Consider the following 144,179-nt stretch of genomic DNA (forward strand, 5'->3'; position numbering starts at 1 on the left):
TGAAACAAAAACTTTCAAACAAAAAAATTTTCAAACTAAAAAAAATTTTACGTTTCACGGTTAACCGTCAAACTTTATCCGGTTTTTAACTATTCGATTAACAAATAAACGGTTTTGATCATATTTCTCAGTGAGTGCAAAATGTTGAACGAAACCAAGATTTTTAAATGTTAAACAAATCTTAAAACTGAATACAGCAAAGATTTGAAAATCATCAACCAATCAGATTGCACGAAAGATAGTGATCAACCAATCAGATTGCAGGAAAGATAGTGATCAACCAATCAGATTGCAGGAAAGATAGTGATCATCCAATCAAATTGCATTAACAATAACTTTGCTAGTGTCAGATTACATCACCTTATGATTAAATTTCAAACTGTTGTAGCATGTATTGCCTTTCGTCTATGAGTCATAAGATTCAATAAGGTTAGTTATCAGATTTCAAATCAATCACCACCAATGATCTTAGACTATGAGCTGTGACTAAAGTTCAATGTATTGTTTCAAATTTCGCACCTTATGTTAAAATTCTGTTTATCACCATTCCCAAATTTAAAGAATACTTCTCTTGATATACCTAAGTCTTAGAGTTAATATGTTCAATAAGGTCAATAATGTCCGTCAATTGTTTACCTGAGTAGAACCAACTGTTTTCTAGAAGTGTGTGTGTGTGTACTCAAACTTAAGAAGTACCACAACAAAGGAAATGAATCCCTGTACACTACCTCATCAAGGACAATCACGTGGTACAACGTCTTGCTTACGTTTATATTTGGCGGGAATAATCAAACCAATGACGCATTATCAAATTATCCTACAAAGTTTCAATGTACCAATGTCCTGGACTCCTAATCCCATCATAGGTCAATAACCGATCACGTGATCATAATGATTTACTCAATGAATGAGATACTATCCAATTACCAATTATTGATACGACAATAAGAAATGTACCTCTTCCAAAATTTAAGATTGGTACACAAATACACCTGTGTCTTATGAAAAAAGTAATAAATCCTGTACTTATTCAATAATAAAGCCGGTCAATAACATTTAAATTTTGAATATTTGGCCATAAGAGAAACACCATGGGTCCTAGAAAACGTTTACCGAATTTTGTTATTTGATAATTCCCAAATTTAAAAGGGAACATAAACATATAAAGGTAATAAACCATATAACATGCTAAATAGGGGTCAATAACCTCCGAAATTTGATTTTTGGTAGTTCTTTACCTATGAAAAGGGAACGATGTGGACCATCCAAATTTATAGTGGTACATATTGGAGACCTGTACTATGATACCAAATGCTTATATTAAACAATTTCTAAAACCGAGTGGATGAGCCAAGATACCCCTCCCAAATTTTTAAAGGATGCATCAATGTACCCATATCTTATGATAGGAAATGAACCTATATACATGACCATATAACCATATAAGGTAATAAAACCTCATCAAAGGGGAGAAATTGGGCCAAAAACCAAACACATGGTACAACATATTGCTTATGTTTATATTTTAGCAATTTTGTACCCCTAAAAGAGAACGATGTGGACCACCCAAATTTATCATGATACATGTTTAGTCATGTACTATGATACCGAATCCCCTCCCGGGGTGCATCAATGTACCTATGTCTTATGATAGGGAATGAACACCTATACATTACCATATAAGGTAATAGGACCTCATCCAAAGGAATAAATTAGGTCAAAACCAAACACGTGGTACAACGTAATGCTTACGTTTATATTTTGTCAATTTTGTACCCCTAGAAGGGAACGAGGTGGACCACCCAAATTTATCATAATACATGTTAGGGTCCAGTACTATAATACCAAATGTTTAAATTGGGCAATTTCCAAAATTTAAGGGGTGGGCCAAAGTACCCCTCCCAAATTTTTAAAGGAGTGCACAAATGTACCTATGTCTTATGATAGGGAATAGACCCCTATACATGACCATATAACTAAATAGGATAATAACACCTCATCCAAGAGGATAAATTGGGCCAAAAGAACAAACACGTGGTACAACGTATTGCTTACGTTTATATTTTGGCAATTTTGTACCCCTAGAAGGGAACAAGGTGGACCACCCAAATTTATCATAATACATATTAGGGTCCTATACTATAATACCCAATGTTTAAATTGGTCAATTTCCAAAATTTAAGGGGTGGGCCAAGGTACCCCTCCCAAATTTTTCAAGGGGGTGCATTAATATACCCATGTTTTATGAAAGGGAATGAACCCCTGTATACGTCCATATAACCATATAGGGTAATAATACCTCATCAAAGGGGATAAATTAGGTCAAAAACCCCGAAATTTGAATTTTTGGCAATTTTTTACCCATGAAAGGGAACGACATAGACCCCCAATACGGATAGAGATACATACTATGGTCCTAGGCTACCACACCAAATTTTTAGATTTGGCAATTTCCAAAATTTAAGGGGTGGGCCAAGGTACCCCTCCCAAATTTTTCAAGGGGTGCATTAATATACCCATATGTTATGAAAGGTAATGGACCCCTGTATACGCCCATATAACTATATAGGGTAATAATACCTCATCAAAGGGGATAAATTAGGTCAAAAACCCCCGAAATTTGAATTTTTGGCAATTTTTTACCCATGAAAGGGAACGACATAGACACCCAATACTGATAGAGGTACATACTATGGTCCTAGGCTACCACACCAAATTTTTAGATTTGGCAATTTCCAAAATTTAAGGGGGGTGGTCCTATGTACCCCTGCCAAAATTTAGGGGGTGGGCCAAGGTACCCCTGCCAAAATTTAGAGGGGGTGGTCCTAGGTACCCCTAGGTCATTGACTCCGGGCCAAGGTCATTGACCTTTGACCTATGACGTCACAAAAATTTTTGCTGACTCGGCGAGATATAACGGGACCACTACTACTACCATACCCTAGACGCCGCATGGACAAAGTCGCACATAGTACGAACTATTCGCAAAATCAAAGTAGGCGAATCACTTATCGACAATTTTCGCATTTATTACTGCCTTAAAATGGGGAGGTCCTTAAGTGACATGAATTCCCGCCTATATCTGTATGCGTTGTGAATTACACGCACAATATTTAATGGATTTCTCAAGAAATACTGAACCCACAGGTTCAGCACCCACATAACTGCATTACTTATGAACAAGAGCCCCCATCAAGGGGGGCAAGGTGGAGCGCTTGCCCCCTAAGAGGAAATTGTACTTGGGAATACTGAAAACCCAATAGAATTTTTACATTACTTACAACAAAATTTGAAACTATATTTGAAACGTCGCTTATACTTGCCCCCCTTGGAAACCCCAATATGGGCGCCCTTGCTTTGAACTGCACACTAAGAAAAATCCGTTCTTCGGACAGCGGTATATTGTACAAATATACAAAATCCTCTTGCTTACTACAGAAATCAGCATGGAGCATATGGTACATACACACTACCCTTAGATGTTAGATCATGCCATTGCAGGATGTTTGACATCTAACAGTTTTCCGTATATCATCTATGTTACACATTCTGCAGCTATATTCTATTCTACTATGGACATTCTGCATCGATTTGTATGTGAGATCCTGACCGCCTATATTGTTTCATACGGAAAGTACGTATAAATGGAAGAAGTATTATAAAACATGCGTATAGAAGTATGGAAAGTAAGTATTATAAAACATGCGTTTTCAGTTATGCGTTTGCTGTACGTTGTCCAAAAACTACAGGAATTACGCATGTAACCTACCGTTTTGAGTACGCTACCTACATTTTTTTTTCTCAGTATGTGCTTTGAAAACTAGCCATATGTCGGATTACTGGGAGAAAGCATTTTTTGTTGAAAATCATTGCTGTTTTCTTAAATGTTTTTGAGGTTAATCTACCTAAAGCCAAACATACCACTAACTAAAGAGTTTCAGACAGTATTGCTGAGCATGAGTAGTCGCTAATGCTCTCGTCTTTGGTCCTGGGCTCAATTTCCGGCAGAGTCAGTCGGTCGAAAAGGTGTAACAGCTTTTTCAGGCTAGCTATCCTAAATGAGGTTTTTCCTGGGATTTCCTCATTCACACCAGGTAAATGCCGGAATGGTATCTAATTTACAGACCTCAGGCCGCTTCTTTCCTTATCCGTTTCTTATATCCCTCCCCCGTACCGTGATTGTGTGCTCGCCGACGATATCATTCATCCAACCTGACGTGCTTAAGGCCATAGATGCCGGTATGGCCATGACTTGTATCAATAAATAAATAAATAAGTATTGACGAGCGAGCGCTAGCAAGCGAAGTCGGGTTAGAACGCCGCAATGCATGTTATATTTGTCCATTCTAATTAATAGCAAATAGTAATTGCAAAATTTTCCATTCAGCACACGGCATTTCCAGTCTTCTCAGTTCACAAATTATTCACATATCAATATCAATTATCTTTCCGCAACATGAACTCATTCCACCTATAAACATTGTCCGCCTTATGCAGAGTCGTTTCGACGTATGATTAGCATCATACTAAACTACGGACTACTGCAGGAAACTTGTTAGTCGAACTCTTTAGTATGGCACTAATCGCGCTTCAAAACGACTCTGCATAAGGCCCTGTGTTTTTAGGTAGTTTTGGTCCCCCGTAATCCTACAGAACCCGAGAAATATATTACATATTCTTTCGTAAATTTTGCAAATTCAAACTCATAAAATAGGACAGCACCATCGTTTTCTACATACAGTAAACGTTATATAATTTTTAAAAATTAGTAGTACAGTCCTCTTTCACACGCAGTCATTCATTTTAATTATAAATTAATGTTTTTATGTTTATGTATTCTACACCTGCATCCATTTATCCAGCGCCGTAACTTAGATTGTTTTCTTGGGAGGGGGGTAAGAAGCATTAATATGCGTATTTGGTGCTCCAAGAAAAAAAGTTGTTTCTCTAATCTTGGATTACCTCTTTCCATCTTTCTCTTACCCTTTGTGGGCCCTGGTCGTTAGTTACACCTTTGATCCCGTTCCATACATGACAAATGAATTAAGGGGGCAAAATTGACAAATATCAAAGCCATACGAATAAACATTACTTCTAGGGCCCCTAATAGAAACTTTTTTTTATTGAAATGGGCCCACTACTCATTCTTGTTTTATTTATCTTTTATGTGTTGTTTTGTTTATGTAATATAGTGGACATATTCGACGCTTCATTTATAATTTCATGTTCGTATCGCATACGGAGTAAGAAAATGTCTTAAAATGGGTCCCCTCGAACGGCGGGGAGCTTCCTTGGGGAAGCATTTGCCCTCTCCCTCCTCAAGTTACGGCCCTGTCGCTTATCACATACTAGGCTGGTAGCCAGCCCAAAAATCTAGGGGAAGCCCGGTAGAAGTTTGGGAGGGAGTCCCGATCCAAACGTATTATAGTTAATCATCATATTATAGCTCAGCGTACAAATTTTCGACTAGAAATTTAGAGCAGGCGACCAGTGTTCAGTAGGAATGGTTTCTGCCTTAACTCACAGGGCAGCGCATTTTGTTTCGCAAGAAAATAATTGTCACTGAGTGAGAGAAAACATGGAATGTGAAGTCTTTCTTTGTCATACCAAAGGCCGTTTTTTGGGGGGGACATCTCAATTTATATGTGAGAGATACTGGCGACCATTATTTTTGGATTGGCGAGTGCGTCTGACTTTGAAATTTTGCACCCTGTTATAGTTCATTTGCAAGCGTACTGTGAAAATTTTAGGGGACCAGTACCGTAAAAATTTAGAGGGACCCGCCCCCCTAGACCCCATCGATAAGGGCCTGTCACATATTAATATGATGTAGACCTATCATTAATTTTTATGTCAATTATATATTGTGGATCTCCAAATTTTTTGTGGCAACAAATCTTTCGCGGAGCACATCATCAAATATCGCGTGTGGAAATGTTGTTTTCATACAAATATACAAATATCTATTTAAGTATATTACTTCATTAACAGATAATCATTTTTAAACATTTTCTTTACCGGTCTGTTACTCTAGTATAAAATTAATAAATTGACACCAAATCAGTTGCAAACACTGCTCAACTTACTATCACATTTAGTGACGTCATATTGTGTGGTGCTCTGGTTTTGTCAACTTAAGATCTCCCACTTGTTACGAGAGAGGTTCCCTTACCGGGTGATTTCTTCGGTGACGTGAATTGGCTACCCAGATCTGTGATTTGCCACCACGCGATTTCCTTCTGTGTGAGTATTTGAAATCTCGTGTGTACGCGAACACATCACGATCGCTTCCAGAGCTCAAGGCCTCGATTCAGCATCTAACGTCACAACTAGAGGTGAAAGTATGCCGAAAAGTTGTGGAAAATTTCATCGATAAAACGACAGTATACCTGCAGAATCGTGGAGGGCATTTGAATGATATATTTCATACATAATCACATGTACAGAAGTTTGTTCGCTTTATATCCGACCATTTTGACGGGTGCTTACCTTAAGAGATACCGCATCGACATCACCGATTATGTTCTATTGGATCCGCAGCATTGTGAACTATCACACAGCATTGCAGTTTCCATTGCAGCACGTTCCGGTGCAGGACAGACATGGGGATTCTGTCCCACTCTTCCCTGCAAGCTTTCCATAGATCATCCACGGTGCGCGGGCGGCGTAGTTGAAGATGACATCTCAATAGGTTAAATGCGCATCAGGTCATTGGACTGGCATCTGGTCTTTTCACAGGAATGTCTTCAAACGGAATGACACGAACTCCTAATTCCTCTGCAATGTTCTGATAAAAACGTAGTGATTTTCTGGCGGTATGAATCAAAGCCTTGTCCATATGGATCATCCCCTGGTTCGCGTCCATTGTATACACTTCTAGGATGTCTCTCCGACAGATAGGTGTCAGAATGAATTCTTGGAAATATCTTGCATTCACTTTCACGTTTTTGCCCACCTTGTGTATCAGTAACTTTTCATATCCGAATGCCATAACATCCATAAAGCCACAAGGAAAACTTTCCTTCAACTGACGAAAAAGTTGTTGTGCCCCTTCGTCAATGTCACGGTATGTGATCGCCTGAATGTGACCACCAGCAATGAGATGGACATATGATTCGTCCATTGTGAGAACTTGCTTCCATTTGGAACCAGGAACTGCCAGGTACTTTTCATGCAGTTTCCTGCAATTCTTACGTTCGGCAATGTGATGCGGTAATAAGTAGTGTACATGGGCCTTCCCCACACATCAACCTGAGGCGCTTGCGAATTTTGTTCACAGTTGACGGTGCAAGGTAGAATCTGTGGCCCATAGGCATGCCAATTGATTGATTCCCCTTAGCACTACGGATGTCCTTTACTTGCAGCCCTTCTCCTGTTGGTTTTCGTGGGTGAATATTTCGCAAGGGAGCCTGTTGTGTGTAACGGGCCACAATAGCTTCGTAGCTTAACCCATTCTCCTGACACTGTTCACACTGTGTGCATGCGAAAACTTAGCATGTCATGGAAAAGGGCCATTACGTAACCCTTCCAAAAGCGGTTGATTTTCGGTGCCATTTGATAACATTCACGTACCTACAAGGTAAGACAACACTGCTTCCGCCAGCAAACCCATAGTTGCTAGGTGGCAGTACCGAATCAAAAATGGTCGGATATACAGTGAACAACCTTCTGTGGCATACACTGCAAAAATATATATATTATTATGCATCTAAAAGTTGAGTTCTTTATGAGACACCCTTTACAGTGAAACTGGAAAATGATAAATTTGGGAAGAAAAGAATAAATTTTGGAGGCAAAATAGTAAATATGGAGACGATAGGTAAATTTGAGGTGGAATGTAAATTGAGGGATTTGCTCCCAAGCCTTTGGGGGAAGGGATGAGCACACTGTTGATACAAGTATCTTAATATTGATTTTAAAGTATTAATTCTTATATTCCACCTATAGGGCTACGCGATACACTGGTTGGGGATCACTGATTTATTCAGAAGAAAGGAGGAATTAAAAAAAAAATACTAGATATAGTTCTGTTGATTTAATTTTCATTAACAATTGTAAGTTTAAAACAAAAACAATTATGCCCAACGTGTAAATATAAAATGCAATCATTTGTCTCTCTATACATCCATCCACATACATAAAACACGTATTCACATTTACACATGGTCATTCTTCCTTTGTAATTGGACTACAAAAGACATAATGATGACTGTATATAGTACGCTGCATACTACTGAGAATCTAAAGAGTAGAATCAAGTTAATTTACTTCGACATGTGCTTACAACACATCATCAATTACATAATCAACCAATCACACAGTGATTAAAAAATTCTGTACACAGTGTCTGCCAACAACTAATCCTCAGCATCATCATCATCAACCGGAGATTCACCTTCATCATCATCTACCTGGAAAAACAGAACACGCTATTAACACATACTTAAGAAAGGAATAACATTATTTGCTCTGTAACAATTCGTTCTATCTAACCTGATAGGCAACCAAAACCAAGTTCTCTCTCTCCTTCTCCTCTCCTAAGAGAATAGTCATCAGATTCAAAGTATTCTTTAGTTAGTTGCGTACCAGTGACATCATGAAAACGTATCTCTTATTAAGGATCGTATTAAAGGGGCAGACTACTAAATATTTTTCAAAGCTAACAAATTTTCTTTTGCCCATTTATCGTAAGTGAAAAGAGATCATGAAATGTAACTTATCACAATAATAGATAATGTTATTCTACACCCGAAAATACGATTCGGAGGAATTATCAGTGTTGCCATCCATAGAAATTACAGTGTGTCCAGAATTTGAATTACCCAAAAATCTAGGTTAAGGAAACGACTAGAAAAATGAACTCAACGGTAATTGATGTTTTCCATAAGTAGAAGCTTTGCTTTGTATATACTGAAACACAAACAAACTATTTGCTGAGCAAAACAATATATTCACATAAAAAACTACATGCGTGTTACAGTTTCGCCAACTAACATTCTGGCTTCATCAGACACTATCTAGATAGTGTCTGATGAAGCCAGAATGTTAGTTGGCGAAACTGTAACACGCATGTAGTTTTTTATGTGAATATATTGTTTTGCTCAGCAAATAGTTTGTTTGTGTTTCGGTAATTGATGACTTATCATGTTGTCTTGGTTCCTTGTTAACTACTTTTTAAATAATGTTTGTATTTATTTTGTAATAACTCATTTATTTTATAATAATTTATGTAAGTTATTACAAAATAAATACAAATATTATTTAAAACGTAGTTAACAAGGAACCAAGACAACATGATAAGTCATCAATTACCGTTGAGTTCATTTTTCTAGTCGCTTCCTTAACCTAGATTTTTGGGTAATTCAAATTCTGGACACACTGTAATTTCTATGGATGGCAACACTGATAATTCCTCCGAATCGTATTTTCGGGTGTAGAATAACATTATCTATTATTGTGGTAAGTTACATTTCATGATCTCTTTTCACTTACGATAAATGGGCAAAAGAAAATTTGTTAGCTTTGAAAAATATTTAGTAGTCTGTCCCCTTAATACTGGAGATGAAGAAATTTGTTTGTGGATGAAAGGGAAGACTTAGTTCTACCAAAGAGAAAATAACAAGACAGAGGTGTAACGTAAACAGCCAAACGTCTACGCGTTTTAGCATAGGATCACAGTAATCGAGCACCAGATGGCTCTGGCAGTCTCATTTACGGGATTAAATATTATAGGAATTCTTATATTTCAGCGCTCAATCGCAGAGCTTGCTCCTTTACTTCCTCATAAGGAAAACAAATACACAAAAGTTAAGCTCCACAAAACCGAAATTCCTGAAATAATCAATCATTTCAAAAGACTACCAACGGCATCTGGTGTTCGATTACTGCGACTCCTTGCTAAAACGCGTAGACGTTCGGCTGTTTACGTTACATCTCTGTCTACTATTTCTCCTTAGGTGACAACACCTTATTGACAGAAAAGACCAAAAAAAAAAAAAAGAAAGAAAAAAATGTTGTCTCATAAAGATGGTAGGCCTAAGGGAGCATTCAATTACACCACACACGTGTTTGACTATAAACAAGTAGCAACTTTGAGATCGGAAAAGAAAAAACGTTGTCTTTGACCTCCGGTCAATGTTGCCCACCTGAAGCAGCACAAAATCCCTTCAGAAGATCAAAAAAATTCCATTTTCCGTCCAAATGTACCATAATGCAAATGACTTTTTTTTTTTTTTTTAATCAGTAATGCGAATACTCTTCTCACATGTGCAAAGTAACTATGCCCTATACAATAGTGTAGACAGTCTTTCAACAGTAAATGAAACCATAGGAAAATAACATCGATCCCTGCTGCGATCCCACTTGGTGTCACTAAAAGGACACGTGCTTTCTTCCATATTTTTTTTTTCACGGGGATGATCAAAATCAAAATGTAACGGGGGTGGTGGACTGGGGCATTATTTAGTAAAGGACAAGCCCCGCACAAGTGTTACCTATAACTAAGATTTAGTTTATATTACCTCCGGGAGGGGGCGAGCGCATAGCCAACTTTACCTTTCCGGAAATATACCTGGAAGAAGCACTGCACGTGCTATTCCATTCAGTTATATCAACCCTCACTAGTAACAACTGTATTTAAATTTCATACTTACACTATATTTAAAGATAGTAACAACTATATTTAGATAATAATAAAATCCCGTTCTGGTCAGTTTTATTTCAGTTTGCAAAACAATTTACTACGTTTGAGTATTCATTGCTTCAGTTTATAGAAACCGATACTGTTTCTATGAGAATAATGTACATTCTTAATCTTTTATGGAGAAGAGCTCCTTCCTGGCTAAGGGATTAGCGTATGCGTCTTTGGTATGGGAGTAGAGATGCAAGGGCTCGGAAAAAAAACGGCTTTTTTTTAAAAAAAAGTTTTTTTTTCTTCGCTTTTTTGCTTCGGAAATTTTGGGCTTTTCTCAAAATTTTGCTTTAAATTGATAAAGCAGACTTTGCTTCGCTTCTCTACAGCATAAGAACTCATTTGATTAGTGGTTGACGTAGATAATAATATAGAACCTCTAAAATAAACCATGAATTTCGAAAAGATTTTTTAAAAATTCTTACATTATGACAAAGGATTAACCAATATTTAATATTTTATTTAACTTCTTATACACAAAAATAAGTACTCTTTTTTTTTTTTTAAAAAAAAAAAAAAAAAGATACACAAATAACTAGCAAAATTGTATGTAGTATTTTTACTTCAAAATATCACATACCCTCTTTTTGAAACAAAAAATAAAACGTAAGAGAAATACATTTATATGATAATCTTAAAACCTGCACATCAAGAGCTTGGTTTCAGATGGTTCTGTACATTCTTGAACTTTTTAAGTTTTAACTTTCATATACATTGTATGAATATTTCGAACAAATTTTTCATTCATTAATCACATACGAAATAATGTTACCACCTATCAGGTGCTTGGAATCTGCAAAATCGGTAAAATTCCGAATTCTATAATGCATTGACTGTTCCTTAAGCTTGTTCAGAATCGGGAAAGTACCAAATTTTCTGTTAATGGATCATATGCGTAATAGACTGTTCATCTGATCGCGCGGTTTCCTGGACTTACAACCACCATCACGGTTTACCCAGTCCTGTAGGTTTCTGAATTTTTAACGACAGGAATTCAACATATCATTACGAAACTTAAAAAAAAAAAAAAAAAAAAAAAAAAAAAAAAAAAAAAAAGAGAGAGAGAGAGAGAGAGAAACTATGGAATACATTTAAAAAGAGTGGAAAGAATCAATCACTGTTCCAATTCACAAGAAAAGCGACCAAACCGAATGTAATAATTATCGAGGCATTTCTTTTAATATTCTATTAACAAGATTGATTCCATACGCAGATGAAAATATTGGAGATTATCAATGTGGATTTAGGGAAATCGATCAACTATCGACCAGATATTTACTATTCGATAAATACTCGAAAAGAAATTGGAATATATTACCTAGTACATCAGCTGTTTATTGCTTTTAAAAAGGCTTACGACTCGGATAGGAGGGAAACATTGTACAACATTCTTACAGAATTCGGAATACCGAAAAAGCTAGTTAGATTAATTAAAATGTGTTTAAATGAATCCCAGAGTGAAGTCCGAACAGAAAAATTCTTGACCATGAGCTTCCACGAGCTTCCACGTCGAGAATACCCTGAAACAAGGAGATGCGTTATCGCCATTATTGTTCAGCTTTGTTCCGCAGTACGCTATAAGGAAAATTAAAGATAGCAACCAGTCCCTAGAGCTGAATTGTATTCACCAGGTTACGGCGTATGCTGATGATGTAAATTTAATAGGGGATGATATGAGAACAATAGAAAGAAATGCAGAATCCTTATTAAACGCTTGCAGGGACATGGGTTTAGAAGTAAATGCAGAGAAAACTATATACATGGAAGTTCACCGGGATCGTAATATGGCAAATTATGGATGTGTTAAAATATCAAATAATACTTTCGACAAAGTGGATACTTTCAAAAATATCTGGGATCAATATCACCAGACCAAAATCATATCCACAAAGAAATTAAATGTCGATTGAAATCAGGAAATTCGTTCAGTTCATTATTCAGTTCAAAGTATTTGGCGTCGTGAATTCTGTCAAGGAATTTAAAGCTTAAAATATATAAAACGATAATCATGCCTGTTGTGTTTTATGGTTGTGAAACATGGTCGCTTGAGGGAAGAACGCAGACTGAAACTATTTGAAAATAAAATCCTGAGACGAATATTCGGATCCAAGAGGAACGGGAATGAGGGAAACTTCATAACCGAAAACGAACTAATTTATACGGTCTACCAAACATCGTTACGGTCATCAAGTCTAGGAGGCTCAGGTGGACAGATCATGCAGCCAGAATGGAAGAAGGTACGAACGCTTTCAAAGTTTTAACTGGAAATCGGAAAACGTCCATTAGGAAGACTTAAGTGCAGATGGGAGGACAATATTAAAATGGATCTCGCAGAAATAGGAATACAAAGTAAAAACTGGATCCGGTTGGCTAAGGATTGAAGTCAGTGGAGAGCTTTTGTGAACGCGGCATTGAACCTTCGGATTCCATAGGCCATAGAGAGAGAGAGAATATATTTAAGTTAAGCACAACTGCACAACAACCATGAGTGAGTGGTTAGCTTTTGCGCTTCTATCGAGAAGTCCGGGATTCAACGCCGCATTCGACCATTTCGACAAAAGTTTTTCTTAATTGTATCTGTGAATGTAGAGATAGTGCGTGTACTCTGAGTTCTGGCCGATTTCCTTTCTTAGCGTTTTTAAATCGTTGTTATTACTAATTACCAGCAGTGACGGATTTGCGAAGGGGGTTAGGGTGGGGATGTTTTACGGGTGAAGCTTGTACCCCGAAATTACAGAATTTCTAAAACAAACGAAATATTTGTTATGCCTTTATTCATAAACTTCAAGCTCTTCTCAAATAAAAATTAGGTATTTTTAGAAAAACTAAACATTAATAAGAAAAACCCCTCCCAAAATACTTTTCTAAACCCGCCACTGATTGTCAGTGTAAAATGGTCTTCAAGATTGTATCCGGAAGGTTATTGCTGAATATACCAACAAAACGATATATTAGTATGCTTGTACTCATAAACTCCCAAATAAAAATTAGGGAATTTTAGAAAAAAAAAAAACAAACATTAAGCAGAGAAACACCTCCCAAAATACTTTTCTGAATCCGCTAGTGATTGTATAAAATGGTATTCAAATTTGTATCCGGAAGATTATTGCTAAATCATTGCACAGTTACAGTATAACAAGACTGTGGAAGTACGCTTTGACGGATATACTGAAAAACAAAAGTTTAACTTATGTGCTAGAAGCTAGAGTAGGCCTACTAATCTCTAGGAAATGAAGCACAGATGACTAAAAAGAAATGATGTAGAAAAGAAAAAAATGTCGATAACTCAGAAGTTAAAATAAAGTTAAATATCTTCTACAGTTGCACTCAAATACTACGTACTTTATGTTCACTTTAATTCATAACACATGTGTTCCATCCATCATGATGGCGAATTCCAGAGCGAAGTATAGCATTTAGGTCATGAAATCTTATTTAACTTTAGAGTATACAAGCTATTTAAATAGAAAAATCATGAAAATGAAAAAAGCCAAAATTTTCAACATTCTCGGTTTTTTTCCCAAAAAAAGCCGGCTTTTTATGTGCAAAAAACCATCGATTCAAAAAAACGGCTTTTTTGCATCTCTATATGGGAGATCCGGGTTCGATTCCTGGTGGGAGCTCATGTGGTTTTGATTCCACGTTAATCAGTAGGTCCATGTCTCATATAGTCTTGCTGCCAAACAGGACGTTAAACTCAAAACCAACTCAACTCAACTCTTCAATACAGAAAAGGGGTGAAACTCCCAAGAACACCCGCTATTATACAAAGATTATTTCCTTAACCAGTGTAGTTGGGACGAAAGCCACTTTGCACTCTTAACGACGGATGTCGATTCTCTTAGAAGGGGCAGTCCTCGTTTAAGAGCTTACGCCAGTTGACGAGAGCTTATGTGTCCTTGAGAATGAAGCCAGTCAACATGTCCTTTCTCACTTACAGTCTTATGCAGAGCCTTCTTTTATTTAAGTGACTTTTATTCTTCATGTGGCTTTGCAAGTAGCGACCTTTCCTTAAATTAAGGAAGGTATAGACTCATCGCCAGTATGGGCGTTTACCACTTGTCGAACGGAAGCCACTGTCATCCAAGGACACGAGTAGATTTATTCCATTGGAGCAGGCTTTTGTGGGTAGTTCTACGGCCATTCCTAACGGGAGCGAGACACCGCAAGAGTAGGCTTACAAAGTTTGATAACAGAGCTGCGATTTATTAGAGGTACGGAAGAAATATATTGCTTTCCTCAAACGAATGTAAAGAAGCTTCTACCATTCAATTCAACTAATCTCTTCCTCCGTCTATGTGTTCCATGATAACTTCCATACAATTTATCCCTTTTTAATGAAACTTGGTGCGTGTCTCTTTACAATCACCAGAAATAAGCAACCTATTTGGGAGTAATATTTGTCGCGAACAAGGGAGTGAAATCAACCTTATGTTGCACATTTACGCGTGGGTATATTATAATGTGATAACAAAACCACTTCCAGTATAACTGGTGAAAAGTATTCGATCCTGACTTAGTAGCGTACATTCTACTTAGAGCTTCCGAATCATTCTCATACCATGGGTAAGTTTTAAGTTTAAGTGCCAATTAAAAAATAAGTAAATAAAAGAACAGTCGACGACAAATTTTGTAAATATTCATTGATCTTTATGAAACATTAGAGTAAGAGGGCCAATATTAGCTTAAATAGACCTGAAGCGAGAGCCCGTAACACAAAAGTTTGTTTCGATTTACTCTCGAGTTAAATGGAATATTATCATTATTTAATATAGAAACAAGTGATTTGGCTTGAATGTAAATGAAATGAAATGAAATTTTTGAGTTTTACGTCCCACGATTATGCCGGTTAGGCTAAAGGAGACGGTGATGAGGAGGAATGAATGGAATGGTGAATGAAGAAAGTGGGAGGAAACGGGAGAACCCCGAGGAAACCCACGCACACGGTGTTTGTCCACCACAAAGTTCACTTGGCGGGAGCAGGGTTTGAACCCGGGACCCTATGCACCAGAGGTGAACGCTCTACCACTGAGCCATCGCAGCCCCAGGCTTGTGTGTGTGGTATTTCCTTTGAATATTAAAATTACAGCAACCATCCCTCATGCACAATACTATTCTCTTCCACTGAACCACTTGAAATTTCTACATTACTTTACAAGTAAGAGAGAAAGCTACAACTGAATGATTATGCTTAATTAGTGCGTGATGTCCCACGTTGACCCCGGGAGGGAATAGGTTTTAGTGTTGACTATTGGCAGTGTGTGGTCAATACAAACTCGCTCCTAGCATTATTGAGCTGGAACTAGCGCTTATTTGCAAATATCTCAGCGCGGACATGTGTTCAACGAAACATTAATTGACGCTTTGTTTACACTAAACGCGAAAGTCTACCTACGGGCAGGTGGCGCACATATAACAGAATGATTCACAGTTCGCGCGTAGTTATTTCTAGTTTCACAAGTCGGAGTTCGTGCTTGATGACCAATATTAGTATCGAAATCAGTTTTTGAGGTCGCTGAGATGAACAGTGACACTTCCGATTCCATTTAAACTCAAATTCAGCTCGCAACTTGGGCGAGGGAGGATATATATAAATTATCGAAAATGACCAATATCAGTGCCGAATCCATAGTTTTCAGGGTCACTGAGATGACCAATGACACTTCTGATGGTGTTTAAATTCTTGCCACCAAAAACGAAAATAGTACATTTTACGGGTAGCAAACACATGAGATAAAGAGTTCTGTGTTTATTTTTTTTTTTTTTTTATTTTATCCCAGCGAAGTGGGCAATCGATAGTTGGGTAATTGGCTAGTTATTTATATTTGTCAGTTGTGTTACATGAATCTTCATTACCGTTTCAAAAACAAAACAGAAAAAAAAAGTGAAATATACTTACTTTAGCCCCTAACTCCCGCAGTTTCTTCTTCAACTGTTGAATAGTAGAATCTTGATCCGCTAGAAGTTCTAGTAAGTCTTCTTGGTCTGCTTTCAACTTCTCCAATTCGGAGATCGCCTTTAATGACTCTGAATACTTCTGTGTCTGCTCAGCTATCCTTTTCTGAGCGGCGTCCAACTCCTGCCTCAGTTGATGAACCTCCTAGCAGATATAAAATTAAATTAGAACCTTTTTTTTATACCTTTTATATGCTGGATAGAAACATTATATGAATAAAGAAAAGTACTCACAAATGCAGCCCGTCAAAAGACTACAGAGGAAGCAATTTTAAACCGGGGAAAGACGGATTATGTAGTAACCACTGTACTGTTTCTATATACACTGTACTGTTTGTATCTTTATTTATAGGTGTAGATTTTGAAGGTAATAATATTGTGTTGTATATGCTTAGTTTGAGTATTTTGTTAATGATGTTGATTCAGTACACCTCGATGCTGCTAGTAACCGAGCCTCCTCCTTTCTGAACTATGGCGGGATGCAGGCAGCGCAACAACTATAACTAACTAACTTCGCTTGTTGTTTTGAATTAGTGACAGCAGTTTGTTGAAAGTTGTATGAAAACTTACTTTTAAATAAAGGTGCATATCAAGCAGTGTTATGGCACTGAAAAGTTTATTATAGATCGATAGCAATAGGGACCGCGGTGGCTCAGTGGTAGAGCGATCACCTCAGGTGGATGGGGTCCTTGGTTCGATCCCAGGTCGCGCCAAGTAAACTATGTGGTGGACAACATCGTGTGCGTGAGTTTTCCCGTTTCCTTTCACCTTCTTCATTCCACCATTTTATTAATTTCTCATTATTATTGTTTCCTTTAGCCTCGCCGGCATATCCGTGGGACGAAAAACTTAAAAGATTTCATTTCATTTTCGATAGCAAAGACATGACAGGCTTTAACAGATAAATTCGTTAATTTTTACATTTTTATTAAAAAAAAGAAAAAAAACTTGCAAGTATTTTCAAGAGTGCATCAGTTACATTCAAAACTGTTACAGAGATTTTATTGTGCGTTTTGCGGAAGATGTTTTAAAAATATTAAAGTACAAGGCATTTCATTGCAGTTTTGCCTAGTATCTGTATGGAAAGTGTCCAGAGACTGGAATGGGTTAGAAGACTAAAAGTACAAAGTTATAATTTTCTTCCTCTTGTATACAATAATTACTGCGTATTAACAAACACAAGGACTGGATAATGGTAACACTGTTATAATTCGTATCTGGCTTTATGCACCATGTTTCACGGGAAGTGCTATATAACACGGATGACAGGATCTCTTGTAAAGTAGTGCTTCCCGCAAATAGGTTCCTTCATTTCGAGGTCGTTACGAAGTCCCTGGAACCATTGTTGTGAACTGCGCCTCCGAAATCATTAAGGCGTTTCTACTTTCCCCCCATATTTTACGGCACTGCTGCTTTTGACTAAATACAAGGGCCGTTCGAAAAGTAATCTCCGATTGGTTAGAAAAGGAACATCAAAGTAAATAAGGAGAATTTATTACATAATGAGGAAACTACTTCTTTGCTCTATTTTTCAACATAGTTTCCATCAACATTCAAGCACTTATTGTGTCTCTAAACTAGTTTAGAAATTCCATCAGCATAGAAATCTCCCATCTGCGCCTTGAGCCAGCCTGTGGCGGCATCCTTCAGTTCCTCATCACCAAAGCGTTGAGATCCTGGACATTTGTGGAAATTCATCGGAAAGCTCCGAGATTGCGAAATATCGATTTTCACAAACTTTTCCATCCATTTTCTGAACGAGTTCATCAGTGAACGAGGAAGATGGCCTGCCACTCCCCTCTTCGTAATGAATGTTTGTTTGTCCACTTTTAAATGAACGAACCCATTCACGAACAACTCCTTCACTTATCACACTTGATCCATACAAGGCACAAAGTTCCCGATTAATAGCTGCTGATAAATATTGTTTTATCGTAAGAAATCGTATAATAGCTCGCACCTTGGACTTGCTGGGTTTTATATTGCAGTACACATTTTGAGACATTACAGAAGTGAAATGAAATCTTTAAGTTTTACGTCCCACGATTATGTCGGTTAGGCTAAAGGAGACGGTGATGATGAGAAGTAAATGAATTGGTGGAATGAAGAAAGTGAGGAAACGGAAGAACCCTGAGAAAACGCACGAGCACGGTGTTTGTCCAGCACAAAATCCACACGGCGCGAGCTAGGATCGAACCAGGGACCCCAAGTACCGAAGGTCCATGGTCTTTTCGTCTTAAATGTCCATGCTTATTTCCCCATTGGAATAGTTAACGATTTAAAAACCCTACGTTACAAAGAGAAGAGAGCAGGATTTCCCCGTTACCCGTTCAAAACGGGATTTTCCCTAATCATCCTCTGCATAAAACACTCGTTTTCATACTATATTGTACATACATTTGGGTCTCATTGTTTTATGATTATTATCTTTCACAATGGAAATAGAACAGAAGCGGCATTTTAGTTATTTTAACTTTAAATTCATTTATTTCGGAATTTGATTTAAATCAGACTGCTATAAATCAACCCACCCTGGATCCAATTTTATATAATGGTCAAATTCGCAACCTATTCTTGGCGACCAAGAGTATTCTTTTTTTAATTATTATTCTTCTTTTTATTATACAACAGTTGCAAATTTAAAAAACGACAAAGGTCTCACCTGTGAATCTGTGCCTCCTACAGGCACAGGCATCACATTGCGATTTTTCAGGCTCTCAATTTCATTCTCTCTCTCCTTGACAGTTGTTTGCAACTCTGAGACTTGTTTTCGTAGCTTCGTAATTTCCTCACTGGACGAAGAATCAGTCACAACTTGAATTAACTCCGGTTCCTGAGAAAATTGTTCTTCCTAGAAAAGAGAAAAAATGTATAAGAAAATATTGAACAAACTGAACTTATTTTTGTTTCTTATTCTTATTATAAACTTATAACAACTTAGACTTGTAGTCTGCCCTAAATTTAAATCCTCTCCCAAGAAAGTGAGAGAGAAAAAAGTCTAAATTATTATATTCACATTATTTCATTTGCTAAGATTCCATTTACTGGAATATTACCAATAATATTGATTAAGAAAGTATACACGAGCCGTGGTTTCATTTTCTCTGGAAACTTCACTATTCAGAAGAAAAATGTTTGCACTCACACGCTGTCTAACGTTTAGCGCGTTAGTGATATCAAGTTTGATTTCCAGTGGAAAGCGCAGATATTTCAAACAGCAACCCAATATCGTAAAGTAACTGGGTATGTATCTGAATTAAAAGGCAGATTATTCCTATTTTCAAAATCAGAAACAATCATGTTGAATGCCGATCCATTGACCACGCATCACCCAGTTCAGCGTATACCATCTGCCCGGTCGTAGCCCTTCCTTGTCCATAAGCCATATAGAACTTAGATTAATTTAGTTGTTTACTATCCAGCCATAAGGCATAGAGAACGAAATGTTGTTTACTATCGCAGGCCCATTTCAGACTTTTGTGAAAATCCAACAAGGAAAATTATAGCCAGTTCGGATAGTACTTACAGACAGCTTTTGGCGATATTTTTCGGAACGTTTTTCTCTCACGTAGATAGTAGGTGTTGTCTACTTTACGGTCGTACTAACGACACCGATTCTAAGTCGAGAGACGGTTTTTGAACCAACAAAAAAGCAGAAAAAGTTCGGTTTACAATCGGATAAATACCGTATATAGGAAAATATGAATCAAACAAGAAAATTACGAACGATTGATTGGTGTAATTTGCTTCATAATGAAACTACTCTAAAAGGAAAAAGTACAGTTAGGATAAACATATAATACTGAACACAGATGACTAGCTGAATAACTGAGATCTAGTTAATACCATAAATTATGTTTACATACAACGGATATAATTTCTTTTGTTATAATAAAACAATCAAAATTTCTTAATAATCTCTATTCTATCCCAGATACACTCTGACGAACTACAATTATCAATGTCAAGGTTAGCCGAATTTTTCTTTACGAACGTTTCGAGTAACTAAGTTCCTACTTATTTCCAAAAACCACTTAATATACGAAGGGGAGTCTGAAATTAAGTTTCCCCCAGGCAACGGTGGACATAGGTGGTGATGCTAGACCAAAGAACACCATGTGGCACTCAAGAACAGACGTACCATTATTTTTCCACGTAAGTACCACGTACATTAAGACATTTGTCATAGTGGTCTATAAGCTTCAAAAACCGTTCCAGGAAAAATTCAGGGCTGTGCATACGGAAGAAGCGTCGAACACCTTCTGTGACTTCAGCATTGCTTCTAAAGCGTCTGCCGCCCAGAGTCTTCTTCAAAGCCGAAAACAGATGGAAGTCACTGGGTGCGAGATCGGGACTGTATGGCGGATGGGCAAGGCGCTGTCACCCAGGAGCTGCAATGTGGCTTTGCGTTGCCGTCGCTGAGTATGGTCTCGCATTGTTATCCAGCAACAGAACACGAGGCGGTTATGGATTTCTGCTCCCAATACGCCACGTGCCCATTCATAGCGGACAATCGATCGCACTTCCTCCTTTGACTATGACGTCGAACCGCGCTTTCTCTCCATAGCTATCAGGCTCAGACTGAGAAACTCGTTTCCGCTTTGCGCAGACGCTGCGACGGCGCCATCTGCAGGATAGCGGGGCGAACGGTACCCACTTGTGTCTGGGTGTGTTGCGCTTGCAGCCGCTATCTTGTTTCGCCCATTGCGTTCGCTTTCCTGGGAAAAAACGAGAGGGCAAACTTATTTTGGGACTCCCCCTCGTATTTTGGAGTTTGCTCTGTTTCTTCCTCTAAGCTTTCAACGGCACCTTAAATATACATCCTTTAAATGCATGACTCGACCTTTTGTTTATGACGCTCCAACACATCCACATCTGTTGTGAGCATCAAAAAGCCCTTCTGATAGCCTAATAAGGTAAGAAATACAGATACCTACTTACAAGAACTTTAATATCCGTTTCCCTCTGCTCCGCTAGGTCTCTCCACCTCTTTACTTGCACTTTTAGTTCTTCCACTTCATTTCGAAGAGTTTCCACTTCGAGGTTCACATTCGCAGCAGGAACATCACCCTGTCCTATCATCCCAGCTGCTGTGTTCTGTTGCGCCTTCAATAGCATGTTTTGATCCCGGAGTTGCTGCACCGTGGAGTTTAATTCTTCTACCTGAGTCTGTAAGGGTAACAGATAAAGTGACAATTCATATAAAATTTATGCTGTTCAAATTTGCTTCTGATTTATCAATAACTGTAACTGAACGACAAAATTTGAACTACACATTAATTATATATTAATAATAAAATGAAATAATTATTCGCCCGTGATATGCTTTCATAATGGATTTTCTAAAACATTTCAAGCATACCTGCTCCTTTCGTCATTCGCATTTCGAAAAGATAAAAACACATCTTATAATGTGTAAAGTGTCCTCCTGTGAATATGTACAATCATATAATTTCCTCATCTTGGATTATTATTACTACTATTATTATTATTCCTGGGGGAGAAGCTGAACTCCCACCAGGCGCCTCCCCAGGTGGCGGATTGGGGAAGGCCTGCTAGATACAGCAGGTACCGAAAAATTCGGGGCGGACCAAATCAGCACTGCTGCCTTGCAGTTGGTAGGAGGACCTACAAAGGCTAAGGGAAGACGACCCTGACAGAAAACTCCTGGTCCTCCAGGTTGGGGGTTAGGCACAGGGCTAACAACCTTGTCTCGGAAAAACAAGATGTTCAGAAAACTACACCATTGCCTCGGATAGGACAGAAGAATGGAGACGACGGGAGAAAGAAAACGGACCTGATACTGGCAACCTGGAATGTACAAACAATGTTACTACCTGGAAAAATGGAAGAAATAGCAAACGAAGTCACAGAGCACAAAATAGACATCACCGCAATTCAAGAGATAAGGTGGCACAACCATGGAAGAATAGATAAGAAGAATTACACAGTCTACTTCAGTGGCACACCCACAAGAACAGGACAATATGGTACAGGCTTCATAATACGGAAAGAAATAAGAAAAAGCGTATTGCAATTCAATCCAGTAAATGAACGTATATGCACATTAAGGATCAAAGGAAAATTCAGAAATATAACCTTAATATCAGTACACGCTCCAACAGAAGAAAAAGGTGAAAAAGAAAAAGAAGAATTTTATGATTTACTGGAGAGAACATGTGACAAGATAGCCAAATACGACATGGTGATAATTCTAGGAGACCTCAATGCGAAAATAGGAAATAAAGACACGGTTGACAAAGTTACTGGAAAATATTCACTCCACGATGAAAGTAACCAAAATGGAAACCTACTAAAAGAATTTGCAATACGAAACAAAATGACCATAAAAAGCACCTATTTCCCGCACAAGAGAATACACCTTGGAACATGGAAATCGCCAGATAACAATATTATAAACCAGATAGATCACGTCATCACCAACCAAAGACATGCTACATCGATAACGGACGTAAGATCACACAGAGGATATAACTGCGACTCTGATCACTTTCTAGTTAAAGTCAAACTCAAAGAAAAAATAAGCAAGATGCAAAACACTCAAAAGAAAGTAAGAAAAAAGTGGAACGTAGATAAATTTGAAACAAAAGAGAACATACAAGCATATGAAAAAGAAAGAAAAACAATATAGTGCAAAATTGGGAAACAAACGAGAGAACAACAATAGAAGAAAAATGGGAAAGGGTAGAGTCGGCGCTGAAAGAAGCAGCAGATAATACAATCGGACAGAAACACAAGGAAGAGACTAGAGACTGGTACGACGAAGAATGTAAGGATATAATAGACAGAAAGAATAAAGCAAGACAAAAACTGCTACAGAGAGAAACACGAGGCAAGTATGAAAGATACAGAGAGCTAAGAAAAGAAGCTAATAAAATGTGCAGAAGAAAGAAGAGGGAAAAAATGAAACGTGAAATACAAGAAATAGAAGCATTGAGCACACAAAATGAAGCAAGAAAGTGTTATGCAGCAATAAAGAGAATAAACAAAGACTACTTACCAAGAAACATAGGATTCAGGGATAAAAGTGGAGAACTGATAGGAGATGAACAGAAGATACTACAGAGATGGCTAGAATATTTCCAAACACAATATGGTGAAATTGATGAACAGAACAGCTCCAGTGAGGAAGGAACTCAGCAAGAGACAGATAATACAGACAGTGATGACAATGAGAATAAACCTACAAAAGAAGAAGTGGATAAAGCCATCAGAAAACTACGAAACAACAGATCACCAGGTGAAGACGAAATAGTAGCGGAAATGCTAAAACACTCCGGAACCCGAATGAAAGAAGAAATACATAGGCTGATAGAACAAATATGGGAAGAAGAAAGGATACCAGAAAAATGGAAAACAGGAATAATCATACCATTACACAAAAAAGGAGATAAAACTGAATGCTCCAATTACAGAGGAATCATGCTGTTAAACACAACTTATAAAGTTCTGACAGGGGTAATCAATGAAAGAATAAAGAAACACACTGAGAAGATACTAGGAGAATATCAATGCGGGTTTAGACCTAATAAAAGCACAACAGACCAATTATTCACATTGCAGCAGATCATTGAAAAACACTATGAACACGGAGTAAAATTGCATATCCTATTTGTAGATTATGAGAAAGCATTTGACAGCGTGAACAGAAAGCAGCTAATAAAAGCCATGAAGGAATTCAAGATACCTGGGAAACTGATAAAACTCACACACATGACATTAGAGGAAACCTCAGCAAAAGTAAAAATAGAAGACAGTCTAAGCGAAGAATTCAAGTACTATAAAGGAGTGAAACAGGGTGACAGCTTATCCACAACATTGTTCATAATAGCACTGCACGCCGCGATCTGCAACATATATAAAGGAGGAACAATATTCACGAAAACCACACAAATATGCACCTATGCCGATGATATAGCCATAGTAACACGCACAGAGAGAGACATGAGGAAAACATACACACAGCTAGAGAAAGAGGTTAACAAAATAGGACTGCGAAAAGATGGCGTCAAGCTCGAAGTCGATGCAAAGTGGTGCTCTTATTGTTTACCTTTTTTTCGTGGTTGTGTGTAGTGTTTATGTGCGTGCTCTACTGTCTTCATGTAGTAACGGTGCTGTGACTTTCCCAAATGAAGCATTGCCAATGAAACATGGACTGAAGTGTAGTGGAAGATCATTTAATTTTATTGCTGCTGCCTTCATACCAAGAGGACCGCCATGTGCTCTCTCTGGTACTGCTAACAGTGACGGAGGAACTACCAGTGATTTTGTGCCAAGGTATGAGTCAAAAGCAAAAAAACAGTGCCTCATTCTCGTTTGTTTTCTCCTCCTTTGTGGTGATATTCACGTAAACCCTGGCCCACCCTGTCCATATTACACCAGTGCTTTCAATATATATTATCAAAATGTTCGTAGCATTAAAAACAAGTTACTTGAGTGCTCATTGCACCTAGGTGAGATAAGGGAACTGGATTGTTTCGCAGTGACCGAATCGTGGCTGAATGAATCAGTGAACGACAGTGAAATTATCTTTTCTAATAATTTCACCATTTATCGCAAAGACCGCATAACTCGTGGTGGTGGAGTGATGATTTCTGTAAATAATAAGTGGAAGAGCAAGAGAAGACTGGATCTCGAACGGGATTGTGAACTTATTTGGGTGGAAGTATTTATTCCAAAGCGTCGTTCTGTGTTTATTGGGTGCTTCTATAGGCCGCACAAGAACACCCCCCAGCACATCTTAGAAGCTTGCCATGACTCACTCTTACATGAGTTGTCACACGGTGACGTCATCCTATTGGGTGATTTCAACCTTTCCATCACGTGGCAGGACAGCAAGCATGGCGTCGCTAAAGATGGAAACGACAGTTATTTCATGGACAATTTTATTCATGGACTTGGTCTAGGTCAACATAATATGCATAATACCCGCAATAATAGCAATCTTGACTATATTCTCTCTAACTTAGAACCTCGTTTTGTTGTCCCATGCAGAAATCTTTTTCCCTCGGATCACGATTCCTTGGACGTTTCTTTCGATTTCCTCCCCTCCACTACTACAAACCAGCCCCTCAAAAGCAGGTCACAACTTCTTTGGAAGAAAGCCCCCTGGGGTGACATCTGCCGGGCTATTGAACTATTTCCTTGGTGTTTGTTAGAGGTAGGAACTGTTGACGACGCTGTGGACTTATTTACATCTGTTGTCCACTCAGCCATAAAGTACTTTGTGCCGGTGAAAGCATCAAAATCGAACAGGTTTCCGGTCTGGTACGACAATGAACTTCGTGAACTTCTTAAAAACAAAAAGCTTGCCTGGACTCTATGGAAATCACATCCGAGTGACTACACATACAAAAACTTTGCTAGAATTAGAAGTCTTGCCAAGAAGGTACAGCGGCGTAAATATTTTGAATACATGGACTCAATTGGTGATTTTACTGTTAGTAACCCTAAAGTCTTTTGGTCTGTAATTAAATCTAGAACAAAATCTCCGGGCATACCGGCAACAGTTCAAGATGAAAATACTGTAGCGAGTGATGATCAAAGACCTGACCTCTTCAATAACTACTTCTGCAAAACATTTACTTACCTTCCCTCTACAACCCATCTCCCCCCTCTCTACCCCATCTGTTCGGACACCTTATCCATTCTCTCTACCACCCCGGGCGAAGTTCTGGCTCTCTTGCTATCGTTATCTCCACATAGATCCCTTGGACCTGATAAAATTAGTCCTCTCTTTCTCAACAAAACTGCTTCAGTTATTGCGGTTCCTCTATCTATCTTATTCAATAGATGCTTCAAGAAAGGGTATTATCCCACCAGTTGGAAACTAGCTCACGTGACCCCAATATACAAATCAGGACTTAAAGATCATGTATCCTCCTATAGGCCAATATCTCTTCTTTCTGTAATATCAATTATCTGCGAAAAAATAATCAAAGACAGGCTACTTAAATTCACCTCACCTTACATCCATAGTTCTCAGCACGGCTTTCTACCGAAAAGCTCAAGTCTCTCAAACTTAAGTACTCTTCTTTCCTGTGCAGTCAAATGTATAAATAACAATACTCAATTAGATGTTATCTACTTTGATCTCTCGAAGGTCTTTGATTCTGTCAGTCACATTCATCTTCTTCATAAACTCTCCAATAGATTTAATGTACATGGAAAATTTCTCTCTCTAATCACAAGCTACTTGAAGGACCGTAAACAGAGAGTTGTTCTTTCAGGGGTGACTTCTAACCCCCAACCCGTGATCTCAGGGGTGCCTCAGGGGAGTGTACTTGGGCCTCTGCTGTTTGTCCTGTATATGGATGATCTCTACACGCACTTATCAGCTCAACCTAGTGGCCTTCTGCTTTTTGCTGACGATTGTAAGTTATACAGAGAAATATCGTGTCTCCATGACACAATTGCTCTACAGGAAGACATAAATTACCTTACGGGCTGGTGTGAAATGTGGCACTTGAAACTCAACAGTAAGAAATGTGACAGTATTACTATTACTTTGAAAAAGTCTCCTGTCCCCTCCACATACCATATCAACGATTCCCCTATCACACATTCTGCTAGTCATAACGATCTTGGTGTCATCTTTGATTCAAAACTCACCTTCTCTGACCACATCTCCTCAATACTAAAGAATTAAATGCGCATGTTGGGACTTCTTTATCGATTCACCGAACTACGCACTGTTTCTTCATTAGCAACTTTTTATAAGACTTTAATAGCGCCCAAGATCGAATACTGCTCTCCCATATGGGCCATGGCAGCACCTACACATCTCTCCAGACTTGATTCTGTTCTCAATTTCTACATCGCTATAGTCCGTTTTCGTGTTCCTGTACTTCGAATATTATCTAAGAAGGAGCTCTTGCGACATCTTAATATTCAGACTCCTGAAGTACGCAGAATTATCTCTGACCTGAAATATCTACATAAAATAGTTAATGGAAGCTTAAGATCGGAAATATTACTTCAGGAACTATCCTTACGTGTCCCTTCCCGCATCACCCGGAATACCCACCTATTCCATCTTGCCCGTCCTAGATTGGCTGTTACACAGAGGTCTCTTTTTTATAGAATACCAAACTGTTACAATCAAGTAACAACTGATGTGGACATTCTTTTCGAGCTACCCAGTGTTTGAAAGAGCAATTAAACGAGCTTTGACGGAATAGTTTTACTTTTACACTCTTTTTTCTATGTTGTTGTTATTGTTGTCTTGTTTTTTTCTTTCTTTTGTTAGCATGTCCCTGTGTAAAATGGCAAAGTTATGCTGTATCTGAGAATTTGTTCAATAAATAAATAAGTAAATAAATAAATAAATAAATAAATATAAAGAAAACAAAGTACATGGTAATAACAGCGTACGCAACAGAAAGAAATAAAAAATCAATCATAATAGAAGGTAAAGAATTTGAAAAAGTAGACAAGTTTAAATATTTAGGCCTAACAATCACAGATAAAAACTCCATAAAATATACAGTAAAGGAAAGAATACAACTAGGCAACAAAGCATATTGCGCAAACATGAAGTTACTAAAAAGTAAAAACACAAGTAGGGGAACAAAAATGAGAATATACAAAACGTTAATAAGACCAGTAGTAACATACGGCTCCGAAACATGGCCACTGACAAAAGAAATCGAGAAAAAACTCAGAACCTTCGAAAGGAGAATAATAAGGCAAATTTACGGACCAATTAAAGAACAAGAAACCTGGCGAATCAGAACAAACGAAGAGATCAACGACATAATAGAGAATCAGGATATAGTCAGGTTCATAAAATCGAATCGACTAAGGTGGCTAGGACATGTAATAAGAATGGACAACGACAGGATGCCATACAAAATCATGAAAGAAAGACTCTACTCCAGCAAAAGAAAAGGAAGACCAAAAACCAGGTGGCTGGACGGGGTGGAAAGTGATTTGGAAAAATTGAAGGTTCGAGGATGGAAAGAAAAATGCAAAGATCGGGAAGAGTGGAGGCAAATAGTGGAAGAGGCCAAAGCCCACCCAGGGCTGTAGCGCCAAGTGGTAAGGTAAGGTAAGGTATTATTATTATTATTTAAAAAAGTGTAGCTGGTCAGCAAGTTAAGAAAGTGCTTCAAGATCCAGTTTGTTAGACGAGGACAGATGCGATTTTGTAAAAATGAGAAGTAATTGAAAACAGATTTCTAACCATAACTGATGAAGGATGTTGCTGTTCTTGAAATATTTTAGGCATATGAGAATGATTAGTTAATTCATTTTAACAAAATACATTAAATTCATTTCTTTTTACATATTAATAATAATTTGATTTACAGTTTCGACTATTTGTTATTAATAATGTAAGATCCCTACCTTTCAGTGCGAGTACATGTTATCCATATAACACATGCTATTGTTTACAAACATCAGTAAAGTAGACGATACACATAAAATAACCAGGAAGACACGAAGCCAGCATGACAGGACTCGAGAAGGAACGAGCCACCCAGAAATCACCGATAAAAATTGACTCGAAGAGGAAAGAAGTATCAGTTGACCACTGATCGCTTAACCTATACTTGGTTCCGAGACCGCCCTGGAGGCTGCCATGAGCTAAGGGGATTCCTAACTACAACCTTAACCTCTGGTCGCTGCCATGAGCTAAGGAGATTACCAAAGTTTCGTATCCTGAAGTCGCTACAGACGCCCTGGAGGCTGCTATGAGCTAAGGGGTTCCCGTATAGAACATTTCCTTCCTTCACCTAAATTGGTATAAGGAAGATTCTGATATATTCTTTTTGTAGATGCAAAGACTGTTTTTATAATATCACATAAAACAAATTACGTGAAGGGCTAAATTCCAGACTGTTACTGTCTCTACCTAACAGACATTACAATATACTGTTAGTAATTTGTTTACATTTTGGCATTTAATTACAGTCCCACAAATATGTGAACATATTAATATGGAAATACAGTATTTAGCCTAAATCTGCATAAGAAAATGTCTTAACAAGAGTTCTAGTTACGGGCAATACACGACTATTGAAAGACAAAGGAGTCACCTGGTTCGTTTGCAGTCACCAGAAAAGTGAACATTTCGCCTTACAACCACCCTATACAATTTGTCGTACCAGTTAATCTCAATGTAAATTAAGCAATTTGAATCTGAGAGCTGTACCTCAAGTAACGCAATGGACCTTATATTAATCAACATTCAATTCATTGACCCTAACAGTAGAAATGTATAGCTAATCAGAAGACGGGTTACGTAGTGTACTGATTTGGTGGTTATAGTACACTGGCACCGTGAGCCGGAGAGAATCGGATTCGATTCCCGGATGTCTAACACTCTTTCAATTTCATTAATTTGAATACACTTTTCCTTGGCGTCTTTGTAAGTCACCGAAAACTAAATTCAAATTAGTCCGCTCATTCTGAAACTACTGATACAATTACATTTTTGTGGACTACCGACATTCAGATACAGTGAACGCTCTTTATGCTGGCCAACGTGGATTCCACTGAAAAGTGACCAACTTACTTTGAACTTGAAGCAAACACGACTATAGACTGTAATGGAAGCACTAACGCAGTATAGTGACCGGCACGTAGCATGGCAGCTCAAGGTCACTGCAAAAGCACACGAATTCCAAACAGCGATCCTACCGTCAATCAGCTTTCCAATAACCGGCAGTGTTGCCAGCCCTACGCAATTATTCAAGCATCCAATAACAACAAGTACAGTCAATCACAGAGGGATTAGTAACAGATAAAAAAAATCCTTATAGTAGAAATAATACAAATAAATTAATAATGACATGTGTGCTTGTATTTCTGTCTTAAAATTTATTTTGAGATCGAAGTGCAACATTTCATTCAAAATGATGGTATTTACATTTTATAACACATTTTTATTTTTATCCGGGAAAATGCGTAATATATTTAAATTTTATTACAACTATCCGGAAAAAACCCGATTTTAAATAAATAATGTTTATTTTCAGTTTAACACGAACAATAGCACCAATTTGTCGTAAAGAACATCTCTTTTGGGCAGAAAATAAGGAAAATTTCACGTCCCTACATTAATCAGTACTGTGTAACGTGAACGTAATTCCAGTTTGTGAGCGACAATATTTTTGCGTATTAACTAGAATATTGTGGTTGTTTTATACACATACACATACCTCATAACTCTGAGACACTGCAAGGTACATTGTGCAATGTAAAGTAGCTAACTACCCTGCCAACCCTGCAACTAAATAAAGTGGAAGCTCGCCTCGGCCAGCATATTGTAACTTTGAGCGGCCATGCTATGTGCCGGTAACTATAAGAATGCTTTGTAGGCCGTGTTCCGTGTAGTGCTGTTTCGTGTTTGAAATCAAGCTTCTTTTACCAGCAGTTTCAGCTTAGCCAGAAACAGACAAAAGAGAAGAACGTCTTTAAAACACTACACGGAACCACGAAAGACTAAAATTGGTAAGAAGAATGGGCGGTTGTGTTATTGTGATGCAGTTACCAGTCGACGCTACACATCACAAAATTTATAAATGATCGTCCAGTAGTACTCTGATTACGTTTTTGAATTTATGGCGCCTACTTATGATGTATTTTACGTGAGCCAAAGGGTACGATTTACCAATCTTGTTGTGGTCAAGGACGGAAGTCACTCCCACTGTTATAAGTACACCTCAGTTTTCACTTAGGAATCACAAAGTTTTACAAACTTTGGTGCAATACTGTGACTCAAATTGTTTCATTTTGCACCAAATGTAAATACAGACTAAATGCAACTCTTCACGCTTGTGCATGGGGGTGCCCTATATTTCTACATTACTGGAGATGGGAGCATGGAGGCTCACTGGTAGAGTGCTTACACCTGGTGCATGAAGTCCCTGGTTTGATCTCCGTTCCAGTCAGTGTGTGGTGGACAACATCGTTTCCTTGAGTTTTCTCGGGGTACTCCCGTTTCTTCCCACTTTCTTATTCCACCAATTTTTCCATCATCATTCACTTGTTTTAATCATCGTCTTCTTTAGCCTAAAGGGCATAATCGTAGAACGTTAAACTGAGTTATATATTTTTTACTGGACATCTCCTGTTATCAGTTTCCCAGTTGTTCCATGAAAAAGAAAGAAAGAAGAAAAAGGATGGATATGTTTTGAATATATGAAGTATGACATACGGTTGTTAACTTACTAAAACCAGGAAATATTCAACTACACAACAAAATATCGAAAAAGTACCTCCTTTTTTGTGTAAACGTACCTCAGCAGCCGACTTTTCTACTTCTAAGTTTTCCAACTGTTGTCTGAGTTCCTGAAGTTGTTTGTCCTGCTCCCTAATAAGTTCTTTGTACTGATTGAGTAACGCATTCTCCGACGTTGACAGTGTAAACTCAGTGCCTCCATTCACCAGATCAGCAGGTTTCGGCGTCACAGCTTTTGTAATAACACCTGCACCGAAGACAAATTATTGATAAATACTCACAGAAAGGATAAAGAATTATAATTACTGATAAACATTATTGTACAACAAACGCTTTTCTAAACGAATAATAATAATAATAATAATAATAATAATAATAATAATAATAATAATAATAATAATAATAATAATAATAATAATAATAATAATAATAATAATAATAATAATTATTCCTGAAGAGGGTATCTACTTTCTTTCTCAGGAGACTTCCACAGAAAGGGAGGACCTTAACAATGCGTCTAGTTTAGAAATTTCTAAACGTCACCGAAGAAAGTGTTAAAGCGCACTGAAACTCTACAAATCAATCACAAAAATTCGAGCGGTCCTGGGTTCGATTCCCGGTGGGGACCCTCGGTCGAAAAAGTGTAAAGTTTTTTTTTTTTTTAAGTCAGTCATCCTGAGTGAGCCAGTCATCCTGGGTGTTCCTCATTCACACCAGGCAAATGCCGGGATGGTATCTAACATATAGGTCCCAGACCGCTTCCTTCTTTCCCCAATAGTTTCTTCCTTCCCTTTCCTCAGATAATGTGATCATCCCTCCTATGTGACGGGCTAACAAGGCCATAGATGCCGAAAACCCAGAAATCTAAATCCTAATCCTAATCGTAATTCAAAAATTCAGATAGAAGTTATTTGAGTTATATATCCTGTAGCATCTACCTACAAATAGTCTAACAAACACGTCGGCCTTTTATTATATCAATGTAAGTATACTAGTTTTTTGGGAGGGAGGGGGTTATTATATAGTTATATATTAATAATGCGGATTGAACGTTAAATTGATAGATTTATCTCAAACAGACTCTTCCGCTGGAATCAACCTTTTAAAGGCTTATGGTGGTGGAAAAAGAGAAGTACTGTCAACTAATGGTAAGAATTCAAAAGAGAGAAAATGTTCAAAAAGAACGTACCTGATCTACAACATGGCAAAATTTATTTAGAAATTCTTGATCAGTATTCAATTCGGATTTTACTGATCTAAGAATAAACGGTTCAAAACATAGTTCATATAATGTAAGATCTTAACCACTAACATAAGTGACTCTGAATTTTGTTTCCCGGCGGGAGCTCATGTGGTTCAGATTCCACGTTAATCAGTAGGTCCACGTCTCATATAGCCTCGCTGCTGAAAAGGGACGTTAAACTCAAAATCAACAACAATCTGAATTTTGTGTTCGGTTTCTTCAAAAAGATATGGAGCGAAGTGGGTCATGCATGTTCTCTCATATTCGTAATTACATTGAACTTTGTCATGACAAGATATTCTCATTTAGTCACGAAGTGCCTTTAAACATCTAAAGATTATCTATTAACTTTCAAATGCCTGAAGTCGCAATGTCATTGCACTTATCACGAATAATACGAGAGACGTTCCGAAGGTAAGTTTCGTCATTTGTTTCGAACAAGAAGATGATACACTGGGTGAACCAAGCAATCGCCATAAGAAACCACAACCGTTGGTGGTTCAACGACGGAAGGAACGTCAGTAGAAGTGGAATGACGCATGCGCAGGCTGCCGAAGAAGAGAGAGTAGCAGCAGACCGGCGTGCCCGCGCTTATTCGAGTACAAATCGCGATGGGAGATAGGCGTGTGCTGACAACTGGTTGCCAATAGAAGTGCGTGCTATTATCCTGTATGAAAGGCCACGTGATATTAGTGTGTCCGTCTTTCATGAACGCCTACAGATCGTGTATGGTGAAGAGATCATGTCTCGGCAATAGTTGGTCGCTACTGTGATTCTTATTCAGTGAAGGAAGGCAGAGTGCGGTGGATAAAGGTCGAAGTGGGCTCCCCCAACATACACGAATGGAAACATCATTGCTAGAGTACAGAATATGGTGTTAGCGGACAGGCGAATAACGGTGTACAGCCTGAGATGGAGCAGGCTGTGCGATAATTCCTCAAATCACAGGGCACCGAGTTTTACCAGAGTGGTTTCTTCAAACTGATTGCATGCTACGACAAGTGTCTCAATATCGGTGGTGGCTATGTCGAAAAATGGTGCGAGGTGTATAGTTCATGATGAGATCGTATATTTGTGGTTAGCGTAAAGTTTCCATGTGAAAAAATGACAAAACTTACATTCAGAACGTCCCTCGTATTTCTCAATTAGATAATTCAAACATCATTTGCATACGTATCTACAAGTAGAGAATTAAAAGTAAGTGATAAATAATGAGTTGTCCGTCCATATCGCGAGTACTTTGCAAATGCTGCAATAGTTTTCATTTATTTCATGAAATGGTACTATAATAGGATTCGGAAATGAATCAACTAACGGCAGATTCTCTACAACATAATATATAACATTAAATGGGAGTAAAGAAAATATCTAAATACCTTCTAAAGCCTTGAAAAGTCTACAAAATTCGTGATCGTACAAAAGTTCATTTGGATGTTTGGGCTTCAACTGCGGGTGTTTGGCCGCTCGACTGTATAATTCGTGCCTGGAGACTTCTCCAAACTTATCTAGGAATGTCTCTAACCCTATTCGCTTCTCTATCAGTTGGCACAAGTTCTCCTGAAAAAGAAATAAATTAGAACATTTCAATTTCTAAAACAGAATTTTATTTCTAACTTTTAACAGGCAACGACATCTATAGTAAAAATAAGCTCAAATTATCTCATGTTAAAGATGTGAAAATCCTGAAAATTACTCCTGGATACGAGGGGTGCTGATAAAAATTGAGCCTTACCAAGAAAAAATTGAGCTAGGAGGCTGAAATTAGCAGAGTAAATAGAGCAGAATCTGTATAGACTATGTTGCAAAATGCAATGTTCTATGATGTTAACATCTTTTCTTTTTCATTTCAGAAATGAACACGGCAGCACCTCCAGCAAGCTTCAGTCCACAGGAGCATAGGACCGTCATGAAGTTTCTCTTCCTCCACGGAAAAGGCGCGACGAAGCTCTACGATGAAATAAATCAAACTTTGGGGAACCATGGGCCGCCATATGCAACTATCAAACGCTGGGCGGCAAACATCAGAACTGGCCATTTTGATGTTGAAAGTGCGAAACCCAGTGGCAAGCCTGTTTCTGTGACTCTTCTCGAAAATGTGCAAGCCATCCAGGACATGATAATAGAAGATCGTCGAATATCAGCCAAAAGGATTGATACACACTTGGACATATCATGTGAAAGAGTTGGTACCACTATTCATAATGATCTTGATATGAGGACGGTTGCAGCAAAGTGGATCCCCAAACTTCTGACGAAGGAAAAAAAAAGTAGGAAAAAGTGCGAACTTCGCGGACAGTTTTGGAACATTTTGAAGAAGTGAGGTTGATTTTTTGGAGAAACTTGTAACTGGTGATGAGACGTGGATCTATTGTTATGATCCTGCGACTAAAGAACGGTCTAAGGAATAAAGGCACAGTTGTTCTCCCCGGCCAAAGAAGTATCGTGTGCCGAGGTCTGCACAGAAACAAATGGAACAATCTTTTGGGATAAGGACGGAATTTTGCTTGTAGGCTATCTTCCAGTGGGTGCAAGCAGCATTAAACATCAAGAACAAACGTCGAGGTAAGATCTCCAAAGGTGTTCTGCTTTTGCACCACAATGCCTCCTTACACACGGCATCTGAAACACAGAACACATTGGTCACCCTAGGCCTTCAAGTGTTACCTCATTCCCCTTATTCGCCTGATCTAGCTTCATCCGATTATCATCTGTTCCCGAATCTCAAAGGTCATCGTTTTCAGAGTGTTAAAGCGGCAACTGATGCTACAGATGAGTGGTTAACAGCAGCAAACAAAAGACTTCTATTTACAAGGACTTAACAAGTTGCAGGACAGATGTCGCAAATGCATTGACATACTAGGGGAATATGTGAAATAGTGTGGGAGTTTCAGCTTCCTAGTTCTATTTTTTCTTGGAAGCCTCAATCTTTATCAGAACTCCTTCGTAATCCACTTCAATTCGACAACATTTAAGTTTTGTTCCATTTACCTTCCACTTGCATTTCATCTTCCTTATTCCTTACTTTTCCTGATGACCCCAACTAAGAACTGAAAACTCAGAATTTCGTTACGCTGGATCGAAAGGAGTTATTCAAGTACAATTAACAATCAGATGAAAACTACAAGTCTGAAAAACTGCGATTGGGCCACTAATAACCCCAAATCTCGGAGTTATCGCGATGGTGCGATATGTAGCAGAAATTTCTTCGCGCTCATAAAATAAGTGGAGCTAACTCGACATAAACGGATGGAATCATGCCTCATTCCTTTACATTAAAGTGCAGAAGAAAAGGTGGTTTCACCGGACTGTATCGCAGCCACACAGTGCCCACTATATTGTTTACCATGTTTCGAACAAGACAGGTGGAGCTCCCTGAAAGGCTACGAACTGTGAGTTGCTCAAAGAGGAGACTGTAAAAATAGATTAAGCACATTTCTCGGGGTAATTTTATATTTCTTTCTAAAATATTGTGTTATATTATGTATTCCTTCGTAAATGAGAAGCTGAATTACCATGATAGAAAATATAGGTAACTTATTTTGAAGTATTACCATATTTGCGCGAATATAGGTCGCACCAAAACTTTTGACATAAGGATATAGAAAAAAGTAAATCTCGAATATAGGCCGCACTGCTAAATTTACGAAAAAGTTTAATTAGACAGTACTTTGAGCTGCCTCTCTCTCTCTCTCCTTCAACTACCACATAACTAAAGGTGACTCATCACCACCAGGACAGGTTTTCGAAGGTCTGGTGACGAGACTAATTTAAGCGACAGTGTAAGGAAATTCAAAGTTGATTTATTCGAGAAAAGTTGATCATTTGGTTTCTGAGTGACGATAAGAAAGGCGCGTAACTAATCCACACAGCGAAATTTTTAAACTTCAAGTTATCAGCTACGCAAAGGAACACAGAAAGCGGGAAACTGGACGCAGATTTGATGTTGATTTAAAAAAAAAAAAAAAAAAAAAAAAAAGAAAGAAAGAAAGAAAGAAAGAAAGAAAGAAAGAAAAAAAAAGTTCGTTGGTGGTGTGCAAGTGAAGAGATACTCTTAAATAGTTCCAAAAGTCGGTGTTCATTTCAAGGCCAAAATTGCAAATATCCAGATGTGGAAAAAGACTCGCTTGATTTTGTAGTTCAAAACAGGAAATGTGGATATGCCGTTACAAATGAAATTATTCACATTGAAGGGTGCAAAATATCACGTAAAAGAAACATCTCGCCAATGGAATTTAAATTTTCGAATGTGTGGGTTCGGCGATTTATACAACGAAATAATCTATCTGTTCGTCGCAGAACTACGATTGCACAAAAGCTGCCTCAAACTTGCGAAAACAGTTTGATACCTTTTCAGTGTTACGTGATCCAACTTTTATATATATATATATATATATATATATATATATATATATATATATATATATATATTTACATTCCCTAATAAGGAATCCAGACCAAACGCCACTCTATTTTGATATGCTGAACAGCACTACCATAAATAATATAGGGGAACGTAGTGTACAAATACGTACATGTGGTGCTGAAAAGCAGCGGTGCACAGTGATGTTGAGCATTACAGCAGATGGATGAAAATTGCCATTATATGTGGTTTTAATCGGAATACCCCCCCCCCTCCCCCCAAGGGAGGCAGCTCTTGATGGTGGGTAGATGACAGAGGAACTGGTTCTAGACTGGATTTCAGCTGTGTGTAATAAGCGGCCAGGAGCTGTTCTTTGCTCAAAATCAATGCTTCTGTTGAATAGTTGTCGCGGGTGCACTGCTAATCGAGTGAAACAAAAACTGAAAGAAAACTATGATCCTGGCGGCATGACAAATGTGTTGCAGACTTTGGATGTGTATATCAATTATTCATTCAAAGCTAGTGTAAGACAATTCTATAGAAATTACATAATGAACAAAGCAACTTCGACGTCAGGAGGCCGTTCGCAATATGCGTCTGTGTCAGAAGTGTGCCGTTGAATTTTGGCCGCTTGTTAGTCAATATCGAAAGTACTTATCATGAGAAGTTTCAAAATAACTGGAATTTCCAATAATCTTGATGGAACTGAAGATGACCTTCTTTGTGATAGTGCTTCTGAGCAGCACTCTGGATCGTCTAGCGAGGGTGAAGAATCAGACGCTGGTAACACTGAGATGGTATGAAGTATTGGTTTGATTTGGGTAGGTACTAACAAGCTGACGAAGTATTGCGAAACCAAATTCCTTTTCCTTTCTCAAGAACAGCTACTGTATATAAATATTCCGTATATATTATACATACTGTATACGTACTCCTGTTAATAAAATTATTAAGCGTATAAGTGTTATTTGTGCCAATGTAAGGTGTTATCGGTATCAATGAAGATGGCAATTTTTGCGAACAAGGTTTACAAAAGTAACTGCTATTTTTTTCTTAAATCTTTGATGGTTTACAAAAGTAACTGTAGTAACTTGTAATGCTATTAATTTCAACCCACAAGATACGTGTATATTTTGAAATTGACGATTTATGATCTGAGGGGGGGAAAATCTCGATTATAGGCAGACCTGTAACCTGCGGGGGGCGAGCGGGGCGGTAGCTCCGGGCGCTGATAGCAAGAGGGCACCGAATGAACAAAAAGGAAGAGAAAGTGTTCGAAATGAATACACGATGCGTCGCTCCGAAAGAGTATTGGCGCCCTATTAAATCAATACTATTGTCGGTTTGCAAAGAAAGAAACAGATTTTGCTCGCTACGCTCGCAATTCGAACGTTTGAATAAGAGTCACAACGTTATTAATAACGATGTGATATACATGCTGCTAAGAATGACTTATAGTGTACGCAGAAGCTGTGTCAGAACTTAACCCAACAAATTTCTTCTTTTTCAAAAACTGATCACTATCAGTGATTTTTTTTTTTTTATTTTTATTCCATTGACATATGAAATGCTTCCAATTTGAAGGAATTTATTGGAATAATTTCTCCATCAACTACTTGTATCGTCAGGATTTTTATTGTGCATGCGTAACCCATCTAGTTGTGATATTTTTATCTATCTACATGCATACAAAAGATATATACACACGTGTGTTAGTGTATTTTTAATATGTTAATTAGTAATAAGGAATCTTAAATTCAGAATTTTCAATCATTAAGAAATTACTATAATTTCAAACACATGTCGTGGCCAAACTATATTTTGGGTTTTAAGTACTTAAGTACGTGAGTCGTTTAATATATGTTTCCCTAAGCTGTAAAATATTACTTTTAAAGATACATTTCATGTAGGTGGTTCCTTCTACATACAATTCATAAATATGTAGGTAGCTCCTTCTTCACCTGTCTACATAATTCCCACTACGATTCAGGGATTTGTTTCACCAATTTGTCCAAACCCTTTGCAAGAAATCAAGACCCTGGCTATTCACTACTCTCCTCACATTCAGCTTCACTTCTTTACCTGTTTCGAAACGTTCACCTTGCAATGTAAACTTTAACACCGGAAAAAGATTGAAGTAACTTGGCGCTAAATTGAGGCTGTATGGAGGGAGAGTGGGGCAGCTGCTCCCACCTTAATTCTTCAATTTTTGTGTCTTGTTTGCGTCCTGAGTTGGAGGTAAGCATTATAGTCAAGAAGAAGAGACGGGGTCGCTTATGTCGAATGCGTTTTCCTAAAGAAGAGTTCAGGTTTGACACAAGAGACCTGGTCTCCTGTCTACTAATGATGAAGTGAAGCGAAATGTGAGGAGAGTGCTAAATACTCAGAGCCCTGATTTCTTGCAAAGGGTTTGGACAAATTGGTGCAACGGTAAGACAAATGCCTAAGTATCAATGAGGATTGTGTAGAGAGATAAAAAAAGACGCACCTACACATGTACAGTCACCTACATAAGTACCTGGACCCCAAGTAATGGAATTTTAACAGTCAGGGGTCTAGGTACTTACAGGGTCGTATCCAGAAGTAGTAGGACTGATTTTTTCCCGCGTGCGCGGAGCAATGTAGGGGGGGCTGCAAGGCCGGATGTTATGGAGGGGAGCCTTGGGAACAGGTGTCGACCGGCGGCAGTCGCCTGCGTGCGTTAGTTGAGTGTGGACCACTGTGTTACTGACCTCCTGTTGAGACGCCTCGTCGTCAATTGCGATGGAGCGAAATTTTGAGCAGCGGTACGCCATCAAGTTTTGCGTCAAACTGGGAAAATCAGCGACCGAAACCAAGGATATGCTTACTCAGGCCTACAAGGAGGATACCATGAGCCGCACAATCACCAGGTAAAAAGAAGGCCAGAATGTCGAAATCGAAAGTAAAATCGATGTTGATTGCATTTTTTGACCGTCGTGGCATTGTCCATAAGGAGTTTGTACCTTCTGGACAGAGTGTAAATGCAAGATTTTACGTGGAAGTGCTCACACGGGTGCGAAATCGGATCACAAGAGTGCGACCAGACCTGGTGGGGAAATGGAAGCTCCACCATGACAACGCGCCGTGCCACGGCGCACGGATTATGAGGGATCTCCTGACCAAATTCGGTGTTTCCACGTAGCCCCCCCTCCAGCCCTGATGTGGCACGGCTGGACTTCTTCCTGTTCCCCCGTATCAAGAGGCAGCTCAAGGGGCATCGTTTCCACTCGGTGGAAGCAGTCCAAGCGGCGACGACGAGGGCGCTGAACGGCATCCCGGAGGACGAATTCCAGAAGGCCTTTGCGACCTGGAAGGCTCGCTACCAGAAGTGTGTGAATGCTTAAGGGACCTATTTTGAAGAGTATTAAGTCGATGTACCAAAATGTTCAATAACTTTAAAAAAAAAAAAAAAAAATTATCAGTCCTACTACTGGATACGACCGTGTATGTGGGTGACTGTATGTATAGTTCACAAATGTATCTTAGGGAAACTTATATAGTGAACGGCCCACGCACAAACATTAAACATATTTTTCACTTCCATCGACCAATGTTAAGAAATTCGCAAAGAAGGCTCCTTCTGAACTTTCGTTACATTTCTCAAAATATTTTTTACCGTAAAAGAATCTAAATTAAAATCCTATTTACGTGGTCACATACAGAATAAAATTACAAAAGTTTACAATTATTACTGGAAACTGACGCTGTCACCCATTTCGAACATTTTACAATCACATACAGTGGTTTCAAATGTATTTAAATTTAATTTCTTATTAATAGTATAAAACGTTGTAAATAGTTGTAAATTTCCATAACTGTTCTCCAAGTGAATTTGTATACAACCAAAGATAGTTTTGGAAGTTTAACAGGAAATCCAAAGCAAGCCTCTTGAAAACAGCTCCTTTATATAATGATCGGTTTTGGTAGTTGCAATGGTCTGTCCAAACAGTTTCATAAAAATTCTATGTAGCATAACAACAAAAGCTGCTTCTCTTATTTGAAAAGAAAAGAAAAAGAGAAAAGGAAAAGTTTATTAAGGTGAATGTAGGAGGCGCCGAATTCTACTTCGCCCCGGGCGCCGAAATCTCTAGCTATAGATGTGATTATAGTCCACACCATGATTTTTCAAGCCAAAATTTAGGAAAAAGTGCGGCTTATATTCGTTTCAAATTAGCTTCTGGTTTACCTGTTATTTGCTTTTATGCTTTCTTTAATGACTATTTTTGGTGTTAAATTTATTTATTTATTTATTTTTAAAAATCAATACTGCTTGGTTTCGGAAATCGCCTCTCCCGATAATCTGGCCTGTACAGTCCCTTGATCTCATTCTAATAGTCCTTTATCTGTGGAGTTTCTCAAGAGGCACGTTCATAAGCACAATCCAAAGACATTTGATGTACTGCAACACGTAATCTCCACCGCAATATAGTACAATACTCCAAAAACCCTTAACTTTCTCTTCAGGAACATAAAAAAATCGTGTCCAGATATTCTTGCAGATCGTTGCACCTGCTCTCCTTACTTATAACGATACGTTGATCATTGCTGAATTCTACATTCTGTGTCACTCTCTTTACAGTGAGATATAAGTATAGTGATTTTTGGGACAATCTATTTAGCAACTAACCAACAAAGATGATAATAACAATAACAATAACAACAACAACAATAACAATAACAATAACAATAATAATAATAATAATAATAATAATAATAATAATAATAATATGAAAATACCTTACTGAAACTAGGAACTGAGTTATCATTAAAATGAACACAAATTCCTAGTAAAAATGCACACATTCCTTGCACCACTTCCTCATTGTCGTCGTGTTCATTGGACCCCGCCTGGAATTAAAAGAAAAAAACAATTAACAAATGCAACACTGAAAAAACTTTGATCAAAAGCTATGCACAAGATTACATGAACATGATGTATCCTCAAAGTGAACGACGGATAAATATCATGTATTCATGCCACTTCCTTCTCTTTAGTACATATTATGTCTGTTTCTATCTACAAGGAGCACAGAAGAATCACAAGATGAAATATCAAATGCCAGCGGAATAATGTTAAATAAAAGAAGGATTTGTAGCAATGTTTACAGAAATCGAAACCCAACAATAAAAAGCGAATAAGTGAATTTAGGTTCTAGCTATTACTGAAGAGCAGATCAATAATTATAGACGTGACTCGCTCCATGGCAGCACCAAATCGAAACGTTACACGACAGCGGAGCAGCAGTGTAAACATCAGTGACAACATGTACCAAATGTAGCCCTGCGTATAGTCGTCGCTAACGCTAACGATCTGAGCTAGCAGTCCTGGGTTTGATTTCTGATGAGGACACTCGGTCGAAAAAGTGTAAAACCTTCTCTAGGTCAGCCATCCTGAGCGAGGTTTTTCTTGACGTGATGAACACATGACACTGCTAGTCGTTTGATTATGAACATCAAATCCATTGAAGAATGAAAGGTACAATATGCTTATGTATGCCTATCACTGCAACAAATATACGAATGGACTATGAAGTAGCGAAATTACGTCACTTCGTGACAGAATGCGCCTCTCTGGAACATGTTACGAGTGCTGCCAGAATTTTGCACTATTAGTCCGTCCTTGTGTAACATTCAAGTTTTAGTTTGCCACCTGTCGATCACTCTTCAAACTACGCCATCATTGTTACCAATTTTGAGGACAAAAGCGCGCTATTTCTAAATTTTTTAAGCACACTTTTGAAGTTTGCATTTGAGTATTCAATGCATTTATTAAAAAGAACAAAATTATTATTTAGTATGAGTGACAACAGAAAATAAATTTCTATAATGGAAAGAGGTACTAATTGTATTTTTACGCACTAGTATTGTGTAATAAATCCTAGTAGTTATTTTATCTCACTGTGCGTAGCAACTTTCGATCCTTTCTACCTATATTCCATTTTTTTTTTCCTTATGGCTGTTCATCACGTTTTTGCAAGTTGATAAATTTCAATTTACTCATCAAACAGTTTAATTTAGGATTAAGTATCAGTTTTGTTACACACGGGGGTAAAAGTGAGACGGAATGCGGAGAAACATCGTTCCCCAACTTCACAAAAAATATCTATGGCTTCTCTCCACTTCCTAAAAAATTACAATGGACAAAGATAGGCACAGGAGATGGCATGACATCATGCGTCCCCCTACTTTTTCAGATCCACTTTTACCCCTGGTTATACACCTGCATTTGAGAAGAACAAATACAAATCTGATAGACGACCAGCTTGACTTTTTCTCTCTCAGAAAATTCCCTGTGATGACACCCTAAGAAGTAACAGAGAATGAAATATAAGTACGCACAATAAGAAAGTAACTTTTATGTTTTATTGCAAAATAAAGTTTCATTACAGTGAACTTTCTCCTAACAGCTCTACATGCAACGCTGGATGTAGTTTACATGAATATGTAGTTAAAAATACAATCTGCAAATTTTCAGTTTGTACAGTTTAAGTAAGTTTTCTTACAGACCTAGATAGGTTCTAATAAACCTTAAGAATGTATATAAAAGCAAGTAATTACACACTATAGTAGGGCCGCTGTATCTCTGGCTCTGACAGCTGTGCGAAAAAGAAAGCGAGAGTTGATACTACATTGACACCCCCCCATAAGGCTCAATGAGTGACCGAGCTGTCATCGCGCTGGCATGGAAACCAGACGTTGTTGCCGTTCCGTATTCTTCCTTTTGTTTGTGCATAGTTGAGTGAAAACTGCATTGAGATCGTGTTTGGTTATTGCAACTTTTTTCTTTGCTTTTTGTGTGTTTGGGTTGCTGTTAAGAAGTATTGCTATTAATTGCTGACAATGGCTAGTTCTTCAGAACCGAAGCCAAAGAAAATAATGTATAAAGGGCAAATTGGCAACACTGTTTTGTCCACGTGCAGAACTGTCAGAGCCAGAGACGTAGCGGCCGTACTATACACAGTGACCATCATATACGAGGGGCGTCCCATATTGATTTACATTTTTTTCTTCTTTCAGGGTCCACCATTGAGCTCGTCATTACAGTTGGAAGGAAGTAGTACTTAGGTCTGCCTTCAGGTGGAAGAAGAATACAGAGAAGTGTAATCTCTGGAAACTACAGCACATTTTACCAACAGCTGTAAGTACGTGAGCGGACAACATGCAAGGTGATCAACAGAGTTGGACAACGTGGTTTCTATGGAAAGAGGATGTATAGACTGCGGAAATTCACAGGCGATCGGTGGCAGTGTGCGGAAAGTGCGCATCGTCACGCAAAACCGTATACAACTGGATGGTCCGGAAAAGTCGCCGGACATCAACGGAAAAGGGAGGGACCAGTTCTGGAAGGAACGTGACTGTGTCAACAACAGTGAACATTTCAAGAGTGGAACGGCTTATTCAGGACAAGAGGTTCACGTTCACGGAACTGGAAGCGGCCACAGGGCTTGCCAGAATCACTCTGTACCGCATAGTGCACGAACACCTTAAGATGGGTAAGGTGTCTGCCAAGTAGGTTCCCAAATCCCTGAATGCAGCCCGAAGACAACAGAGCACGTGAGCAGGACGTGAGCAGTGATCTTCTGCAAGGCTACAGCTAGGATCCAGAAAGCTTCATGTCCAAACTCGTTACGGCGACGAGACTTGGCTGTACTGCCATGAGCCAGAGACCAAAGCTCAATCAATTCAGTGGAAGCATAAAGGCATCCCCACGCCAAAGAAGTTCTGTACATAGCCCTCCGTAGGCAAACGCATGGCCACAGTCTTCTAGAACACGGATGGAATCATCCTTATTGACTGGCTGGAAGCCGGGACTACCATTAGCAGTGAGTAATACGTGATAACGCTTCGAAGTTTGCGGCAAGCAATTCAGAGGAAACGACTAGGAAAATGGGCGAAAGGTGTGCTCATGCAACATGACAACGCTCGTCCCCACACGAGTCGGGCAACCGCGACTGCCATTAATGAGCTGGCGTTCTAGGTGCTGCCACACCCACCTTATTCTCTTAACTTGACCCCTTCTGATTACCTCCTATTCGGGGCATTGAAGAAACCGCTGCGACTTCCTGGAACTGCAAGACGCTGTCCGGATGTGGGTGCGACAGACTCCGAAAAAGTGGTTCCAGAGGGCATAGAGAAGTTGCCACATCGGTGGCGCAAGTGTGTAGTTCTTAATGGAGACTATGATGAGAAAGTGGATGTATCTGCCGATGCATAAAGGTTTTTATAAGCGCAATAAATAAATAAAATAAAGTGTAAATCAATATGTAACGCCCCTGGTATTAACGATGTTGTCAAAAAGCTAAATCTATAAATAAAAATTAAAATAAAAAATGCATTCAAGTAAGCTATTAGCTTGAAGAATAATTAGTAACTGATAATTTCAAATTGGCTCTCTCTTAAAAAAAAAAAAAAGTTCGTAATTTTCAGTAATTTTATAATGCAACAAAGTAATTAAAAAAGCAGTGAAGAAAACAGGTAAATAGAAAAATGTATGCAAAATATTCGTTACTAACTACAGGATATTAATTTATGTTGCCGTCTGTACAAATCAAACTCACAAGCTCGGTTCACGGTCTCGAACTCAGTAACTAAGTGAGAGTTGATAGTGAGGCAGAGGCCGTTTCGGAGCGAGCGTAAGTCTCACTTAAGTTAGTGTGAGGGGTCCTTATTGAGAATAGCGAGCCCAAGCCCTTAGCGAACGAGAGCACAGTGAGATTAGTGAGCGTGATACTGAGAAAGCGTGAGCTTTGTATCGAGAATACTGAATCTAAGCTGGATAAGCGTAACTGAGATTAATGAGGACCAAGCCTCGATGGAAAATGGCCATCTCTGATCGAAACTCGTAAATCCTAAACTCAACCGTTGTGTGTTAGTTCTACTGCGGACAGCGAATTTTAATAACTGTATGTTAAAACTATTTTGTTAATTACAAACTAAATACGATTATTATTTCAAATAGTAGTTCACAGGATTCCTAGACAACATGATACGTAATCAAGTGCAAGTAAGTTCGTTCCTCTAGTCGCTGTCTTAGCTTAGATTTTTGGCGAAATGTCATTCTGGCAACACTGTAAGTTCTATGGATGGCAACACTGAAAATTCTTCAGGTTCATATTTTCTGTTGTAGAATAACATTATCTATGATTGTGGTAAGTTGCATTTCATTATCTCCTTTCACTTATGAAGAAACATGCAAAAGAAAAGTGGTAAAATTTGTATTATTTTTAGTACGGCAGGCTATTAAGTATTCGTCTCCCTTAGCCTAAAGGGCACAGTCGCGGGATGTTAAACTGAAATATTTCATTTAATTTTGATTTTCATAAAAAAAATATTACATTAAATTTGGTTAAAATTTACTTTTGACGAAGGAACATTTAAACAGATTTAAAGAAATCAGTAAAAATCAAACCATACCAATGAAAACAGAAAAATAATTTTCCACATAAATCAATCGGCTAAAAATCAAAATGGCACAGCTCAACAAAGTTAACTGCAAAATATAACATTTTAACTAATTAGTAATTATCTTACCACAGCACTTTTAAAACCTTAATGATTAGTACGAAATTCTCTTATTTTAGAAGTTTATACGGAAACAACAATAACAATAATGTAGTCGTCGTCGTAAAGATTCTTATTCTACTATTCCTTATCCTGTTCTTTCGTATAGGTGTTCTATTTCAGCTGAGAGTATAGCCTTTATTAGCCTACATGGCTAAACTGTGCGACATGAAACGCCCTAAATAAAATTAAACTCCCTCGTGCTGCATATTACAAAGTGCTCTGGCTATCCAGATGGTTATGTTAAACTGAGAAGAGCATACTGAGCGGACATGTTTTCAGATGAATTTTGGGTTTCCAGGTCGGAACTCGATCTTTTTTACTGTAAATAGCTTTCAAATAGTCTCAAGATGTTGGATCAACATTGGAAAATCTGCGCCTCCGTCTGGAATCAGAATCGGGATCATGTCGACTCACTATTAGGCTATGTGAAAGAAATGAACTAAGTAAAGCTCGGTTTGAGTAATAGAAGAAAAGAAACAAATGAATTTCGAATCACAGTTGACTTCCAAACTATGTGAACTGACTATTCAAATAGATCAATACTTGAGGTCGCAATAGACAGGTAGTGAGAGATGAAATCTGTTAAATAGAAAATTTCTACTATTTCCGGTTGGAACAAAGTTTACCATTATAGTTAAAATCTATTCTTGGGACGCTGAATCTATTCTCAAAAATACTTTTTGACATCTCTTACTGTTTCCGCTCTACCGAAAATGAAATGAAATTTTTCAGTATAACGTCCATCATTATGTCCTTTAGCCGACGGGAAACGGATGGTTAAGGTAAATAAATAATTATGTTCTGGTCAGGAATCGAATCTAGGACCCCACGCCACCGCTCCCCCAAGCGCTCTACCACTGAGCCACCATGCCCCCTTCTGCTCTATCAAAATGTACAGAGTGTTTGAAAACAACACCGACAACGTTTGGGAGGTGATTCCTGACACCAAGGTAAGACAAAAAGTATAGACCAACCTGGGTGCACAAATGCTTCCTTTCGGAGTTATAGGCTGCCGAAAACATAAAAATGAACATTAAAGATCAATAACTCCAAAACTATGGGGCCTACCGTACTCGGATCAAGACTTCACTTAGGAACTAGTACGGGCCCTATCCAAATATCCAAGATTCAGAATGCTGCAGTACTTCCGCAACTATTTTTATAGAGGTAGTTGGTGAGTACTTCAAATTATACCCCGTAGCCAAACTCCTCCTGTGAAAATTGTTGCATGTGTACCTTAGGATTCTGAAACATGGATATTTGGATAGGGCACATACTTGTTCTTAAGTGAGGTCTTGACCCGAATACGGTAGGTCCCATAGTTTTGAAGCTATGGACCTTTGAAGTTCATTTTTTTTCTCGTGTTTTCGGCAACCTATAACTCCGAAAGGAAGATTTGTGCATCTAGGTTGGTCTATACGTTTTGTCTTATCTTGGTGCCAGGAATCACCTCCCAAACGTTGTCGGTTTTGAAACTCCCTGTATATTCAAAACCGGAAGTACTAGCGAACTTTAGCCACTTCTGGTTTTTGCAGTGTATTATAGATGGAGTTGGTACGATTTTATAGACGCTGAATCGATTCCAAGAAACCTCTTGTCGCTATGTTTAACTGTTTTGGTTCTATGGCGACTCATATTGAAACGGGAAGGACAAGACGTTTTTACCACTTCGCGTTTTAGTAAAGTAATGCTAGTGGAAGTGGTTATCTTTCTGGGGACGTGACACCAGCTTTAGAAACCTTTCGATCTCTCTTACTGTTTTTCCTTTATCGAGTTGTACACTGAAACCATAAGTATAAGTAAATTTTTACTATTTCCAGTTTAAAAGATTGTTGCGGAAGGAGATGGTATCTTTTCTTAACACGTTGATTTGATTCAAAAAATCCCTATCTATTACCGTTTGTTTGTACGACAATCATTATTCAAAGTAGAACTTCTAGCAAATGTTTACTATTTCCGCTTTTAGTAGAGCAATACAGGTTGTGTTAGTATCCTTTTTTGAGTTATTGAATCGATTCAAAAAAAAAAAAAAAATCTTGTCGCTATAGTAGTGTTCCCAGGCGTTGGCCCGATTTTGCCAATGGTCCCTGGCCCAGGACGGCAGGAATACATAATGACCACCACTCTATGTATTGGCAGGGGTACCTTGGATCACTCCAAACTTTTGGAAGGCGTGCATAGGACCACCCCCTAAAAATTGCCAACATTAATATTTTGGTATAGTAGTATAGGATCAGGGCATGTATGTGGCTTCGTTGGTCCATCTCGATCCAAAAATTTAAACTTCGAACAGAACTCATTCATAGTTAAGCGATTAGCGTAAGTGCTATTGGCGCGGGAGACTTGGGTTCGATTCCCGGTTGGAGCTCAAGTGGTTCGGATCCCACGTTAAGCTGTAGGTCCACGTCTTATATAGCTTTGTTGTTTAAAGGGGCGCTAAATTCAAATCAAATTAAATTAAAAATAGAATTTCCAGAATTTTTTATCCTCTTTGATGAGGTTTATGACATGGTTATATGGACCAGTGGGTCCACTCTCCTTCATAGAACATGGTTACATTGAGAACTCCTTTTAAATTTTGGGAGGGATCCATTGCTTCATCCCTTAAATTTGGAAATTGTCAAAAAGTAAACTGTGGTGAATATTCTCTAGGACTTAAATATCGCAGCCTTGCTACAAAAGTGCTACAACTTAAAACTTGTCAATTTTTAGTTATATATATTCGGATTTGTGAGTCTGTCCTCTATCCGGCAATATAAGAATCATGGCTCTAGCTTTAATAGAAGCTGTATGAGAGCGCTAGTTTCACTAGTCAACATCATTATAGTAAATGTATTACCAACACTTTCAAATGTAATTTACTCAAAACTAACTTTTTTGAGTTGTGGAACTTTTGTAGCGAGGCGAGAGTGTGATATGCTTCTGTAAATTTAATTGTTTCTGTTTGTCTCCTTGTATTGGTAAAATAAATAGCCAAAATATCTGTATTGCCACGTGCTCACCACGTGGTCGGTTATTGATCTAATTTATCTTCTTTGCTGAGACTTAACTGAAAAAAAATCTAAGTTTTACGTCCCACGGTTATGCCGGTTAGGCTAAAGGAGACGGTGATGATGAGAGATGAGTGAAATGGTGGAACGAAGAAAGTGGGAGGAAACGGGAGAACCCCGAGGAAACCCACGAGCATGGTGTTTGTTCACCACAAAGTCCACACAGCGCGAACTGGGACCGATCCAGGGACCTCAAGCACCGGAGTTGAACGCTCTACCACTGAGCCACCGCGCCCCCCAGAGAGACTTAACTGCATCATATGGTTATGGTTGAGTACATGGGTCAATTCTTTTACATAAGACCGTGATGTCCCCTCTTAAATTTTGCGAGAAAAATATATTGACCCAACTTAAATTTGGGAATGATCAAAAAGTAAAAAATGGTAAATGTACTCTAGTATGCAAATACATATATTTTTTACGTTTGGTTGGTTCACCTAATATCCCAATGTAATAAAAAAAAAAGCGAAAACAAATTTGAATTAGCATGAGACGGGTTTATAAATGTAGTGCTCTAACATAAGAATAAATAATTAGAGAGCTTCGAAATGTGGTGTTGGAGGAAGATGAAGATAACATGGACAGATAGAGTAACGAAAATGTTTTAAAATGGATAGAAGAGAAGAGGACGCCTCCAGCCATCATCCTTCGTAGAAAGACCAATTGGATTGGACACATCTTGCGAAGAAATTATCTTCTTACACCGCCATAGAAGAAAAAATGGAAGGAAAGCGAGGAATAGGAAGAAGAAAAATGATCGATGATTTGAAAAACAGAAGAAAATAGTGTGAGTTAAAAAAAGAAGCGGAAAATCGAGAAGCACGAAACAAACATTTCCAGGTCAAAACTGAAAATTACGAAGAAATGGAAAAAAAAACCATTAGTCCCAGAACCTGTCAAAAGGCACAATACTTAATAATAATAATAATAATAATAATAATAATAATAATAATAATAATAATAATAATAATAATAATAATAATAATAATAATAATAATAATAATAATATGAACATATAGATCAGTAAATTGGTTTCTTCTCTTAAATAAGCCACAAGTACCATGATACACTCCATTAAAATTTTGGGAGAGCCATCCTTAAATTTTAGAAATTGTCAATACTTAAAATGTGTCTAGGACTGTAAATGGTTTCTAGGACTAACTGTAAGGTGTATAATCCTATAAATTTGAATGGTTTCGTGCTGTTTTCTTCTATGGGTATAAAATTGCTAAAAATCGAAATTTGGAAATTTTGTGATCTAAGTTATCCTATAAAATGTGGTTTTACTGCATTTATGTTTCATGTTGATCTCTTACATGTGTAAAAAGATTGCCAAAAATTCAAATTTATGAAGGTTTTGATCTCATCTAAGATGAGACTTTTTAATATTATCTGATCATATGAATGAGTACAGGATATTTTCTTTCATAAGACAGTAGTCTCTTGATACACTCCATCTTAAAATTCGACAGGTTTCACCCTTAAATTTGAAAGTTGTCAGAAATAATGATAAATATTTCTAGTTTTCGTGTTGACGATTTTTTTAACCCATAAAAGGGCATATACATTGCTATTAGGCAAAGCAAGGCTATTAAAATTTACAGTTTTTTGACAAATCCCAAATTTAAGAGTGGGTCAATGTACCCCTCCCGAAATTTAATATGTGAGTATCAATGTGCCCATGTCCTAGGAAAGGGAATTGATCCCTAAACTTAACCATATAACACGATAAAGGCTCGTGAAACAAGATAAATTAGGTGTGAGAACATGGCAATACGGAAATTGTGGCTTTTTTTTTAACTCATACAAAGAAACAAGCACCAACAATCAACTTACAGAAGTATGTATTTGACTTCTAGAGAACATTCACCACATTTTACATTTTTAACAATTCCAAAAGTTAAGGGTGGGCCAATGTACCTGTCTCAAAATTTAAGAGGGGTGCGTCAATATACCCATGTTCGAAGAAAAGAATGGGAGCCCTGTACTTCCCATATAATTATACAATGTAATAAAGCCTCAGGAAAGAAGACATAAAACATTCGAAACTGGATTTTTTTTTTAACCCATAAAAGAGACCGATATGGATCAACCAAGATTACAGAGGTATGCACATTTATCCCAATCCCATACTACCATACCAAATTTTTAGTTTTGGCAATTTCCAGAATTTGAGAGGGTAGTTCTATGCATTCCCTTCCCAAAATTTCAGGATGGCCCAAGGTACGCATGCCAAATTTATGTACTTTCTGGCAATAGGCTCTGGGTCATAAACCATGGGTCCTGAGGTCCACTGGGAGCAAAATTGAGCCAATACCTGGGAATACTACTGCTACTATAGTTTTTTGCTCTATGGCAATCAACATTGAAACCGGAAATGCTTAATTTATACCACTTAATGTTTCAATATAAGATTAATAATAAAGAAAATGGAACCCACCCTTGGGATGCTGAACCAATTGCAAAAATACGCTTCTGGATATATCTTATCGCTTTTGCTCTATGAAATTAATATTGAAACTGGAAGCAGTAGTAGTGAACTTCAACCACTTCCGGTTTTGGTAGCTGAATCGATTTCAAAAGAACGACTGTCATTATTAGAGTTTTGGTTTTCTGCCGATCAACTTTGAAACCGGAAACAGTTGATTTATGCCATTTCCAGCTTGAATACAGGATTAAGGGAGGAGATAAAATTATTATTTGGGCCCTGAATCGATTGCAAAAAAAAAACAGCTTCTCGATATCTTCTACCATTTTTGCTCTGATACCTTTCTACAGATGAACTGAACAGACAGACATAACTGTTGCACAAGACTTCCGGCAATTATACACAGCATAGTTTGGAAGTCTAACAAATGGTAAGTAATGGTTGTTAGGCACTACTATGCTCTAATGAAGGCCATGCACACGAAGAATTCTAACGTACCAGTGAGCAGAGGCCTGTCCCACCAGTAGCTGCAATCTGTGTGAGGAAAACGAAAGCAAGGGTCAGCTCACCTGATACTATGGCTAATTTTATACAATACGAAAAATCGTAATCCAACACAGCTTCAGGTACCTAATTACCATTAAAAAGTACTATGCGCAATGGTTGATGAAGTAGTTGATTAATTAATAATTAAAGCAAATAATCTAATTTAATATTTAGAACTGACTTGCCTTTATATGCGTCTTAATTTGAAACTGCTGAACGTTTTCGACAAGGCTTGGATTCCCAAGTGATGTAAATTTGCAGTAAATCATTGAAGAAGACATGGGACCTTCTCGAAACCGTTTAGCACTTTCAAATGTGAGTCGTTATTATAGGTTAGTCATTGCTAAATATTAATATATAATGTCATTTTATTTTATTAAGTAACTAAATAAGCTATGGTTTTCACTACCTCATATATTTATTTCAAGATATATATATATATATATATATATATATTAGAAACCTGCCTATGCACAGTAATACGAACTAAAGCGTTGAGTTATATTACTAACTGTTGAAAATCCATCTTGATATTAATTATATATCATACACTTACAACAAATTGCTCAATAATCTGAGACACTACCACGTCGAGTATTTAATTTATAATACCTTAAGCGATCCTGTAAATTTCTTGTACCTAATGCGTGCTTGAAATTTTCTACTACAACGTTTCAAAGGTGATCGAACTCACAAAAAACAAAAGATGATATGAGAAGAAATAAAAATTGCTTTTGTTCCCAGCTATTAGACTTGAAAAAATAAAATTAAAGATTGGACAGGACAGCACAAACCGGTTTCAAGTATAGTTAAATTAACAATAAACCCGACGAAAATACTGAGTTTGTATCCCATTCCAACTTAACCGATTAAATTTCCGTAGCAAACTATAATGTGCAACGTATTACATTTTATTTTGTTGGCATTGTCCCACCTACATTACTGCGACTTATTACGCGTATCCCTGAGTTCATTAACTGTAAGACTATTTAATACTTTATTATTTCTTCTGAAATCTTTTTCTCAATATTGAGGAACTTGGGGATATGGTGGCTTAGCGATAGAGCACTCACTTCCGGTGCAAGGGGTCCCTGATTGGATCAGAGGCCGTGTGTATTTGTGAAAAAGAACATCGTGTCCGCTGTTTTTCTTGTAGTTCTCCCGTTTCTTCCCACATTCTAATTCCATCAATTCTTTCCCAATTCACTTTCCTTAACCATTCGTCTCCTTTAGCCTGCAAAGCTGGGACGTAAAAACTGCAGGAAGATCTCCGACACGAAGCTAGTCACACGTATGGCTCACGTTCTAATGACAGTATATCAACTTTAATATCATTTACATATAATCTAGAACAGCGTTTCTCAACCTTTTCTTCCTTTGGAGTACACCAAAGTACATTTCAAACTTTCGCAACACCCCTGCATGTGATTTTTTTTCCTAGATGAAAAAAACAACATAAAAATGCACAGGTCTACATTTTTTTATTATTATGGAACGGCTATGAGATACAAATCTCATAGCGTTAAAAGCAAACTTTTCAGCTTCAAACTTGGAAGACAAGTGTGAAACCAAGTCGAATGGCGGTAAATTTTTATTTTCTTCTAAAGATAATTTCTTAGCGAGCGGAAGATCTTAGAAGACATTAAAAATCTCGTGACACACCTGACATGTATTCACGAGACTCTAATGTGTAGCGACACAGCGGTTGAGAAATGCTGCTCTAGAGTCTACTATTGGGCAAGAGACTTACTGTTGAAATATATATACGAAAACATTACATTTAAATTGTTTCTTTTCTTAAAAGCATTCAAATGCGTTTGTTTACTGCAATGGAAATGAAAAAAGAAAATAAGTTTATACACATGCAGAGAAAGAATCATGTTCCAAAAAGAAACATAAAAAGTACCTGTGATGTCAAATACGGAACGCTGCTAGGAATGTTCAAGAACTGAGAAACAGCTGCTGGACAGTGGGCCAGCCACGTGCATAATAACATAAGAATTCCAAGCTTCGTTTGAACTTTGTTTCCCTACAAAAGAAACAAACACCATACAGTAAAAAACCTTCAAACTTAATACATCTACGGGCACTTGTATTATTTCAATTGTTACTTTTAATTTTTGACAATACAAACACATCCACAAAATACGAGGGTGATTCAGAAAGTGATGACTCCAAGCTCACTACTTGGCCAATAGTACTGCAAACATTGTGAACTGTTTATCATTAATACACTGATGTTTAAGCTATAGAATATCCTTGTTTCACCTTCCTATCTCTTCTCGTTCAAGAGCAATGAAGCAAACCATGGCATCCAGTGGTGACGTCCAGTTGAAACAGCGGGCTGTTATTGAATTTCTGACTACGGAAGGATGTGCGCCCAGGAACATTCATCACCGGCGACGAGTCGTGGATACACCATTACGACCCGGAAACAGTGCGTCATTCGATGGAGAACTGCCACACATCCTCTTCTCCAAGGAAAAAAAAAATCGAAATTTTCTCATCTGCTGGCAAAGTTTTGTTGACATTCTGCCTGCCTATAGTCCAGAACTTGTTCCCTGCGACTTTTGGTTCTTTCCCAAACTTAAGGATCACCTTAGGCGCAACGCTACAGTTGTGACGCAGAGGTGGAAGCAGCAGTTCGGCGATGGTGTCGCCAACAGCCACAACAATTCTTCGCCGATGGCATGAAAAACCTTGTTTCGGGTTGGCGCAAGTGTGTTGCCTACAATAGGGACTTATGATGGAAAATGATGCCACCATTTGTAGCTGATATTACAAGCTTTCCACTGATACTTGTATCGGTGCTATGTCAAATACAAATAAAGCTCTTACTTTCTGAATCACCCTAGTTCAAAAGAGAAAATGGGAGTAGTAGTATCAGTAAATCGATTAAGAATTTAAATAAGGAATATCTGAGTAGACAAGAAATCAAATCAGATCTCTGCTTTATCGTGCCTGCACATAGACCCTGTCCAAATACAACACGATATGGTACAATCCATATGCCCTGAATGACTGAGCATCCACGTGAAGAATGTAAATACAAGAGTGAAGAATGTAAATACAAGTGGACTTGGCAACGTAGTGATCAGCGCACTGGTACAGTAAGCCGAAGACCTGAGTTCAGTTCTCGGTCCAGTCAGATTTTTTTTCGTCCGAATTTTCATCCATTTTGGACGAAAGAAACTTGTTCTAAGCAGTCACGTCTTATTTAGTCAGAACTTTGTAATACTTCTTGAAATTTCACCTAGGTTGGGAAAGGAGTTGTCCAGAGAACAAAAATTACTTTCAACATTTGCTAATGAACGTAATGGGATACATATTTATAAATTGATATTACTAACCCTATATACATGAAGAAGACAATTATTTTGTTACACGATTTCAGTGGTCTCTGCAACTTTCTTCCGTAACTTTATGAACTACTACGCTAGACTCGTTGTGTATCGTGTCATCCTGGGGGCCGCGGTGGCTCAGTGGTAGAGCGTTCACCTCTGGTGCTAGGGGTCTCGGGTTCAAACCCTGCTCCCGCCAAGTGAACTTTGTGGTGGACAAACACCGTGTGCGTGGGTTTTCTCGGGGTTCTCCCGTTTCCTCCCACTTTCTTCATTCCACCATTTCATTCATCTCTCATCACCACCGTCTCCTTTAGCCTAACCGGCATAACCGTGGGACGTAAAACTCACAAATTTCATTTCATTTCGTGTCATCCTGTGACTATCTCGGAAGAGGACAACGACATTACTTTAAAAACAGATATATATATATATATATATATATATATATATATATATATATATATATATATATATATATATATATATATATATATATATATATATATATATCAATAATTTAGGAATGGTACTGAATTATCAAGCACTTGTGAACGTTTCTATATACAGGGTGGACAATTTAACTTGATCATCCGCTATAACGGAGAAACCAAAAGAAAGTGTAAAGCGAAATTTTGCACAAAGCAACTATAAGGAGGGGGACATCTTTGTCTACATTAAATAGAAACACCCAACAGTGTTGCCAACTCAAAATATAGTTATATTTTTCAAATGGCACTACATCAGATTATTACATATTTCTAATTAACATGTTAAACGAAAACTTAAAATATCACATCTATTATTCAGTGTTGCAAACTAAGGAAGTTATACTATCAAAAACATCCATAGTTTTGAAGCCTCTATCATACATACAGCACAACGGAGATGCACAGCATAATACACATCAAAAGTACTTTAGCGTTGGATACCATGGTCATGGTATGACTTGTTTCGAATGAATGGGAACGAGGTTACCAGGGCTTGATTTTTTTTTTTTTTTTTTTTTTGAGAGCCTTTATTTCGAAACAATGCTTGGGTAAGTATCATATCTAGTTACTTGTTTCCTTTGTAGTTGATGTGTAAATTATTTTGCCGTTTAGACCACTTCGATATCTCAAACCGTCCAGGACATATGATAAACATTGATAAAGTTCGCAACACTGCTGAAAATGGCGTATTTGTGAAAAACATTTAAAATGATTGCTGTTTTCTTTCTCTTTTATATCATTACAGCAATAGCTTTTAGTACCTGTACTTACAACAAGTTCTCCCAATTACATGATTTAAGCAGTAATTGAAACTCCAGCAATGCGCTTGGGGGGCGCGGTGGCTCAGTGGTAGAGCGTTCACCTCTGGTGCTTGGGGTCCCGGGTTCGATCCCAGCCCCCGCCAGGTGAACTTTGTGGTGGACAAACACCGTGCTCGTGGGTTTTCTCGGGGTACTCCCGTTTCCTCCCACTTTCTTCATTCCACCATTTCACTCATCTCTCATTATCACCGTCTCCTTTAGCCTAACCGGCATAACCGTGGGACGTAAAACTTACAGATTTCATTTCATTTCCAGCAATGCTTTTCATATCTCCGAAACGACTTGAAATATCGAAGTGCTGTAAACGACAAAATGATTTGTCTGCCAATAGCAAAGCACAAGTAATTAGGTATAAAATACTAGTTTAATACTTATAAGCATGTTTTCGAAATAAAACCTTTCGAAAAATAAATAAATAAATAAATAAAACCCTGGTAACTTCGTTTCTATTTGCATGACACAAGTCATACCATGACCATGGTATTCAACGCTAAGGTACTTTCGATGTGCATTATTCTGTCCATTTTCGTTATGCTGTACGTGTTATTGAGGTTTCCTAACTTTGGATGTTTGTGATAATATAGCATCCTTAGTTTGCAACACTGAATAATAAAAGTGATATTTTAAGCTTTCGTTTTAGACATTGATTTAAAATATGTAATAATCTGATGTAGTGCCATTTGAAAAAATATAACTTTATATTGGGTTGACAACACTGTTTATTGTATATTTCTCTTTAATACATACAAAGATGTCTTCCTCCTTATAGTTGCTTTGTGCAAAGTTTCGCTTTTCTCTCTATTCTGGTTTCTCTGTTATAGCGGATGATCAAGATAAATTTTCCACCCCATATATTAAAAAATGAAATAACGATTATATATTTCATTAGTATAGTAGTTGTTTTTACAAAACACGTGCATAAGTGCTTCATAATTCAGTGTCATTCGTAAATTGCTTTTCATCTACGTTTCCAAAGTAAAGTTGTCCTCTACCGAGATAAGTCACAGACTGAGAGGATACACAGTGAGTCTAGCGTAGCAATTCATGAAGATACAGAAGAAAGTACCAGAGACTATTGAAATCACCTAATAAGAATAATCCTTTTCATGGATACAGGGTTAGTAATCTCAATTTGAAAATTATTTTGGCCTACATGCGGTAAACAAACGCTTCTCAAATAAAAGCAGAGAACCGTTCATGAGAATGTGAAAAATGATTAGAGATGACAGACCTATTTTTTTTTTTTTTAAACAGGATAAACTGTAATTATTATAATTAAGCTCAAATTTGTATCGCAAATGAGTAAGTTTCGTTGAATTTCACAATTAACAGTTGAAACAGCTTACAACTGGCATTAGTCCAATCACAACACATCAGGATACACGGTTTCACATACCACACGTTTTTAAAACCTTTAACCTAAACTTTTCTTTTTTAAGAGTTTATTATTTTAATGGTATTACATTTGTGTGTGTGTGAAACATAGAATAAGTAGTAATGTCACGTGTACACCATGAAGAAATTTCGTGATATTTTCTCAATTAATATTAAAACCGGAAGTAGTAGTACATTTCTACCACTTCCGGTTTCAATAGAGAGATTACAGGGAGATGGAATCTATTCTTGTACGCTTAATTGACTGCAGAAAACAGCTTCTCGCTGTCTGTTATCGTTTTTATTCTATAACGATCAATGTTAAAACCGGAAATGATTGATTTCTACCACTTCCGGCTTGAATTTAATCTCAACCAACGAACTCAATTCCCAACTTTTAACCCTCTACAGTCTGGTCACAATCAAGTAGGGTTTTTTTTTTTTTAACGGGCAGACAGGGTAAATACATAGAGTTAATAAAAAATTTAACTAAATACACTGCTCTGACCACGTTTATTTTTCCTTACTTGATGTTCCAGCCTGTAGAAACCCTGTCTGAGGATAGCTCAACAGAACTAAAATCTATAATAATTTTACGAATACAGTGCACACAAAATGAAATTAAATTCGTTTCCTTGACCCGTAAACCTACCTGTTGTAACAAAGCTGTGCACTGTTGAAGCAATGAAACAGGTGGATTTCCAATACTGGTCGCTAGAAGAACTCTCAATAGCTGTTCCTTCTGGGCAGGGTTCTCAACCAACGAATGGGCAAGCGCTACAGACGAAAACCAATTCGAGAGGGCATCCGGACTGAAGAGTCCACCACACAAAAGTTGACCCACTGTTAATGTCGCAACTGAAAGGAAAATATTTTGCTTACACATACCGGTCGTAAGTCAGCTTGCATATCTTAGAAATCAAAACTTTACCCTTATACTTCCAACGTTATTCGCATATAATACAGGGTGACCCACATAAAAGCAGCTCGGCTGAGTACTGTCAGAGACGAGCAAATAATTGTGTGTAATTGGTTGACACCGGTGGGCCACTCGATGTGCAATTGTTTAGCACCCTACGGGGTTTCTTTCTATCTATCGCTCGATGTGGCAACAGATTGAATGATGCACACCAATGCCACATATCACAATTCTAATGAATCCTTGGTTTTGGTGCATGGACTGCTTTTCCTGAAGAGTGCACAGTAAGTCAGGACTTGTCCCTTCGTTTCCCGGATTTGTCCTCCTGTGATTTTTATCTCTGGTGATGCTTAACCCATTTAAGCCGCCCGGGTCGAAAATGACACACTTACGTATTTTGTTATTGATAAAGCTTATATATATTTGTACCCCGGGTCGTTTTCGACCCAGTATCATAATTAGCAAATGTGAGTTCAGGAAAAAGAAATTACACTAAATTCGTCAAGAATAGGTCGAAAACTGTCTATTTTCCAAAATAAATTGAAATTCAAAACAAAAAGATAAGGGCATATACGGGTTAAAGCAGAAGGTGTACCAAATAACCTCAACGGCTGAATTGCTGCAAAACATTACCCACACTATCAAGAGCCACAAGTGGTGTCAGCCAATACGCTGCGACGTGCTCAGAAGTGTCTCGACCTTCACGAAAGCCACTTTCAGCATCTCTTGTAACACGCAGGCAGGGCTGTAATGGAGTGTATATCGGCGGTATACGCCATATATTGTCTGCTTAATCTTAGTCGTTAGAAAAAAAAAATTAAATTAAATCTTTCAGTTTAACATCGCAATTATACGTGTTAGGGTGAGGGAGACGGATGATTACGGCAAGTGAATGATGTATTGAAGAACTGGTGGAATGAGAGTGTGGGAGGAAATGGGAGTACCCCGAGAAAAGCTACGGACACGATGTTGTCCACCACAAACTTAATTGGCTGGGAATCGAACCAGGGATCCCAGGCACCAGAGATAACCGCTCTACCATTGAGCCATCCTGCCCCGCCCCCCTCTTAGTCGTTAGAGTATACCTTGTGCTTCAAAACGTATAGTATTTAATTCATTTATATTTATTTATTTAATCGGATAATGACTCCAGTGATAAAGTAATTATATCACTTTTTTCTGCCTCATTCTTATCCATTACTTACGTATATTGATCATGTGAAAAACAGGTCTTTTCCGACTGCAATCACAACAAGGGTAGATAGAGACGGAATAGTGTTGTAAAATTTCCGGAAATTTTTAGCCTGTTGGTAAAAAAGTTTTTTTTTCAGAAAAATGGGGGGAAATCCTTGTATTAGGTTAATTTTACTAGTAATGGAACCTTTTTTTTTTTTTTCGAACGCGTGAAAATTGTAAGTTCAGAAATTTTAATATTGCAATTAAAAAAAAAACAATAGAAAATAAAACTGTCAATTATTCTTGAAAATTAACAGTTTGCTCTCATTTCCGTTATGTGGTTTTTTGTTGTTTATTCGTTGATTTGAGTTTAACGTCCCTTTCAGCAGCGAGGTTATATGAGATGTGGACCTATTCGTGGATATGAATTAATTACAGAACTTTTACATCATGAAGCGTTTCTGTTGCAACAAATAGGTTTCTTGAATAAAACTGAGTTTTTAATCTGCTCTTTGAATTGGTGAACTTTTGTTAATTTTAACCAAATTACTTCTTAAAAGAAAGAGCAGTAGGAAAATTTCACTAATACTCATGCACTAAAACATACACCTAGGTAATTACTATTATTCAATATTATAATATAGACTTTTATATAATCTTTATGTACAAAATCCTATATGTAAACGAATATATGTTTTCTAGTGCGACAATTATCTATATATATATCAAAATGGAAGTGACTATGTTTGTAACTTAATAACTCTTGAATCACTCGACCGAACTCGATAAAATTTTCAACATAGGTGAGGTTTGAGATGCTGTTTTTTTTTTTTTAATATATATATATATATATATATATATATATATATATATATATATATATATATATATATATATATATATATATATATATATATATATATCATTTCACTTTGAAGGTACAACTTGAAGGAATTGGAATGGGAAGGGGATGTATAAAAATAACCGACATTAGTGGTCGAATCTATAGTTTTCGGGGTCACTGAGATGAACAGTGATACTTCCGGCCGTTTAAATCCAAATTCAGCCCCGCAACTTGGGGGAGCGGAAAGAAGGATATATATATATATATAATGATCGAAAATGGTCATTATTAGTATCGAATCCATAGTTTTCGGGATCACTGACGTGAACAGTGACATTTCCGATGCCATTTAGATCCAAATGCAGCCCCATTAGTACTGCTAAGGGGGGATGGTGACATGTAAAGATAATTGAAAATAACCGATATTAGTGTCGAATTCACAGTTTTGGGGTCCATAAGTTGATTGGCGATAGTTTTGGTGCCCTTTACGTCCCAAAAGAAACGTATTCTTCCCATGCGAAGAACGGGGGTATTCTGCTAGTCTGTAATAATAACGAACGGAAGTTTCACATATTCAAACCTTTAATATATTTGTCGTTGCTCAAATTTACTCACTTGTGTGGTGTATGTGTATATGTGTAAATAATATCATATCTCTTTTTTGAGTTATTCGAAAAATATATAAATAATAGAAAGGGATTTTACCACAAATCAGAAAACTAAAAAGTAAAATTAAAACTATTACTTTAAGTATTTTTCCTGTTAGAGGAATACATGTATATATACTGCAGACAAGTTTCTACAAGAAAGATTAGAGCCTTTCTATTTCAAATGTACCCTCGGAAAAACAGCGAAACATTCTTCGGCCTCACCCCTGCCGACTTCCTACGGAGGAAACCTTCCCTTCGCTTTGGGAAAAGAACCCTGTTCGCACCCAACTATTGAAGATCTCGGCTACAGCAACTTGTCCCTCCTCTTTCGAGAGAGGAATGGAAAAACACACCACGACAGCAGCTTCAACATGGGCACACTTGAAACAGAATGGCACTAGTATTAGGCGAAGAAATTGTTTTAAAATTATATTTTTCGGGTTTTGCCAATATTTCAGAACAAATGATTTTTTTCTAATAGGTTCAAAATTTCCGGAAATTTTACATAGCACAAGGAACATATCTTTATAAAATATGTATTTAATTTAACATATGAACTAAAATGATTCTCACTCCGTCATTTTAATACTTCCCTGCCATTACACGGGAAATTCATAAGATTGATTAAGATAATTTAAATGCGTCTGTCTATATTAATTAAGCTAACTAGTATTATATTTTAGTTTCTTTTCTAGCCACATCTTCATTCTATGACTGTGCTAATATTAATGAGTTTGGATGAGTGGTGCACATATGTTTGTTGCAAAATAATAATAATAATAATAATAATAATAATAATAATAATAATAATAATAATAATAATAATAATAATAATAATACAAGAAACATAAGTATCAATTATCTTGTCTCTAAACTAGTAAATACAAAATCATTTTCATTTTAAAAGCATATAGTAAAATATTTGAAAATTTCAATTTTTTCCAAGCTCGACAAAAAAAAAAAAAAAAACCGTAAAAACGTTTTTTTATCTTTTTTTTATCAAGCCTTCACAATACTAGGAGGGAAACAAAGAAAATATGGTAATATTACGCCGTCAGCTCTGTCTCTATTCAAGTTCGTGTTAATTTGATCAGTCCATATCACAAAGAAATCTTTGCTTAACTGTGATATTCGTACTCCTCACCAAATTCTCTTAATTCCTTTTGGTACATCAGTCGCGAATTTCTCTGTTCCTTCTTGAGCAGATTGGTTCCTCTGCGTATCTATACCCACTTATATTATTAATGGAGTGATTTATCATCAAGGAAATAGTATAAAAGGTTTCTAGACTATAAAACAGTATCGCAGCCTTATATTTTAATGGAATTATTAATACAAATATTTTTGTTATTCATTAAAAACAATCCCTTATCTATTGTCATATACTGTATGTATTTTGTGTCAATGATATGTGAGGTCGCTGGTTCGGTCCCCGGCCACGTAAGTTGTGGTGAACAACATCGTGTCCGTGGGTTTTCTCGGGGTACTCCCGTTTTCCCGCACTTTCTCATTCCATCAATTCTTCCATCCAGGGTTGGCAAAAACCATGGTTTTTATTGAAAAAAAAGTTTTCTTTGATTTAAACAATTTGCACTATGTATTTATATTACATATGGACAGAAATAAGTTTGTTTCGCGTTGCTGCTATTATACAACAACAGAGTTATGCTAGAAGGGGTCTTATAAGCTTAAAGCAGGATCCAAACAGCTTCCCGGTTTACATCCGAGAGAAATTGTTCTCCATTTGGACTCGAAACCGGGACTAATTGGCCACAAATGCAATGAGTCTGCCGACTCACTCACGAAGGACTCCTGATAAAAATACGTTGTACTGATCTTTACATACTTGTTACTATAACTGTCAAGAGTCATTTCAGAACAAAAAGATAAACAGTTGCACAAGTGAAACCATTATACAGAATTACATATAAATCGGGGAACTCCCGCGTTAGCCATTACGAAAATCCTGTTATTACTTTAAATTTAAAGCAAATCCTGTTATTGCTTTGCATGTAAAATCTAAGGTCAACATATCATAATCAGAACGCTAAAATGAGGTATTAAATTCCAAATTTAGTATGTAGATATCATTCAATAAAATTAAACGAAGTCCAATCCAAGCTAATGTTGGAAGCTACGTAGACAGTCGATAAATTTTGCCAATGTCTATCAATATATTTAGGCAACCTTCGCTTCTTTATAAATCACAAGCATTCAGGCAAACAAAAATATACAATTTGGCTTCGTTTCGTATGTTTAGGCTTAACATCTTTATGTAATACCGAGGTTATCAAGAAAACTTTGGTTTTAAGGTGACGTCCAAACCGCTACTTGGTTTACACATGAAAGAAGGGTTGTGGTTCGACCAAGAATTGAACATGAGACACCTTGATTAAAAGGTGAAAAGGGGATAAAACTAATGAAGATGGTTTGATATGTGGAAACGTCACTATGAAGTTCACACGATTTAAAGCATTTTTCTTTTTTTCTTTTTTTGTTTAAACCAGTTGGTTTAAAAAAAAACTGGTTTAAACCAGCCAACCCTGCTTCCATCATCATTCACTTGCCTTGATCATCGTCTCCCTTAGTCCAACGGGCATAATCGTGGGACGTTAAACTGAAAAATTTCATTTAATTTTTGCATGCAGGTAAAGCAGTGTTCACATTTTCCTGCACTTAAGGCCGGGCTACTTTTATGTGGCCTACCTTTTTTGGTTTAATTGGTTACCCTGCACACAATACCTAGCACAAAATAATGAAAACATTAAATCACACGATATTAAAGGTAAGTTCTTTCGCTAAATATTTCATCTGATAAGAAGGAAAATATAACAATGCAAGAACAGAAAACTTCCACATAGACGCCATATTGCAATGCATGTCCACGCGACACTATTTGTTTGGTGGGTTGAAAATGAAGAGGTTTATGGAGAAAGATAAACGTAATCGATGAGAATACATGAAAGAAAAGGAAAACTGATAAAAATTTATACATGTACAATCACGTAAGATAGCAGACAAGGAATAATAAATAAATATCCAAAATTTACTAACTCATAATTTTCAAGTTAAGATTAGGATTAGGAATTAGATTTCTGGGCTTTCAGCATTTATGGCTATGTTAGCCCGTCACACATATGAGGGATTACGTCACTCGACGATCACACTATGCGAAAAAACAGAAGGAAGAAAGGAATGGAGAAGGAAAGATGCGGCCTGGGACCATTATTCTAAGTACCACCCCGGCATTTGCCTGGTGTGAATGAGGGAAATCCAGGAAAAACCTCTTCAGGATGGCTGGCCTAACAAAGCTTGCTATCGACCTGCTAGCAGAGAAAAATTCTGCGATTTAAAATATTTTTATTTTACCCGATGGTAACGTTTGTTTGTGGTTAGCAACTACGATTATTTATTTTCGAACGCTAGGTTTTGCATTTGTATTGGTGAGCTGCGGAGAATGATGATGCAATTTCTTTCATTTTCCCCAGCATACATTCGAAGATATTCAGTTTGCAGCATGCAGAAAACTAAGGAGTTGTTATTGGCCAAAGTTCTTTGTCTGTAGTCCTTTCAGCCAATCCCAAAGCCTGTAGGAATATATCCGCTACTTTCCCTTTGTGTAGAAGCCCTCTCAGTGTATGAGAAAGACAGAGGGAGACATGGAAGAGAAAAAGATTAAAGACGTTGTCTAGTACTCGATTAAAATAACAAATTGTAACTTTGTGGTAAAGAACTGAGTTTATGGCGTTTACAATTATTATGTTAAATCAACCGTCACCAGGTTATATAAGTAATTTTTGTGGACGTTCTGTATATTTTGGAAAGACAGAAATCATTCTTCAATTTATACTTTATTTTTGCGACACAAATAATTTCCTTTCTTCGGTGGAAATTGCTGATAATTCAATTGCTTTCCCACGAACCAACAACAAAAAAATCTTTCATCGTTCACTCACACTTCTTTTTTTACCGTGGGAAAATTTTAGTGCGTAACACTGACCACATTCATTATCTGAACTACATAAATGATAATCACATTTCTCTTACTTGAATCTCAGTGTTTCTTCCTTACTCACTAATATGCAAAGACTACGTTATATGAGCGCTTGGAACTAAATTAAGTGTTTTCTTCAATTGCTTATGAAAATACTAGATCATAGCTGCGGCAGGCCAGAGCAGATTGCCAGGTGTGTGAACGACTCACCGGTGCCAACCATATCGTTCAGCGAGTTTTATCTAGAAGTTCCCACGATAAGTTTATCGTGTTCTCTTGCATTGTAGCCAGTGAACTGTGAATTAACGTAAATTCTTGCATATCCATACAGATGACTTAACCTAATTACATTCTCAAATGAACTGCCAACATTGACCAGTCGGTCAATTCAGCTTACACCTAGAGCACCTGGACTCTAAGAGTTTTCTCCACGCGTCAATATAGCCGACGCGTTCGTTTAACTCAATATAGAATTACATAAAGAGGCATGAGCTAGTAGCCGATCAGAGACTGAATAGGTGCTAGCTCCCACTCAGTGAAGTCCCGGGTCTGCTGATCCTGTTCGTATAAGTAGTACGGGTCCTCCATGTATGTGTTCTGCTGGATATGATTTTTTCTCGCAGCAGTTCGTAACTTAGTGTTACCCCACATTGTTAACCCCCACGTCCATTAGTGAGTGGTGTGAGAAAAGCGTTTGTGGTGAACCCCCAAATACAATTTTTCATTCATCTATACAGTAATGCAAAGGGCTGTAATATCGTAAAATGTGAAGTGTAATTTCATGTTTGTGGAAATAGTTAAGTGTTTAAGTCTATATCAGTGTTTAGTGTTGTGATTGTTTTTCTTCTACATTTTTTTTACGCATAGTGCATTTAATAAATAAATAAGCAGAGTGTCATTTTATTTACGTGTTTTCGTTGCATGTATGAATGATATTTTTGTGTGTCGTGATCTTAGCGAACATTTGGATGTCTGTGAGGATTTCGAGACAAAACATCCGAACCTCTCGGTGCTTGATGCTCATCTCATTGTTGAGACCGGAGAGCGATCTGCGAAAAGTTCTGTAATCCCTTTTTGGAAATGTTCTTTGATGTCTTAACCAGGTAAGTTCAGATCTCCTGAAAGTACTCGTTGGTAGGACAGCAGGGGGGCAGATCCGGAAAGCGGTTACAAAAGCATCACAATTCAGTGGACACAGGTGACATAAAAGGGAAGCCTACAAATTTGTTATGAACATCTGCAGGTAAGCACCCGGCATTTCCTCACATGTTCGTCATGATTGATTTCGAACTTGAAGCCACAGGTCGTTGAAGATCAGTTTAAGGAAAGTGATTAAGAGTAATCATAACGTGTTCCAATATTCTATTTCAACACATAGTGGAGGAATTTGCTTACGTTCCTGTTCATGTAATTTTTAATGATAATTAGACCAGGGGCATCGTAACCTGAGCTCTGACAGATCTAACATCGTGTAAGTTGACGACAGTGTTGCGAACCGTCATAGCAAGAAGAATCAAAGCGACCACATGACAGAACGATAAAGGAATCGAATTACTTTATCACTGATTGAATCAGATTTTAAGTTGAAATATTAACAAACTAGATATTTAAAAAAAAATAATCGTACTTCACTTTACTCCTCAACATTCCAGCACAACGTAGTTCCACTAGGCCTAAAGTTATTGCCACAATAATGAATACTTTTTTTTTTCTTTTTCCACTTATTGACACAACTCTGTCCTTTTGACAAATTTGCTACGTAAATAGAAGTGGGGTTACACGGAACAACAACCGGTCCACCTCCCTATCGCCGCAGGTTGTAGGTTTTCGTGGAATTGAAAGCGAAGAGGGTAGTGAGTCTGTACGGCTCTTCTAAAGTTCAAGGGCAATGAACATTATTTGGAATGTCAGGCTGAAATGAGTATAATTTCTAATGATCTTTGTAGGAAATTTGTTGACATAAGGAAAAAATGTACCTACATACTCTATATATTACAGAGGTTGTTATAATGAGCTTTTCATAAGGACTGATTTAGAAATTGAGTGGTTGGAAAGTAACGAACGTGATCCAGCTATGTTTGTCTTTTCGTAGAAGACATTTTTTCACCAATATGTGAAGGGGAGGATAGGTTTAGACCCACAAAAATACATTTGGAAACACTAGGTTGTTTCCATGGTAACCGAACAGTGTTATCGCATTTATACCTACTCATTACTGTGAAAGTTTTTGTGTTGTCAGGTTGTTTTGATTTTTTGTGCTATAATCTCAGTGCATTGGTGTGAATATTGTGTTGTTATTTTCATTCATTAGTGGAACATAGTTTGTATTTGTATTATTCACATAGACCTAAAATATAAATTTAGCATGTGTATGTGTGTATGTTTGTGTTTATGAACACAATGCCTGAAGTGCGTAAGAAGTGCGGAAAGGGGGTGCCCTTGACAAGTCTTGCACGGGAATTTGTTTGAGTTCTACGTCCCACGGTTATGCCGGTTAGGCTAAAGGAGAACGGGAACTTGTGTTTAATCTTAGGGAATATTTGGAGAAAGAACGTAACGACGGTCCTTTATTGCCATTGAATAAAGTGATTGAAAGAGTAGATTCAGCTTTATACATTAGCCCTACAACTGTGAAAAGAATCACAAAAGAGAAGTGCCTGAAAGACCTCGCTGAACCGACGGAAATTTTATCCACCCTAGGAAAAAAGCGTAAGATTTCTACAGTAAATGGAATTAAATTATCTACAATTCAAAGCCATTCTCTAACGTAAGTAGTTTTCATTAAAAAAAAAAAAAAAAAAAAAAAAAAGATATAACATTATTAGTCTTAGCAGAGTCCTTCTGACGCGTGTTTAGTGTCATACTAAAGAGTTGAACTGATTTTGAGTTTAACGTCTCTTTCAATAGCGAGGCTATATGAGACGTGGACCTACTGATTAACGTGGAATCCGAAACACATGAGCTCCCGCCGGGAATAGAACCGGGGTATCCCATGCCAAAGGCGTACGCTAACCGCTTAGCTACGAAGAAGCCCGATCTCATACTAAAGAGTTCGACTAACATATGTTTCCATGCAGTAGTCAGGCATTTAGTATGACGCTAATCATATGTCAAAACGACTCTGCATAAGGCCCTATGTGTTTAGAAGTAACGGTTGTTTTCTTTACGATTTTGTAAACTATCTTAACGCTATACTAATTTGTTTGTTTCTTTTGTCTAATACTTTCGTCAGGCATAATGTTAAATAATATTTTTGTTGTAATACATATATGATTCATTTCCACAAAATGTGCCCCTTGTTATATTTATATTGTTACAGAAGATAAATGTGGCAACCGCGCTTGATCGCACGTGAGAGTTGTCAGAGCTCTTCTTAGCGCGGCCTTACTTTAGTACCAAACAAAACGAAGAGGCCATTCTCGTAAGTTACGTGTATCAATATTTTCGTGTTCCAGTGCAGCGCTATTAGCATCAATGCAAAGTGAGAATTGTACAGTCACTTGTTGCTTAAGTAACGAAGTGTCTTAGCTACGTAAAAGTGTGCACATATCTACCCTAAAAGATCATTCTTAACATATAAGCTGCAGCTCGTCAGTGTTTAAAAAAAGGATGAAAGCCAAATATCACAATCTAATTTCAAGCCACACAATAGAGTTCATTTTTATGTCACGCGCTATCAGTTGTTATTACTCATTATTAATGGTCAACTTTGATGCATGAAAAGTAATTATTGCTTGCATTACATGTTCTATTTTCAGTACAATTTAATAAGCGTTGTATCAGTCAATTACTAATTAAATACAAGCTAAGTCCAATATTTAATTTTGTCTTTCTTGTTCGAAAATGAAAGAAAAAAGTCTATCTAGAAATATCTATATCATATTATATGCAATTATATTTTGTCTGCCGTGTGTTTACTCAATGCATAATTTACAAAGTATGAAAACACGGTATGTGTCGTCTTTTTCGATAGTTCGATGGTTGTGGTGAGTAAAATAGTAAACCGTCCTGACGTGCTCAGTTACGTCGTATCCAGTGATTATCTTCGAGGCGGCTGCTGCGTTTGCGAATTTGCATATCCAAAACGAAGACGTAATTGGGCAAATTTCTCGATCTTCTAGTGTGAAGGTGTTTTATGTGAGATAGTAGCTATCTGTTAATTTGCTTGTGAATTATCCTAAAGGTGAGTTAAGCCTTGGTTTAGGAATTTAAGTTGTTACATCTTTCCGACAGAATGTCCCCATCAGGATGGATTGATTGATTGAAAGGGGTTTATATGGGCGCGTCGACAGCGAGGTCTTTTGCACCCTTCTCTGACTAGAAAAATGAAGTACCCAAGAACATAAAAGCATAGTATCACAGATATAATAAAGTAAAAGCAAAGTCTGGAGTACGTAAAAGGTGTTCGGTCATTTATGAATTAAAATGTCATAGCATTCAAGAAATGTGCAAACTCGATACACAAACACAAGGACGGGTTAGTACACAACAGCATGTTAATCTTCTCTGCCGGGGCAGCTCGGCAATAGGTGCGCACATGTGGGGCAGCCCATAATTAGTAATGAATATGACAGTGCAGTAAAGAAGATAAAAGCAAGGAAATGCTATGACAAGCATAAAAACACCATGAAAAAACACAAACGGTAGGTAAAAGCAGAAATAAATTAATTAAAATAAATGTGAGAAATGCACTCACAGATCACGCAAGACGTGCAAAAGCTGCAAGTACGTGAAAACTTTCTGGAGCATCTGGACATCGTCTCCAAGCAAGGTAGACAGATCAGCTGGTAAGCCAAGGCGGGCTCGCTCAGGAGCAAGAGGAACACATTCCACAAGAAGGTGGCGGATGGTCAGGAATGCACCACACTGGGTGCAGGAAGGCGGGTCCTGACCACGTAACAGGTAGCCATGGGTCAGATGGCTATGCCCGATACGTAAGCGTGCCAATCGTCGTTCTTCCAGTCTTGAAGGACGAGAACTCGTGGCCCAAACACCAAGTCGCGGCTTGACAGCATGCAATTTATTCTGAAGTTGCTCATCCCAGTTTGTCTGCCAGCGCTGAAGGAAAAGACGGTTGATTACAGGGCGAATATCAGAGCTGGGAAGCGGTGACGGATACTCAGGTCCTGTAAGGGCAGCTTCTCTGGCAACACGGTCAGCACACTCGTTCCCTGGAATACCAACATGGCCAGGCACCCAACAAAATTGGACATCGCAACCTGCAAGTCGTAAGGAATGGCAAGAGAGTAGAATTTGCTGAACTATAGGGTGCACAGTTGACACATCCGTGAGTCTATGTAAAGCGCTGCTGGAGTCAGAGCACAGGAGAACATGTCGGAGATGGCGTCGACGAATATAATGCAGAGTCTCCAGGATAGCAACCAATTCAGCAGTGAACACAGTGGAAGTAGGATGGAGCTTCAAGCCAGCGCTATGATCATCCGTGACGAAGGCACAACCAACAGAATCTTCATGCTTCGAACCATCCGTGTAGAAGACAGCGTAGGTACGGTACGCATCCAGAAAAGAAGAACTCCTGACAAAATTGTTGATTGCTGGTAACAGACTTCTTAAATTGCGTTAGATGAAAGCTGACAACTGGTGGAAGAACTGTCCATGGAGGAATGGGCAGGAGGCCCAATGGATAGATGGCAGGGACATCAAGTCCAAGAGAAGCACCAAGGTCTAGAGCACGAATGCCAAAAGGCCGGGTAGCAGTAGGTCGTGCTTGATATCTGTCATAGCGAGCACCAGCCTCAAGGGCAAAGGCCGAAGGATGGTCAGGGACGGCACGGATATGAATGCAATAGCGCAGGAGCAGGCAGTCCCGACGGTGGGAAAGAAATGGTTCATGAGCCTCGACATAGAGACTAGGAATAGGGCTAGTTCGGAAAGCTCCAAGCGCCAAACGAAGGCCAAGATGATGAACAGAATCCAGATGACGTAGGATGGAAGGTCGAGCAGAACCATATGCAACACAGCCATAATCCAATTGGGAGCGGATGAGGCTACGATATAGACGCAACATCACCACACGGTCAGCACCCCACGAAAGGTGGGACACCAAACGTAGTAAGTTCATGGAGCGGAGACAGCGGTACTTCAGGTCTCGAAGGTGAACAGCCCAGGTAAGTCGTCGGTCGAACACCAAGCCCAGAAAACGAACATGATCCACATAGGACAATCGAGAACAGCCAAGGAACAGCTCAGGATCATAGGTACAGTGACGAAGGCGACAAAAATGTACGTAGTGTGTTTTGGTGAGAGAAAAGCTGAAACCAGTAGTGGTAGACCATCGGTGAAGCCGGTTGAGCGCTAACTGCAACTGGCGAGTAACTGTACGGAGATCACGTGAGCGACAGTAGATAGTAAAGTCATCCACATAAAGCAGCCCATGAACAGAAGGGGAGAGCTGCGACATCACACTGTTCACTGCAACAGCAAACAATGTGACACTCAATACACTACCCTGTGGAACGCCATTCTCTTGTGGAAACGGAGCAGAAAGAGTAGCTCCAAGCTTGACTCTGAAAGAACGTTGTTGGAGAAAATTCTGGATGAAGAGAGCCAAGTGGCCACGTAAGCCCCAGAGATGGAGTTGCCTCAAAATGCCATATCGCCAAGCGGTGTCATAGGCCTTTTCAAGGTCAAAGAAGATGGCTATCAGATGTTCTTGATGACGAAATGCATCCTGGATAGCACTTTCAAGATGCGCCAAATGATCAGTAGTGGAACGGAAGCCCCGAAAGCCACACTGAAGATTGGAAATGAGGCCATGGTGTTCAAGAAACCAGACTAAGCGGGTATTGATCATCTTCTCCAAAAGTTTATACAGACAGCTAGTCAAGGCGATCGGGCGGTAGCTTCCACTTGACGTGGCAGGTTTAGCAGGCTTCAAAATAGGAATAATGTATGCTTCACGCCAGGCATCGGGGAAGGAGTCTTCAAGCCAGATGCGGTTGTACAGGTCAAGATGATGTTGCTTGCCATCGTCAGGCAGGTGCCGGAGCATAGCATAACAGATGCCATCAGGACCAGGTGCCGTGTCCTTCGTAGAATCCAAAACATCAGCAAGTTCAGCAGTAGTAAAAGTCAAATTATAAGCTTCAGCAGTTGCAGAGCGGAACTGAAGTGGTGTACGTTCGGTGCGTTGTTTATAACTGAGGAATCCAGCTGAGTAGTGAGTAGAACTGGAGACATCCGCAAAATGACGACCTAATGCAGCAGCAATTCTGTCCTGATCAGTGACCATTACACCATCGATAAGAAGGGATGGAACCGCAACGGAGGAAACATGTCCCTGTAGACGACGAATTTGCGACCAGATCGCTGTCATGGAGCTGCCAGCAGTAAGAGAAGAAACATAAGTGCGCCAGCTATGACGCTTAGCTTGCTTAATCAGATAGCGGGCTCGAGCACGAAGAAGTCGAAATTGAGCCAAATTATCAGCTGAGGAGCACGATGAAAAGTACGTAGTGCTCGACGTCGGGCCAGAATAGCGTCACGAATCTCCTCTGACCACCAAGGAACGGTGCGTTTACACCGGGAACCAGCATAGATAGGAATAGAGTCGTGTGCAGCTGCAAGGATACTCTGCTGAAAGGCCGCACAATGACCATCAACAGGAAAACGAGGGTCTAAGGTGAAATGAAAAGTGGCGGAAAAATGATCCCAGTCTGCTCGACGGAGATTGTAGGCAGTGAACGGAGCAGAATGGATGAGCGGAAGACCATGCACAAAAATAGGAAAGTGGTCACTGCCACAGAGATCATCATGCACGCGCCAAGTAAGATGGGCACCAAGTTGAGGACTGCAAATGGAGAGGTCCAAATGAGAGTAGGTACCAGTAGCAGTAGTAAAATGTGTGGGACTGCCATCATTGAGGAGCAATGAGTTAGTGTTGTCCAGGAAAGTGGAAATCTCTTGACCTCGTGGCTCAGTACGAAGAGAGCCCCACAGTGCATGGTACGAGTTAAAGTCACCCACAAACAGAAATGGGGATGGAAGCTGTCGAGCAATCTGTTCAAGATCAACAGCAGTAAAGGCGTCATGACGCGTAAGGTAGATACAACAAAAAGTAACAGGTTGTCTTAAGAAGACACGAACAGCTATAAGCTGGAAAGCACTAGTCACATGGATGAGAGCAGAATGGTAAGCATCAGAGACCCCAATTGCTACACCACCTGTTGCACGACGTGCAGTAAGCTGATCATGACGATATACAGTGTAACCAGAGAGAACTGAGTTGCTAGTAGAGGTAAAATGCGTTTCCTGAAGACAGAATATGGTAGGATGAAACAATGTCAATAACTGCTTAAATTCCTCGTAGTGAGTGGAATAGCCATTTAAATTCCATTGAAGAAGGGACATGTTCAACAAGCATCGAGAACAAGAAGCGAGGTACTGCGCTTGCCTTTTTCACGGCCTTCCACAAGGGTAAAATCATCGAGCTCCTCCTCCACCATATCATCCATAAGAGACTCGTCATCACTAGGTGGACTACGTGACGTATGCTTCTGTTTCTTCGCCCCAGGTGGGCTAGAAGACTGGGTGCGTGAAGATTTCTTCGATGCCTTGGTAGAAGAAGCAGTGGAAGAGGGAGAGACAGCTTTGGAAGCTTGAGCCTGGAGCTGTTTTTTTCGTTCCTTCTTAGTGAGGGGTTTGGGAGGAGGCTGGCTGTTTGACTGCTTCAAAAACTGAGTTATGGAGGGAGGAGGAGCAGACGAGATAGAGCCAGCTGCCGGAGCGGCAGGAGGCTGAGAAGCAGGAATGGGCTTAACAATTCGTGGAGGCGAACGATCGTTCAAGGGAAGCTTAGGCTGCGAAGCAGATGATGATCGGTGCTTCGTGCGGGATAGTCCTGGGTTCACAGAAGTAGTGGTACGGGACGCCTTGGAAGAGACTGGCGCACTGGGAACCTCAACGTCAGTTTGGGTAGCAGAATTGACTGTCTGGGTACCTTGGGATCTGCTGGTCTTTAGAAGCGAAGAGAAACTGGTGCCGAAGTTGACTTTTGGCTGTAGTCTTCGTTTAGCCTCAGCGGCGGAGATCTTCTCGATTACCATCAATTCACGGATCTTCTTCTCAGCCATAAAAGTAGGACAGTCACGTGACCAAGCTGGGTGGTCACCTTTACAATTAGTGCACTTCGATGGGGCCACACATGGGGCCGGACCATGAGCTGCAGAACTACAATTGCCACAGATGGCAGAGGCATGGCAAGAAGGGGCTGAGTGGCCAAAAATGTTGGCAGTTAAAGCACCGTAAGGGTAATGGTATGTACGAGCGGACCTTCAATCGATGGTAAGCAACGTTCAAATGCGTTGGAAGGTCAGGTAAAGCGAAAGTAATGACATACGAATCCGTGGACTGTATTGTACCATGTTTCTTCGTTGTAATGCGATGGACGTCTGTGACATGGCTATCCTTAAGTTCAGCACATATTTCCTCCTCTGGTAACTCTCGCAAATCGAAGCAAGTGATGACTCCTTTGCTAGTGTTTAGTTGTCGATGAGGCTCAACCATATAGGAACAGGTCCTAACTGCGTACTAGCGAGAAGTAATTATGACTGTTTTTCTGTGGTCGTCTGAACAAGAAGCGTCCCATTCCGTAATTTGCCAGGAGGAAACGTTCCTGTGGCAATGTGATGAAGTTGTCGATGAACTATGAACGCAGACAATTTACTTAATGCTCCAACGGTATCACTTGATCTATCTTTAATAATTAAATACCTTGGTGCAAGACCAAGCTTTTCCTCTCTCACTCTGTCCTGAGTGGGTGGTTGATGCGTAGCCATAACTATAGAAAGCCCAAAATCCTCGCAGCTTCCCCGTCATGGTTCGAAGCGGCCAACGAGGCTGGCAGGTCCTACCTGCATGACCCTTGTCAGCAAGCTAAGCTGTGACACCAAGTCAAAATGACAAGGAGGCAGAGCCACTTCCACCGCCGACTGATGGGTACTTTTGAGAGAACCCACCGTGTAAGGGGAGGAACCAATGGTTCATTGGAGATACCCGCACCGCAGACTCCCAGCATTCCCTTTCAGGGCATCACTCCTTCCGGTCCTGCTGGGTGCGCATGCGCTGCACTCCTCCGTCCCACGGCCCCGGGTCCAGCGTCATCCAAGAAAATCCAAAAGCAAAACCAGTCCATTGCAAGGTTGTCTTCTAAAAGAGCAGTCCACATCCGAGGCTTATATTTTTAACTATGCTCGATCGCATGTTTTAAATGCCGGGTGATCGGCCCGGCACAACCCCCAACCTGGAGGACCAGTGGCTGATTGCAGTTCCGAAGAACTGAGCGATGGGGGCGCCACATCCCGACGCCGGTTGTCCCCATCAGGAATTGAACCCGTAGCAAGCTTAATATTGGACTATTGAAGAAGTTGGTCAACTGGACTGTAGCATTGGACTATATGGTTCAGAGACTTGGATATTAAGGAAATTAGAAAATAAATATTTAGAGAGCTTCGAAATGTTGTGTTGGAGAAAAAATGGACGGAGAGAGCAACAAACGATGATGTTTTAAATGGATAGGAGAGAAGAGGACTCTTTTAGGTAGCATCCTTGGTAGGAAGGCCAACTGGATTGGTTACATCTTGCGAAGAAATTGAATTCTTTATACTGCCATAGAAGGAAAAGGGTGGAAGGAAAGCGAGGAGTAGGAAAAAGAATAGAACAAAATATTGGGAGTTAAAAGAGCAAACTGAAGATCGAGAAAGGTGGAAGAAACATTTCCAGACCCGAATTTAAAAAAACTCATTAGACCCAAGATTTGCAGAAAAGCAGAATATTCAATAATAATAATAATAATAATAATAATAATAATAATAATAATAATAATAATAATAATAATAATAATAATAATAATAACATAAAAACCTAAACTTAACTATTTATTGTTTTCCTCTCTTGCAGACACAAATATCTCTAAATATAGTATATATTACTAAATGTAAATTTCACATCTTAACATTTAAGACTGAGAAACCGCCCTAAAAATAACCACTAGAATAAAAGGAATAATAAATAAATATCCACAATTTATGAACTTATAGTTTTCAAGTTATTCTTTATCAAGTTCTTACCATTATTCTTTTACATTTTATAGTCTCTCGTATTCTTATAGTTACATTAATCTCTATTACAGTATAATCACCTCTGGTGGATAGGGTCCTAGGTTCGATCCCAGATCCCGCCAAGTAAACTTTGTGGTAGACAAAACACGGTGTGCGTGGTTTTTCTCGGGGCTCTCTCGTGTCCTCCCACTTTTTTAATTCTACAATTTCCTTCATTTCTCATCATCAGCGTGTCCTTTAGCCTAGCCGGCATAACCGTGGGACGTAAAACTTAAAGATTTCATTTCATTTCTATTACAGTATAAGTTATTCATTTATTCTTATTTAGAAAGCACAAGCTTTAATAATAATAATAATAATAATAATAATAATAATAATAATAATAATAATAATAATAATAATAATAATAATAATAATAATAATAATAATAATAGGCAGAAGAAGAAGAAGAAGAAGAAGAAGAAGAAGAAGAAGAACCAATAAGGACGTGTATCCACAGGAATATACTTCTCTCACCATGTTTGTCAATACATGAACTTACACGATAACATGTAAGGTAGTTGACTTCGATACTTGGAAACAAATTCAAAGACAGAATTATAAAGTCGTTTTTACAGATAAAGAATTCTTAAGTTAATCATAAATGAGTTCTGAAATATACAAAGTTTCCTTTCACTATCTCCTACAAGTCAACTGAAGAGTAATGAACTAAAAGTACAGTCACGGACAAAAGTTTAATAAATGATTCAATATAGTCCATGACAATAATACTAAATTTATTAAAGACCATGCGACAATAAAGAACTTTGTATAAGTTATCGTAAAAATTCTAGATTTTAAACCTTCGGCTTAATCCCCACACTTGCGTCTGGAGTTTTTTTTAGAACTTAAGACGCTCTTCTGAAGATAATGAAAGAAAGAAGAAAACATCATTACCTAGAAAAACTGTCACTTTGTTCTAGTATGCCAACACCTGGATCCGGGAGAAAGCGCACTGGACTGAGCGTCCTAGCCGCTTAACATGCAAGAACTCACATGCCATACACTTGTAACTCGTTTGTCTGTTTTTCTGAAGATCATATGGCATCTTTTCAGCACAAATTAAACATGTTCAGACATTTACATCGGACATAAAAAGTGTATTTTAATTTCTGTATACATGTTTCCTATTGATCTAGAGAAATCCATTTTCCTTATTTCTCCCTGACCTTTGGCAGGAAATTCCCTGACTTTCATGACAGGTGTCGGATGACGTTGACATATAAATAAGGAATAAATAACGGTGAATATATATACATGAGAATATTTATTTTATAGTAATCAATTGCTCATACGCACATTCCACTTACCTCCCATAAACATCTAAGCAACGTTCGATACTGAGATTATTAATATCTACCCACAAGAAGAAAGAGAAAAAAAAACAGCAATAAAAAACAAATAGATATTATAGTGATTGGCTAAGCTGAAATTGGTGTACAATTAATGTTAGAAAAATATATTTTATAAAATTCCCTGACTTTTAGTGATTTCCAATTTTATCCCCCTGAGCTTCCCTAACCTGCACTATTTTCCCTGAACAGTAAGAACACTGGTATATTATTCTCTCTTCGTTTCATTGTTTCAATTCACATTCTGTATGAAATAACTCTTTGCACTGAAAAAGAAAATACTAGCAGTGGGATCTGAACATGGCTGGCTGGTTAACAGTCACACACGTTCTCCCCACGACACATCGTGCAATAATAAGAGCATGCTGTTATACACACCTTACCATGTATTATGCACTGTTGGAACATCATCATATCTTTACCAGCCCCCACTGCCAAAACAGGACCCCGGAGAAAAATGAAATGAAATCTTTGAGTTTTACGTCCCACGGTTATGCCGGTGAGGCTAAAGGAGACGGTGATAATGAGTAATGAATGAAATGGTGGAATGAAGAAAGTGGGAGGAAACGGGAGAACCCCGAGGAAACCCACGCACACGGTGTTTGTCCACTACAAAGTGCACTTAGCGAGGGCTGGGATCGAACCCGAGACCCCAAGCACCAGAGGTGAACGCTCTACCACTGAGCCACCACGGCCCCCTAGGACCCCGGAGAGTAAAGATTACATTTAGTTCTCTTCTTTTTCCCTCTATCACTACCCGCTTAGTACGGAAGCGAGTTTTAGAAACACTCGATATATACTGACCAAGTAATATTTCGTGCTCATAAAAAGAGGAGTTGAACCATGGAAGGATGATCTATGGCATCAATATTGTTTAAATGAATACTCAAAATAAACTTACCTTCCGTGCCTGAGGGTAGAAGGGTTTGCACAATCTGTGCCTGTCCCAGCTCATTCTTGTAGAGGTAGCACTGGAAACAATACAGCACCGCACAACGTAGAGCAAATGGCTGCTTTTCATTTACCATTGACATTAGAAGGACCACAACGGCAGGCCTACAAATAAAACGCATTCGTCTCACTCGTTAGCCACATAAATAATTAAAAATACTTTGTATGGTGATTCCAAGTCTACAAATAATGCCTCATCAATCAAACTCTTTACAATGAGAATTCAATCAAAATTCAGTGAAAAAATAAATAAATAAATTCGTGACTGGTTCGAGAATCAATACCAGGTGTTTGGGTTAATGTGCAGGTAGCTAACCACTACGTTATTCAGTTTGTTCTCTGGTCAGCCAGTTTCACTCTTGGGATTGGTGCTCCGATTTTCAGAAGTGTAATTGATTAATTCAACTCATTACCGTGACTTAAATGAGCCGAAGTTTCCATTAATTTTCTTAGCTATTGCCATCCATTAAAAAGCAGCAGCACCACGTGAAGAAGTTTGGTTTGTATGACGTAATATTTTCTCAATTACAAGATCCATTCAATAAATAACCGGAAAAGTTGTATAAAAAAATACAAAACTTTGACAGTGTGTGTGCTTCTTTGTTATTTTTTTGGTGGTGTCCTAGAACTATTATCAGATAGGCCTGGTACGCATGCCTCACGAACGGGATGTTGGAAATCAGTGAAACAAGATGGCGGCACCATTGCAGGCTTGTACTAACGTGGGAAAACAGAACCCACTTCGAACACACTTTCTTGAACAATAAATACATCATGAACAACACAGTGAGCTGATTCGACACTAATGTTTATCTTTGTTGCAACTCACCATAATCACTCACCGTAATATACCTATTTTCTCATATCAACTCATCAACTCTCGCAATGTTGTTCTGCGTGCGTGGCGAATTTTCAACACTTCTTACACCCCGTTTGAACTTATATGCCCACTTGTACACTTGTGTTCGACTCAAACAACTTTCACTATATTGCACTGCCATCTGACGGTGAATTTCGATTGGTTTCAATCCTTCAGCTAACAGAAATCTAATGACAGCCCACTGCTCCATGTTGGTGCAAAAGGTACGCGTGCCAAGCCTATCTGTGAATCGTTCTAGGACACCACCAAAAAGTATAAAGAAGCACAAACTTTGCCGAAGTTTTATTATTTTTTATACAACTTTTCCGGTTATTTATTGAATAGACTTTGTAGTATTAAAACCGGAAGTAGTAATGAATTTCTACAATTCTTGGTTTTAGTAGAGAGATTAAAATGGAGATGGAATATATTCTTGGGACGCTTAATTGATTGTAAAAAAGCAACTTCTCACTATCTATTACTGTTTTTGCTCTCATCCACGTTAAATCTGGAAACTGTTTATTTCTGCCACTTCTAGTTTAAACAGAGGTTACGACAGAAGATAGAGCCTACTCTTAGAATGCTAAATCGATTCTAGAAAACCACCTCTCACTATCTCATCGCTTTTGCTCTATGTAGATCAACACTGAAGCTGGAAATAAAAGTGGATTTCTATCCCTTCCAGTTTTAGTAGAGAACTAAGGATGGAGATGAAGCGTAATCTCTGGACCCTTAATCGATTGCAGAAAACCTGGCTTTCTATTACTGTCTTTCTCTATAGTGATCAACGTTAAAACCAAAAATGACTGATATCTGCCACTTCCGGTTTGGTTATCTCCTCCAGCGACGAATTCGCTTCCTAACTGTTCACCCTCTATATCCTCACCAAAATTAATGATTAATCCATCCAGTACTTCTCATGATATTTTATCTCCTACGCCGACAGACGCGGTAAATATATAAAGGAATTTTCGTAAAACAAATTCCTTAAAAATGAAAAAGGTATGAAGAGGTTCTTATTTGTCAGCCTCACCCTCATGTATTCATTAACTTTATTCGTATACACAAGACGATCATAAGTTCTGTCAGCGAAATACAAAGGCGTAATATTGTGGTAATTTTCACTGACGAAACTTGTCAACACTATGTACTAGCTGACACGCTCTACTTCACGAATCCAGTTATAACCGATATATAGTATCCGTTACCTGGCGAGTGTGCAAGATGGAGTGGAATGTGTATGAAGATCGAATTGCTGTTTCATTATCATTTCGAAGCGCCAGTAAGAGAAGATTGGTACGACGTTGAAACCCATCCGTATCAATGAACGCTTTGTTTCAAACAATGGATAAGTCAAGTAATTCCGTCACTTCCGCTGTCAATCTAACTGCAAGGTTCCAAAGCTCATATTTTCGGTTCCAAACAATAGGTCTGTTATACAAGGAAAGCATAAGCCGATTTAAGTTTCATGTTTATTTTCATGTACGAGGGGTGACTTGAAAAGTTTTGAGCCTTGAGGAAACTATAAGTAGTACAGATTTGGTAATACCTTTATTTTTCAACATAATCCCCTTGCTCCAACGGTGCTGCAGTGCTCTTATCACAGTAGAAAAAAAAATTGCTTAAGTTGTGACCACAGAAACTCCTCCATGGCTGCCATGACGTCATTAACGCTTGCAAAACATTGTTCTGCTAGAGTCTTTTTTAGATTAGAGAATAGGTGGAAGTCTGAGGAGGCCAGATCTGAAGAACAGGGTGGATGAGGAACGAGTTCACAGCAGCATTCGTGAATGGTAGCCATGGCAACTGCTGATGTGTGGCCGGGAGCATTGTCATGGTGGTAGAGAATGCCTTTGGACATCATTTGTGGCCTTCTTGAATTTGCACTCGAAGTTTTTTCAAAAGGTCATTGTAGTATTGATGGTATGATCCCTTTGCACGTAATCAATGTTTATCACAGCTTAGAACTCCCAAAAAACAGAAGCCATCACTTTGCCAGCGGAGAGGATCACCTTTGCCTTCTTTGGGGTAAGAGAGGAGGGGTGCTTCCATTGTCATTGTCTGGATTGTTCTTTTGTTTCTGACTGGTAATGGTGTACCCAACACTCGTCCATAGTAATGAATCGACAGAGAAAATCGTCCATATCACGTTCTAACAGTTTCAAATTGTCCACGGATAGGAGGTACCTAGTAGGTTTTTTTTTTTTTTTTTTTTTTTTTTTTTTTTTTTTTTTTTTTTTCTGGGAGTCAGAAGACGTGGGACCCATCAAGCAGAAACTTTTGATAAACCAAGCTCATTCTTCAGACTATGATCTCCTCGCTCCTATGATATGTCCAGCCTGTCCGCTATCTGTCGAGTTGACAACCGGCGATCTTCCATGATCATATCAAGTACCAGGCCAATGTTTTCAGTGGTGATAGCACTTGATGGTCTCCCAGATTTCGGCTATCTTCAACACTCTGCCTACCACGCTTGATGCACCCATCCTCTGATGATGGCATATGAAGGGACAGATTCACCTACGGTATTGATCATATCCTGGTGGATCTCAGACGCCGACATTCCTTTTAATTGCAGATACTTGATGACTGACCTGTACTCGATTTTTTCATTTTCCCAACTTCTGCCATCTCATTCACTTCAAGAGCCTGTAAACGACAAAAGAAATTATTTAGAACAAAGAGCTTGATTCGCATTAATATCAAAGGTTGAACTATTCTAATACATATAATTACTCTATTCTAGATTCTCATTTTCTATGTTAGGCTCAAAACTTTTCAGTCACCCCTCGTAAATGTTTCTTGATCTTCCTTAACTTCGATGAATTTGCTCTTTAAAGCTCCTTCTTTTGGAAATTTACACAAGAATTGTAATGCTCTTTCATTATTATATTTGTAAGTCTATGCAAAACATGACTATTGTAATTTACATATGTAATTCGTGTCTTTGGAACCTACTGGAAACAAATAAAGCCGAAGCACAGGTGGAAATACGTCATGCTTAACTCATATATAGCAAGGTTAAAATGAGTAGCTAAAACTGTTGATCATGTCAGACCGGGCCGTCTAAGATATGCACGCTCAAAGCAAATTGTGACTGCTCTTCATACAAAGATTCCAAGCAACCATTCGCGGAAAGAATTTTACCTCGTGAGATGAACATTCTTTCTCGGACTATGTCACGTATTTTTAAAATTTATATATTAGTGTGTACGAAAGATACACACATAACGGATAAATTGCATTTGTTAACGGATAAATTACAGGAGATACGTTGTCAAGTGGTTGGCAAGTAATGTCCCCAGCTGCTGATTGGCCTAGTGGAATTCCGGACCTCAATCTGCTCAATTATTCTCTATGGCAAAAACTTGACGCGATGGCATGTCGCACATGGCACCGCAATATCGAGATGGTAAAGAAATCCATCAAGATATTTGTTAACCAAATTCAATTCGACAAAATTCGTGCAGCTGTTGACTAAGTTAAACGTCTTCGCGCTGTGTTGCCGTATGGGATACACATTTTGAATAAGGGGATGTTCATTCCGTGGCACTTTTTATGTACTTTTAGAATATATGTATATATTACTCGTTGACACAATTTTATTTCATTCTTATATACGCTCAAAGTATGGTATAACTTACGTCTGTACTGTGTATATTACTCTAAAATCCTATTAAAAAACCTAGAAATTAAATTACACTTTAAGTAATATTCAATGAATCGAACATTATTTTTGAGCTGTAAATGAGTTCACTCTTAATAAATTCCAGTGCAGTTTTACCTCGGAGGATTAGATGGTGCCATGACGCCAGCAAAATACTCCTGGTTGCTTTGGTTCCCTCGTATGACATCTGCAACAGCATTTATGGTTTCTGTGAGGATGTCTGCTGGAACACCACTTGCCATCAGAATGGCACACAACTTTTCCAACAAGCCGACGCTCTTCATTGTCTTTTGGCAAGAACTAGTTACTTGAGCGGGATTACTTGGCGAAACGAGGGTCCGAACGACCTAGAAAAAACAAAACAAATAATAATAATAGAAGTCTAATGTGTATATCTATGGAAAGTAAGGAAAACAATCAATATTTTTACATACAAATAATTTGCAGGTACAAATTGAACGAAATTCAGGGTGAAAAAAATGACCCGACGAGTTCGATCCCGGACCTCCGCCTTATCGTGTCATGAGTTAACCAATTCTTCTTTACATTATCCACATATTTTTAATTTTTCACGTTGGTTTTAAGCTATATTCATCGCATTACTGTTTGTAGAGCAAAGCATCTATTTAAAAAAAAATGGTTACTTACCAATATATCCTCTCGGGAAAACTGAATAGCGTATTTACGAGATTAGAAGAAATAATAATAATAATAATAATAATAATAATAATAATAATAATAATAATAATAATAATAATAATAATAATAATAATAAAATAATAATAATAATAATAATAATAATAATGACGATGAAGAAGAAGATGATGATGATGATGAGGAGGAGGAGGAGGAGTACTAGTAGTAGTATGCCTCCAAAATCAAAATGCCTTAGATTGAGTTACGAAAATTTAGGCTAGACTAGATGAAATTTTGCGTTAATTACGATTTTGTAAGGAATGTGTATTTTGTGTGTATTTGGTCATCAAAAGTGGAAAAATTGGAAAAGATAGTGATGCCGATGAGGAAATAGATGAGCACTAACGTGTCAGTGTTGTTTTTGCGAGTGTGAGTGCAAAACAGAACAAAAGAAACAAGTTTAGTAAACAATAATGATTATTTTTGTGTATATATATATACTGGTATATGATAATATTATACTGATAATGAATTGTTATAAAACTGACGCAAGCAAATGTTGTACCGTAATTACCATTTCCCATGTTTATTAATCGCTTTTATTTTTGCATTCTTTAAAATCAATGTAGTGTAGGGTTTTTTTTATTTTATTATTATTATTATTATTATTATTATTATTATTATTATTAATTTTCGCCAAGAATGAGTCTTACATTCGAGGATTTGTTTTTCAATTTTTACTTCAAAAATTGGGGGTACGTGTTACATTTGAAATGAAAAAAATGATTTTTTTTTAAGTTTTACGTCCCATGGTTATGCCGGTTAGGCTAAAGGAGACGGTGATGATGAGAAATGAATGAAATGGTGGAATGAAGAAAGTGGAAGGAAACGGGAAAACCCCGAGAAAACCCACGAGCACGGTGTTTGTTCACCACAAAATCCATACGGCGCGAGCTGGGATCGAACCAGGGACTCCAAGCACCGGAGGTGAATGCTCTACCTCTGAGCCACCGCGCCACCCATCTTACATTTGAGGACATCTTAGATTCGCGTAAATACGGTATTCTCCAGACGTATCGGATCAAGTTAGTTCCGTCTTCAGTGGTATGGTAACAAGAGAAGAGAATAAGAGAATGGATAAGGGAAATATGGTATGGGAAAAGGAATACACACCACCAAATAAATATACCGTGAGAGATGGATACTAAAAACAACGAGCAGAGCACAGTGGACGAAAGAAAGAAAGAGTTGAGTTAGAAAAAGTGTACTGCATATGCTACGTCACTGTTGCCAGATCCAAATTACACATTAAATGTAGGTAGCCAGATTTTATCGATGTTTCCAGAATCCAGATTTAAAGTCCGTTTATATTTATGAATAAAGAACAATTCTTATACCTGGCTCTTTTTTCTGAACCTATCATATTAACGTGTTTTACATTGTGTATATTTTGTTTTACGTGAAGTGACCATTCCCACATACTCTCGTCTTGTGACTTTTTTTCATCCATTTTTATCCTTGTCATTCATCTCTGGCATGGAGTCCTTAGTTCGATCGCTAAGCTCGCGCTAAGTGAACTTTGTGGTGGACAAACACCCTGTGCGTGGATTTTCTCGGGTTCTCTCGTTTCCTCTCACTTTATTCATTCAGGCATTTCATTCATTTTTCATCATCACCGTGTCCTTTAGCCTAGCCGGGATAACCATGGGACGTAAAACTTAAAGATATCCTTGTTACGTTACCACTGAAGACGAAACTAGCTTGTTGTTCCGATACATCTGAAGAATATTGTTTTCCCATGGGAGGATATATTGGTAAGTAACCAATTCTTGGTTAATTTGAATAATCCTACATATTTTTAACAAAGCATCTATGTTAAGTTCATCAACACGCTAAGCTGATCTTCGAACCGCGGCCCAGTTGCATTTTGATTTCTCTTAATTTCATTTAAAGCAACTATCTTTATGAAGACCATCCTTCTTTGAAGAAAAACCTGTATTTTCATCCACATGTGAAATTAAATTGAATAACCATGAATCTTCCTTCGAGAAAACAAAGAATAATGTTTATTTTAAGCCAAAATTAAAATTGTAAAAATCCCTGAGAATATGGTCTTATATAGAAGTTTTCTTGCTTTTATTCTCAAGATTGTGCATACACATTGTATTTATCTTTAAGAATTAAATGTATGATACAACTCACCTGAAGCATGCAGTGTAAATTGCTCACTTTCTGGGCTGACCAACCATTTTCACTCCCTTCAGCTGGCAAATGAAACATCGGCGACAATCGCTGGATATAACTACCTACAATAAGGAAAGAAGTATTTAAAATGAATAACGAACAAGATGGATATTTGTATCAATAAAATTTGACTGTACAAAACCAATATATATACAGGGTGTTACAAAAATCTGTCAATTTTTTGGGAACAGATTTCCCACATCAAAATAAGAAAGAAAAAAAAAAAGTTCACATGGAAGTTAATAGCTCCACTACTGAGATCTATCGTAGTTAGGTCAAGACATCACTGAGGAACTGGTATGTGAACAATCCAAATATCCATGTTTAAGAATGCTCCAGTACTTGCACACCAATTTTTTGAGAGGTAGGTGGAGAGTGATCAAGTACTCCCAAACAAACAAACAAACAAAAAAAACAATTACCGGAAGTTCTGAAAGATGAATATTTGGATAGTTCACGTACTAGTTCCTCAGTGATGTCCTAACCCGACTATGATCGGTCCTACAGTAGTGGAAGTATGAACCTTTAACACGTTAGCTGCCAGGGGTGAATTTTGTTGTTTACCGCTAGAGTGCCAAACGTACGTACTTACATTATATTTGTTTTGTTCATATTTTTTAAACATAATGATAATGCTGAAACATAACCTAAGGCGATGTATTGAATCCGTGCGCGTGAAACTTGGGGGTTCGATCGGACCTACTTGTGTATTTTTTGTTTATGAGCTAGGGGATAAATTACAATTGAACTGGCAGCTCTGTTTGATAGTCATTTGTTCATTATTATATAAAGGAGCTAGCTAGCTTTGTATAAGAAGTTGATGAGTTCCTGCTGCTTTTAGTGCTAATAAGTATTTTCTTTGTGCAATGAAAAACGAAGAAATATGTGCAGAACTTAATGTCATTTGAAGTAACAATATAGTGATCTAGACTTTTCTGAAAATTCAATAAATTGACGGGGACTTCACAAAACTGGCTTCTTGTTAAAATAAATTAGAGTAAGTCATTCACAAAGCAACACGTAGGTCTGATCGGCCCTACAGAAACAGCAAATGCTTGTTAATTGATATTCAGCGCCTCTAGCGGCGTTAATCAGCAAAATCTAACACATAACTCGACAAATTAAAAATCGTGGGTCCGATCGGACCTACGAGGACATTTTCTTAGACCACTCCGCTAGGTCCGATCGGACCCACATGGCAGCTAACGTGTTAAAGGTCACTTTTCACGATTTTGGCACCATATAACTACGAGACTATGAACTTCCGACCACAGGTCTATACGAACTTTTTCTTTTTCTTATTTTGATGTGAGGATATATTTCCAAAATACTGTGCCGAATTTTTGTAATACCCTGTATATTCACGAATATACATTCTTCAAGTATATTGAGCTCCTCCGTGGCTAAGCGGTTAGCGTACGCGCCTTTGGCGTGGGAGACCTAAGTTCGATTCCCGGCGGGAGCTCATGTGGTTCGGATTTCACGTTAATCAGTAGGTCCACGTTCTCATATAGCCTCGCTGCTGAACGGGACGTTAAACTCAAAATCAACTCAACTCTTCAAGTATATTCATGAAACTTTTTATGACTATTTTTTAAAATAATGTATTCATTTACTTTTGTTACATAGTCAAAGACAAAACTAGAACGAACATCGGAAAAATGCATGGAATGATGAACAGCACAGTAATTTACTTCTTGAAACTTCGAGTTTATTTTTCAACATAGTCTTTCCTGACATTAATATATTTTGACATACTGCTGTTTACTACATTCTAATGATGGCACAAACTCTCTTAACAGTGACACACATACACATAGGCGGAGCTAGGAATTGTCTGCTGAGGGGCAGATCTTTTGGTCGGTCTCGGAGGTCTTGGTAGGTGGGCATCTTATAGAGGGCATTTTTAATTTTTGTCAAAAAGTTGGGGGGGGTGCAATGCTCCCCCATAACTCCGCCCATGCACGCACAGTCCTAAGAGTGATGCATATTATAAAGCTTAAAGAAAAGAAACGAACATTGATGAGTAACCGCTCACAGAATATAAGTATGTATCGGTCTGTGTATCATGACAGATTCATTACAAGAGTTATATATTATACACACGCATAATACGCTTAACACGTATCCAAGGACGGCTTTATCATATGTGCAAAAACTTCATTTGCACGGGCCGGCAAAATCTGTCCTAACTATATTACTTAAACTAAATATTTCTGGTTGGAAACAGACTTCATGCTGATAGTAGTTAAATTTACTAAGCTGATCTTCTATTTGAATACTACATTCAGAAATCATGTTTATGTCGCATTAGTTTAAGGTCGCATGGACAGTGCTAAAGCAAATGGTAAAACAAATTCTAGCATGAATTCCTCGATTGTTGTCATGAACTGTACCGAAGACCTGTTGCATTTTGTTATTATGACAGTTTTGACATGAAAATTAGTCTTGTCTTTGTCACAATCAAGTTCCTTATCATTGAGGGCGCAAACAAGTTTCTTTAATTCTTTTAACAAATTTAGAAGGAAAATCAAGAAATAAAGATAAAAGAGCTACTTCCACTGGAATTGCAAACTGATATATTGAGACTGAAGTTCGTATTGAATTCTATAAAAAGGATTACCATTTTTCCTCATCAGGTGTGTTTGGTTTATCTTTCACTACCATAATAGATTATTATTGAAAAAAAAAAAAAAAACACACACAACAAAATTGTATTTGTAGCGTTTAGGCCTTTCAGAGTGCGAGTGCTGTTTCCCTCCCAACGATTTTTGTTCATTTGTCTTCTCTAGAGCAAGGGGGTGGCAAATTGCATAGGGCCGGCCAGCCCTGCACGTATCAGACGTTCTCTCTATTACTTTGTTTTTCTAGTCTGAAAATTCTTTTGATCTCATTCTACGCAAATGTTTCAATCTTCCAGCCTTTCTTATGTGTCCTTGGCATAAACGTTTATAACTGAGACATCTCATACACTGAAGACGCTTTCACACAGTAGACATATAATGTTATGAATAGTCAATAACAGAGAAAACAAACGACATCTCATCATTTAAGGGCTTTTTTTTTATTATTTTTTTCAACCCCAGTTAAGCCACCAGAGGAGAACTAACATGAAACAAGGATAAGTCAAAGCTGGTCATTGGACGTCGTCCAACCCGCACACCAATAAACTGACTATACCATTCAGTCATTGCGGAACAACGTGAGTGGAAACATATCGACTGCAATCGAAGTGTCCGTCAACTGACATAATTCAACTGCTCCAGGTAAACGGGGATAATACAGCCGCAACGCATCGTCGATTGAGTAAGGATTACGGCGAGAACTTGATAAGAGATTGCTGTGTACATATGTGTTGTAGAGTTTACTGACGTACACATCGAAGGTAGCCAAGGTTGGAAATCTGTGGCGGAAGACGACCTTGATGAACGTGTAAATCCTGCGGTTCGCGAAAGGTGTAGGTTATGGCCTCTTAATTCTCTGATCAGGAAGTTTCAGGGCACTCAAGTCACCTGTAGAAATTAAATTAGGTCACGTAGTTCACAACTGGAGGGTTTTGATTACAGTCAATATCTGAACTACCTGATCTTGAAGTTCTAGGCATCTCAGCAGCCACCTGGAGAAATCGAATTACGTCAGGAAGATCACACTTGGAGGAAGCTTCGATTGTACTCAATGTGTGAACTTCTGATCTTGGAAGTGTCAGGAAACTCAACAGTCACCTGAAGAAATTGAATTACGTCACGTAGTTCACATTTGGAGGCGCTTCGATTGAAATCAATATCTTAGACTGACTGATCTTAAAATTTTTGGGATCTCAGCAGCTACCTGGAGAAATCGAATTACACCACGTAGTTCAAACTTTAAGGGCTCTTCGATTGCTCTCGATATATTTTCACGTACGTAACTCCATAATGACTGAATGGTAGAGCCTGTCTATTGCTGTGGGCAATAAGTGGCGTCCAATGTATCGCTTTGCCTTATTCTCGTTTCGTCATCCTATCTGGTTCTCCTCTGCTTACTTAACAGAGGTTGAAAGAAAATAATCTCGTATATTAAATTTCATTGTGTACTACTTTCTGGTTGTTATATTTTTACTGAGTTAGGTGTAACGCTGTAAGAAGGTTGATCAGCAATGTAATTTCTGTTTCAAAATATCAGTTGCGTTAAATACCACGGAAGAGGTCAGATTTTTGGTCTGTTTATGGTCCAATGTTAGAAGTTTTGTGGTTGAAATTTTCGAGAATTTAGAGTGTTGCTAATCATCTCTTAACTTTCTAATTTGTACACATTTACACATTCTCTTTGGCTGCTGTAAAGTTATTCTATTCAATTTCTTTGGCTTATTCAATATAAGACAACTACACAGGTATGCTTACTTACCTTCCTTGAAAAAGTTTTGGTTTGATGTGTTATTCCGAAGTAAATTCAACATTAATAGCAAGCAATCTTCAACAACGATCCCACCGTCTGCGTATCCCTCTTCAGTGATGACATCAAACAAACGATCGAAGGCATTTTCGAAGGCCACGATTTTCTGAATATTTGCATTGCCTTTCGTTAATTGAATAAGCAGTAACAGTGCCTGCAATACAAGAATACAGTTACATTTCATATTAAGTAGTGTTCGATAGTATCTTCTCTATTATTGAATCTAAGAACTTTAAAATAAAATTTAAAAAAAAAAAGATTAAAAACAAGAACTGTCAGTAAGTGATTTCACTGAGTGGGCCAGAATTAATTGAACCTGACATGGGAGATGAAAAACCGAAAAGTGCTAGTGTATTCGATATAGCTACCTTGAATAGTGTGGAAAAAGGCGTGGGAAGGACAAACACGACTTGCAGTTATGAAGAAAAAAACAGTCGAAGTAATGTCAACAACAGTTAAAACAATGTCTCAAAAGATCTATGGCCTTCAACTTTCTCAGCACGAAAGGCTACAGGCCTGAGCCAGCACATTAAACCACAGTAGCTCAGCTCCTAATTAATCTAGTGAGAGGATTTAGGAGTTAATCTCTTCAGGAAAATGAAGCTTTTCAATAAAATGAATTTCACCCATTGTCGGGGTTCCGTGGTGGAGGGACAGGAAGGCAAATGTGGGCGATTTTAGTTCCCTCTCCCCTCCTCAGCATTTGGGACAACTCCCCCCACCAAACGCCATTGGGCTTGCGAGAGGTGCATGGGAATATTAAATTCGCCTTTTTTCGGTATATTTTCTTATAAAAGAAAACTATATATTTGAATTTTGTGGGACGCTGGCACCACTGTTATTTGCTGTACGCAGGAAAAAAAAAAAAACATCACATGTACGCCAAACATTGGAAATAATCACATAAAAAATAAAGGGCGAAGGTACAATAGCAAAAGAGAGAAAACTTCAGATAGTCACCCTGCATATCTTTTGGATGGACTGTGGTCTACCCTCAAGCTTGGCAGTCCTAGCGATACCCCTAATTGTCACAGGAAAATGAAGTATACTTTGTTGGAAAGTTTACAGGACACACATTCCAACGAGGTAACTTTTGTGACCCCGTACCCAATCCGTAAATCACTTGAAATTACTTGCCGTCCTAAACAGTACCAATTGAGATAATGCCGAGATGACATTACTTGCCATGCCGTTCCCTGATCTATTCAGTTGCGATTTTTATTCAAGAGACAACATAAGGGGCAAGGTGTGCCACAATGAACCATTCACGTAATACAACAGAACGCAAAACGCCATCGGCACCATCTATTGGGACCAGTTACAGCAGATCGAACTGAACCTAATCCATCGGGCCAATCTATGCCTGTTGAACCTAATCCATCGGGCCAATCTATGCCTGGAACATGGCGATCAACATTGAAAGAAACCTGTAGAGACCAGGGAGCGCAAGTAAGTATGCCTGTTGTCTTTGCCTTGCAGTTCGTACGCTCATCATTTGGTTTGGGATCGGTTTATCTCGACTTACCCTTTATTTACAATTTAAATGCTACATTACAAACTTTTGTATTTCACACAAAATTGCTGGCTAGGGGAAAAAAGACTTTTACAAAAAAAGTTTGTGTAGATTTGAACTTCTTAAAATTAAAATTGCATCATTGCTCGGAGTTACATCTACAGCGTGATCCTATCGGTAGAACCATTAAAATGCAAAATACTTTAAGAAAGTCTAAACATATTAAGATATTTGCTTCGAAATAATGTGGTACATTATGAAATGAAGGGAACTATGTGCAGAATAGAAAAACACGTATTTAAAGTTACCTTAATGAAAGTGAATGACTGTGAAATTAAACTTTTGTGCTCTCCCACCAAGAATTGAACCCGAGACCACGTGCACCTAAGGCACACGAGCTAGCCACTAAATCAACGGGGAAAGCATCTGAGAATCGAACCCAATACTAGCTAGCAAACAAAATTCAATATCTCATTATTGTGAAGATGTGTATTTTTAAGTATTAGTAATAAAGGATTGTGCCAAAATGATAAAAACAACAAAATAAAATGTACTGCATTTTATGAAATCTCTCATTGTTAATTGAAGTACTTACGTCATTTCTGATAACCTCGCGACTATCACTCAAAAGATCCATCAACTTCGATACTCCCATTGGACTGACCAGAACTATTTCTTGAATATCCTTCAATCTAAAAAAAGAAATAATGAACAAAAAAAATTAAGAAAAATCAAGACAGCCTCAGTATTTCAACGAGTATAACAAGTGAACTTTTTCTTTTTTTTTCTTTTCTTTTTTTTAATCAAAAGATACAATATTTTTCAAAAATTTTGATGTACGCCTTATATCTGGAGAACTACATATAATGCAGCCAAACCCAAATTATCACTTAACTCAGTATGATGTGCTTATTCAGATAAAGATACGAAAACTCTAGGGGTCGCTGAAAAATTTTGTGGCCCCTGATCCAAAAACTAATTACTGGCAAAGATCGCAATTTTTGATCAATTTTTGGTTTCCCTAAAATTCTTGTTTAAATTTGCACACACTATGACCAACTTCATGTCTTCTGTAAATACCTTCTGAAGAAGAAAATGTTTCTGTTACTGTTCTATTGACGTTATACTTTCCACAGGCTTTAATCTCGTATCGTATACTATGCTAATTTTTAATGAGAAAAGAGGGAAAATAAATTTCCCTTTTAAGGAGATCCAAGGGACGTAAGGATCTAGGTTCAACTACCTAGGTTTGGACTTAGTCTCTGGAAGGGAGTCCCATTTCTTGTAACCAGAAGTGTAAAAATGGTATTATTGAAAGGGTTCAATTTTCATACAGCACCATATTATTATAATTACTTATTTGTTTCCAATTGTTATTTGTATTATTATAATTACTTATTTCTGTATTACTTACTTATTAGCCAGGAGAGCAGTCAACAGTTTTACCGCTGGCCATCGCACGTGGAAGTCATACTCCTCCAAGAAACTTAACACTAGCACAACGTTGTCTGGGTGCTTGATAAAAATTTCAGTAAATTGCTCACCGACTGCTTGAAGGGCATCTCTGCTCGCCTCTGGGCATTCTAGGAAAGTTAAAAGAAAACTGTAGTTTCAAATTTCAAGAAATATATAGCATTTCGTTAAACTTATACTGTAGCTTATAGTGTCTGATGAAGACAACGTTACGTTGTTGAAACTGTTACACTGGAATTTAGTTTTTAATAAACAAGTGTATATACTCTGGTCAGAAGTGTTTATTATTTCTTTACATTTTATGACTACTTATTTTAGTGTAATATGCACAGAGTCGGGTAACTCACGTTACATTTGTCAACGGTCTGTTATTATTAAGTATAAGCAACATACATTTAAAATAATTTGAAATAAGCACAATTTAATTAAGTTGAACATTGAACTTTACTTTAAGAAAAGGTTTCATCTGTTATATGAAATTTTACTTGGGTTCCTGACAGAAAAAAGTAAGACTTATGCAATAATGAATAAGGCTTGTATAATATAATCAACATTAAAACTTAGTAGATGAAAGGTAACCTACGGAAAAAATAAGAAAATAGTAATTCTCTGAAAAAAAAAATTAATGATGCCAGCTACATACAACTATATTTTTTATCAAAAGAACAACTTGACTAAAAATTATAACTATATTTCTTTCACGAATTTTTGTCCCTATTTCCGTGGACATACCCTTTTACACTTTTTCGACCAAGTGCCTCATCTTCGTAGCCTGAAGAACTCATGAGATGCTCTATTTTTCGTATTTACTTTGAGCCTTACACTCCTTTCAAATACGCTCTTTAATCAAAGTGAAGACTGAAACCTACTCGAAGTACATAATAAGAATGTTCCAAAATTTATTTCAAAGTTCCCAGATATTTTTCCGTAAAACAGACAACATCGACTTCAATGAGGAGGTAAAAATAAAACAAAATACCTCCTTCCTCTAAAAGCGGAACTAACCTCACATCATCCCAAAGGATGAGTGCTACAAGCTGAGCGGAAAGCCCTAGACTCTACGACTGTAGTGCCGGGGTTCAGTTTCGCTTTGACGAATATGAAGTACTGCAGAATCTTGTCACTGGTAGTTCTGCTGGCTGAGAAAACTACCCAACATGATTCGACCATGGATTCGAGACTCCTCATCTCCAGTTTAGAGTCCATATTTTTCCCGTTATTTCATCGTAACTGGTTGACCTTATACAAGTCACTATATAAGTAAAAATCATTGTTAAAATGAAAGCGAAAATTAACCTAAAATATACTGCTGTATACTTCTACAACCCGATTAAAATACTTTGTGAATAAGTTGAAAGCCTACCTAATCTATGCAAGTTAGTAAATAAAAATTAAATATTTAAGTTTTATGTCCCACAGTTATGCCGGAAAAAAATAAATGAAATCTTTAAGTTTTACGTCCCACTATTATGCCGGTTAGACTAAAGGAGACGGTGGTGATGAGGGATGAGTGAAATGAAGAAACTGGGAGGAAACGGCAGAACCCCGAGAAAACCCACGAGCACGGTGTTTGTCCATCACAAAGTCCACACGGCGCGAGCTGGGATCGAACCAGGGACCCCAAGTACCGGAGGTGAACGCTCTACCACTGAGCCACCGCGGCCTCTACAGTTAAGTCGGCTAGACTAAAGGAAACAGTGATGATGAGAAATGAATGAAATGGTGGAATAAAATAGGTGGGAAAAAACGGGAGAACCCCGAGAAAACCCACGCAGTGTTTGTCCATCACAACGCTCACAAGCACCAGAGGTGAATGCTCTACCACTAAATCACCGGGGCCACTAGTAAATAAATAAATATGTAGAATGCCTGAATAAAATTACAGTGAAACACGAAAAAAAAACATTATCAAAAGTGTTCAATACCTTCTTCCTCAAACACTTCCGGTGACATTATGTTGCACAAGGTGTCCAGGGCATAACCAACTATCTCGCCATCACTTCGGTCCATTTCCAATACCTGTCGCAAGGTGTCCATTCCCTGGGCGCCCACCTCCACCCGAAACTTCCGAGAAAGAGCTTTGAGCGCTCTGCAAGCATCTCGCCGGTCTTCCAACAAAGTAGACGACTGTACTCGATCAATCAGGCGCTCAATCTAAAAGACGAAAAGTAAACATATTACCACATGATACACAATGAGTGAAAAATTGAACGATTGAACCAAGATCTTTAGCTTACCAAGCAGCTGCGTTCATCATTACATTAGCCAATGAAGTCCCTGAACAGCAATACAATCTATTGAAGTCAGTACTCAGCTATTCAAACTACAAGGACTGTACATTTTGGTGTTTAAAAAGAAAACTCTTAAAACTTTTTCATTTCCGGATTACTTCTAAGAGAACTGTATCAGATGTGTAAATTCTAAAGACGTCATCTTTTGCTACCGTCAGTGAGTGTTGTTTACTTCTGTCAGCTATTGCATGAATCAGCCCAGGAGTCACCGTGAAGGCATTAATCGCAAGTGGATAACGCTCCTAGCCTGTTATCAGAAGTACCTAGAAATCCGCGATGCAATGGATGAAAAAACAGGCAAAATATTTCACAGGTCAAGTTTAGGCACACCACTCGAAATAACTGATGAAAATTAAAATTCTTCAGCTATTCCCTGTTCAGCGTAAGCTCTAAACTCCGATAAACAAATTATTTGTGTCCTTCCGCTCGTCACAAATACGACTGGCTAGTGATGTATCACTCCCACTCCCCACGGGCAGGAGCAAATTATACATGTGTATTTTGACAATACTGTCTCGTGTTGTCCAGATACGTATAGCAGCAACAGAAAAGAAAGAAAAAACTCGAAAGATGAAAGAAAAAAATTGAATTTCGCTGGTAAACAATTGTTGCTTAGTGAGTAAAGGTTTATCTTGTTGGTGTTTCACCACAACACTCGCGGAACGAGGATTCATGCCAGCCGTCTTTCAGGCTTGAAAGCAGAACACGCCTTTACAGTTGAATTGGCGCCATAATTACTGCGCATGCTTAGTGTTTATTTCTATTGTTTCATTAACTACACTCGATTGCAGTTTTATTAGATAATCCGTATTATATTTTTGTCATTTATAATAATGTAGTAGTTTTATATGGGGCTTCATAGTAAAAGAAATAATCCAATCAGATGAACGATTTTGCGGAGGAGTACAAGCGTCGGTAGGCCAAAAGCAAATCAGCGAGATTTAGTTTCACGCGGCTTTGTTTATCGCAGTTTAGAGCTTAGGCCGAACAGGGTTTAATTTCCTCCTCGTTGACATCCAAAACATTTGCACTGGGCGATATAACAATACCCCCTTAAGACATGATATTTAAGATGGCCACCAGAATAATTGTTGAAAAATCCCAACCTTTCACGATATCCATATAAATGCAGCGTCAGGACATATGTCGTAAGAATTACAGTGCAAGACACAAAGCAACCTATGCTAGGTGGTGCCTAAAAAGCACGAATGCTATCCAACCGAATCACGGCAGGGCGAAGCTATGTACTCATCAGAAGGGAGCAGGCGCATCAGCGATTGTATTGCGTAAATAAAAGTTGTCAGAACACTAAGTTTTCGCAGTGATACGGGTTCCTATAGCACTTGTAATGGTTTGACACTAGTAACGCTCACTTGCAAACATAAAATACAGCTTTTGTATAATGTGCAGAAATATTCCGACAGCGGAAAATAATATCAAGGCCTAGTAGTCATTTTCATATGCACCCATTTATTTTAACTGTTGTACACCACTTGTAATGATTTTATACTAGTAGCCCTACGCTTGTAAACATAAAATTCAACTGTCCTATTTAATTCTGCGGCCTGCCCAAATCAGAATACCGCACTGAATTCTACCTGTAAATTTTGCAAAATGTGATGTGTCTAAACTTGACCAGCACCAACTACTTTTCATATCATGTAGACGTGAAAACTCATACTTCGTACGCGGCGTCGTAAAAGCTGAAAGTTACGTAACCTCAAGTGTGATACTGTACGGAGAAAAGGGTAGTGGAAAAAATACAATGATCTCGTCTTTATATTCTTTTCAGTTTAACATTCCGCGTATATGCTACGAGGCTTAGGAAGACAGTGATAATAATGAACGAGGAAACAGAAGAACACCGAGAGAATACACGCACCCTGGTCCGTGCATAAGAACTACTCATATTCACAGACATCAGAACTCTAAATATATATGCAATGTATAAATCCAACGTTATTAAAAATTGAAATAATTCGAAAATGAACATGTCCAACTCTGATATCAAATTACCCGCTTAGTACTTGCAAATTATGTGATCATCCATAATAACCTTTGTACTTACAATCGTATCAAAAATTACGATAATCACACGAAATCAATTGTGTACATATCTTATATGGCAGTTTAAATGCCAAATCTACAACAATAACTTAGATAATTATAGGAAATATGTTTCCAATATAATCATTAACTTCTTGTAACCGGAAAAAATCAATATCCACTATTAATAGACTGTGTACTATTTATGTAAATAAAATAATAAATATGATTTTAAAATACCGTTTCAGCGCCGGTCGATTGTGTGCCTTGTTGCGGTGCCCCTAAAACAGATTTTAACCCAGTTCTCAATAACTCCATTTCTGCTATATCTTACACGTCAAACCCCTGCGCAATCTTCCATATTCCAAGTTCCAAGTGGCCAAGCAAGACTGATTTACGTTGGCCTTCATTTCCTCTCAGAGAATGAAAACAATATTTTAGCAGAAGGAATTAAATAATCTAAATTACATTTGAGTCAGAATATTACAATTTTCCAGAGGAGCAATAACCAATGTTAATTTCAGCAGAATAGCTATAGAAAACTGTCTACAATAATGTCAAGATGCATTTACAAGCTTAATTCTGTAATGGTCATTGCAATATTTGGTAATTGCAACGCAACAATGCACACTTACTAGGAAATTTTCCGTTGACATGACGCAAATCCGTGCGGAAAAAAGGTCCAATATAAAGCACAGATTCCACGGTTGAATACCATGGGCCTTTTGCAGAGTCGTTCTGAAGCGTGATTAGCGCCATACTAAAGAATCCGACTTTCCAAGGCATGTTCATTTCTGGTGTGAGAGGTCCCTTGGTTCAATCCCAGGCGATGTGGGTTTGTGGTAAACAACATCGTATTCGTGTTTTCTCGGAATTCTCCCATTTCTTCACATATTTTCGTTCTACCAATTCTTTCATAATGATGTTCTTTTATTAATAATCCATTTATCTTAGCTTACAGGGGATAATCATTGGTCTAAAAATTATAATATTTCATTTGATTATTTACATATTTATTGAAATACTTTGCGTAGGCTTACGTCTGGCCATATTACGACTACCCTAACAGCACAGGATGTGCTAGGCATGTGAGATTAAGGTGCACCAGCTACTTTTTAGAAACCCAACAATTGACACATATGATATTCATGTGCTAAGTATGTACTTCAGCTACCTACAGTTTTAGGTACTTGTTATACCTAATTGATATTTGCAACTATGTACCATAAATACAGCATTATATACCCGGCTCAATTTCGCACCCTAACAGTCATTTATTTTTATGTCGTCACTTGTATCTGTCATGTTCTAGGTACGTCCTTTAGGTACATACTGTTTCAGAGACTCTAACAACACAAGATGTACTAAGCATGCTACATTTAGATATTCTAACTTCATCTCCCACATTTGATTCATTTGTTATTTCTTTTTCTAAGCGATTGTGTACTAGAAGCAACAAAAGCATCAACTTTATTAGATGACGACTGTCGCCGATCATTTGAAACTAAATAGGGAAGAACCATGAATTAAAGTAAATAGACAATCGTCATTTTGTTATAAAATTACATGGGGAGTAGATTTTATCTGATCCCAAACGGTTATCGTCGAATATACGTGGTTAAAGGAGCACTCTGATTAGTCAAATTCAAAAGACTTCAACCATTTATGCCTCCATAAGCGACGTTGCCTTCTAAGTCGGTAGAGCGCGCGGCTAGTTATCCAAAGCTTGGTTGTTCTCCTCCCCACGGAGTATATTTTTTTTACTTGTTTAAAGTGTTTTTTAGACTCACCTTAATGTAAACACATTACGCATATAGGAGATTTAACCTATTTTGGGGGAGTAAGTTTGTGGTTCTTTGACGCTTACGGCATGGGGAACATACCTAGAACATAATAGGCACGTTCCCCAGGTACATATCAGGCATATGCCTAGGGGCGTATATAGACTGTGACTATCACTTGCCATCCATGTGATTTCTCTCTCAGAGGTACATAAGGCACATATTGGACATATTCCCATGTACTGAGGGAACATGATAGGCATATGCCTGCTATTTGATTGTGCTGTTAGGGTATACATAGTACAGACCAAAGTAAGTTCATTTGATAGGGAGTTTTTAAATAGTATGTATAATTTCAAAATACTTGTAAATGTAAAGTAGTATCATCTAGTGCTCGAGTGCTTGCTCTGTCAGTAAGCCACCTGAATTCAATAGTCTCGTTAATGCTTTAATTGTTTAAAGTATTGTTTAATACTAGTTCAAAAGAATATTAATTGAGCCAATTTAGTAAATAAGCATGGCCATATTTGTTACTTCTAGAGATATTTAACCTTTAGAGGATGGCTAGGGATTCCAAAAACACCGTAGACCTTCACGTTGGCGGCCCTAGTAGCTATGCTAATTGTCACAGAAATATAAACTATACCTCGTTCAAAAGCTTATAAAGCACAGGTTTGACGAAGGCAACTGTTGTCCCCCCCCCCCGCCGTTTCAAACTCGTAGAAGAAGAAGTAAAAAATGAAAAATGTTTTTTTTTTTTTTTTTACCTTTGTGAAACTCTTGCAACCCTGTTCGCCTTCGTACGACGGGGAAAAATCCGACATGTACGGCAGTCATTCAGTGCAATCATATATATATATATATATATATATATATATATATATATATATATATATATATATATAAAGAAAAGGGGCGTAGGCTCAATAGCAAGGGAGATAAAAATTCGCAACCTCATACCTCCGATGTCAGCATGTATATTTTTTACTATTGGACTGTAGTCTAGCCTCATGTTGGCAACCCTAGCGATGCCCCTAATTGTCTCAGGGACTAGAAATATACCTTGTTGGAAAGCGTATGGAACACATATTCTAACGAGGTAACTTTTGTGCTCTTCCAGCGGCAAACCTGTAGAAGAAGACGAAGAAGAAAATCCAAAAATTAAAAAAAAAGACATGTTTTTGACTTTCTTGCTACCCTGCCAGGATAAAAGTGGATCAGAAAAGGTAGGGGGACGCATGACGTCAAGCCGACCCTCGTGCCTATCTTTGTCCATTGTAATTTTTTTAGAAAGCGGGGGACGCCAAATAATTTCTGGAAGAGTGGGACGACGTCCCCCGCGTTCTCCCGCACTTATACCCCTGGACCCCGGCAACACTGATATAGATCCTACCTAGGAAACAAAAATTCTGGCATGTATGCCAGACAATGGGTACAAACATATAAAGAAATGAACAGCCTAGGTTTAATACCAAGGAAAAAAAAATTGGGAACCTTGTACCGTGTTGAAAACAGATTTTATGAAAAAAAAGAAAAAAAGAAAAAAATCATATAATATTTTTTTTAAAAAAGTAATAATGCTTAAGTAAATTCTAAAAAAAGCCTTAAAAAGAAAAAAAAACATTAATATGTTTTTCTTTGTTATAATAACTTGTCCTAAGGGACAATAGAAATAAAAATTAATAAAACCTTTTAATTATTAAAAATCATAATGTAGAATTAAAAACTAATAAAAATTAAAAATATAAAAAAAAGTCCATGCTGGCGAGAGGAGGGAAAAAACGGAGGCAGCCGAGACGTCAAAAAAATCCTTAATCATGTGGAAACAGGGAGGAACGTCACACATCGGGAGAGAGGTTACCACATACTCCTATAAATTCATTTACTACCACTAATAAAAACTTAACTAAAAAAACAGTCTAAGCTATCAAAATTTTAATTTCCTTTCAAAAACAATTTTTATAACTATTAACTCAAATATTATACAAATTATCTCATTATTATCATTTTATACAAATTAAACATTCTCTTAATATAAATAAAGTTATGACTAAACATTTTTAAAATAAATCAAATTCTTTTACTTTACTTCTACAAAAAAAAATAATAAAACCTACCTTTCATATACAAATACAACAACATAAAATACTATTTAATAACAAATAATATAAACTAAAATCATATATCATACCTAACTCAAAATATTTAATCATTTTTATTAATCAGTACCTACAAGTCACCCTGTATATATTTTGCTATTGGACTGTGATCTAGCCTCATGTTGGCAATCCTACTTGTATCAGGGACATGAACTGTACCTTGTTGGAAAACGTATGGAACACAGATTCCAAAGAGGATATTTCTATGATCTCCGCGGCAAACCCGTAGAAGAAGACGAAGAAGAAAACCAAAAAATGAAAAGAAAACTTTTTTTTTTATTTTCTTGGGACCCTGGCAATACTGTTATAGGCCTTACGTTTGGAACAGGAGGAGGCACAAAAGTTACCTCATTGCAATCGCTGTTCTATAAGCTTTCCAACAAGATATTGTTCATATCCCTGGGACAATTAGGGGCGTCGCTACGGCTGCCAAACTGTGGACGACCACAATCCATCGAAAAATATATATACAGGGCGACACGTAATTACGAAGTTACGAATTTTTTCACCATTGATATTGAACTTATACCCTTATATATATCTAAAGGGAAGAACATAGACTGAAAGTATTTGAGAACAGGATCCTGAGAAGAATATTCGGACCCAAGAGGAACGAGAATGGGGAATGGCGGAAGCTTCATAACGAGGAACTACATAGTTTATACGGTTTACCCAACATTGTTAGGGTCGTCAAGTCTAGGAGGCTTAGGTGGGCAGGTCATGTAGCTAGAATGGAAGAAAGTAGAAACGCTTTCAAAGTCTTGACTGGTAGACCCATAGGAAAACGACCATTAGGAAGACCTAGGCGCAGATGGGAGGATAATATTAAGATGGATCTCGCAGAGATAGGAATACAAAGTAGAAACTGGATCCAATTAGCTAAGGATAGAAGTCAGTGGAGAGCTTTTGTGAACGCGGCACTGAACCTCCGGGTTCCATAGGCCATAGAGTTAGTTAGTTTTATATATATATATATATATATATATATATATATATATATATATATATATATATATATATATATATATATATATATATATATATATATTCAGCGGCGTAGCGTAAGAAAACGCCGGTATGCCCGGCATCCCCTGTTAATAAGAAAAAGTACGTATTTCATTATATATAAATTGTTTGCTTGTAATTATCACAATTATTTCCACTGCAATCTTCTGGCGTGCTCTCTCGACTTACTTTGACAAGAGGAACCTACGCATGCGCGTCGCTCAGATGCACATTTTCTGTCTTTCCTCCTGTCGTATGCTATTTTCCTCGGGCTTCCAGGCCTACTGAAAGCATCGGGGTTTTCGTCTGCTTTCTGTTGAATGCGCATGCGCAATACTTCCCTTCTCACTCCTCCTCATCCCTTGCAACCCTACATTTGCTTTAGATATACGCTGGCATATTCAAGTATTTCCAACTGTATATATTTTGAACTAAGCTATAGTTTCTAAACAGAACGTACGAGCTCTAATATAAAGGAAATAGAACAAAACGGAAATGGTTAGTTCAACGCATTTTTGAAGCATGCTGGTTATGTAAATAATAGTATTAAAATAGTTATGCCTTAATCACAACTAAATGCATCGTAATTGTAATCTTCATCGTAAAGGAGCTCAAAGACACAGACATAAATATAAAGCATTCTGTAGAATTACGATCACCGATCTTGTAGGACAAGAGAGCAACCACTCCCCGTCACTCGCAAAGATTGTGCCAGGGCCCTTCAGTCAGTGGCTCAAATCTCGGGGACATAAGGGGAACATGTTCCCTACAATCTTGTCCCCTCCCCAATAATCCGATTTGAGATTGTGATGATGATTTCTATCCGACTGCCACAAACGAAACTGATGTCCTTTGACTTGTTTCATTTTTAAAAAAGAATCGTATTCTTTAATATTTCATTGTCATTAATTATTAGTAGTCTATTTTCAACTATTTGTTTAATTCCTGTAACAATTCCTATAATGTTATTGTGGTAATCATAATTTTGCTCAGATAAGAGTATTGTTGCGCCAAATATAGGCCTGATTGATTTTCTTTCATAGTTTTGGGGAAGTCATTATTTGTATTGTTATAAAACAAATGTCCTAAAATTTTAATGTGGATCACTGTGGATGCGTAAGTAGAAACATGTCAATTATGCATATATTCAAATTTCAGAATGTACTCACGGCACTGAGTTGTAATAATGATATGTACCACTATTTCATCTACATCATTTGGTATATAATATACGAGTACAATACGGTTTACCTCAGAAATCTGAGTCATCTACTGTAATATGAGTCTCTTCTCCCCTCCCCCCACAATAAGCCTTAAAATGTACCCTACTACCGGTGTTATAGACAACTCTGCTTCCCTAATCCTCCACAGCATTTTTTTCAACTTCATAAATATTTTGAACATCGTTAAAAAAGGAAAGGATTATGGGAACAGTCTTACCCATCCCACGAACGTTGAAGACAGATTTGCGCCTTTGACTTCAGTATCTGGATTCAGAAACAGGCCCCCAGAGTTGGTTTAAGTGCTTTGTATTTACATCTTCAAATGATATATACAATCAGTCCCATATTCACGAACGGGCGTCTGAGTTCCGGACCCAAGATGACAAATTTCTAGGGGCGATATATATATTTTTTCTTTTTTTTTTTTTTTGAAAGAACGAGATTGACGTATGGTATGTGGAGAAAAAAGCCGCCGACGAGAAAGAAATGAAGGAAACGATACTGGAAACAATGTTCATACAAAAGTGGGGCCTAGTTTTCTCGCCACAACGGTAGTAGCAAGAAGGAGCTGAGACAATTGGTTTTTAAATTCTAACGTAATCCACGCATTCGCTTCTCTATGCCCCACTAGACCTCCAATTAGGGGGGCTTCCTCCTAAATTTTGTATAACCCTATATTTCCATTCGGAATAGCTATGTATTGCTGTTTGCAGTAGTACTATATCGCACAAATGACTAACTTTGGCATCCCCCTTTCGGAATAGCACGCTACACTACTGATATATATATATATATATATATATATATATATATATATATATATATATATATATATATATATATATATATATATATATCATTGCACCCAACACCTGTCCTACATGTGATAATTTTTTATTGCGTAGTACAAAGATCAATGTTGCCAGAGTCCCAGAAACGTCAAGAAACGTATTTTTCTTCTATCTTTTTACTTTCTTCTTCTTCCATTCATTTGGAACAGATGGGCACAAAAGTTACCTTGTTGGAATTGTTGTTCCATAAGCTTTCCAACGAGGTATTGTTCATGTCCCTGGGGCAATTAGGAACGTCGCTAGGGTTACCAACGTGAGACTAGACTACAGACCCTACCAAAGAATATACAGGGTAACTATAGTAGGTACTAGGTTCTGAATTTTTATCTGCCTTACTATTGGACCTACGCTCTTTCTTTTCTTATCCAATGTCTGACCTACATGTCAGATTTTTCCTGCGTACGACAAAGAACAGAGCTGCAGAGGCCCAAGAAGGTCAAATATGTGGGTTTTCTTTGTTTAGAAAAAAATACACTCAAAAATTGGTAAATTTAAAACAGTACGCTCTTATTCAACCCCTCGCAAGCCCAAGAGCCATATGCATGGTATCACTAGTTAGTATGTTCCTTTATCTCTATTGATATCAATTTTTATGCTTGGAGCTCCTTTGGGGGGAGTGACCCCCTCAAATGCAGAGTAGGAGATGAGAAACAAAAAGCACCCAATTTTCCCCCGCGGTACCCTCTTATGAATGAAATGCACATCATTGGAAAATTTCATCCTTTCTGAAGAGATTGACACCTAAATCATCTCTCTAGGTTAATTAGGAGCTGAGCTACAGAGGTTTAAACTTCTGTCTCTGTATAAAAGACAGCCGTACCCTAGGTTAAGAAAGGTTAAGAACCTTTTTCACAAAAGTAATAGCTTACAGCTCACAGATGACGAGAAGAACCCTAGCAGAAGTAATGTGACGTAGGTATGGGCTCGCCCACTTTTTGCACGGGTGTTTCAAATGACACCACGGAATAGCACACAGATAACTACCCAGAGTAGCAGACGACATCTAAGTATAGACCACACCTCAAAAACCGAAAATGGACTTGACCGCGTCGTTGACCTTTCCCAGCTACCCCTGTTTTAGGGTTCTTCTCGTCATCTGTGAGCTGTAGTTAATCTAATAAGTAATAAAGTTATTTCTTTTTTTGTAAAATTTGTGCTGAATTTATATTTTTACTTTTTTCTTGGTTAGGTAATCGAATCGAGAGTTAAATAAGTTACTGCACCGGTTTGTAGCACAATATTTTTATATATTTCTTCACCTTTAATTTCCTATTCAGTTATGTCATAAGGATGGAAATGGGCCAATCTTCTAGCGGAGCCAGTGATAGCTTAAGAGAAACAACTTGGCTCGTATGATGCCCAACGCCATAACTTAGATTTTTTCTGGGGGGGGGGGCAAGCATTAATATTTGGGCCCCCTAGAAAAAGTTGTTTTTCCCCCTCAAAATTCGAAAATAGGCCCTTTCTTTCCATCTTTCTCTTACTCTTTGTGGGCCCCCTGAAGTCTGCGGGCCCGTTCCATACATGACAAATTAATTAAGGGGACAATATTGGCAAATCTCAAATCCACAGGAATAATTATTATTTTTAGGGCACCTAATAATAGACATTTTTTACTAAATGGGCCCACGACTCGCTTTGGTTTTATTTACCTTTAGTATGCTGTTTTGTTTATGTAATGTGGTGAACCTGTTTGATACTTCATTTGTAATTTCATGTTCGTATCGTATATGGAGTAAGAAAAATTGTGTCTTAAAGTGACCCCCTCGAACGGCGGGAGCTTCCCTGGGGAAGCAGTTGCCCCTCCTGGCCCCCCACAAGTTACGGCGCTGATGATGCCGGAACTGTCGTAGTATTGTCAACGGCTCGGTTCACGTCTCAGTCACCACCGAGCCGAACCGAGAAGTGAGCCGAGCCTGCAGCTCGCAGAACCGAGCCGGCTAGACCCTCAGCTCAGTTGAACTGAACCGATGGCTCATCCCAATCGAGCTGGCTCGAGCCGCTAACTCATTCCAACCGATCCGGCTAAAGCCAATGCCTCGCCTGTGTCGAGCCGAGCCGAGCCGATGGCTCATCACAACCTCGCCGACTCCAGTCGATGGCTCACCTGTGACGAGCCGAGCCTAGCAAATGGCTCATTCCAATCGAGCCAAGCTGAGCCGGTTGACATAACTATAGCCCTACTGTTAGTAAAAATAACGGCCTGACCTGACTTGTTCCACACGTAGTAATACGATCTGACACTAGGTGGCAGACGAATATTGGGGAAAAAGAAGATTAATGGAAACGCCTGCCCTCTGTGGTCTAAACTGGAATTACGTAAAGGTATAAAGTTTTTATTTTAATGTATTTCTTTGCATACAGATTTACAGAGGTGTTTATGACTTCTGAAAGTATGAATGAACTACACAATGCACGATGTTGCATGTAAACAAACATAGACTACATATTTTTCAAGCACATTTGTTAATTTTGTGATTATGCAACTATGCCAATGTGATGGATGTTTTTATAGTTGTTTTAAACCAACTTCGTGATCTGCAAAATGAATGAGATGCACATTTCGTAACAACTCGCATGCATGAACTGACGGTGCTTTAAAATAACCAGCACCACATTTCATCATCTTACTCCATAATGTAAATAGACACATTATCATACTGAATGATACACACTACAAGTTTTGCTTGCATCCGAGCTAAGTTCAATAAACTTTGTCATAAATAGGCCTATGTAGCCTGAAGTATATTATTATTATTATTATTATTATTATTATTATTATTATTATTATTATTATTATTATTATTATTATTATTATTATTATTATTATTATTATTATAGCTTATCTGTCATTTTAATTCCCTTGAAATTCTCTTTAAATGTTCAAGGTATTATCATAGATCAGCGTTTCCCAACCGGTGTGCCGTGAATGGGCCGCTAGCGTGTCGCGAGGAATCGAAACAGAATTATTAATTTTATAGCAATCAAATTGCAAAACGTAAGGGAAAATGTATATTTGTATTTTACATTACTATGAACCTGCACTATGAATCTACAATTTTAAGTTTGATACCGGGTTACTATTCTGTACATTTCTAATGTTGAAAAAAGTATTTGTTATAATTGTTATGACCATTATTGCTTCTTTATTGTTGCAGACTACTGCGTAACTTGAAAATTCACAATCCTTTCGACAAATTACCTAAATTCTGTGTTTTTAAAAGTAAAAGAGATTTGTTTGTTCGTTCGTTATTTAGTGATCTTCCTTCTTAGTAAAAGGTTGGATACAGTTTTTAAGAAGAAAGCGTATTTTTTAAAAACTGAGTCCAATATTTCATTGCAATTGTTTTCTATTTCTAATTAGAATGAAAAATAAGCATAATGATTTACCAAGGGGGGAAACCAGTGATCCAGCTTTCTTCTCTGTGAAGAGATCAATAATCACGGAAAAGATACCACTGTGTTTTATATTTACAAATAATAATGCCTATAAGTGTGCCGCGAGAATCCAAGTAACACCCGTAGTGTGCCGCAAGGTTGAAAATGGTTGGGAAACGCTGTCGTGGATGGTTAAACCAAAGTTTTATATTCGGGAGCTATAATCATCGTAACAATGTTGTAAGTACACCAGTAGCGTTATTTCACGTTTTGTATTGCGGGAAGGAAATCAAGACACGTTTTTCATTAGCAGTGACACAAATACTATGGTTGTAGCCTGGGGCAAGAACTCACCTTAACAACCAAACCAAAACGCTCCCCGAAATATTTGCTCAATTTTGCGCCCTTCGAATCCGGCGCCCGGGACACAAGCCCTGTTTGCCTCCCTAGTGGCGTGATTGTTCGTTAGTATATAACTATAGTATTGATTAAAATGTGCATACCTCTAAGTATCCCTGTTGCAGCTAAATGACTCTCCTAGTTATAAAGATAACAAAAATGGAGGAATGTCAATCACAATCGAAATATTCTGCTTTCACGTCATTCTCTCTTTAATCAAAATTAGATATGGTCGAGGTCAATGGAAGATTTTTTAAAAAAATGATTAGAAAGAAAAATATTGTGAAATTCAGACATTCCCAGGAAAATATATTTTTTAATTATGATTCGTTATTACAAGGGTCGTTCAAGGTTGACCGGGACTTTTATTTCTTCAGAGGAAACAGATAGCACAAGAAGCACCAAACTATCTTAGATTTTCAAAGTATTCTCCGTGAGCATCGAGTCACCGTTGCCATCATTGTGGCAGCTCCCTGATCGCTTTGGCGTAGGAAAAACTTGGTTGTTGTCGTAGCCATTGGAGGACATCGTTCCGCAGTGCTTCATCTGTCGCGAATTTCTTCCCTACAAACCAATTTCAGCCTTTCCATGAAATTTTCAGTTGTTCCTGTAGATAAATATATGTTTAAATATATGCAGTCAAAGAATTAAAATTCCTTATTTCATTTCTTTTTTTAAATCGATTTCGTTCTGGTGCGGAATAAAGAACCTAATTCAAAATTTTAGGTTCATAGTTTCCCCTACAGAAGGCAATGATTAAAAAAAAAAAAAAAGAAAGAAAGAAAGAAAGAAAGAAAGAAAGAAAAGAAAAAAGAAATTGACCACTGTTATTGTGGATGTTTCTGTCCTTGAGGCCTTAATAACGATTCCTTGCATCGCTTGAAGTGTTCTGTCGGAAGAAGCATTTCATTAATTGTGTTAACCTATCTGCTTCTGTATTTCTTTTCTTCTTTCATGAAAGTTGAAAATTCTAGCTTTGTTTTGTCTTTTGCAGGCAGAAATGATTTATATTCACTTTATAGAATTATGAATTCATTTTTGGACCAATTTTAAGTTAACAATTTCACAATAATTTTATATTTTGAATATTTTTTTAAGTAAACAAACTTATATGTAAAAATTTTAACATTTAGGCCCGACCTCGTGTAGTAATCAAATGAGCCCGAAATAAACCCCAATTACAGTAACAATAATTTTAAGAAGCTTTTAAAATTACTATAAACTGTAGTAGTAATTGCATGACTTGGCCGAAGTTTGGACTTTGACCCCGACCTTTGTGACGTCATAGGTCAAAGGTCAATGACCTTGGCCCGGGGTCAATGACCTAGGGGTACCTAGGACCACCCCCTCTAAATTTTGGCAGGGGTACCTTGGCCCACCCCCTAAATTTTGGCAGGGGTACATAGGACCACCCCGCTTAAATTTTGGAAATTGCCAAATTTAAAAATTTGGTATGGTAGCCTAGGACTATAGTATGTACCTCTATCAGTATTGGGTGTCTATGTCGTTCCCTTTCATGGGTAAAAAATTGCCAAAAATTTAAATTTCGGGGGTTTTGACCTAATTTATCCCCTTTGATGAGGTGTTATTACCCTATATAGTTATATGGGCGTATACAGGGGTTCATTACCTTTCATAAGACATGGGTATATTAATGCACCCCTTGAGAAATTTGGGAGGGGTACCATGGCCCACCCCTTCAATTTTGGAAATTGCCCAATTTCAACATTTGGTATTATAGTACAGGACCCTAATATGTATTATGATAAATTTGGATGGTCCACCTCGTTTCCTTTTAGGGGTACCAAATTGCCAAAATATAAACGTAAGCAATACGTTGTACCACGTGTTTGGTTTTTGGCTCAATTTATCCCCTTTGATGAGATGTTATTACCTTATATGGTTATATGGTCATGTATAGGGGTCCATTACCTTTCATAAGACATGGGTATATTAATGCACCCCTTGAAAAATTTGGGAAGGGTACCATGGCCCACCCCTTAAATTTTGGAAATTGCCCAATTTAAACATTGGGTATTATAGTATAGGACCCTAATATCTATTATGATAAATTTGGGTGGTCCACCTCATTCCCTTCTAGGGGTACAAAATTGCCAAAACTATAAACGTAAGCAATACGTTATACCACGTGTTTGGTTTTTGGCTCAATTTATCCCCTTTGATGAGGTGTTATTACCTTATATGGTTATATGGTCATGTATAGGGGTCCATTCCCTTTTATAAGATGTGGGTATATTTGTGCACCCCTTGAAAAATTTGGGAGGGGCACCTTGGCCCACCCCTTAAATTTTGGAAATTGACCAATTTAAACATTTGGTATTATAGTACTGCACCCTAACATGTATTATGATAAATTTGGGTGGTCCACCTTGTTCCCTTCTAGGGGTACAAATTTGCCAAAATTTTAGTACAACCACGTGTTTGGTATTTTGGCCCAATTTATTTCCTTGGATGAAGTCCTATTACCTTATATGGTTATGTATAGGGGTCTATTCCCTATCATAAGACATAGGTACATTTGTGCACCCCCAGGAGGGGTACCTTGGCCCACCCCTTAAATTTTGGAAATTGCCCAATTTAAACATTTGGTATTATAGTACAGGTCCTCAATATGTATCATGATAAATTTGGGTGGTCTACATCGTTCCCTTTTAGGGGTACAAAAATTGCCAAAATATAAACGTTGTACCACGTGTTTGTTTTTTGGTCCATTTTATCCCCTTTGATGAGATCCTATGATTACAAGGGGTCCATATCCTATCATAAGACATGGGTATATTGTTGCACCCTTCTTAAATTTTGGCAATGGGGGTCCACTGAAATTGTCCAATTGAAGCATAGTACAGGACCTCAATATGTTTCGGTGGTCCTATTTTCAAATTTTTAAGTACAACCATGTGTTCGGTTACTGACTCAATGTATCCTCTTTGATAAGGTATGGACGGTATCTCCTTTCAATTTGGTAGTACCCTTCGGGTGTAGTACGGTCACGTGATCAATGATTTGGTTTTTGATGCGCGACGAGGTCCCTGGTCAATGTTCTCTAGGAAAGATTCTTGGCATTTAAAACTTTTTTTTTCAACTTTTCAAACTAAAAAAAATGAAAACAAAAATTGAAACGAAAAAATTTCGAAACAAAAATGTTCAAACAAAAAATTTTAAACAAAAAATTCGAACATTTTTTAAACTTAAATTTCAAACAAAAAGTTTTTTAGTTTGAAACAAAAAAAAATTTAAACAAAAAAAAATTGGAAACGAAAAATTTCAAAACAAAAATTTCGAACAAAAAAAATTTAAACAAAAAATTTTGCAACAAAAAAAATTAAAAATTTTCAAACGAAAAAAAATTTCAAACAAAATTTTGAAAACAAAAATTTCAAAACAAAAATTTTCAACAAAAAAATTTCAAACGAAAAAATTTTTAAACAAAATTTGAAACAAAAATTTTGAAACAAAAAAAAAAGTTCAAACAAAATTTTTGAAACAAAAATTTCAAAACAAATTTCAAACGAAATTTTTTTCAAATAGAATTTAAATCAAACAGTGATCAGCTTCACGGTTAACCGTTAAACTTTATCCGGTTTTTAACTATTCGATTAACAAATAAACGGTTTTCAACTATTCGATTAACAAATAAACGGTTTTCAACTACTCGATAAACAGATGAACGGTTTTAGCCTTTTCACACCAGTGAGTGCAAGAGTTTACAATCTAAAACAAAAAGAAAATTTGTACTCGCTTTAAATACGCATCATTTTTGAAACAAGGTGTTAGTGTTCATCATGGATACACAGTGGAAACATCCATTTACCTGTATTCTCGCAGGGCCTAGTGGGTGTGGAAAAACGTATTTTGTGAAGCGATTACTGTCACATCTCCCAACCATGATCAATGCAAAATTTCGTAAGATATATTGGTATTATGCAGAATGGCAAGACGTGTATGCAACAATGCCAGTTCCAGTAGAATTTCACGAAGGACTTCCACGAATGAAAGATTTTCAGCCTCACGATGGACCACATTTGATTATTATTGATGACCATATGCGAGAAGTGAATAGTGATATTGTTGATATGTTCACAAAAGGATCACATCATCGAAATATTAGTGTGATTTTTATAACACAAAATGTATTTCATCAAAGTAAAGCAAATAGAAATATGAGTTTAAATTGTTCGTATTTGGTGTTGTTTAAAAATCCACGTGACAAGTCACAAATCAAGCATATGAGTTATCAAATCATGCCTGAGCATCCACTGTTTCTACAAGAAAGTTATGCAGACGCAACAAGAAATCCACATGGTTATTTACTGATGGATCTTAAACAAGATACACCCGATGAAATGCGATTTCGTACAAATATTTTTCCCGACGATCTGCATCATTATGTTTACGTACCAACAAAACATGTTTAAATTATTGTGCATGTGGAAAGAATGACTTAGTCTGTCACGATGTCTCCTACAGTGAAACACGCTGATCTGCTACGTGCTCTGCACAAAGCTAAACCAAGATTGCGTAAAGCTATTATTGCCAATGCAGACGCTTCATTAATTCATAGTATTTGTGAATGTTGTTATAATGTCTTAAAAGGCAATGTTCCACTGACAAGTGCGCAGAAGTCAAGATTAAAGCGTTACAAGAACACGCTCCGCTATCTCGTAGACAATACAAAATCATTGGATAAAAAGAAGAAACATTTAGCCGTACAACAAGGAGGATTCTTACCTGCATTACTTGCACCTATTGTAGGAAGTGTGTTATCCAGTATTTTGTTTAAACAATAAACATCATGGAACATAGCAAGAAGATGGTTTTAGTCCCACCAGAAATGCTTCAACGAATGCATGCATCATCATCCCGTGCGAGTGAAAATCGAGAATCTAATCTCGATCGTGAAATGCAATCCATATTGAATACATCGTATCCAAGTGATGAAGAAAAATGGAATCAGTACAATAGAATATTACAGAAATATCTTTATGTGATACGTAAACAAGAAGAACCAATACCACTTACAATTACATCAATGAAACCTGATGGTGACGTCCCGAATGTTGACGATAGCACGAAACAAGAAATTTTAGCCGCAATACCACAAATGTATCGTAAGAAAGCCGAACTACTATTCCGTCGTTTAAAACAAGATGACGCAATTACGTGGGATCATAAAGGAACAGTGTACATCAACGATAATAAACTACAAGGATCCAATATTGTAGATTTAATGTGCGATGTGACTCGACCGAGGAAACATTCTAATCCTCAAGGCTGGGAATTGTTTTGCAACTACCTTGCATCGTCAAACACACCTCAAGAATTGATTGGTAATCCACGAAGATTAAACTATATTGTCAAGCATAATAGTACAACAGCATCTGAAGGATCTGCACCACCAAAACCGGCACCTGAATTATTTTCTTCCGGAGAAGAAGAAGAAGAAGAAGAAGAAGATGATGATGTTTTAGAAGTCCGACCAAAAAGAAAACGTATCATTCCACAATGGTCAACGTACAAACCATGAACAAAAAGTTGAAATCCATTTATTACAATCCAGCACATCCTGCATCGTTTTCTACTGCAAAGAAATTATGGCAAGCCACAGGAAAATCTATACCTCTAACCAAAATAAAACTTTGGTTAAACAAACAACCTACCTACACGTTACATCGTCCTGTACGTCGTCGTTTCCGTAGAGATTTTTATCTTGTCAACAATATTGATGATCAATGGGAATGTGATTTAAATGATTTACATTCACTTCAAAACTATAATGACAATTACCGCTATATTCTTACAGTGATTGATGTGTTTAGTCGGTACGGGTGGGCTGTACCACTAAAATCAAAAAGTGCCAAGGATATAGTGAATGCATTTGAAATGATTTTCCAGGACAGGAAACCAATTGTGCTACGTAGTGATCAAGGAACTGAATTTACCAACAAGACAGTACAAAAGTTTCTCAGGAAACACAACGTGCAACATGTTACAACAAAGGATCCAGATATTAAAGCCAGCATCGCAGAAAGATTTAATCAGACATTGAAACATCGTATGTGGAAATACTTTACCAAATATCAAACATACAATTACATCAAAGTATTGCCTTTACTTGTAAAAGCATACAATGAAAGTCGGCATTCCAGTATTAAAATGGCACCTGCAAACGTTTCTCAGGACAATTTACTGGAGGTGTGGCATAACTTATACGACAAAAAGCTACAACGTTCAAAACAAGATACGGATTTATCTGTTGGTGATACTGTTCGTATAAGTAAAACAAAACGTATCTTTGACAAGGGTTACCTCGAGAACTGGACTTGGGAAATATTCAGAGTAAAAGCCATTGTACCAAGAAACCCACCAGTGTATCGACTAGAGGATTTAAATCATCAACTTATCGATGGTGTTTTCTACAGAGAAGAATTACAACCAGTGCCGCTTCCTTCGACGTTCCTCATCGATAAAATATTACGTACAAGAACAAAAGGTCGCAGAAAGGAGTATCTCGTCCAGTGGAAAGGATATCCTTCCTCATTCAATTCGTGGATCCCTGCAATTTCATTGAAGAAGAAGAAGAATGGAACCTGATCAAGATTTTTACGTTACACTTCCCAGTAATAGTTCCATGGATTATTTTCCAGAAAATACATTGACTTCATATATTACGAAATTACAACGACGTGTAGAGTTTCGCCAGAAATGGGATGTGGCAATTGTAGAGATTCATTATCCACATTCTTTGCTGAACATTAACAGTAAAAACAATAAAATATATTACAAATCATCAAGTAGTAATGATCAGGAACCGTGGAAGGTTGTAACGATCCCTGTACGCTATTATAACAATATACGGGATCTTATTCATGCAATTAATATACATCATAAAGAAACCAATTTATTTATATCTCACGACGCAACTAATAATATATGCCTCATAAGACATCCCAAAAAGGAAATCCATACTTCTGTACAATTGTCACCAAGTGTTAGTTTAATGCTTGGATTTGACCCGAAAAGTGATTTAAAAGATATGGAAAAGGGACAATATACACCGGATGTACGATTAGGCTTACCATCACAAATGTACGTCTATTGTGACATTATTGAATCTGTCATTGTTGGAGATACAATGGTACCCTTGCTACGAATTGTCAACATGGATCCTGTGAATCATACTTTTGGAAGTCATGCAGTGCAAATCTTTAATCCTGCACATTATGTTCCGGTGGAAAAAATGAATTTTGAGCAAATACAAATCGATATAAGGGATAGCACAGGTCATCGGATGCCATTCACCTTTGGAACGGTGTGTACAAAACTACATTTCCGTCGTCGTCGTCATGACTGATCCGTATTTGCAATACTACCAAAAACAAGCGTTATCCGGTATCGGCAACGTCTATGTGGGAAGTCCCTATCAAGCAGGACATGGCATTGGAAGTTTCCTTGGTGGCTTATTTCGTTCAGTGTTACCACTTGTGAAGCAAGGCGCTAAAACTGTGGGAAAAGAATTATTAAAATCAGGTGCCAATATGATTAATGATGTTGTGATCTCGAATCAACCGCTGGAAGAATCGTTTCATCAACGTATGCAAGAGGCAAAATCGAATTTACAAGAAAAAGCTAAAAACAAGTTGAAAACTATGCTGGGAAGTGGATATCATAAACGAAAATGGGATGACTGCTCTCAGTTTGAGGTTGACCTTCCAACGATCAACAACACCATCAATCCTACAAAGAGACGTAAATTATCACATAAGAAGAAGAAGAGATCATTGGCATCGTCACCAGATATTTTTGATTAATTCAACGATGGCTTTCTTACATCATCAATCCTGTGAATGTGTAAAAAGTGAATTGGACATTTTTTCAACGTTGCCCACGCAAACCAGTGTTCTGGACAATCGTATTATAGGCTACAAACCAATTAGTTCAATAGCTGAAAATTCACCAATAGAATTTGTAGTGAGTGGTAGCAGTGATGAATACATTGATTTGCCACAAACCTTATTATACATCCAAGCACAAATTGTGAAACCAGATGGTTCCTCCTTCATCAATACGGATAAAGCAATTGCACCTGTCAATGATTTTCTAAATGCTATGTTTAGTGAAATACAAATCTACTTGAACAATAAACTGATTTCATTTCCGTCACATAATCATCCATATCGTTCGTACATGGAAAAACTGCTCAATTATAGTGATGGAGCTAAAAATACACATTTACAAACAGCAATGTGGTTTCAAGATACGGCTGGTCATATGAACGCAACCACAAGTGAGAACAAAGGATTTCAACAACGCTATGAACTGACAAAACAAAGTATGAAATTCGATATGATTGGACATCTTCATTGTGACATTTTTAATCAAGATAAATTTTTAATTCATGGAGTGGAATTACGTGTGAAACTTATTCCTGCAAAGCCAAACTTTTGTCTCATGGCCGGTGAAAGTGGTGTCAGTGCAAAAATCAATATTCTAGATGCATCGTTGCAGGTGAAAAAAGTCAGCATCAGCCCTAGTGTCAAATTGGCACACAATAAAATTTTACAATCTACACCGGCAAAGTATCCTCTGACAAGGGTTCAAATGAAATCATTTACCATCCCGAAGGATATACAATCCAAAACTATTGATAACCTGTTTATGGGAACATTGCCAAATCGTATTATTGTAGGATTTACATCGAATGAAGCATCCAGTGGAACTATTACCACCAATCCATTTGAATTTCAACATCTAAACATTAATTTCTTTACATTGTACGTGGATGGAAAAGCTGTACCTTCAAAACCGTTGCAACCCAACTTTGAAGAAAATCTCTACATTTCATCGTACCACACATTGTTCTCAGGCTCTGGCATACATTTTACCAATACTGGAAATACAATTTCAAGAGCCGACTACAAGAATGGATATACACTGTTTGTATTTGACCTAACTCCCGATTCTTCTGCTGGAGATTGTCACTATTGGAATTTACAACGACATGGCGCCATCCGATTGGAAGTTCATTTCCAAGAGAAATTAGCAGCACCTGCAAACTGTATTGTGTATGGAGAGTTTTCCTCACTCCTAGAGATAGACCACCAGCGCAACATTATCCTGGACTTTTAAATTACAAGGTACGTATACGTTATGTATCATTTCCATTCACGATGTTGAATACATTACAATTAGCTAGTGCTTTAAACGGTAGTCCATTATTCAGAAATCATTTTACCGGGGTATTTGCAAGCGATGAGTTGCCCTCACGGATTTCTCTTCCTCTGGCAATCATTGTAAATACAGATCCATCCACAAAACTAGGAAGTCATTGGATTGCAATTTATATTGATCATCGCGGTGTTGGAGAATATTTTGACAGCTATGGCCTTCCTCCTTATGTACCACAACATGTTGCATTCTTAAAACTTCATTGTATATACTATAAATATAATAATAGCCAAATGCAAAGTCTTGGTTCATCCGTATGTGGCTATTATGCTTATTTTTATTTGTGCTGTAAAGCCCAAGGAAAATCTCTGCGTGAAATTCAATATTTGTTCACAACAGTACCCACGGTTAATGATCGTAGACTGTTGCAATATACCTTCCAGGTAATTTTATCATATTTATCATTGTAAGTGTATTTGTTTTATCATCATCTATTTCTATACTAATCATCTTTTTCCTCGTTCTTTTTTACAGAATTCACAATACGAAGCTTTGCAAACGGGTGCTATGCTGCAAAACATGGAAACAAATCATCGCAATCAAGAAGAGGAGGCAGTCTAATGAAGAAACCCAGCTCAATATACAAACATTGTCAATAAGAAAGAAAAAGAAGAAACCAGAAAAATGAATAAAATACAATTTATGCTTATTTATGTGTTTTTATTGTCCATTCCATATACAACGTTATCAGATTCTCCTAAAGAACTGTGCGATATAAGACGAGAACCCTGTGCAAAGTTTCCACCTAATTCCTAGAGAACATTGACCAGGGACCTCGTCGCGAATTCCTAGAAAACCAAATCATCGATCACGTGACTGTACTACACCCGAAGGGTCCTACCAAATTGAAAGGGGATACCCATCCATACCTTATAACCTTAATTGAGTCAGTAACCGAACACGTGGTTGTACTAAACAAATTTGGTAATAGGACCACCGAAACATATTGAGGTCCTGTACTATGCTTCAATTGGACAATTTCAGTGGACCCCCATTGCCAAAATTTAAGAAGGGTGCCCATGTCTTATGATAAGAAATGAACCCCTGTAATCATAGAATCTCATCAAAGGGGATAAAATGGACCAAAAAAAAAACAAACACGTGGTACAACGTTTATATTTTGGCAATTTTTGTACCCCTAAAAGGGAACGATGTGGACCATCCAAATTTATCATGATACATATTGAGGTCCTGTACTATAATACCAAATGTTGAAATTGGGCAATTTCCAAAATTTAAGGGGTGGACCAAGGTACCCCTCCCGGGGTGCACCAATGTACCCATGTCTTATAATAGATAATGGACCCCTATACATGACCATATAACCATATAAGGTAATAGGACCTCATCCAAGGGAATAAAATGAGCCAAAAAACCAAACATGTGGTTGTACTAAAATTTGGCAATTTTGTACCCCTAAAAGGGAACGAGGTGGACCACCCAAATTTATCATAATACATGTTAGGGTCCAATACTATAATACCCAATGTTGAAATTGGGCAATTTCCAAAATTTAAGGGGTGGGCCATGGTACCCTTCCCAAATTTTTCAAGGGGTGCATTAATATACCCATGTCTTATGAAAGGTAATGGACCCCTATACATGACCATATAACCATATAAGGTAATAACATCTCATCAAAGGGGATAAATTGAGCCAAAAACCAAACACGTGGTACAACGTATTGCTTACGTTTATATTTTGGCAATTTGGTACCCCTAAAAGGAAACGAGGTGGACCATCCAAATTTATCATAATACATATTAGGGTCCTGTACTATAATACCAAATGTTGAAATTGGGCAATTTCCAAAATTGAAGGGGTGGGCCATGGTACCCCTCCCAAATTTCTCAAGGGGTGCACAAATATACCCATGTCTTATGAAAGGTAATGAACCCCTGTATACGCCCATATAACTATATAAGGTAATAACACCTCATCCAAGGGGATAAATTAGGTCAAAAACCCCCGAAATTTCAATTTTTGGCAATTTTTTACCCATGAAAGGGAACGACATAGACACCCAATACTGATAGAGGTACATACTATGGTCCTAGGCTACCATACCCAATTTTTAGATTTGGCAATTTCCAAAATTTAAGCGGGGTGGTCCTATGTACCCCTGCCAAAATTTAAGGGGTGGGCCAAGGTACCCCTGCCAAAATTTAGAGGGGGTGGTCCTAGGTACCCCTAGGTCATTGACCCCGGGCCAAGGTCATTGACCTTTGACCTATGACGTCACAAAGGTCGGGGTCAAAGTCCAAAGTGAGGCAAAGTGGGGCCCATACTACTACTGTGCTAATTGTTCGATGCATTTTTAATGCTTTTATTTCTGCGTAGCTCGTTAAGGAAAACTAACAACACATATGTTTAAGAAACTGAGAATGTAAAGATAGATTTTAGTTAACCTTTGCAGGCCCGTAGCCAAGGGAAGGCTTAGACTGGGCGCCATTCTAAAACAGACGTTGAAGACGTATTTTGAAATTCACTCAGAGCTAGATATGAAATTATTGTACTTTTTTTTACCAACTTAAATTCAATTTAGCGGATTTTATTCATTTCTGCAAAAAATGATATGTTTTCTGCTAGATGAATCAAGTACCTCCCATAGCACATAAAAACTATGTAATTAACCTGAATTATGCACCGTCGATGTTTTTTAATGTTGGTATGTTGATGATGAACCTTCGTAATTTTGAATTTGTGTACCGTAATTTGTTTGTATAGTATATTCGTTGTAAAAGGAGCTATAGCCCTGTTACATATTTCATAAATAATAAATACATAAACGGTTTTGCGGCGTGTTTATCACTGACCCTGATTTCTTGTTCTCCACCGCAGGCCCGTATCCAGGGCAGAGTTGGCGTGGGTCAATGAAAACTTGACCCACTGACCCACCACCCACCGTGACCCACGACCCACTGACCCACCACCCACCATGACCCACTCTGACCCACCACCCACAGTGACCCACCGTGACCCACTCTGACCCACCACCCACCGTGACCCACCACCCACCATGAACCACTCTCATCCACTTTGACCTACTCAGACTCACCAAAATCCATCGTCATTAACTCTGAACACGATCCTCGGCCTCTTCTGTACTGACTAAAGAGTTTACACTTGTAATAAAACAAGACTGTGAAATTGTCACTAATCGGAGTTTGAATTTCTAGTCAATCGCTCAAGCACCACTCTGTTACAATAAGGGTGGATCTGACCTTTACGATATAAAATGGTAAAGTGTTTGTCAGTGAGGAAATTGAAACAGTTCGAGGTGGGGGGAAATTAGTGTGTGCCTAAAATATACTTGTACCAAGAGAGTATTCTTGCAAGTGTTAATTTCTGAACGCATTCCACAAGAAACTTCTATTCGCAGGGAAATACCCCTGTACAATATGGAAAAGGTTATGGTTTCTCAGTTCATAGTATTTTTCTCACAAAAGATCTGAAAAACCAGTTGTTCATAGGATATAAAGGTGCTCGGGTACCCTATGTGAAAGCATTTCCATAAAGTATGCTTGTAATTGTAATTTGTGTAATCACTAAAACATCAGGTTAAATTTAAGTTACAAATATGCATAATTGCAATTATTATGAATATTTATTCAAAGTAGTTTACCTAAAGCAAAGAAGAGACTTACTAAAAATTAGGTACAAAGTTGAATAACACAAATAAGCCATTAGTAATACAAGTATACATTTTCCGTAACTCGTAATTTTTCACCTTAAAACAAATCTGAAATCAGATTTATTTCCTGTTGGTAACTTTTTGGCGGTAAATCATCCGCAGTGGAATGATGTCCATCCTTCAGTCAAGAAATAACTAGCTCGTCTACTTTGAGCATGTCTAGCGGTGGGCCATTAACATTGATGAAGAACAAGTTAGACAATGTTTGAGCACTTAGTCTATTTCTAATATCAGTCATCTGTAAATTCATAAACGGAAATCCCCGTTCGCACTCTGTCGTGGAAATTGATAATACTTCTACCCGATTTCTGCAACTTCTCATCCACAATCTACTTGTTAGACTTAAGTCTGATAACAATTTTTCTTGGTCAGGTTTGAAATACTCAGCAAGTAGTACCATCTCTCTATCACCATACAACATCTTTTCCATATCGACCATGTCAGTTGGCAATGTCGATCCATGTAGAACAGAAACTTCATCTACCACGCCTTTGATAGGAAATCTTGTGAATAAATTATCAATTAAAGCCTGATAAACTGATGATTTCTTATTTGTTTATAAATTTAATTTTTGTAATTACACATGAAGGTTTGATACCATTACCAAGTTCCCTCCCCGTCTAGAAAGCGAAAGAAACGAGGTTCCTGGAAAGTGTTCAGAAGTGAATGGGAATTTCACTCCTTCTTCAACTTCAATTACCACACTGCTGTTTGCCATGGGCCAAATTACGATGAATTTCAATTAAATTATCATAGTATAATTATTTCTTTGTTGAATTATCAATACTTTTCAGTGGAAAAAGGGATGAAATTTCAAAGTTCCAAATCAAAGTAAGTAGACCAACGTAAAGGGGAAAAAGTGTAAAATTTTCTATACAATTATGCGTACAATCCAAACTTCAAATTTCCGTGTAATTAAGCTTACAGTACAAATTTTATGCCTATTTTTTAGGGATGGTATCGAGACGAGACGAGACGAGACTTGGTACAGTCTCGGTCTCGTCTCGGTTGATAAATAACGGTCTCGGTCTCGGTCTCGTCTCGAGTAAAAAATCACCGTCTCGGTCTCGGTCTCGTCTCGGTCAACAGATGCTTGTCTCGATCTCGGTCTCGGTCTCGAGTACCAAATCTCGGTCTCGTCTCGAAAGTCTCGAAAGTCTCGAAATAAATAGTGTGAAATTAAAATAGTGAAAGTATTATTCTCGTAAAGTCTGTTGTTTCCGCTTATTTTTTCCTCTCATTTTGACTTAGATTATGGTATGGTGTACTTCTTCATAGCTAATTTGCTAGTGCTAATGCTTTCCATGCGCGTATTCCACGTTCAATAATCAGTGGGTATATCATCCTAAACAATAATAGAACCCATATTTCACTTTCAGCAATAGAGTTTGTCTCATATAGCCTCAGAACTGCCTATACAATTTAACTCTATTAAATTAACTCCAGTACTATACAGTAGTTTATTTCCTTCCTTTGAACCAGAATTGTTCAATACTTCCTAACGGATAACGCAACACATAGCAGCATGAATGTATCTAATCGTACCGAAATTTCTCATTTATTATTCAATACATTCTGCTTTGACTGTCATTTTAAAAACAGAATATAACATTCATTATCTTAACAAATAAGGTAAATTATTACTACAATATACGTATTTTGTTTGAAATTGATGAAATGCTTTATTACCGATTCACATCTCCGTGTTTAATTGACACTTTATAATACGAACGTCCTGAACCTTGTGGTGGGAGCTACTACACTCATCTTTGCTATGTGAGGTCTCGAGTTGGATCACAAAACAAGTTAGATTCAAAATCCGATGTTTCGCATAGTTCGCGTCTCATTTTAAGTGCGTTCTGTTTCTTATACAAGTTCATAAGGTCGTAATGCATTACGCAAGCACATATCCAGTGCCGTAACATAGATTAATCTTATTCCTGAGCTCTCAACGGTGCATGCAATCTTTACTCGAGAAAACTAATCTTGCATTCATTACGTTGAAATTTGATATTGATTAAAAATTACTTGCGAAACATGGACATACATATTATATAAGTATATAGGTAATCGAGTTATCTGTATCGAGTAATCGAGTTATCGAGTAATCTCTCCAAAACAAGTGATTCTTAACTTTCTAGTTTTCTTTTGTATTAATTTTCGTAGGTTTGCTGCAACATGATGGATTGAATAGTCAAAAATATTTTTTCGCTCTATGATTTTCATTTAAGTTTGGATCCATTTTTACCCTACCTTATCTAGTAAAAGTTATATATTTAGTCTTAGTTGAGGAACCGGTTTTTCGCATCTGTAAAATTACAAAATTATGACTTGGTTTAATTTACCTCCGAGGTCCAGATATAATAAAATCATCACCATCATCAAATTCAACCATTATCAATCCATTGCTGGATGAAGGTCTTTCCAAATCTTCTCCACAACTATCTAACTTGGGCAATTCTTTTCCAGGTTACTCCTCAGTGGCTCTTGATTTCGTCACACCTTCTTGTATGCGGGGGTTTCCCAGGCTGTTTATGTCTCGTGGTATTCAGTCTAGAATTGTTTTCGTCCGTCGATCATAATTTCTTCTTGCAATACGTCCAGCACACTTTCCAGCTCATATTAAATTATTTCATTAGCACCATCAGTATTCATTTCTATATATTCGGGCTACAAATAGTTCGAATTCGCTACTTTCGGAGTACAGACACACTACTTTTTAATCTTCGGATCTGGCAACACTGACTGAATGATTTAAATCAACACACTGTGAACACCCCCATTTGATCTAGCGGCTATCACTCTTGATTTCGTTTCGCGTGGTCCCGAGTTCGATTTCCGGTAGGGGTAAAGTTGAACGACCGAAGCGGTTCGGATTCCACTATAATCATTAGCTCCACGCCTTTTTTAGCCGCCCTAGCATAACTGTGGAACGTTAAACTAAAACAAAACAAAACAAAAGTGAACACTGTGTATTACTAACTGTAAGTCCTTGAATAATTACATATAGCTATATGGTATGGATCGAGTTTGAGGTGGTCGGTGGTCAAACTAAAGCAAGTGAAATGTAATTAGGGTGTAATTAGAACTTTTAATTAAGCACGGTCTTAAAGTGTACACCAGGCCTAAGGCTTAGGGGGAACAACTAGTGTTACTGAAAATGTATTAGTTACATTTAATTTTAGTTACAATTTGCATTTATATGTATTGCTGGAACGAAAACTTTAACATTATAAGTAGCCCAAAGACTATGAAAAACGTCGTCTCTTGAAAGCATTCTTGTACCATGAAACAAATTAAGAGTAATTTTAAAATATTTTGCAGTTTATCTACGTTATTTGCACGTATTTAGAATAATATTTAGCAATTTATTTAAGTGGACAACACTGCTTAAAATAATGTAACTGCGACTTGTTGTAATTAAAACCAACAAAAACTATTGTTGTAATGTTATAGAAGCAAAGGAAAGCAATAATCATTATAAAAATTTAATACAAATACGTCATTTTAAGCAGTATAACAATCACTACCAATGTGTTTGGTATCTCTGAAACGATTTGAAATAACAATTGTTGTAAATGGCATTCAGGGTTGGCAAGATGGCGTAGAATGTTTTACATCATAGAGCGTCATGCTCTTTAACTATTTCAATTTAATTATTAACAACAATTTCCATTCTGGACATAATATAGTGCATTACAATTTTTATAGTGTTTTACATAATTTTTTGTATGTTCTACGCTTCTGCCTTCCTTTTTCAATAACAAATTAGTGTGGAAACAGAACTATCTGAAACAGGCCAATTCGTCCATTTTGGAACGGGCCATCTTTTTACAATTCTAATAACAACAAGAAGATTTAAGACAATTTTAGTGAAACAGTCAACTGGGCCTTAGTGCTGTGACTTTAATTTTCAAATCTCCCGCAAGGGAGATGCATAGATAGATAGATAGATAAATGGCATTATAAGCATTTAAGTCCTTTGGAAGCATCTGCATGATGAGACGTGATATGTCAGCGCGTTTTCGAAGTAAAGTCTTATAAAAATAAGGTGAAATTCAAGTTTAACAACATTTTACCCTTCACCCCTGATAATTTAACGCATTGCGTGCAAAATTTTTGGGACATACCTGCATCAGTGTGTACCGTTTCGTTACTAATGATCACAACTGAAATTACCATTGAAAGTTATTCAGAATGTAACTGTGGACATCTTAGTGAAACTCATATTCTATCACATGCAAGAAGACATAGAAGGAAAAGAAGCGAACCAATATCATGCAGACGACTGTTGGACAAAACCAACGTTTGTAAACATTGTTCTAAAATTGCATTGTTCGACAAATTGGTTTCGCATTTCAGTTGATTCATTTTTGCATCAAACCATTGCCTGCAATCAAAATGGAAGGTACCATTTAACATACTTTATCCCATTACAGAGACAGTTATCTCTTATAAAAACACATTTCAAATAACTTTGTTTCGTAGATACAATTTGCAAAAACTAAGGCTCTCATTTGCAATTTCACCGATCTTCCTGCTTCACTCACTTACGGAGTGAGGTTGGAGCGATAATTTTCTAGGAGTTAGATTTTTTTCCTTTCCATTATGGCACTTTCACTCTAATCATCTTTTCGATTGTTGCAACATTCCCGAGCTATAGAATGATACATACCCTCTGTGATTTCCTATTCGAATATTTGTTCTGGTGTTTTCATATTAGTGATACTGGACGTTTTACCTGATGCAGGTACCATGTCTTGGTGGTCATTTTAAAAACTGTTTCCCATATGAACAATCTTTTGCAACAGCACTCTTTAGTTTTTAAAGATATGTCGAACGAGGTATCACTCACCCCATATTTCCATTTTCAATTTTGAAGTTGCGCCCTGGGCCCCCATGAAGGGTGACCCTGGGAGTCTCCGCGACAATATCAATCGATGTCCACATGACATTTTCTATTTGAGTTTTTGTTCGGTTCATTTATGTTCAACCGTTTTCATATTAGTGGTACTGCACGTTTTACTGTATCTGATAGAGGCGAGGCCGAGACGAGACCGAGACGAGACGTCTTGGCGGCCATTTTGAATACAGTGCACAATATGAAAGATCTTTTCCCACAACGATTTTTAGTTTTTCAAGATGTATCGAAGAGGTACCACTCACCCCTTGCTTCCATTTAAAATTAAAGTTGGGCCCCGGGAACCCATACAGGGCGGACCTGGGTGGCACCTCGACCATATTTTATCGGCAGTGTTTCGGGAGAGGCTTGAGGAACGAGTAAGAAACATATGCGTTGTACGTGCAATGCAAAAAATTATCACAAATTTCTTTCGGGAGGGGTTTGAGCCTAATAACCACCCCTAAATACGCCACTGTACATCAGTCAACCATTCTCATATTATCTAACACAACAACGAAACAAATTTTTAAGTAAAAGCAATTTTAGTATCTATCAATATCAATATTCGAGACGAGACCGAGACTTTCGAGACTGACCTAAGTCTCGTCTCGGTCTCGTCTCGATTTATAGAGGTCTGTGTCGGTCTCGGTCTCGTCTCGGTATTTAAAAGTCCGTCTCGATCTCGGTCTCGTCTCGGTATATAAAAGTCCGTCTCGGTCTCGGTCTCGTCTCGATAATTCGAGACGAGACCGAGACGAGACCGAGACTAGTCTCGGTCTCGGTACCATCCCTACTATTTTTCTCACAACTTTATGGGTTGATTGCCCTGTGCTGTAAGTGTTCCAAGCTTAAGCAATTATTATAGCAGAAAACAATGGATATATGAAGCCAAGCACTGTATTTTTTTGTTTCTGATTTTTTTCTTAAATAACATCGATCGTTTTTCATCATTTTTACAAACCAACTCACTACCAATTTTCCATATATAGAAAGTCCCCCCCACCCCCACATAAAGGAGAATTTTAAAAAAATGCTAGGACACATTCTGTTTATTTTCAATAAAGAGTTAATACACTGAATTTCAGTTCCATAAGTTTAACGGTTTGCGAGATACTCATTTTTTTTTTTTCGCAAAAATTCGGATCCTCACTACCTCCTTAGGAGATTATGCATTATAATAAAAGCAATATAATATCCCAATTTGGATTAAGGCCTAACTATATACCAAAAAAAAAATCATTTGACTTTGAAATTTGACCGTGATGATCCGGCACACATAGTTACATTCAATCTTTTATATAATAATTGATATATTACAGTGATTCAGAAATGTATTTTTTCCAGTAGTTAGCTCTAAAAACTCACAGGTCTCGAAAGCCAAGTTGTAGTGTAAGTCCTATTGCTATTATCACTATTAAAAATATCAATATCCAAAAGTGCCTGAAGTTCTTTTTTCACTTGGTTAGATATACTCACCTCAGGTAAGTAGAGAGAAACAAGTGGAAAAGGAAGGGAAATGAAGGTCTTGAAAGTAAAACGGAGACAAATTTACCAGTCTTCAGAAGATACTGTCTACAATGCAGTAAGCAGAGAGGGTCGGTAGATCATATTGAGTCGGTGGGTCGCAGTGGGTCACGGGGTTGTGGGTCGCAGTGGGTCATGGTGGGTGGTGGGTCGCAGTGGGTCACGGTGGGTGGTGGGTCGCAGTGGGTCATGGTGGGTGGTGGGTCGCAGTGGGTCATGGTGGGTGGTGGGTCGAAGTGGGTCACGGTGGGTGGTGGGTCACATGGTGTTGACCCACGACCCACTCAGAAAACTTGACCCACTGACCCACTCCATCTCTGATCCAGGGGTCTAGGCCCCCCCCATAATTTTTGCTGCCCTCTCTAAAATTTTCACGGTAGGCTTGCAAATGAACTATAATATGGTTGGATCTGCCCTCCTAACTTCAGCCGGGCCCCCCTACATTTTTGGGCTGGCTACGGGCCTGCTCCACCATCCACTTCTTAGGTATCGGTTTTGCTACAGGCTCGATTCCCCCGTCTTACTGTTCTGGCTACGGGTTTGTTCCAATGCAAAGCGAGAACACTTTTCATGTACTACAATTCAATGACTTCTGTAATGAGTTTTACGTGGAATACTGAAGTTTTAAATTATTCTTCCTGCAGAAGATAATTCGATTAGTTCCTTGTTTTTCGTACTAACCTGTTATGTTCGGATATTACTCTTTTATCTTCTTTCTTTTATTTTGGTTCCCAATGTATTATTATTAAGATTATTATTATTATTATTATTATTATTATTATTATTATTATTATTATTATTATTATTATTATTATTATTATTATTATTATTATTATTAAATTTTCTTCTAAACTGTCTTGTGTAAGGCAAAGAAAATAGATGACCCAGCATCAGCCAGAGTATTACCGATATATTATGGATTTTTAAAAATGTATCCATAATATATACATCAGAACGCACATGCAGAAATTTTTGTTAGGAGGGATATAAACTATGGGGACGGGGGGTTCAATACAACAAGTCACTATGTATGTGTATTGAATATTATTCTGCACCCGAAGAGACGATAAGCAATTGTAAAATATTTCCACTGACAGATGAACTGTAAGATTCAATTTTCATGCTACGTCAATAATTTCCCTGTTAAACAAGTAGACATATAGTTTTATTGAGAAAGTGTACAATTGGGTGCACTCACGGATATCAATTGACGTTGGTTAAACATTCTGACTTCGATCGGAATGTTCAGAACTTGAATCGAGCGACTGACCATCTAGACTGAAGTTTTTCTATTTGTTTACCAGCAGGCCGGTAGCCAGCTCAAAAATGTAAAGGAAAGGTCGGTAGAAGTAAGTGGGGCCGATCCAACCTTATTATAGTTCATTTGTAAGACTACCGTGAAAATTTAGGGGGGCCCGGCCTCCCTAGATCCCCGTGGATACGGGCCTGTTTATCAGGTGAATGTCGAGAATATATCTTTACTGCAGGATTTAGCAACTTACTTCTAAAACACAGCTTCGGCTGAATCTGTAACTCTATTCTTGTTCGTAAATAAATAAATATTAAACATGTTTTTGTATTCTTCTTGTTTTATAATTTGCAAAATGCAAATAAATACATATTTCACTATTAATGTAAAATACCTACATAACTTTTTTTTTTTTTTTTTAATCTTTCTTTTGAAATTTCTAACGTGGTGAACCAACAAACATCGCCTCGGTTGCTTTTCGCGTGCTATTGATGATCTCACCAGCTGAGAAACCGATGAGAAACGCTCAGCCTGTTCTCTTTTTCTTTCATTCTTCTATTGTACCTTTTCACCATGTGTGTGTGCACTCTGTGTGCGTGAATTTGTAGTTGTACCTACATATTAGTTCAAATCCCATTTTGCATGTCACCTCACATTAACGGGCATAATTTCCACCAAAAATAAAGATGAAAAAAGAGAAAAACATCTGACAGCCTGGATAAAGGGGGTAATCCTGTTGCCAGGCGATATCATTGGCTGTGTGACAGTGCCTTGGAGTTGGATTGGTTTCTACACGAGCCAATGACAGTGCACGTTCACAATCAGCTGATGACAAAGAAGAGCTGAAACGCTTCTGCCGGTTACAAAGAGAAGTGGATAAAGGGATGATTTTTTGAAGTTTTTAGACATAAAGTGAATAATTATAAATGGCAGGAACGTTAATATAATCTTAAACTACCGTAGGGTTGTTATTGGAAATTGTTTACAGTTATTCGGAAGGTTTTCTTTCAAAATTTCAATCCGTTTTAATTCCTTTTCGTGGCGTTCGTTCACTCATCCCAGTTGACAACATTTGAACTAGGCGTCTTATAATAATATGATTAATGGAGAACATATGGAGCATTTTTTAGAGGAAGATTCAAATCGTAGGGATACCAAGTTGCATACTGTACTGACCAAATTCTCCGATATTTTAAATCATCAAGGCAGCGTTCCCCGGCAGAAAATGTCAGCAGAAGTAATAGAATCGGTGCTACCGGAAAAGGAAAATCTCCCAATACCTGTAGGTAAGTGAATTAATTAAAGATTTTAATTTAAAATTGCACGCTCTTTCTTATCAGATATCTCACATTCAGAGTTTTATATTTGATAGTTTACGTTAATGTGAAGTATAATAATTGGATAATTAAGTAGGCGTACTGTACCGGAACAGAATAGGGCCTATTATGCTTTTCGAAAGAGAAGGATTTTTTGAATTCAAGGTTCTTTTCGTAGTGGATTAGACATAGTACGTCTGCAAGTCAACGAGCAAAATGCGGCCTTGAAATCAATATATATAGGGTTATAATTCATTTACTTAAGTTGCTGATACATTGTTTTCTTCTTTTTGAATTCGATTCAAATTCTTTATTTTTAGCTTTCCTAATGAACGTTCCTTACCAAAGAACAGATTACTGTCATATATTCGCTAACATATTACTATTAAAGGTTTTCGAAGAATCATACACTAATTTAGTTTGCTAGTGACCTAGTACTTGGAATCAAAGAATCTAAGTGCAAGGCGCATGTATTTCACTTTGGCGATTTTAGAAATTAGTGTATAAGAGTCTCTTCTCCATTGAAATGTTTTTTTTTTTTTTTTTTTTTGAGAATAATTGTGAATTAGAAATTGTTACCTGAAGAAAGTTTTCGGGTATTATTTAGTTTCTCCTCTCGAATCATTTGGTAATGACTCATTAGATTAGGTTACCGGTAGTGCAATTGTTTACAGCGGCTCAGTATAAGTCACATTACCGGCTCAGGAACCGTCGACGAATTTGGGGTGGGGGAGATATATATCATCCAAGGTTTCAAAGAATAATTTACGGTACTATTTTAGTTAATTCTGAATGCGTGAATCTTCAGTAAATAAATGCATGAATCTTTACGTTTATGCAGTACTTTGCAGCGTGTCAAATCGATTCGTTATTGCAACTTGAATGTATTATCAATATAAATACAGTGTGGACTTATCGCATAAAACACGAACCATTTTTTACTAGGGGTTCATTAAAAAGCTCTAATGCTATGTAATCGAGTCAGAGCAGGAAAGCAGCAAGGGAGTCCGAACAGCAACGAGGGGTACGTCCGTAGGGTGCAGGCGCGTTTGCAACAGTGGGTATACGTATAAACGAGATAGTTTACAACGGCTCACTAGACGGCACAATACCAGCTCCGGGACCGTCGATGGATTTGGAAAAGATGCCAAATGCGATCCCGTTGATAATGTAAATTGATCTGTGGGGAATTCTATCCTGTCTACACCGCAGTTCATTCAGATCTGCTTTTGTACCTATGTGGGGGGAAGGTTGCTTACTTCAGGTTAAGTTATACTAGGTAATACGTAGGTTTAGCAGCTGCAGAAGCGTAGCCTTGGTGCTATATATACCTAGTATTGGAATTCGGAATATCTTATTTTAAACGAGAACTTGACCACAATGAAAATCAGCTAATTGATTTAACGTTTCTTTCCTGCACTGAGACTATATGAGACATGACCTGCTGCTTAGCCTTCTGATGATCAAGGGCAATTGTAATATTGGTAGATATTGACTTCTTGAACAGTAAAACTTGAATATATTGAAAATTTTCTGTATCGTTGTATTTAATTCTATTGTGTACTACAGTTAATTTTATCTTTAAAATCTCGATAATTTCTGAGACTGGTTAGTAATCGAATTTTGTATTCATCTGTGGCCCAAAGTTATTATGATTAATGAGAGGAGTCCCTAGTTTTATCCCAAGCAACGTGATTTTATGGTAGACAAATCGTTCTGTTTTTTTTTTTTTTTTTTATGTCAATTCTATTTTGATTGTTACTCATCAGCTTTCAACTTGATTTCATTTCTTGCCCTTATAATGAGTGTTATTCGTCCTTGATCGGGCCAAACTGAGTAGCTTTCATTACGGCCTTGAGCGAACCTTTTCGTCGTATCAATTGCCTCTTCCTCTTTTTCTCTCCATCGAAGTTTCCAGGATGTCCCGTAGGTAACCCGTCTTTTTCAGACAATATCTGATTTCTGTTCCTCTTCTTAATTACATCCATTATTTCGCTGATTTATAATTAATTCGTTAAAAAGTAATGAATAAATTGGTAATTTTCAATTTATTCAAGTAAATTTTTAAGTGGTTAACTTTTAATTGGTAATCATTAAATGCACTCGTTAGGATTAGAGATTAACAGTTATTTTTTTTAACCATGTGAAATTAATATTTTTTTGTTTTTATGATATTTTGATTTTACTATTTATTAATTGCCTTAGGAACACTGTAGTTTAGTGATTAGAACGTTGTACGCATGTCCACGTGGTCCTGGGTTCGGTTCCCGGCCGGTTCTTCTCCCTTTTTTCGGCGTCCATCCAGCGTCGTGAGGCAAACTGGGGAGCAGGGGCGGATCCAGAGGGGGCGATCGTCCCCCCCCCAAAAAGAGGAAACTCTTATTTTATATATAAATAAACCCATCCATAACAAGTTTGGAGCTCTTAAAAGTAGCAGTATTACCGCCGACCGCCCCCCCCCCCCCAGAAGTCCGTCCTGGATCCGCCCCTGCTGGGGAGTCATGTGAATGAAAGAAGTGATGGCCCGGTTAGTGACAGGGTGACGTGCTCGTCGTTAGGCTGGACATAGTTCAGCCGGTCGCTAGCAGATGGCGCTGAAGTAGCCTTCGGGTCAGAAATTGGACTGTTACGGTTTGGTATTTGGTATTTGTTGGGTGGGTTTGGGTTTGGTATTTGTATTCAAACGTGTGAAATTATGAACTTGGGAGTTGACCCCAATCCCCCCTTGGTGTAATTGTGCGTACACCTCTACGTTCTCCAGAAACTGATGTTCACCGCCAACTCACGTAGCCGGCGATTGAATTAAGCATTCTGTCATAATCTTTGTTCTCCTTAATATTCAAGATTTAAGGCTAGCAGAAACATGTCGTTCTAAAAATCTTGGCCAGCCCCTTTGCTTCAGATGGGCTATTCTGTCAGTGTACGCAGGAAATTCTAATTCTTTCACTCTAAGTAAATATCTCAATTACCGAAAGAAAATACAAAATTAATTTAATTCAGTTCCAAATGCAAGGCTTTTCAAAGAAAGATAGGTGGCCAATTTCCTTGAACAAGAATATACATTGTAATGTGGATATTCTTGGTTCGAATCACAAAATGTTAGGAATCCTGTTTTTATTTAATATTACCAGTCGAATGTTCTTTCAGATCGTCAGTCAGATGTTTGAATTTCGGGATTTTTTTTTTAAGGAAAATAAAAATAATTCAATTAAACATATGTTCGTGCACTGAAAAAGAAGTTTCCGCTTTCTTCATTTATTTATTTCGGGTGATACAAAGGTTAATAGCTGAGGTCGTTTCCACTCATTCATAGATTTATCCTTGACCGAGATACAAGTTAGAATCTGTTGCTGAAGCCATTCTGACGGTTGTTGATACAGTTGCAAAAAGATGGATTTTAATGTCTAAAAAGAGCAAGCTGCTGACTCAGTTAGATAACGCGTGGAATTTGTCCTACAGTTACATTACTTTTCTTGTATAAAATTGATAGCTGAAGGTTTCTACTCAGAACGTGACCTTTCATTAATGCTACTTATTTGACTCCTTCCTTCTCGCTTGTATGAAACTTTGAAATTGGTGCGAGATGTCTCGGGTTCGACTCCGGGAGGGGGCACTCGGTCGCAAAAGTGTAAAACGCATTTTCATGCCAGTCGCCCTGAATTAAGTTTTCCTGGGCTTTCCTCATTTACACCAGGCAAATGCCGGGGAGGTACCTAACTTATAGGTCCCAGGCCACTTCCTTCCCTTTCGCCGGATACTGTGGTCTTCATCCCTCATACTTAACGGACTAACATGGCTATAGTTGACGGAAGCCCATAAATCTAATTCCTAATCCCAGTCCTAGGAAAATGCTTTCAGTAATAATCCATATACTGTATAGCCTGCAGTCAATTCACACTGGGCTAATTACCAACAACAATGGGAAAGGAAATCGACCAGGAGCTATACTTAAAGGCACCATTCCGCTACTCGCCTGGGGGAACTAAGGAAAATATTCGGAAACTGTTCTACGCCTCAGGTACTTGTGCACTGTTTAAAATTACGTTCTTATTTGGGAGGTTAATGTTCTGCTATTAACACACACCCGGTTTCACCAATACACATTAAATATGCTTATGATTCTTTTTTTTTTTTTTGTTTGTTTGTTTGTTTTTTTGTGATAGATTTTAAGTAACTTAAAAAAGTTATAATGACATTTTAAGCTTACCGATTATCGGCGAAATATTGAGTCTGAGATATGGATTACAAATCCAAATTGTAATAGATGTTATGGAGCACGCCAGGGAGTAAGGGACAGTAGTAGTGGCAGGGTTTGAAAAAACCCGGGTATTTTTGAAAAAAACCAACCCACCTGGGCCCATATGGGTTTTTTCGGGTATTTTCGGGTTTTATTGGTTTTTTTCGGGTTTAATTGGGTTTTTTCGAAATATCTCAATGTCTTTGGGGTAAAAGTGTTAAAATGTGATTTATATTTCAAGATTGTCATTGTTGCAACTCGCAACAATTTTCTGTTCACTACTGTTTTGACAAAATGGCGGCCATTTTGAAATTTTATATTGAATCGACGGGAAAATCTATACAGCAAATTTAACACGTCTCTTGCTTCTATCCTCAAAATTTCAACTTTGAAGTCCGAAAATTGCACCCTGTAGCGTGGATACACGCTAGTTGAAAAATGGCCGCCATTTTGAAATTTTACGTTGGACCGTCGCCAAAATACATACGCAGCTAATTTAGAGTGTCTCTTCTTTTGCTCTGAAAATTTGTTTTTAAAAGACCGAAAATTACTCTTTGCAACGTGGATACCCGCAATTTTGAAAAACAAAAATGCCGCCATTTTGAAAAACAAAAATGCCGCCATTTTGAAATATTACGTTGGTATGCCGCCAAAAATTTATGCAGGAAATTTAGTGTGACTCGTGCTTGTACCCTGAAAATTTAAACTTAAAAGACCGAAAGTTGTACCCTGTAATACATGTGTGTCGTACAGGCAGACAAACGAACAAATGTAGATCGAATCATTCCAGGATACTCAGTAACGTTCGCCAAATACAGTATGAATATCAAATATATTAATTTAAAACAAATACATAATTCACGTATTATAAAATAAATGTTTCAAAATATCTTATATGGCAAACATTTTCCAGCGTCAAATAAATGGTTTTACTGTTGAAGTTCACTTCCGATACTTTGCGCGTTCAATTACAAGAATTTCCCTAGCACTACCAAGACGGTTCTTTCTCGAACATGAATTTAAAACATAGGGTGGGGGTAAGTGGGAGCGCTCGCCCCACCTAATGTTTTGGCATGGCTTTTTTTTCGATTTTATAAAATAATTTTCTCAGTTAATAAGGATTATATTTCATAAAAACGGACCCTGAAAGACGTCTGTAATCATCGCTATCACTTTGAACTTTGCAATACTCGACCAAAATTTCCCGATTTAATTATATTTCAGTCTTTCTTCCGTTTGTTTCCTCCCAGCAGTATATTATCACACACAAACAAACACACCTAACACACTATCGCTAGGTGCTGACTTTAAAAGGGGGGGGTCTTTTCTGTTCCGTCTCTCCAATCTAAAAGCAGAGGGGTTTTGCTCTTATATAATTATAAAGTAATGATTACAAGGTGGTTGCATATCTTCAGGAGTACCACTATTGATTCCCCCCCCCTAATCCAAAGGTCTACGCACGCCTGTGATTTAAAACAATTAACAAAGAGATAATTCTAATTTTTTTAAAGTAAATGTCTTTAATTAAAATAAACATCTTCCAGCTTAAAATAAATAGTTTCATTGTTGAAGTATTCACTTTCAATGCTTTGTGCGTTCAATTGCGGGAATTTCCCGAGCTCTTTTTCATAACAGGTTTTCCCCGAAAATGCAACTTTCTTTACTGTGCATCGATACTTCCACTAGTCCGGAAGTTTAAATTCAGCGCTTGAAATAGTAGGGTTACATAGTCTTCGGAACTCCGAGCATTAAGCTTCTTAAGGCAAGAATTTTTACGCTATTACTGGTGCTGATTCAAGAGAATGCTTAACTGAAGAGTAGCGACTAATGATAGAACTGTTGTTGTTGGAAAGCAAAATTTTACTGAAGAATTACTTGTGCTACCATCTAATGTATGAAATAATACTAATAGCTTTACTAATGTATTTACATATTTACTGGAGGTACAGGCACCTATGGCCTTAAACTCGTCAAATGTATGAGGGATAACGTCCCACGGCGTCGCCGAGCACACTATTCACGGAAAGTATTTTTTAAAATATAAAATTGCATATTTTATTTCAAATAAATTACAAACACACTCCATACATTAATTTGTTCTGCAATTATCTCAAGCTAAGGTAGCTTTTTGAGGTCTAACATTGAATGTTGTTGTATACTTTTAACATGAAAGCATCTAATTCGTCCAAGGGAAGTCTAAAATTTGATAAAAGTCACTTTCAATGTGATCACCTTAGTTGTTCCGATAATATACTAACAAAAAGCTCAAAAACCCAGGTGGGTTTTAAAGTGGGTTTTTTCAGGTGGGTCCAACCCGAAAAAACCCGGTGGGTTTTTTCGGGCTGGGCCCACTTGGGCAAACCCTGAGTAGTGGTATACGGTTACACTGTGTGATATAATGATTATGTGCTCACCTTTAGTGCGAGGGTTCCCTGATTCAATCTCAGAGATTATCTGGTTGGCACTCAGCATCGTATCTGTTTTTGGCCGCAGTGGCTCAGTGGTAGAGCGTTCACCTCTGGTGCGTGATGTCCGTGTTCGATCCCCGATTAAGCCAAGTAAACTTGGTGGTCGACGAACACCGTGTGCATGGGTTTTCTCAAGGTTCTCCCGTTTTCCTGCCACTTTCTTCATTCCACCATTTCATTCATTTTTCATCATCATCGCCGTCTTCTTTAGCCTACCATGCATAACCGCGAAACGTAACACTGAAAGATTTCATTTCATGTGTCTGTTGTTTTTTTGAGGGGTTCTCGCATTTCCTTTCACATCCTCATTCCACCAATTATTCTATAATCATCATTCTTGTGTAGCCTCTCCGTGGGACTATAACTTAACCATCACAATTATTTCACACTTTCAGGACTCGGTTCGGTACCTCGTAATTTCCTCTTTGTGCTGAATCAACGCAGAACTGTGAATGTCCGTTTGGTTCGCTCTCGCTACTACCCATCGCCGGCTACGATCCCTTAGCGCCTTACCATATCCCTCTCGTAACATTAGATTTAGCGTACAGAGCATAGTTGACCTTTCGGCCGTTGTGGCGCTACTAACGTGCACTACACAGAAGGACAGGTTGTCTGTTCACGTAAGTCTGAGTGGATTTAGACAAGTGTAGTGTGGTCAGGATTGCCAAATAAAAATAGTCTAAATAAGGGGTGGGTTGACGAGTTTCAATGAGTATTAACGGGAAGGTTTTAATAAACATGATCTAGTGGTAGAAAATGAACCATGCATCACATAAAAAAGTAATCATTTTAGACTGAAAGAAATACAAAAGTATAAACTAATACAAAGAGTTAATATAGATCTAAGAAAAAATAGGTAAATCTTACTTATAAAACATTGGATTTACGTAATCTAAACTATTTCAAAAATCCTACTTCACGCTTGACTTAACTGTACTTATAATCTTTTTCAAGTTTGGATTTTTCTTTAGGCTGTCGAAAAACTCAGCTGTCATCAACTGCACAGAAACACATATTTCTGTGTCAGTCCATTTCAAATTCATATATGAGAAAACTTTCCACAAATGAATTTGACGGTGGGATCCTTAGGCAAAAGAAGACGACTTTAAATAAATTTGGCAACTCGGAGCTTTTCTGAAATAGCATTTACCATTTACTGGCCGCAGTCGTGACGACTCATTAAAAATTGTGGGCTTTAAAGTCGTTGTCTGAGGTAAATTTGTCATTTGGGCAAAATATGGGACTTTTGCTGCCCCGTATCGAAGCTCCCCGGGACGCGAGACAAAATCATAAAATAAGGGACTGTCCCTTAAAATCCGGGACATTTGGGAACCCTGAGTGTGGTGTTTTACGTGATTTTTCTCCTTGCTAAAAAAAAGTCACGTGACGTTTGTAGGCACTATAGTTGCATAATACTTGCAGTACCTTTATGTGGTAAAATTAACAACACAAAAATGTTCTTTTATTGTTTTAATTATGGTATATTGTTGTTTATCATTTTGTCTGGGAGCAATGATATGTTGGTTAGCAGAGCCATTGTAGGGGAAGGTCGTCTGGTATCGGACAGCGGGTAGTATCGGACAAAAGCAGTTTTCGTTATTTCCCGCTTAGGACTGCACCTAATAAGCTTACAGTGAGTTGATCGGAATGAATTAACCAAGCCCACACCATAGTGGATTTGTCCCATGAACGGTGTATCTCGTGCTTCAAGGTTTTTGTATTTTTGCGAGTGATCAGGTGCATGGAGATAGATTTATGTGGCTATAACTTATTACAAAATAAGTGTTTTGATATATTATTGTCATCACAACATTTATTAGGATGTATATATTATAATTTAGGAGTATAGTTGCATTCGTGTTGTTACAATCCGGTAGATAGCCATTCATACGTTGCAAGTCATTCGGCTGGTATCGGACAAAGTGGAATCGGGTGGTATCGGACATTACATTGGTAAATAAACATGACGTTTCTGGCTTTTTCAGGAAACCATTGGGAAAGTATATGGCAATTGGGATGAAGAAAATATAAGGTTGGCCATGGATAAAGTTATTTCCAAATAAATGGCACTACGTCTAGCCGGTTTTAGATTTAGTGTTCCTAAGAGTACATTAGGAGATTGTGTCAAAAAAAGAAAAAAACTGTTGAAAGGAAAAGAAGCCTTGCTTCTCGGATAACAAAGGCACGTTTAGTAGAACGTTTGATCGCGACCAAGAGGAAACACTATACAATCATGTAAAGGCTTTGGATAGCCAACTAATGCCACTAAGCAAACCAGAATTATTAAAAGTAACTTACAACTTGCTGAAAAACTAAACATCATAATCTGTGGGAAGTCTTTTGATGAAGATTGGATGTAGTGTAACGTATATAAAGGCTGGGTCCATGAACAATATACCAATGTTGATGACAAACTGTTTTATCATTGTGATTTGTGTTACAATAAAAAAAATAAGTGGAGATGAGACTAAGAAGTTTGAAATTTGTATTTTACTTTTATTTTAGGCTGTTTCAAAGCCTAATAAAACTGTATTTTGTGTATAAGAACTCCTGTAAGTAAACAGCTAGCAATTGTAAGTGGTTCTATAAGTAATTGGTTTATTAAATTACCTCAAAAGAGCGATTATCTATAGTTTTATGTTTGTCCGATACCACTCTCCACTTTTTAAGGACGCTAATTTCTATTATCTTTGATTTTTTACAAAAATAAATATTATTAGTTTATACCTGTCAAATCACCTTTAGCATGTTCTGAATAAGATACCAAGGTTTCGTTTTGTGCATTTAGTAATTGGATATAGGTATTTTTCAGCCTGACAGACTAAAAAAAGCTAAGGTGTCCGATACCAGACGACCTTCCCCTATATACAATAAATCGAATTTTGAAAACTGGATTACAATCGCTGCCTTCCACTGCAAATTCTACTACTATTTCAAAGGAAAATATTCCCGATCACTTTCCTGATTCTGAAGCATATATCCCCATACCAGATACAGTTACACAATTGTTAATTGGTCTTCATACTGATCCTAGTAAGTGTTGTTTTTTGCTTGTGTAATTAATTTTATTTATTTATGTTTCTAATTAGTAATGGGATCTATGCGTAGGTTAGTACTTTTCTAAAGAAAAAAAAAAACAGACGTAAAACCTTTAACTTATGTGCAAGAGTGCCGATTTCTGTGTAACTTTGGGGGAGCCCTATGGCAGCTACGCTTTAGTAGAACAGGGAAAGGAATTACCATGTACTGTAGAAATTGGAGAACTTACTTCAACTTAGCATTTCCCCCCCCCCCCATTAGGGGAGCCAATTTCAACTTCGGAGGGCCCGGCCTACAAAGCTTCCCAAAATTGATGCCCTTGCTAATGGGATAGAAGAACCCAGAGCCTATATTTCAGATACTATCCCAGTATTTGGTGTGCCAGTGGTAACCCCAAATTTCCCTAATATTTATCTACAATAGATAAAATGATTTTATTTATTTTGTGAAATGTCGTAGTAATATATTAGTAGTCTTATTTACATCCTGCTAAAACAGATAATAATAATATACAAAGATCCCATGTTTTAGAAAGATATTTGTGTATTTCTGACAATCTACCATATGAAACCTACTAATATGATAATGCCAGGAAAAAAAATATAACCATTTTGCACTAGGAGAAAAATAGACACATTCATTAAAGTGTAAACTAAAAGTGAAATTCAGTTAAATCATAACGCAAATGAAATCCAATCCTTAACAATTCAGTCTGTACACACTATATTCACAATAAGAAATAAGTCAACTCATAACATTTTTAAGAAATTAGTCAATTCATAACATTTTAGCCTATTGTTCACTACTATTGTCACAATTTGTATAGTACTTTAATGTTCCCATTTATGGTTTTCTTTTCAGGCATTTTATTAGGAACAGTGAAATTAGCTTCTACTGCTTTCTTAGGAAGTTTTGTAGGTCGGAAAATTATTCAAAGTATAGATTGTGCCTCATGTCACAAACTTATCAGTCAGGACAAATTCAATTCCACGCTTATGTACTTGATATATAAACAAGACAGTAGAAACGTAATGTGCTATCCTACAAAAGAACTAGTATGGGTGATTCACGTTGTTGAAAAGGCCCACCTGTTTGTGAACACCCGAATTTCGGAAACACTTTCCGCCTATATTGTTTCCTTTCTGCAACACGTTTAGTATTTGCAGTGCCTCTTTTCGGACAATCATTCATTTAAATTAAGTGTAAAAATTTGCGATGTAATAGTTCCAGTGTTGCTGAAGAACATAGCAGATGTTGAAACACGATATTTTGAACATGCAAAATTTCAAAATGCCAAGCCATTATCTGGGGAAGTATTTCGTTTGTAATTTGTAAAGGATTTTTTCCCGGTGTGTTTGTATTATCTTTTATTCTTAATTAATCGATACTAATTGTATTCAATTTTAAAAACAGTTTAGTTTTTGTGATACTATGTGGGGGGGGGGGACTTTTCCTGTTATAGCTAGCTATTTCATTTCCCTGCTACACAGAGAAAATATTGGTGCACGTAACTAGCGCCACAGCGGCTCCTATAGGAACTAGGCCATGTTCGCTTCTCTGAGCTATTTGGGAAGGCGCTAAGAGATCGTAGCCGGCGATGTACTACCGAACCTGATAAGAAAAAGAAAAAACTTACATAATCTTTCGTACGTCTATCTATCTGTACAAGCACAACTGAAAGCTGTCCTTGGATAACACAAAGGCAAGAACTTGAAAATTTGAGGGACATCCGCCCTTCAGTGCGAGGGGTTGTTTCTTTTTTTTGGAGAGTATTATTGAGAGTGCATTGAATGGCTGAGTGGTAGGGTCTGGTATGAAGAATCCTGGTTCGATTCCCGAGCAGGTGAGTTTGTGATGAACAACATCTGTACATGCCTTTTCTCGGGATTCTCCCTTCCCACATTCTCATACCACCTCGTTAATCGTCCGTCTCCTTTAGCCTTCAGGGGGTATTGCGAGATCACATACCAAATAAGCGATGGTGTAGGGGGAAATTAGAGATATTTAGAGTACCGTCTTCACCTCTGGTGCGTGGGGTCCCAGGTTCGATCCTAGCTCGCGACAAGTGGACAAACACCGTGTGCGTGGGTTTTTCTTGGGGTTCTCTCACTTTATTCATTTCTCATCACCGTCTCTTTAGGATTTAGATTTCTGGGCTGTCGGCATGTATGGCCATTTAGCCCTTCATGCTTCCTGTATGACGGATGTCGTCCGTCAGCGATAACACTATCCGAGGAAAGGGAAGGGAGCGGCCTGGGACCTATAAGTTAGTTACCATCTCGACATTTGCCTCGTGTGAATGAGGAAAACCTCATTCAGGGTGGCTGGCCTGTAAAAGCTTTTTACACTTCCGTCTCCTTTAACCTGGCCGGAATAATTGTGGGACGTAAAAGTGAAAATTTCATTTCATTTAGAGTACCATCTTAACATTTATTAGATTAAATTAAGGAAA

At 37.7% G+C, this 144,179-nt stretch overlaps 1 protein-coding gene across 1 annotated transcript; it reads right to left on the bottom strand.

Annotated features, from left to right (window-relative positions):
- Positions 1-8,020: 8,020 nt before the first annotated feature.
- On the bottom strand, positions 8,021-99,652 carry p115 (General vesicular transport factor p115). The gene is made up of 17 exons (XM_081760502.1): positions 99,496-99,652; positions 96,844-97,072; positions 94,860-95,028; positions 94,041-94,137; positions 91,885-92,086; positions 87,460-87,563; positions 84,739-84,968; positions 80,046-80,200; positions 59,745-59,950; positions 54,972-55,094; positions 42,215-42,325; positions 34,473-34,653; positions 31,913-32,100; positions 21,587-21,814; positions 19,308-19,496; positions 16,590-16,790; positions 8,021-8,411 (listed from the first exon to the last, which is right to left on the bottom strand). Exons 1-17 carry the CDS (start codon positions 99,571-99,573, stop codon positions 8,358-8,360), a joined length of 2,745 nt encoding a protein of 914 aa, XP_081616628.1. The 5' UTR covers positions 99,574-99,652; the 3' UTR covers positions 8,021-8,357.
- Positions 99,653-144,179: the final 44,527 nt, after the last annotated feature.

Source organism: Thermobia domestica, chromosome 5 (genome assembly GCF_964235325.1).
Source record: "Thermobia domestica chromosome 5, izTheDome1.hap1.1, whole genome shotgun sequence".
In the NCBI taxonomy this organism is placed as follows: Eukaryota; Metazoa; Arthropoda; class Insecta; order Zygentoma; family Lepismatidae; genus Thermobia; species Thermobia domestica.

Excerpts from the sequence above, each read along its gene's own strand:
- p115 (XM_081760502.1), bottom strand. The coding sequence starts at position 99,573 with ATGGAGTTATTGAGAACTGGGTTAAAATCTGTTTTAGGGGCACCGCAA. Across the intron at positions 95,029-96,843 it reads GGAAGTGTTTGAGGAAGAAG|AATGCCCAGAGGCGAGCAGA; the intron begins GTATTGAACACT and ends TAACTTTCCTAG. Across the intron at positions 19,497-21,586 it reads AAACGGATATTAAAGTTCTT|GAAGAACAATTTTCTCAGGA; the intron begins GTAAGTAGGTAT and ends TCTCTTTTCTAG.